Raw genomic sequence first — 144,179 nt, forward strand, 5'->3', positions numbered from 1 at the left:
TAGTTGGCATATAAACTAGTACTACTGTAGTAGGCGTGGGCTTCGTGTCTATCTTGGGCACAATAATGCGTTCACTATGCTGTCTGTAGTAGCTTACCCGCGCTCCTATTTTTTTATTCATAATTAAACCTACTCCTGCATTACCCCTATTTGATTTTGTGATTATAACCCTGTATTCACCTGACTAGAAGTCTTGTTCCTCCTGCCATCGAACTTCACTAATTCCGACTATATCTAACTTTAACCTATCCATTTCCCATTTGAAATTTTCTAACCTACCTGCCCGATTAAAGGATCTGACATTCCACGCTCCGATCCGTAGAACGCCAGTTTTCTTTCTCCTGATAACGACGTCCTCTTGAGTAGTCCCCGCCCGGAGATCCGAGTGGAGGACTATTTTACCTCCGGAATATTTTACCCAAGAGGACGCCATCATCATTTAACTATACAGTAAAGCTGCATGCCCTCGGGAAAAATTACGGCTGTAGTTTCCCCTTGCTTTCAGCCGTTCGCAGTACAGCACAGCAAGGCCGTTTTGGTTAGTGTTACAAGGCCAGATCAGTCAATCATCCAGACTGTTGCCCCTGCAACTACTGAAAAGGCTGCTGCCCCTCTTCAGGAACCACACGTTTGTCCGGCTTCTCAACAGATACCCCTCCGTTGTGGTTGCACTGCGGTACACAAACGGCAAGGTCCATGGTTCATGGGGGGGGGGGGGTGGGGAGGGGGAGGGGGGGTGGCATCGTACCAGGAATAAAATAAAATAGTTCCAATCCCTAGGTCAGAGTTAGGTTTCCGTGAGGTTTTCGTTCGTCATCAACGAATGACAGAACTGGAAATCCGCTCCAAAACTTTCCTACTTAGGGTTCTCTTCGCGCAACTCCCAGCCTGCTGTGACATTTGGCAGGAAGGAACGATGTTCTGCAATAGTCCTCCCTGCTCTCATGAGTTGGGAATGGAAGATGAAAAGGAAATTAAAATCATCTACCTCTTCACTTCAAACATAACATTAACCTTTTTTTTTATTTGCTTGTTACGCTACCCTTCGCTTCCTCGGTCTTCCTTGATTTTTTCTACCAAATGGTTTAAATCTTATTATCTGGTTCTCCACTCATTCTTTCTAAATGTTCGCTCCACTTTCTCCTACTTTCTTGTATTTTATTGACTAATATCCGAATTCCGAAATCTGTCAGCTGTTGCGCATCCCTTTGCTGCTCTTAGAAATCCCATTTCTATTGCTTACATACTACTTTGTAGTTGTTTATGTACCAGTATAACCCATGACACTCTTCTATAAATAAGTATTGAAACTGCCGCTGTCTTACAAAATTTGAGTCTTCTTCCTTTCCTCGTTTTTTTTTTTTTAGGCGTCTGTTTATTGTTCCGCTTACGTTCTCAAACTTCGCCAATCTCTTGTCTAACTCTTCTTCACATTCATATGTAATGTCGCAACCTAAGTAGTTAAAATGTTTGATCTGTTCTACTATTCTAAATCACGATTTTTGTCCTTACAGGATATTTTCCTCTAAAAGCCACTGATTTTGTCTTTCTTTCTGAAATCGTCAGATGGTATTCCCCTTTGTAGGACATAATTTCCACCAGAAATGTGGCAATGTCTGCATATAAAAGGCAATTAAAGCAGTAATGTCTGTGAACCTTCATTCCCCAGTTAAAATTATCCCTCCGTTTCAAAATTGCATCACCTAAATGAATGTTAAAAAGTGTGGTTGAAATGTTGCACTCTTGTGTATTACAGTAACATTTATGTGCAGAATTACAGTCGTGTGTTCGTACAGACTCTTTAAAACGTTTAATAGGTGTTGGAGATGTTCTCTTTTCTTCATAACGTGCTACAGTTTCTCTCTATCTACATTTACATCTATATCTACGTGTTTACTCTGCTATTCACAATAAAGTGCCTGGCAGAGGGTTCAATGTCCCTCTACCGTTCCAATCTCGAACGGCACGCGGGAAAAACAAGCACTTAAATATTTCGGTGCAGGCCCTGATTTCTCTTATTTTATCGTGATGATCATTTCTCCCTATGTAGGTGGCTGCCAACAGAATGTTTTCGCAATCGGAGGAGAAAACTGGTGACTAATATTTCATGAGAAGATCCCGTCGCAACGAAACACGCCTTTGTTTTAATGATTGCCACTCCATTTCACGTATCATGTCAGTGACACTACCTCCCCTATTTCGCGATAATACAAAACGAGCTGCCCTTCTTCGTACTTTTTCGATGTGATCCGTCAGTTCCACCTGATGCGGATCGCACACCGCACAGCAATACTTCAGAATAGGCTGCACAAGTGTGGTGTAAGCAGTCTCTTTAGTAGACCTTTTGCACCTTCTAAATGTTCTGCCAATGAATCGAAGTGTTTGGCTTGCTCTACCCAAAATATTTTCTTTGTGATCGTTCCAATTTAGGCTATTTGTAATTGTAATCCCTAAGTATTTAGTTGAATTTACAGCCTTCAGATTTGTGTGACTTATCGCGTAATCGAAATTTAGCTGATTTCTTTTAGTACTCATGTGAATAACTTCACACTTTTCTTTATTCAGGGTCAATTGCCACTTTTCGCACCATACAGATATCTTATCTCAATCATTTTGCAAGTCGTTTTGATCATCTGACGACTTTACAAGACGGCAAATGACAGCATCATCTGCAAACAATCTAAGACGGCTACTCAGATTGTCTCCTGAGTCGTTAATATACATCAGAAGCAATAGAGGGCCTATAACACTTCCTTGGGGAACGCCGGAAATTACTTCTATTTTACTCGATGACTTTCCGTCTATTACTACGAACTGTGACCTTTCTGACAGGAAATCACGAATCCAGTCTCACAACTGAGGCGATACTCCGTAGGCACGCAGTTTGGTTAGAAGACACTTGTGAGGAACGGTGTCGAATGTCTTCTGGAAATCTAAAAATATGGAATCGATTTGACATCCCCTGTCGATAGCATTTATTACTTCATGAGCATAAAGAGCTAGTTGTGTTTCACAAGAACGATATTTTCTGAATACGTGCTGATTATGTGTCAATAAATCGTTTTCTTCGAGGTACTTCATAATGTTCGAATACAGTATATGTTCCAAGCCCCTACTGCAAATCGATATTATTGATATAGGCCTGTAATTCAGTGGATTACTCCTACTTCACTTTTGGGTATTGGTGTGACTTGAGCAATTTTCCAGTCTTTAGGTACGGATCTTTCTGTGAGCGAGTGGTTGTATATAATTACTAAATATGGAACTATTTTATCAGCGTACTCTGAGAGGAACCTGACTGGTATACAATCTGGACCGGAGGCCTTGCCTTTATTAAGTGATTTAAGCTGCTTTGTTACACTGAGGATATCTACTTCTATGTTTCTCATCTTGGCAGTTGTTCTTGATTGAAAGTCAGGAATATTTATTTTGTCTTCTTTGGTCAATATTATCGAATATTATCGAATGTCTTGATAAAATCAACGAACGCTACATGAGTTCACTTATTATACTCTCTGTTTTTCGATTAATTGTTTAATTATAAATGCTGCATCTGTTGTCTACTTTTCCCTCTGAAATCCCATTTGTTCTTCGCCTTATACACTGTCAGCTATTTTAATCCCTTTTTCACTATTCTTGCATATACTTTGTATGCGGTGTCCAGTAAGCTGAGTCCTCAATAGTTCTCGCAATTATTGCGGTCTCCTTTCTTAAACAATGATATTTTACCTATATTTGTAACGAAGCTTCTGGAATAGCTGCGTTTCTCTATCACTTACTAAATATGTATAGTAGCCTCTTTGCAGTGGGTTGCCTCCATATCTAAGATGCATGGCGTTTATGCCATCCATATCAGCAGCGTTTCTGTTATTTGTAGAGATGAGGGCTTCTCTTAGTTCATCCATACATAAATCATCTACACATCCGATTTCAATTTCATTGTCTTTATTCTCTGTGGAGTCTGTTTCTTCATACCCCAAGTTCCTGTAACGTTCTATCCAGTGTGCTTGGTCGATGTTGTTTATTTGATTACTTCTTTTTCTGCTTGGTTGAGCATTTTCATTGTCTTATGAGCTACAATTTGCCTTCCATGAAGGTGATTTTCTACAACCCTTGGAAATCTATCCCGAGATTGCCTGACAAGCTCGGTTCATTGCTGTATTTGCTCAATTTCTCTCTTGTTTGTAATCTGATGATCCGCCTGTGTTGGATCATTGAGATACTTAAGATAAGCGTCTTGTTCTTTTCTTTATAGTTTTATCTAATTCTGGGAATCCTTATTTTTAACCTTTTCTTCCTTCTTATCTTTTCATTTTTTTCCTGAGGCTTCTTCAGCTGCTTCCTGAAATGCAGTTTCTATATTTTTCCACTCATTTTCTGTTTCTTTCGCTTGTTATTTCTGTTCTATTCCTTGATTTAATCTGCTTTGGTACACATCTCTTATGCTATGTCCATTTAGTAGATATAATTTATAGATTTCCTTCTTCATCTTTTCTTCTCCGAGCTCTTTGCTCTTTCTCCATTTAGTGTACATATCTATTTCAAATATCGCCAAGAAATGGTCGGAATCTCTGACATATCTTCTGTACACTCTTGTGTCTCTCACCTTAGCTTCCAAATTTTCGTTAATGATAATGTAGTCAATAAAACACTTAAATCCTCGAGCTGATCATGTTCATTTATAAATATCTTTTTTTGCTGAAGAAAGTATTGGTTATCTTTAGTTTATTAAAAGAAACAAAATCATAAAGCAATCTTCCTTTGTTATTTATGATGTTTTCTCTCATTGTTCCTACAATATTTGGACTAGTTTTATTCCCTACCCTCGCATTTAAATCTCCTGTCAATATTATTCGATACTTATTGTTGTGCTTGTAAAGAACTGATTGCAGTTTGACATAGAAATAGATAGACTCTTGCTTTTTTCCTTCCTCAGGTGCGAAAACTAAAACTTTTTTCTGTCATCTATGACAGGTAAAACTATAATTATTTCATCTATATTGCTACAACCTATAATTCCCTTTTCCCATCTTTTATATATGTAAATGATAACCCTTTTGCTTAATCTCTCCTGTTTTCTTGTTCCAGTACAGAATATTATTCTCCCACATACTTGTTACTTTGTAGCTGTTTCTTTGCTCCTGTTATGGAAGCTATATCTGCCTTGGCCGCCTAAATATTCTGTCAGCTCTTCCTCTTTGTTTGCTAGTCCTCCAACGTTCCATGTCGCTAACTTAGTTGCGTTAGCAATTCATCTGTTCTTAATCTTTCTCATCGCCAAGTTCGTCATTGGTGTATCTGATCGTTATCTGAGGCTGTCTTGGGCAAATCCACCTGGACGCTCCGCGAGGGCCGCGAAAGCGTAGATGGATAGTGGGGCTGCCACTTTGCAGTCTTCCAGCCTGTCCGATTTTCTTTTAAGGGTTTACTTCCCTAGGGAGGCTGGCTTAACTACGCCTGAGAGTATCCCCTACCATTTACTTATAACTGGAGACGACAGGAAAAAGGACGATGTAAAGACAGACTTAGGATAGGAGAAAGGGACACACATCATCTAACTCCTCCCCTTCAACCTGTCCGGCTAGGGTGACCCTTCTGGCATCTAAGCTATCGCCGCATAACCCTTCGGATCCAGAGCACGTTCACATCCTCGACCGCACGATGAGTGCTACGTTAAGGCGGTGTCCCTGAGGAGGAAAAAAAAACAAAAAATTAAACAGAAACTCCAACACAAGCGCACCGCACATGAGCAAGTTGTCGACATTACTGTGGATATGCCGGCCGATGTGCCCGATCGGTTCTAGGAGCTTCAGTCCGAAACCGCGCTGCTGCTACGGTCGCAGGTTCGAATCCTGGCTCGGGTGTGGATGTGTTTGATGTCCTTAGGTTAGTTAGGTTTAAGTAGTTCTAAGTATAGGGGACTGATGACCTCAGATGTTAAGTCCCATAGTGATTAGAGCCATTTGAACCATTTGAACTGTGGATGCGCACGAACAAATAAACAAATTCGCCAAGAATTACACTAAACATTAGATTTCCATGGCTTTTGTCTGGGACATACCCCTTCAGTCCAGAAAGTTTCGTGGCTGGATTAATAAAAAAACACACCAAAATAAGGGACTTTTTCACCTCCCAATTATTTTACCCAAGAGATTATCGCCATACAGCCATATAGTTGAGCTGCAAGCCCTCAGGACAGACACCAGCTGTAGTTTCTCTTACACGTCAGTCGTCTGGAGTACCAAAACGGCAAGCCCAGTTCAGTCACTCCCGCCAGATGGTTGCCCCGGCAACAACTGAAATGGATGTTGCCCCTATTCAGGAATCATTTGTTAGATTGAGCTCTCTACAAATACCCGTCCGTTGTGGTTGCTCTTACGGTAGTTCTATCCCTTTAGGTGTTCCACAGACTGTCCCCAATTGAATACAACGCACAGAGCATTCATGCAACCATGTGAAACTATCAGAAAAGTCCTTCTTTGAGATTTTGTTCAAATCTCGTGTTTCATTGGTTTGAGTGTCGGTTATGTCGACAAAGCGTTGAGCTATCACGTGAATTTCTGCACGTTGCCGTTTTGTGGTAGGTTCGTATTGATAACATCAAGTCACATTGATTGATGGTGATGTTTTTCCAGAAAAGAATTGCCCGCGTTTTGCGTTTCATTGAAGTCGCACCACGCGTCATTGTGTTTGTTCGGGAGTGAAGGTGTACAACGACACACCTTGCACAAACTTTTCTCTTCTTCATAACTTTCCGAATGATGTCTTCAACTCTTGATTTAGAGATGTTGCTGCATTGCGATTTGTGACACGACAGTGCTAACACATTACGGCCACACGTCCACTACTTAACACTTCCGTACAAGTGTCCAAGTAACTGCCATCAGAAAAGATTTCCGATCATTTATATTCATATTCTATATTAACAAACTTCTCTTTTTCAGAAACGTATTTCTTACCATTACCACTCTGTATTTTATATACTCTTTACTTCTGCGACTGCCAAAATACACACCTCAACAAACTTTTCGAATATCATACCTTATTAACAAAATAAACAAAATTCCTTCTGAAAACAAGAACGATTTTGGTTGGTTACAAAAAAATTATTACAAACCTCTCTCCTAAGTGTACAGCTTGGAACAAAAACAGTTAAAATCCTTACCTCGTGAAGACGATTATCAGTCTTTAGTAGTAAGTATGCCCTCCACTCTGCGAAGCCTGCTCTGGATGAGACCATCAAGTTTATCTTGGGTATGAGGTCCTTCTCCTCAATGGCAGCTTCAGTGAGGTTCCGAAGATTATCAGGCGGATTCGGAGGCTGTGCAATCGCCACCTTCAACAGTTCGCATGCATGCTCAATTGCATTCATCTCTGCGGACTGTGCTGGCTAACACATTCGGTTGACATTGCATCTTTGAAAATTCGGAAACACTGTTAGGGTACGGTGCGGTCTTGCACTGTCAACGACTAGAACGAAGCTGTTACCGATTTCACGTCTGTAGTTAGTCAGTTAGTCAGTTACCTGTTCCATCGATGAGTCTCACGGTAACCGTTATGATGTGGAACGTGTCAAGTGCATAAGAAATACACACATAAATCAAGTTTTTTTAAGCTTAAAATTTTATTACGTACCCCATACTCTTAAATGGCACAAAATGCATATATTATACTTAACGATTTACTTATTCCTATTCAAGAATTCATCTGTGGTACAGAAGGAGTTGTCAAGGAGATATGACCTCAATTTGTTTTTGAAACTATTACTGCTATGTCAGACATTTTATTTCATCTGGTAATTTATCGAAAAGTTTTACAGCAAGATATGTACCCCTCTCTGTGCCAAAGATAGGCTAAGTTAAGGATAGTGTAAATCTTTCTTTCTTCTGGTATTATAATCATGAATGTCACTGTTGTTTTTAAACTGGTCCATGTTGTTGAGAATAGATTTCACTACTGAACAAATGTACTGTGAGACTGTTGTAAGAATTCCTAACCTTTTAAACAGATGCCTACAAGATGAACGACTATGAGCCCCACACATTATTCAGACCACTTCCTTTTCAGCAGTGAATACTTTTTGCCTAAGTGTTGAATCACTCTAAAACAGTATTCCATATGACATCAGAGAGTGAAAGTATGCAAAGTATGTTATCTTGCTAATTTCTGTATCCTCAAAATTGGCAATTATTTTGATTACAAAAGCTGCTGAAACTAGTCTCTTTAGGAGATCCAAAATATGAATTTTCCAATTAAGAGTGTTATCTATATGTACACCCAAAACTTTGTATGCTCTGCCCTGACTACTGACTTCCGTTGATGTGTTATATTTAATGAAGGAACTGTACTTCTTGCAGTAGAAAATTTGATGTACTGTGGTTTTTTCAAAGTTCATAACAAGCCCATTCGCAGAAAACCAATCAATAACTTTTCCAAAGACATTATTTGTATCATTTTCTATTGGAGTTTCTTTTACTGGATTTATAATGATGCTTGTATCATCACCAAACAGTGTCAGTTTAGCTTCTTGTTTCAGATAAGAAGGGAGGTCATTCACATACATCAATAACAGAAAGGGACCCATGATGGAACCCTATGGAACACCTAATGTAACTTCACTCCAGTTAGATGAAGTGGGAAACTTCCTTAAATCACTTACATCATATAAAGAAACTTTTTGCTTCCTGTTCTGTAGGTATGACTTAAACCAGTTACATGCTGTTTCATTTATACCATAGAACTGTTATTTCTGTAACATGATGTCACGGTTCACACAATTCAAGCGCTTTCGATAAGTCACAGGAAATTCCTGTTGGTGACATTTTACTATTTAAAGACTCTTTTATGTAGGCAGTGAAATTGTATATTGTTATTTCAGTGGAACAGCATTTTTGAAATCCGAACTGTGTTTTACTAAGTATCCCATTACTGTTGAAATGGCTAACCACTCTTGACTACATTACCTTCTCGATGATGTTTGAACATCATCTAAGCAAGCACACTGGCCGGTAATTATTGAAATCTGTGGTAGGACCTTACACTCGTTTGTAGGACCTTTTGGAGGTATTGGAGACCAGTCAAATTGCCGTCGATGGAATTATAGGGATACGCCGTCCCATCGCTATGGCTCCACAGAACATTACGCTTCCACCTGCAAACGGATGGACTTCCTGATGTCGTCTAGCTTCTTCAAACCACAACATGTCTATTGTCTGGTCACAGACCAACCCTGATCTCGTCAGCAAAATGACATTGCTCCATTCTGCAATAGTACAATGTTAATGTCCAAGAGCCCAGGTCCTTCGATTGCGTCGGTTCCGCTCGTTCAGCACAAAACTTCTCATTGGGCTTCTGGAATGAAGACCACCCTGACACAGTCTTCTATGCACTGTTTGGCCTGAGATATGAATCCTCTTTGCCAGGAGAAGTCATTTCCAATATTGCTGGCAGCTGATGTTGGGCGCCTGCGAGCCGACAGCTGGAGGAAACGATCCTGTATTGGTGTATCGATCACATTTCCCGTCTGTCTGTGCATTCGCCGCACCTTAGACATACCACCTTCAGTGTCACCTACCCCATAGTCACTATCTTGCTGTGTATGACCTGCTGAAAGTAAAGCCACTATCCCGACTCTGTCAAAGTGTTGTATACCTCTACATGGCATGTTACCGCAGTGCTGAACACAAAATTAATGAAGCTATTGCTGATACTGGACTGCTTGAGGTGTGCTGCTGCGGCAGCGATATGTTTACATGTTTGGGAAACGGCCACAAAGCATGCCAGTAGTAAACTGCTCTGACTGGATAATACATGAAATGCTACGATAACATTCCAAACTTTTGCTGAGCAGTGTAGCAAAACTCATCCACTACTTTTAGTGTCTCATTTCCTAATCTCATTCCCTCTACATAGCCAGGTTAAAAACGACTGCATTCCATTACCCTCATCCAGGCGTGGCTTGTGGTTTCCATATTGGGCAAGGCTGCGCAAATATCAATCAGAACCAACCTAGATCTGGGATACACCACAAAGCAGCCTGCACCACAACCAAAATTTGGTGGAGGGGGGAATATCAAATTCTAGCCAAAAGTTTACATATTGTATCTTCTTTCTATTTTATAATCAACTATTAAATAACACCGAAAGCTAACTCTAACATACGATCAACATGTAGCATATTTATCTGACGACGTCACGGTTCCTGACACTTTATCACAACAAATTGCACTATAAGAAGAATTTTGGAGCCATCTTTAATGCTGTTTATGTTAGCTGCATGCTTGACGTCTTTCGTGTTCTGAATTCTAAATTTCAAACATTTAATGTTTAATGTGTCTTCAATAAGTCACATTTATGACGTCGCTCGATGAAACTAATATTTCTGTGATAGCATTGGTCATATGCTGTGATTGTGATTTTCGGGTGAATATTTATTTATTTACATAGTTAACGCCAACACTGGAGCACTATAATCAAACATAATACAACAGAGTCTACAATGATTAAGTTTAGGTCTTAGCAGTCAGCAGTTAATTCGTTTCCCAAAATTTCTTCATTCGCTGTGATCTGTGATCTGGCTGTTCGTTCTTCTGCAGATATGACATACTTCTTCCATTCTGACGGTTTGAATGTCAGCCGTATATATTTGTTCTTCAGAAGCAGTTTTCTTCTCTGTGTTGAATTTGGTGTGTGGTGATGTTCAGTTCATCCAGGTCACTGTGTACTTCTTTAAACCAGATGTTTTTGGTTTTACTGTTCCAGAAGTAGTCAAACAGTTGCTTCAGTATTCTAGTATTTGGTAGGCGAGATATGTGGCCGAAAAATGCAATTCTTCTTTTCCTTCTTCTTCATCAATAATGGATTCACTTTCTTTATACACTACTGAATTCGGCAAAAGTCTCCACTGTCCATTAACTTGATGTTTTTTTCTGATAATTGTTCGCAGTATTCTTCTATGAACTTTCTGCAATTTGTCAGTTGTTGCTTGAGTATTTAGTTTGAATAATGTTTCACTTGCATATGTTGCTTCCGGTTTAACGACAGAGGAGCAATAATGTCGAAAATTAGCATTTATTGAGAGAGATCGTTTTTTGTAGGTTGGCCATGTGGTTCTCTGCTCTCGCTGTTGTTTTAATGTTCTACTATCTATTAATGCCCTTTCATTAGTATTCCAGGTAATAATCTCACCAAGATATTTAAACTTTTTTACTACTTTAATTTTTTGATGATTGTGGAGTATGATATGGGATGTGTCAACTGGGAAGCTGGGCATCATTTCTGTTTTCTCAAACGTAATTTGCAATCCACCCTTTGCCGCTAATCGTTCTAGTTGTTCTATCTGAACCTTTGCTTCATCAATATAGTTTGCTAACAGCACCAAATCATTTGCAAATGCAAGGTAGTTAAATCGAATCTTTTTTCCAATCTCAACAGATGGTGGGCATATTTTGTTCCATTCTCGCATGATTTTCTCCAGCACACAATTGAACAATAATGGAGACAATCCATCGCCTTGTCGAAGGCCAGTATGAATCTCAAAACGTTCAGAGAATTCATTTCTGAACCTTACTCTAGCTTTGGTATTTCGAAGGGTGACTGCAACGTGGTTGATAAGTTTCTGATGTAAACCAAATTCTTTAGGGATTGACAGCAGAGATTCACATTGGATACTATCGTAGGTTTTTTTTAATCGACAAAGGTTATCACTAGCTTCTTATTCCGACCCTTTCATGTTTCATTATCCATTTGAGACTAATAATTTGATCGGGAAGCTTCGTCCTGGACTAAAGCCTCCTTGATATTCGCCTAGTTCACCATCAAGCTGTTCATGAATTCTGAAATACACAACCTTGTAAAAAAAATTATAAGTAATTATTTGGATCCGATTTCGAATGAGTAAATAATTACTGAATTCGATCGAATGAGACAATGATGCAGAAAACAATCTTGCAGTTCGTTGACTCATGTTCTCCAGCATATTCGCGCAATGGAATAAACTCACGGACAATTCCTGTGCCAAGAGTTGGTCTTTTGCAAGTATTCCTACATTTCGCTACAATTTTCTAGCATTGCAGCTTCTCTGTGTACAGCAGCACCATCCGCAAAATGCGTCATGGAACTTCCGACGTTATCTCCTAGGTCATTTACATAAACTATGAAAACTAATTAGGTCTATGGCACTCCCTTAGGGTATGTCCGAAGCTACTTTTACGTCCGAAGGCTTCTCTCCGTTAAAAGTAACATGCTGTGTTCTGTTTGTAAGGATCTCTTTAATCCAGTCACACAGATGATATGATGTACAGTCACATTTTGTTCATTAGACGATATAGTAGAACTGTATCGAAAGCCTTTTGGAAGTCTAGGAAAATAACATCAGCAAGAATGCCTGTATCTTCTGCGTGTCGATGGCGTTATCAGAATACACTTCTTGACTTTACAGGCATCGACACGAGATCGTACTGAAACTTCCTGGCAGATTCAAACTGTGTGCCGGACCCAGACTCGAACTCGGGACCTTTGCCTATCGCGGGCAAATGCTCTACCAACTGAGGACGACATCGTACTGTCGGTCGCGTCTCGTAAGTACTTAAAATCTAGCGGAAAGGAGTTGACACAAAAAGGGCGACAGTGTCATACAAGTTTCCATTGTGTATAAACATTCATTTGCACAACGCCATAGGATCTTCTATAAAACGTAAAGTCCTTATCAGCCGTTTCAAGTATCGCTCAGATTAGAGACTATCACACTGGGTTCAGGGCCGTCAGTTACCGGTATACTCACTTACTAGGTTGGCCACACAAACCGCAGTCGGTTTTTGGCCTCACCAACCAGTCTGCTCCATCTTCCTCGGTCCATGTAGTCTTCTCTAGCTAGTCCCATCATACTCATATCCTCTCTCATCCAGTCAGTGCGTCTCAGCCTTAGTCTTCCCCGTGGTCTGTTGCCTCTGATGCCTTCTCCCACCACCTGGCTGGTGAGCTGGTCTTCTCGATGCATTACGTGACCATACCACTTCTGTCTCCTCTCCCACAACACAGCTACAACGTCCAGCAACTTGTACAGCTCCTCCAATTCGCGCTTTTTCTTTTTTCTCCACTCGTCTCTATCATTCACTGGACCAAAAATCTGTCTCAGAACGGAATTCCCAAGTGTCAGGAGTTTTCTTTTATCTCTTGTATCATAGTCCAGATCTCTGATCCTTATAGGACGACAACTTGTATTACTGGTATTTACTATTAAAAGCAGTCTTGATCACGATTTATTTATTAAGGTGACCGGTTTCGACCACTACTGTGTTTCTCTTCAGACCATTGAGTAGGAACCTCTTTCTGCTGAGTAGTGATTCTTCAGCAGAAAGAGGTTCCTACTCAATGGTCTGAAGATGACCACAGTAGTGGTCGAAATCGGTCGCCTTAATAAATAAATCGTGATCAAGACTGTTTTTAATAATAAATATTTTTAATTCATTGATCACTGCTACTCCTATAATGTATTCAAAATTAATTGTATTACTGGCCTATAGATCCTAATCTTCGTGGATCTCGGTAGGAGGCGAGACTTCAACAGCTACCCGAGTGCGAACCTTGATCTGTCTCCTACCTGTTTTCTTGCCATTACTTCCTAGTCTACCTCATTCCTTCCACTGAGTGCTGCTCAAGGATATTTGAACTCTTTTACCCTTTTACAGAGTTTACATCACTATGAGGCATTTCTACATCTACGTCTACATAGATACTCCGCAAGCCACCGTAAGATGCGTGGCGGAGGGTACCCTGTACCACTACTTGTTATTTCCCCTCCTGTTCCACTCGCAAATAGAGCGAGGGAAAAATTACAGCCTGTACGCCTGCATATGAGCCCTAATTTCTCGTATCTTATCTTCATGGTCCTTACACAGGATGTATGTTGGAGGGAGCAGAATCATTCAGCAGTCAGCTTCAAATGCTGGTTCTCTAAATTTTCTCAATAGTGTTTCTCAAAAACAATGTCGCCTTCCCTCCACGATTTCCATTTTCGTTCCCGAAGCATCTCCGTAACATGTGTTGTTCGAACCTACCGGTAACAAATCTAGCAGCCCTCCTCTGATTTGCTTCAGTCTCTTCCTTCAATCGGACCTGATACGGATCCCAAACGCTCGATCAATACTCAAGAATAGGTGCAGTCTCCGTTACAGGTGAACCACTCTTTCCTGAAATTCTCCCAATAAACCAAAGTCGACCATTTGCCTTCCCTACCACAGTTTTCACATGTTTCTTTACCTCATATCACTTTGCAATGTTTCATCCAGATATTTAAACGACTTGATTGTGTCAATCTGGACACTAGTAAAACTGTGCCCGAATATTACAGGCTTTTTCTTTCTACTCATACGCACTAACTTACACTTTTCCACATTTTTTTTTCTTTATTGTGATTTCATTCCCCTGCCCCATATGGGCAGGGGAGGGCTGTCAGCGGCACAATCCGCCGCTCTTCAGCCGAGTGACATGGCAACTAAAATAAGAATAAAATGTTACATACATAAGGCAGTTAAAAAAGGGGAATATAAAACAGAGTAAAGGGAGAAAATGGAGGTAAAAATAGACTGACATGGAGACATTCATGGGGGACAGTTAAAAAAGCCACCAGAAAGTTAAAAAAACACAGTTGGCATTTCTTAAAACACAGAGAAGACACTGAATGGACATGCACAGATTAAAAGTCGGCCACAGTATTAAAAACACTCCCGAACAACACACTTAAAACCCACTTGTAGCACACACAACGAAGAATAAAACTGCCAGGTGGGACCCGCCGAGGGAAAGGTCAGGGAGGATGGAAAAGGAGGGAAGAGCAAGGGGCAGCAGGGGAAGCGGCGGGATGAAGAGAGTAGGGGCGTCAGTGAGTACGCGGAGAGGCAGGAGACATTCCACTTTTCCACGTTTAGGGTTAGCGGCCATTAAATCGGTCTTATACACATTCATCTTCAAGTCTGCTCTCATTGCCTCTTCCATTAACATTCTTGCCATCTGCACCATATGTTGCTCATAGTGTGCTATTAAAACTACATCATCTGAATAAGCCAGGGAGTTGATCCTTCTGCCCAGCTGTTCAAGGGGTTACCCAAAAAGCGGAATAACATTGCCATGGGCGAAGCTTGTGTAGTACGCTTTCCTGCCGCTAGGCATGTATAGCGCAACTCATTAGCAGTTCAGTGCCGCCTGTGTTGTCGACCTGGCTTGTACTTTTCATCTGCAGTGATTGCTTTCGCTAGCGCTGTTTTATTCTTGTTTCAATTTTTGCGATGATAGGCTTAAGTAAACAACGTAAAGCCGTGAAATTTTGTTTTCTACAAGGTGAAAATGATGCAGAAACAGTTTCAATATTGAAAACAGCTTAACAAGATGACGCTATGGGAAAAACTCAAGTGCATGAGTGGTTTGCTAGACTTAAAAATGGTGACATGTCGGTTGATAAGAAACTTCGTTCTGGCCGTCCATAAACTGCCCGAATCGACGAAAATATTGAAAAAAAATTCGAGAGCTTGTGTTCATAGGCAATCGACAGACAATTGATCAACTGTCAAAGATTAGTGGGTTATCTTGGAGCACGGTGTTTGTCCAAAAAGAAAAAAAAAAAGTGGCAGACAAGAGACTGGTTCTTCCACTACGATAACGCAGCTGCACACAGAGCCATCCCTGTTAGGCAGTTTTTGGCTAAAAATGGTATGGTTTCGCTGCCTCACATACCTTACTCACCTGACCTGGCTCCGTGCAACTTTTCCTTATTTCCACGCATGAAAAGGGGCATGAAAGTACACAGATTTGAAGACATTTAAGAAGTCAAGAAAAAAACGAGGGAGGAGCTGTCAGCCTTTTCCAAAGGTGACCGCAAAATGGTCTCAACAGTGGAGGCACCAATTGGACAAACGTATTACTTGTAACGCAGAGTGTTTTGAAGGGGATAAAGTTGTTTTATAAACAATTTGAAAATCTATAGCGTTTAAAAAATAATTCCCTGTATTCCTGTCGCCAGGTTTGTCATCTTTCTCGGTGCTCTTTCCAAAACCAGATTAAACACAAGGAGGAGGGGGGTGGGGGGAGGCGAGAAAATCTCTCTGGCACACTCATGTCTTCTCCTTGAACTTCTCTGAAATCTTGTAACCTCCCAACAGTTTAAATATTTATAACATTTACATTTAGTGTAATCTCCCAACAGATTAAATCCCGTAACCTCGCAATAAAAATGGATGACTAACGTCTCACTAAAAATGTGACTCATATATAACCTTACAATAATTAACTGACTGTGAATTTAAACTGGTAAATTTTGGAAGTCAGCAGTGCTACGTCATGGCCCTGAAAGATCATTCTGAATAAATTGAAAATTGTTACCTTAGTGAAGTCGCCGGACAGCGCGAATATATGTGCTCCTAAAAGAAATTTTTCTGGCACAGCCCAGTGCAACGCTGGCCACTAGATTTATTATGTATAAAAAAAAAATAAGCAACTGATTTTCTTTACAATAATCGGAATGACGATGGATAGGAGAAATTAGTAAAATCTTTAAATTCAGATGAATGACTGTCAAAAGTTAATTTTATAAGAAAGATTGTTATTAAAAGATCTTTTAAAAACATTTTCATGGGACTTGATATAACAATAGTACAAAATCAGTTGTTACAAATTCTGTATGCGCGCGGCTATAAATAGTAATTTTTGGTATTACCTTATACTACACCGCTCAGGGACCGCCATCGCTCCCCACGACCGGACCTACCGCCCGACTGCTAGCTACTATGCTAGCTACTACTACTACTACTACTACTACTATTACTGCCGACACTGCTCTCTGGTCTGCGATCCTATTGTAGCATACAATCGCAGGCAGCGCGTGAGCATTCCATGGAAGTTGCATCTGCTCGAGTGCGCTAGCAATTAATTCCTTATTCATGGACCTCTTACAATCTTTTCATTCACTTTCACCAATAATGTTTCCTGTTGTATACATGCTTGTGTCAGTTTCATTAGTTTTCTGGGAACCTGTGCCCTGCCATGTTGTTTGTCTGTTCACTCTATCATACGGTTTACAGAAGTCCACAAAAAAGGACAGTGAACGTCTCTGCGAAATTTCGAACTCTTTGATAGCACTTGCCTTACTATATGCAGTTGGTGTGCTGTTTATTTTTCTTTCTAAACAATGCTTGTTGGAATCTAAGTACCTCCTTGACGTATGGTGTCAGCCGCTTCAGCAACAACATGCTCAGAATCTTATAAGGTGTGCATAGTAAGGTATTTTCTCTATAGCTGTTGTATTTCATTGGGCCTCCTTTCTTTTGTATTGGACAGATGACAGACTGTTTTCATCCTACTGGAATCCTGAGGAAATAGCATAGAACTCTGTTACCGGTATAAAGCTTTCTTTTTAAAATGTCCATACCGTTTGGGTTCTAAAGGAATAGTGCGATCTAACGTTTTATAGGCACGGAAAAAACAAACATCCAGATTCTGAATTTGTCCAGTGGTTCCATTGGTATGAACTACAGTGCCACACACTTTTCGGGAAGGGTAGTTCGCTCTAAAGGAGTATAATTTTTATACACAGACTAGGAATCAAGCAAAAATAAGTTACTTTGACCAGCTATTCGCCAAAAGTAGTGCTCATATCATAGTTGTAGTTCTCTTACGCCCACTTTCCCACTCTTGCTTGCTGCGGCGTAAATATTCCCTACTGCCCTAGCAAGATAACGCACTCGAGATAGAATCATAGGGAGCGGAGAATCTCCAACTTCTCGCAGCACAACAAATAATTTTCCACCCAATTTACCATCCAGATTAACAGTAGGCATATCGTATAGGAATGCGTTAAGGCGTCAATGATAACTGATCTTGATTCAATTCTCTTGATACCTCTAATTTCCATGGGTCCTTTTATATGCATCTCGTCTTCAAATTCCTTACTGAACAACGGCGTAAGTCTGTTTATCTCATCTACAAATTTTTGGGCCAATTCCACAGTTTGCTGTGCTTCATCAAGTTGGCGCTTTGTTTTATATGTCTTGGGGCAGCGTAACAGACGGTGCACAAATTTCCCAGACCAAGAGGGGAAGTCAAAATTTAGTCTAATGACAAAAACTGGTCATACATTATTTTTCTACATAACCTACCTGCACTCCAATGCACGTTGTCCAATGTTTCACAAGCTTTTGATTCCGTCGGAAAAAAGTTCTTTGGTCGCACCTGTAACCAATTTTGCATCCCATCAATGACTTGTGAATCGGTTGCAGAACTTCTGCCCCTGAGCGCTTCCTTCAATGTTCCAAACATATGGAAATCGTTTGGAGTCAGGTCCGGACTGCATGGCAGGTGGTCCAGCAGTTCGAATCCAACTTCTTATTGTTTCGCCGTTCGTCTGGCAGAATGTGGCCGAGCGTTATCTTACTGCAGGATGACACATTTTCGCAGTTTTCCGCGATGTTTGGATCTGATTGCAGGTTTAAGTTTAGCTCGCAACACATCAGAATAGCGCCCACTGTTCACAGTTTCGCCTCTTGGAGTGCAATGAACGGCTGCGACACCTTCCATGTCCCAGAATAGCGTTAGCGTAATCTTACCAGCTGATGGTTGACGTTTAACTTTTGGTGATGATGGGTGTTTCAAAACCGTGCTTGCAGCCTTATTTTCGGGTTCGTGATGATGCACCCAAATTTCGTCTACAGCAACGATTTGCTGTAAAAATCCATCTCTCTCGCAATGATAACGGACCAAATGTTTACGAGAGATGGCCATCTTTTGCGCTTATGCTGCGCTGACAAATCTTTCGGTACCCACCTTGCACACACTTTCCGAAAATTTAGCATGTCGTGTAAGGTGGAACACGTTGAATCATGACTGATACGTAAAGTATTCGCTATTTCATCCACTGTGATTCGTCTGTTTTCAGTCACCATACCCTCAAGGACTTCCAAATTGTCCTCAGTTGTTGACATCGATGGCCTGTCCGATCTTTCCTTATCACATAGAGAAGTTCTTCAACGTTTCAAGACCTCTATCCAATCTTATTTCGCAATCAACTGCTGTCACGATACTGCGCTTGCATTCGACGAATAATTTCCTTCCTCAGACAGAAGTCGAATCACTACCCTCATTTCCACCTTGGTGCAGATCGACAATGGAGCTGCCATGTTTCACGATCTGCTACAATATTCGTCCGATATTTGAGAATAACTGCAATTAGCGATTTCCAACGAACTTTACCCACAATTTCGAAGCTTCTGGGAACTTTTTCTCTCGCTCCCCCCCCCCCCCCTCTCACCCCCCCCCCCCACACACACACATACACACACTCAAAATTGCGAAAGAAAAGAGTTTATCGCTTACGAAATTTTCATTGTTCATGCAGTGCAACTTCAGCATCAGACATTACTTCTTTGCTACTTACTCTATTGGCAAAACACTTCGCAGCTGTGTCCACATATACCACTGGATGTCTCTGTACAGTTTTATCATTGTCGGCACATGGATCGGGAGACACGGCGCATAAACGTTGAGATGCGCGAAAAACTAGTTTTTGCTTAAAACGGAGTGCACATTTTCCGGACTGCATTCATCTAGTGTTTGATAAGGAGAGCATCTGGCGACTCCTAACAAACTTTAAACATGATTTCAAATCCTTATTTTTCTCGCTTTTCTGCTTAAACGTATTAAGTATAGCACATTAATGAAGTAATCATGGGTTTGCAGATGTTTTAGACACGGGAGTTCATTCTTTGAAGATTCGATGGGTTACTGGTTGTCTCTCACTACGCTACCGGGTGCCCGGGAAGTAAGGACGAATTTAAATTTTTCTCCATTTTGTCATATGAAGGTTGCCAGCCGTGGTTCTTTCGTGTTTGTTATCTGCGACGCTTCCTAGTAGTAGCCTGAGAGCTTTTGTGTGAGGAGCATTGTTGTTTGATGTTTACTTTCGTCGTGGAGCCGATGACAACTGAGCAACGTATCCAAGTGACAAAATGTTATTATAAAGACAGTGAAAGTCCAACCGCAACCGTTCGTGAATTGCGTGTGACACTTGGACGTAATGTTGCTCCAAGCGGATCATCAGTTCGGAAGTTGATCCGGAAGTTTGAGACCACGGGTTCTGTTTCAAACGTTATGAAAACAAAACGCCCACGTTCGAACACAAGAAAACATTGCTTTCGTGCGCGACAAGGTGACCGTGTGCCTCAGAATTCAACAACTGAATTTATCACCAAGTTCACTGCATGCAATCCTTTCAAAAGACCTGAGAATGCGTGTGTGCAAGATTAAACTTACACAAGAGTTGAAGCCTACAGATCATGGAAAGAGACATCGATTTTCTCAATGAGTCTTGGCTCGACAAGCAGAGAACGAGAACTTCACAAAAAGAGTATTTTTCTCAGACAAGGTGCACTCCCACCTCAGTGGGTACGTCAGTAAGCAGAACTGCAGAATTTGGGTAAAAACTGTGAACGGCGACCGTTACCGATACATATTTTTTTCTGCTTGGTTTATCCCTCTTATTGATGAAAATGACGATTTTTGGTTTCAACAAGATGGTGCGGCATGTCACACATCCCGTGAAACGACCGCTCTGCTGAATGAAAAGTTTCCTCAAAAAGTTATCTCTTTGCGCGGCAACCAGGAATGGCCAGCCAGAGTATGCGATCGTATACCTTGTGACTTTTTGTGGGTATTTCTGAAACGAAACGTATACGTGAACAAACCACAAACAGCACACCTATTGAGGGACGAAATTAAAATGGTTATTAACGGCATCCCATCAGATATTTGTGAACGCGTCATCGAGAACTTCAATGAACACACTGCTCGTTGCCGGCGCGGCCTAGGGTGACCATATGGAGGATATGGTTTTTCATACATAAATGGGAGAAGTTACTTTATGAGATCGCAAAAAAAAAAAAAAAAAAAAAAAAAAAAAAAAAAAAAAAAAAAAAAAAAAAAAAAATGTGCGTTCTAAAGCATTTTAATATTCGTCCCTACTGCCCGGACATCCTCTATTATCTAAGGTGTTTCCCTCATCCTCCAAAACCATCGGCTGGCGCCCAGTCCGTCAATTCGAGCGCCAGCGTCGGCAGGACACACTTGCACACACTCATCAGAGTGACACATTGTTTCTCGTGACTCATCACCGATCCACAGAGCACCGAAGGCTCTACGCTCCTTTCAGGCTCGATCTTATCACCAGTAACTCTTGGAATGTAGAATGGCTATTAAACTGTGACGTGTCGCCTGCAGACAGTACATTCACCATACCATCCATTCTAACTGAGCCGTAACGGATCTCCGGTCACATCCCGAAGCTGCGAAACTGTACAGTCATGGCTCATTATGACTCATAGTCTGTCTCCTCTGCTGATTCATCTACACCCACCTTTCGGCGAGCGGAACATTTCTGCTCCAGTCGCGTACTCTGCGCATGAAGAACAATTGTCCGTAAGACTCCGCTTTCTGAGCCCCTGACCAGTTTCGATGCCAACATCTTCATCTCAGAGAGTAGCACTTACACGCAACGTCCTTGTTTATTTGTTGGATATATTGCAATCTCTGACTCTCCTTACGATTTTTGCCCTTTTGTACACCTCACTCTAGTATCACAGAAGTTTTCGGTCCATTGGTGCTCATGTTGTATATTAACAATCTTGCGGACAATATTAACAGTAACTTCAGACTTTTCGCAAATGGTGCAGTCATCTATAAGGAAGTGCTGTCTGAAAGAATCTGCATAAATGTTCAGTCACCCCTTCGCCCCGGATTTCGTAAACCGATTTCCCAATACCGCTTCTGGGTGGCAATGTAAACACTTCAAAATCGATTCTGGAAATCCGCTTCTAGTTGCCGATTTTCCAATTCCGCAATCAATGTTCGCTTCCATGTAAACGCAAACGGTTTTGAAACGTGCTTTGGTTGTCAAGTCGCGTCTAGTTATCAGAACATTCGGTTAATATTGAGTTATTGTGCAGTGAAGGAGAAGCAGAAATATAAAACTGAGCATGAACCTGTCCACCTGCAAGATTTAAGTGAAGAGAAATAACAACTGTGTTGACTGAATCAGAAATTGGATCAGCTGTTTTCCAGACGCCATATTTAAATTGGCTAGCAAACTTTTTCTGAAATTCGGTTTTCGTCTTTCGGAAGATGCGTTACATGTAAACGTAGTGCTTGATAAGATTTCAATGTGGTGCACATTGACAACTTACTTCATCTGTTCAGAAATGTAACAATATGCACTTTACAAAATGCAACAATATAGTATACTATGAATACAATATCACTGAGTCACAATAGGAATAGGTAAATTCATACAAATGCCTGAGTGTAATACTTAGTAGCGACATGAAATTGAACGATCACATAGGTTCAGACGTGGGTAAAGCGGGTACTATACCCGTTTATTGGTGGAATACTGGGAAAATTCTGTCAGTCTGCAAAGGACATTGCTTACAAATCACTCATACGACCTATTCTGGAATAATGCGCAAGTGTTTGGGACCCCTGCCGCTGTATATTTAACGTATACAGAAGACACCACGGAAGGTCACAGGTTGGCTGACCCATGGGAGCGCGTCACTAAGATGTTGAAAGGACTGAAGTGATACACCCTTCAAGATAGACCAAAACTATCCCAAGAAAGTCCATTAACGAGGTTTCACGAACAGGCTCTAAATGACAGACTAGGAATATACTACAACCCCCTAAATATCGCTCCCACAGGGATCGTGGGGTTAATAAGATAGATTAGTTACAGCACAGGGGCATTCAAACAGTCATTTTTCCCGCGTTCCATACGTGAATAGAATGGGGAAAGCTCTAACAATTGACGCAATGGGACATACCCTCTGGCATGCACTTCACAGTGGTTCTCGGAATACAGGATGAAGACGTAGAACTTATTCCACAGTTGTCCCATCGTCTGGTCCTTTCTTGTAATCAGTGCGGTTGTCAATTCTGTAGAGAACCTCTTCTTTTCTTGTCTTTCCAGTCCTCTTTAATTTTTAACGTCCTTCTGCAATACCACATCCAAAGTGCCTCAGTCCGCTTCTTACTCGGTTTAAGAAAAAAACGTTTTTTCTTGATTTTTTACCAGACTTATCAAACTACCCTCATATAAAAGAAAGTCCCAGTGCCAGAAGAACTGTAACTAAACACAGGAAGATCCAAATGGTACAGGGACTGGCAGTTGACTCGACATACACAAATATAACGTACACGTAGAAATGCGGAAGCATCCGTTATTTCTTGATGTTATCTTTGGCGATCCATCACTGAAATTCCTAAATATCTATAGTCTATTTACAATTACTGTCTGTCACTTGGCGCTACAGTGTTGCCACATCTCCTACCGCTTGGTTAATGACGACGGGCCGTTTCACAAGTGCTAAAATCCCGTTCAAGTTAGGCGGAGCAATGTTGGAAGCTGCTGCCATCAGGTTGGCGGGAACGCGAGATGCTCTGTCTATAGCTGATTTTAAACGACCAATGACAAGTGCGGCAGACGACGCGTTTTGTAGCCCTGAATTTACGCTCCAACCTAAGCACAATCTCTTGATGTGCAATTATCCGAGAAAACGGTGGTCACCAAACTACGGCAGAACTATTGATCACGCTCGCTTGGCTCATGGCGTTTAAAGCTCACCTGTACGAAAATACTCAAGACAGAAAAAAATTCAGTTTTCGCGCTAAAAGTGAACTGTTAACTTCCCCGTTTTGCTTCGGGGGCTGACGCGATACCCACTGATGAGCAGCCTGGCTCCAACTCATTTACAGGTTGTAGGCGACAGATTCCAAAAGATGATAGGAAGAAAAATAGCTAGTAAAAAAGTGAGTACAATGATGAAAATGATGCAACAAAAGACTGATAATAAAAAGTTAGATTGAAACCAGTTAACTGAAAATAATTAAAATCGGAATAATTTCGGTAAAGATTTAAAATAGAAAAAAAATATTTGCATCTGGCGATATTCGAACCTGGGGCCTACAGCACTTTTTTTAAGAAATTTCTTTGATCCATGTATTTGTCCCTCGTGCGTTGCCGACTCATAAGTGTGTCACTTACACTATGTGTAAGTATCCGTACGCCCCAAAAACATACGTTTTTCGTATTAGGTGCATTGTGCTGCCACCTATTGCCAGGTATTCCGTATCAGCGACCTTCAGTAGTCATTAGACGTCGTGAGAGAGCAAAATAGGGCGCTCCGCGGAACTCACGGACTTCGAACGTGTCAGGTGATTGGGTCTCACTTGTGTCATACGTCTGTCTGTACGCGAGTTTCCACACTCCTAAACATCCCTTGGTCCTCTGTTTGCGATGTGACAGTGAAGTGGAAACGTCAAGGAACACGTACAGCACAAAAGCGCATGGGCAAACCTCGTCTGTTGACTGGCTGAGACCGCCGACAGTTGAAGAGGGTCGTAATGTGTAAAAAGCAGACATCTATCCAGACCATCACACAGGAATTCCAAACTGCATCAGGATCCACTGTAAGTACTATGCCAATTAGGTGGGAGGTGAGAAAACATGGATTTCATGGTTGAGCGGCTACTCATAAGCCACAAATAACTCCGGTAAATGCTAAACGACGCCTCGCTTGGTATAAGGAGCGTAAACATTGGACTATTTGGACTATTGAACAGTGTAAAAACGTGGTATGGAGTGACGAATCACGGTACACAATGTGGCGAATGGCTCTGAGCACTATGGGACTTAACATCTATGGTCATCAGTCCCCTAGAACTTAAAACTACTTAAACCTAACTAACCTAAGGACATCACACAACACACAGTCATCACGAGGCAGAGAAAATCCCTGACCCCGCCGGGAATCGAACCCGGGAAGCCGCGTGCGGGAAGCGAGAACGCTACCACACGACCACGAGCTGCGGACGACACAATGTGGCGATTCGATGGCTGGGGTTGGGTATGGCGAATGCCTGGTGAACGTCACTTGCCAGCGCGTGTAGTGCCAATAACAAAATTCGGAGGCGGTGGTGTTATGGTGTGGTCGTGTTTTTCATGGAGGGGGCTTGCGCCCCTTGTTGTTTTGCGTGGTACTAACACAGCACAGGCCTACGTTGATGTTTTAAGCACCTTCTTGCTTCCCACTGTTGAAGAGCAATTCGGGGATGGCGACTGCATTGTTCAACTCGATCGAGCACCTGTTCATAATGCACGGCCTGTGGTGGAGTGGTTACCCGACAATAACATTCCTGTAATGGACTGGCCTGCACATCGTCCTGACTTGAATCCTATAGAACACGTTTGGGATGTTTTGGAACGCCGACTTCGTGCCGGGCCTCACTGACCGACATCGATACCTCTCCTCTGTGCAGCACTCCGTGAAAAATGGGCTGCCCCTCCCCAAGAAACCTTCCAGCACTTGACTGAACGTATGTCTGCGAGAGTGGAAGCTGTCATCAAGGCTGAGGGTGGGCCAACACCTTACTGAATTCCAGCATTACCGATGGAGGGCGTCACGAACTTGTAAGTCATTTTCAGCCAGGTGTTCGGATACTTTCGAACACATAGTGTACATGAAACAGCTATAGCATTATAGGAAATTCTTCTATAGTGTCTGCTTTCACTCTGCGTCGATTATCTATTAACTGGCGTAATGGATAGCACTTCGAAATGGCTCTGAGCACTATGCGACTTAACTTCTGAGGTCATCAGTCGCCTATAACTTAGAACTAATTAAACCTAACTAACCTAAGGACATCACACACATCCACGCCCAAGGCAGGATTCGAACCTGTGACCGTAGCGGTCGCTCGGCTCCAGACTGCAGCGCCTAGAACCGCACGGCCACTCTGGCCGGCGGATAGCACTTGCTGAGATTCCCTATACACTCGAGGCTATGACAATGCCATTGCGCTGTGGCAGATCTTCAAATGTTGATGTTATATTTGAATATCAACAGAAGGAATTGCATCGACCATTTTCTTCCTTCACAAAAATTCGGTTTTACACTTAACTAGGCGCTTCAGTCTGGAACCGCGCGACTGCTACGGTCGCAAGTTCGAATCCTGCCTCGGGCATGAATGTGTGTTATGTCCTTAGGTTAGTTCGGTTTAAGTAGTTCTTAGTTCTAGGGGACTGATGGCCTCAGATGTTAAGACCCATAGTGCTCAGAGCCATTTCGAACCATTTGAAACCGAGCGAGGTGGCGCAGTGGCTAGCACACTGGACTCGCAGTCGGGAGGACGACGGTTCAATCCCGCGTCCGGCCATCCTGATTTAGGTTTTCGTAATTTCCCTACAATCGCTCCAGGCAAATGCCGGGATGGTTCCTTTGAAAGGGCATGGCCGACTTCCTTCCCCGTCCTTCCCTAGTCCGATGAGACCGATGACCTTGCTGTCTGGTGTCCTTCCCCAAACAACCCAACCCCAACCCTGATATCCGAACCATTTGAACACTTTACTATGAAGTTTACCTGCTATAGGCCCATCTCTGTGATGGTAATCGAATACGTCAAGCCGATTCATGTCTTGTGCAAAAGAATCCAGCAATCTCTGGCTAGTGGCGTGTACGAAATGTGCGTATTTCGTTACCATCGTTTTGCGCGCGCGCGCGTGTGTGTGTGTGTGTGTGTGCGTGTGTGTGTGTGTGTGTGTGTGTGTGTGTGTGTGTGTGTTTGAGTGTGTTTATCATATGTGATGAAATGTAAAATAAAAAGGCCAGATCCAGGATTCGGAATCCGAACACAACAAGAAAAAGCCACACAAGGAATTGGAAGTTAACTGACCATTTGTTGTGGCAGTTTGGCAATAGCGAACAGTTCAGGCGCGACGCAGAGCGCTGTGATTGGAAGAAGACACTTCCAATACGTGGAGTGTCAACTATCAAGTAATTTTAAACAGACTATAGGAGTATGCGCCGAGACCCCTTTAGGACGGTACGTTGAAACGTACCAAGGCTAGCCATCTTGAGGCTTTACGCCTCTACCTACAGGATATTTGCAGCTTTTTTCTTTATTTTATTAATAATGGGACGTAAATTTTAATAGTTTTATTCAAGTTAGCTGTCTGGCGTAAATGTTTGCTTTTATTCTTTGTGAATTAACATCTTTGACTTTTTGTATACTGTAAACTCTGTGGTTGCTATAATAGTGTAGTTCGTTTTTTGTTAAGTGGTTCTGGAAGTTAATTTTCGGTAGAAGCAGTTCAGTTGAAATTCATGTACTTCCATTGTACCAGGAGTGGAAATATGAATTACCTGAACGCAATGTTAGTTTGTTTTGAATAAGAGATTTATCTGGAGTCTGAACATGGTCGGTAAGGATTTTATCACATTTAAATATATTATCGTCCGCATAGCAAAGAGCGAATTGTAATACTAAAGTAACATTATTAGAGGCAAAAGCGGCCTTGTGACAAAACCAGACATAATACAATAGTTTCAGGAAAGAAAGATGCCAGACTGAGATTTATTGGAAGACACCTATGGAGCTGTAATTCCCCGAGGAAGATAGCTTAATTCTTCCAGTCATTCTTTTTCATCTCTGGGATGAGAATTTTGTAGCCCAAGAGAATTTATTTTTACAAACTTTTTGGTGTAGATGAAACCAAAATTGGACTATCCAAATCCAAGTTACAGATCTTCCATTACAGAGGATTTAAAGGTATAATTTTTCATAGTTTTCTAACTTGTTTATTCTGTACTCTCAGTATCTAAAATTATTGTGACATCTATTTTTTTAGGAATGGAATAGATAAATAATATATTTGTAAAATAATTACGAAAAATTATTATCAGACGCTTTACAAAAGTGAAATGATGCTCGTGACACTGTATCTTCACGCAACAGGCGATAACAATTGTGCTCACTTGCGGTACAAATATGGCGCTTGCATTTGATGCACTGCATGTGCGTTTTAGCTTTGCACCCAAATTTTTTGCATCTAGATACCGATTTCTGCCGATCAAAGCATGGTCAGAATCATATCCGATATCCTCCACGAGTTTTAGTTCATTTATACACTTTGCAGGCACATGTACTGGCGTTACTTCATTTGAAGGTCTGCCTCTCTTCTCTATAGTCCGTTTTCGTACCTTAATCCGCGAGTACGCAATAAACTTGTTCGACAGAGCATTCTCTCGAAGACTTGAGACAGAGATATGTTCTTCCAAAATGTGATTGTTGGTTGTTGTTGTTGTGGTCCTCAGTCCCGAGACTGGTTTGATGCAGCTCTCCATGCTACTCTATCCTGTGCAAGCTTTTTCATCTCCCAGTACCTACTGCAACCTACATCCTTCTGAATCTGCTTAGTGTATTCATCTCGTGGTCTCCCTCTACGATTTTTACCCTCCACGCTGCCCTCCAATACTAAATTGGTGATCCCTTGATGCCTCAGAACATGCCCTACCAACCGATCCCTTCTTCTGGTCAAGTTGTGCCACAAACTTCTCTTCTCCCCAATCCTATTCAATACTTCCTCATTAGTTACATGATCTACCCATCTAATCTTCAGCATTCTTCTGTAGCACCACATTTCGAAAGCTTCTATTCTCTTCTTGTCTAAACTATTTATCGTCCATGTTTCACTTCCATACATGGCTACACTCCATACGAATACTTTCAGAAATGACTTCCTGACACTTAAATCAATACTGGATGTTAACAAATTTCTCTTCTTCAGAAACGCTTTCCTTGCCATTGCCAGTCTACATTTTATATCCTCTCTACTTCGACCATCATCAGTTATTTTGCTCCCCAAATAGCAAAACTCCTTTACTACTTTAAGTGCCTCATTTCCTAATCTAATTCCCTCAGCATCACCCGACTTAATTAGACTACATTCCATTATCCTTGTTTTGCTTTTGTTGATGTTCATCTTATATCCTCCTTTCAAGACACTGTCCATTCCATTCAACTGCTCTTCCAAGTCCTTTGCTGTCTCTGACAGGATTACAATGTCATCGGCGAACCTCAAAGTTTTTATTTCTTCTCCATGAATTTTAATACCTACTCCGAATTTTTCTTTTGTTTCCTTTACTGCTTGCTCAATATACAGATTGAACAACATCGGGGAGAGGCTACAACCCTGTCTTACTCCCTTCCCAACCACTGCTTCCCTTTCATGTCCCTCGACTCTTATAACTGCCATCTGGTTTCTGTACAAATTGTAAATAGCCTTTCGTTCCCTGTATTTTACCCCTGCCACCTTTAGAATTTGAAAGAGAGTATTCCAGTCAACATTGTCAAAAGCTTTCTCTAAGTCTACAAATGCTAGAAACGTAGGTTTGCCTTTCCTTAATCTTTCTTCTAAGATAAGTCGTAAGGTCAGTATTGCCTCACGTGTTCCAGTGTTTCTACGGAATCCAAACTGATCTTCCCCGAGGTTGGCTTCTACTAGTTTTTCCATTCGTCTGTAAAGAATTCGTGTTAGTATTTTGCAGCTGTGACTTATTAAGCTGATAGTTCGGTAATTTTCACATCTGTCAACACCTGCTTTCTTTGGGATTGGAATTATTATATTCTTCTTGAAGTCTGAGGGTATTTCGCCTGTTTCATACATCTTGCTCACCAGATGGTAGAGTTTTGTCAGGACTGGCTCTCCCACGGCCGTCAGTAGTTCCAATGGAATATTGTCTACTCCGGGGGCCTTGTTTCGACTCAGGTCTTTCAGTGCTCTGTCAAACTCTTCACGCAGTATCGTATCTCCCATTTCATCTTCATCTACATCCTCTTCCATTTCCATAATATTGTCCTCAAGTACATCGCCCTTGTATAGACCCTCTATATACTCCTTCCACCTTTCTGCTTTCCCTTCTTTGCTTAGCACTGGGTTTCCATCTGAGCTCTTGATATTCATACAAGTTGTTCTCTTATCTCCAAAGGTCTCTTTAATTTTCCTGTAGGCGGTATCTATCTTACCCCTAGTGAGATAAGCCTCTACATCCTTACATTTGTCCTCTAGCCATCCCTGCTTAGCCATTTTGCACTTCCTGTCGATCTCATTTTTGAGACGTTTGTATTCCTTTTTGCCTGTTTCACTTACTGCATTTTTATATTTTCTCCTTTCATCAATTAAATTCAATATTTCTTCTGTTACCCAAGGATTTCTACTAGCCCTCGTCTTTTTACCTACTTGATCCTCTGCTGCCTTCACTACTTCATCCCTCAAAGCTACCCATTCTTCTTCTACTGTATTTCTTTCCCCCATTCCTGTCAATTGCTCCCTTATGCTCTCCCTGAATCTCTGTACAACCTCTGGTTCTTTTAGTTTATCCAGGTCCCATCTCCTTAAATTCCCACCTTTTTGCAGTTTCTTCAGTTTTAATCTACAGGTCATAACCAATAGATTGTGGTCAGAGTCCACATCTGCCCCTGGAAATGTCTTACAATTTAAAACCTGGTTCCTAAATCTCTGTCTTACCATTATATAATCTATCTGATACCTTTTAGTATCTCCAGGGTTCTTCCATGTATACAACCTTCTTTCATGATTCTTAAACCAAGTGTTAGTTATGATTATGTTGTGCTCTGTGCAAAATTCTACCAGGCGGCTTCCTCTTTCATTTCTGTCCCCCAATCCATATTCACCTACTATGTTTCCTTCTCTCCCTTTTCCTACACTCGAATTCCAGTCACCCATGACTATTAAATTTTCGTCTCCCTTCACAATCTGAATAATTTCTTTTATTTCATCATATATTTCTTCAATTTCTTCGTCATCTGCAGAGCTAGTTGGCATATACACTTGTACTACTGTAGTAGGTGTGGGCTTCGTATCTATCTTGGCCACAATAATGCGTTCACTATGCTGTTTGTAGTAGCTTACCCGCATTCCTATTTTCCTATGCATTATTAAACCTACTCCTGCATTCCCCCTATTTGATTTTGTGTTTATAACCCTGTAGTCACCTGACCAGAAGTCTTGTTCCTCCTGCCACCGAACTTCACTAATTCCCACTATATCTAACTTCAACCTATCCATTTCCCTTTTTAAATTTTCTAACCTACCTGCCCGATTAAGGGATCTGACATTCCACGCTCCGATCCGTAGAACACCAGTTTTCTTTCTCCTGATAACGACATCCTCTTGAGTAGTCCCCGCCCGGAGATCCGAATGGGGGACTATTTTACCTCCGGAATATTTTACCCAAGAGGACGCCATCATCATGTAATCATACAGTAAAGCTGCATGCCCTCGGGAAAAATTACGGCTGTAGTTTCCCCTTGCTTTCAGCCGTTCGCAGTACCAGCACAGCAAGGCCGTTTTGGTTATTGTTACAAGGCCAGATCAGTCAATCATCCAGACTGTTGCCCTTGCAACTACTGAAAAGGCTGCTGCCCCTCTTCAGGAACCACACGTTTGTCTGGCCTCTCAACAGATACCCCTCCGTTGTGGTTGCACCTACGGTACGGCTATCTGTATCGCTGAGGCACGCAAGCCTCCCCACCAACGGCAAGGTCCATGGTTCATGGGGGGGTGATTGTTGGTAAGCACGTCAAAATCTGGCTCCCTGTCACGAATATCTTCATCTAAATCTTCTTCGAGATAATTCATTGTCTGGGAAAGTTCATCGTTGCTCTCAGCCAGTGCAGAAAAAATTGTCACTATCTTCAAGTTCTTCAGTATTATATACATTACTATTTTCGACAATTACTAAAATATCTTCCACACTGAGTGTTTCCTCTTTATAATACCTGATCATCGTTGAAATAATTCCAAGTAATTACTAACAACAGCCTAATGAAAAAAAATGAGAGCAAATACTTAGAACCAACACACAGACAAAACATGGGTTGTCGTAGGAAACCACAGGTGAGGATGGCTATAGACGCTTTGCCCACTATCGTGGACGACTTTTTGAAACTTTGTCGTGGCAACTGTAATTCTGCTAACTAACAATTATAGCTAGTTTTGAAATTATGGAAACTTCTTTCAATAGGGAAAAATGCCAGAACTTATTTGAACATTTAGAAAAAATTATATACAGTTCTAAAGGCTAAGTAGTCACACTCAGCCACAATCATTGCACGACCGACACTTTATGCATGCATAGGAAATTCAAATATCGGTCAACAGGTGGCAATGGAATGCAAATTCATAGGGGGTTAATGGAACGTCACTCTAACCAGTCTTGAGCCCCGCTCCTCAATCTACATCTCTTCTCATGAAGGATTAATAAAGGAGATAGAGACGGTACAAGGCAGAGCAACATCTCGCGGTTTCATTGCCGGAGCACCAATCAAGTTGATTAGATCTGACACCCCTGATGAAATCTGTATCCGGAGAACTTCTTGAGTTCATTCAAAGGATTATGGCAGTCCTTGGTTTTTGTACACCCTCCGGTTTGCGAATGGAGCCTTCTCGCAGGAAAAACGTTGAACAAAATGCATTGATCTATCAGAAGACTACGTAGAAAAATAAGAGCACTTCATTACCTAAGAAAACACAGTGTTTCACTGACAGACCAAGAAATATTCTCTTTGCCGTAATAGCATATTTTCATACTGCCAGTGACACAGTTGAACTCCTGCGTCTAATACACCGAGTGTTCCCCTAACTCAGGGTGGCCAGGGGTAATGCTTGGAGAAAGGGGAGCACATTCGCTTGGGAAAGAGATGGCAGCGCTTTAGTTGAGTTGCCAGACAGGACGTGCGCAAGCGACCTTTTCAGTATGACTATACGAAGTTCCACGTGGAGTTCAGGGGAATCTAAATGTGTGCATGTGATGACTTTATTTTTGCAGACATTTGATAAATGAAATCAGCTTGACAGTACTCATCATAAAAGCTTTCGTAAACGGACTTCCAGCAGGAAAACGGAATAAAAAATATATAGGCCTATGCTGTTTCTGTAGAAAACAAGGAAGCATCATTTTATTATTAACAATATATATTCTTCTCATTTGTATGTGATCACAGAAGGAGAAATATTTAATTGCCATATCGGAATGACTGATACCGTCTGCGCCATATTATTATTATATCACCATTACACGTGGTACATGACAAGTGATAATTTAAAAAAAGAAAAAGAAAGAAAGAAACAGGCTTGTTATTAACGTTACAGCATTATATTAAAGTCGATAAATTATTTTGTGTCATAGAATGAGTGGACAGCTCACCAGTCGCGCAGAGATTGTTTGTACCCTTATTCTGGTAAATCTGGTACAGATTCAGGAGGCCTATTAAATAACTTGAGCCTCACGAATTCATAGCACTTAAGTGATCCTGACAGTCTGTGGTACGGTGTATAAATACATATATTGCTGCTTGTGTTCTAACAGTGCGCATTTTCTCTGCATTTGTCTTCCATTAACTACTTCTTTAAAATAATTAACACATGTTACAATCATTCCCGGCATTTACCTGAAATCATTAAGGAAAATCAAAATCGGGATGGTCGGCAGAGCAAACTCGATCCTCCAGTATAGAACAACAAATAGAATTAGAATGAGGAATAGACAACAAATAATTTACATGAGCAGGATTACTGGTCTAGCAGCATCTTTCGTCCCCCTGCTGCAGAATCCATTGCCGCGGAATTTTAATGGCGCTGTGGAATCACTTGCGGCTTTTTAAAGTTGCGCCGAATACTGTATAAGTACTACACGCTACCGAAAGATCGCACTACTAGTCGGGACTTGTGGGCGATCGGTTGCTGCGACATCTGTTGGTCGTCTTTGTAACTTCGTGCTATGTATCGCAACTTGTCGAAGGTGGCGACATCTGTGGGTAAACCAGTTATCAAGAGGTGCCGGATTGTTGTGTTTACATTATTCTGGGCTTCATTAGCGTTTTCAGTGTAAATTTGGTTTCCAGGCACAAAGAAATATGTCTGCTAGAGGAGGAAAGAAGCGCCAAAAGGCGATGTCTAAGTCGCAAAGAGCGAATGTTACTTTTCCAGTAGGGCGAATGCACCGGTACTTGAAGATGGGGACACACCGCTTGCGTATCGGAGTCGGCTCTCCGGTATACATGGCAGCCGTCATCGAGTATCTCACAGGTAAGACGAACGTTTAAATATATATCATTCTCTAGGTTTCGAGGAACAAAAAAAGTGCTGCAGACCACTATGAATTGAGTCAAACGCTACCAAACTTAATTTTAAAACAAAGAATATGTTGATTTTAATTGAATGAGTTGGAGTACAGTATGTTCAAAAGTTTCGTGCATTACATGTGCGATGTGTCGTAGCGAAGTTGTATATCTTCCGCCCTGAGAGCCGGTGGAAACAAACCGTGTATATAGCGGCTAGCGGTTGGAATATAAACAACTTTACTGAAAATGAAAATGAAAAGTTGCTAAGAACGAATTAAGAAAAGCATTTTGTGCGCAATGAATGTGCCGGTGTGTTTGGTACTGTGGCGTCCAGACTTCCGGCAAACGAAAAATAAATATGATAGGGATTTAATCGGAAATTAAGTCAAACAATTAGTGCGTAAGCGCTAAGGAAACTATATTTTCCTCTGTACGGCATCCCTAAATGTCACAAAAGTTAGAAACTTACCGATTATCTGTGTACATTTTAGGCATCGGCTATTACCATACACCAAGAGAGTTTAGTGGTAACTCTCACGATGGATGATTTCGTGTAGCTGGGTATAACAAAATTATATCTGCGAGGAACGGTTGAGGTTCTTCCATCTCTAACGTGTGGTTTATGATTTAGTTGTCACCGTTTGAAGTTAAACAGCATCGTGTTTCAGATATGAGAATGACATTTCAGAGTCGCTCTTGCGGACTTTTCCCATGTTTCGGCAGCATTCGGGCTGTGAACCAACTGCGGCCGACAGTTTTTGCACATTCGACATAGCCAGTAATCTAATATGAAAACTACAAAATGCGATACATACAATCTTCTGAAGAGGGGCACTAAGTACCCGATACCGGTAAAGAACTGAAATTTCTAAAACGCAACTCGTTGCTAATTATTTTGTTACCATCAGCTACCGCTGATGAGGATGGATAAAACACTACAGACGAACATCGTCAACACAAAATAAAGTTTCACTTACTGTGATATTTCGATTTAGTCTACATTCCTGGAGGTTCTCTTTCAATGGTGAAGTCAACAAAACACCAAGAAAGAAGCAATTATAAAGCATTACATTTAACTACATTTATGAATGGTAATCTACTTCTAAAGAAAGTGATCTGAACCATAAACTTCCCGTATTATCAAGCAGGTTTATAATCGAGTCTTTAGCCAAATATTTTTCCTTCTCTGTGTCTTCAACTCACCCATCTCGTTCTTTCCCTTGGAGCAAAATTAATAAGTGGGAAGTAAGATGCACAGATAAGTAACAACTAATTACCTTACAAGAAATCTTTCTCTTACACTCATAGAACATAACATGTAATGTGCACATCCCTGTGTTCATTAAACTTGATTTTGTGAAACTTGAGCAATGGTAAATGCCAAGTCAGAGTCTTGAACACAGTGTGAGTGAGAGTCCAGTGTTTTAACTCCCTAGTTGCTCAGCTGATGAAAGACGAGGGAAAACTAATTTGAGGACTTTCTGAAGGGTTAAGTTCAGTGAGAATGATACTTGCGGTATTTTTGGAAGATTTGATGAGGGAATTTATTGGAGAACGTCTGGAATAAGCATATTCTTTAAATTTCAGAAAGCATGGTGCAGAGTGAACAGCTTAATTTGGCCACTGAAGCCTAAGCTAATACTGAAATTGAATTTCAATGAAAAGTGTCAACAGAAAGGCACTGTAGTGTAGGCTATAAGATTAAGACATATGATTTTTACTTTCAATAAAGGGGAATTTATCAAACGGATGAAAGTGCTTACTTTATATGCACCATGATTGTGATTTTTCCTTTGACACCATCCATCATATTTAATACCTGTGTGTTGAGGCTGTCAATAATTTTTTTCTTATTAATTATTTATTGTATCAAATTTCAGCTGAGGTCCTTGAGCTGGCTGGAAATGCTGCAAGAGACAACAGGAAGGGGCGAATCACCCCAAGGCACATTTTGCTTGCAGTGGCTAATGATGAAGAGCTGCACTTGGTAAAACATTATAAATGCTGTAGCTTAATGTACTTACAAAAATGTACATTTTTGTGGTTATTACATGTATGTAAAATGAAGGTACTAATTGATTGCTATGTCTCAATGTGTGATGATGACATGGGTGTTAAAAGTTGAGTATATCACACTGTTTGGTAGGGAACCACCTATAAATTGTAAATGTCCAGAGTAATCTTATATCTGTACTGCATTTGCTTCCATCAGAAGAAAGGACAGCATTAATGAAACTTTCAGCAGCTTGCCCATTAACCGAAAAGTAATGAGTAGGTACTAATAATGACATTGATACGAAAATAGAACTAAAAAACATCAGAGTTTCTGTAGTAGAATATTTATTTAGGTTACCTGTTTTGGCAAACTATGTTGCCAGTTTCAAATCTTATGCGCTACACATCAAAGAATCTTGTTCATATGTACAATAATTTGTGTCACATGATAAACAGACATTTCAAGAACATGTATGGCATAATATATTGGCATGTCAAAAGCAAAACAATCATTATATAAAATATCATACACAGAGCACTGAATATACATTATCTTGCTCACTTAAAAGCTGTGCTAAAGCGATTATGGCATTTTGAAGTTCATTGCTTCTAGTTTTATATCAATCTAGATCACCCCCAAAGTAGAATAATGTCAAGTATATGCTAAATTCTTATGAAATTCAGAGTATGGGCTCTGTTTCCTGTCAACACTGAATGATTATTAGAGAGAGAAATTCTTATTGTTTGATAGTATTTTCACATATTGTTCATTCGTGGTAGAACAGTGTTGCAATATTTAATTGCCTATCTAGCATAGACTTAGTAAAAGTAACTTATACAGGTATCACTGGCCAAAGCTGATTGGTTGAATCATGTTCTTCTAAGCTTCTTGCTTAAACATTATACAGAGTGTTTATAAATGAATATCGGGGTTTTAATGCTTTATAATAGTTATTACATTAAACTTACAGCTATAAATGATATATCAAATGAAAGAGCAACTCAAACAGTTTTACCAAGAACCTTATAAATGTTCAATGTGAGCACCATTTGTCACACAGCACACATCAAGTCTCTAGCCGAGTGCTGGATAGGCTGCAAGGGGCCCAATACAGGGCTTGCTTTGCATGGCCTCCACATTCACCCAACCTAACCCCATGTGATTTTTTCCTTTGGGGCTTCATCAAGGATCGTGTGTACGTGCCTCCGCCACCAGAAAACCTCCCTGAATTAAGAAACCGGATTGAAGCAGCTGTTGCTACAATGACTGAAGACACACTTATCAACATTTGGGAAGAACTCGGCTATAGATTTGATGTGTGCCGTGTGACAAGTGGTGCTCACATTGCACATTTATAAGATTCTTGGTAAAACTGTTGGAGTTGCTCTTTCATTTGACATATCATTTATAACTGTAAGTTTAATGTAATAAATATTATAAGGTGGAAAAACCTGATATTCATTTATAAACACCCTGTATATATATAGTGTGCATAGTAATGTTGGCAGCATTTACTGTGACATATTTTGTTGATGTCAGATGGTAAACAGAAAGTGATTCTCAGTAGTCAGTGAGAGGAAGTAGGGAGAATGTGTGTTTCTAGAAAGCAATTTATGCTGACCTCTCGTATACCACTCTAAACAACAATCCTTATTTATTTATTCATCCATAGACCATTTAGTACAATAGTATGAGACATTTCAGATGCGGTATTGGGATAATACAAGTATATACATACATAAAACATAAAAAAGGTAGTGGTGATGTTGACTTGCAGGCAGCTACAACAAAAAGACTGCTAAACAAGTAAGCTTTCAGCCAAAACGCCTTCTAAATTAGGCAACACATTCACACAAAAAGAAGGCCTTTTGGCGGGAAGCTTACTTGTTTAGCAGTCTTTTTGTTGTGGCTATCTGTGATTCAGCATCTTCACTATATAATGAGTAGCATTGTATCCTTTTCATAATGTTGTCATTACTTCATGTTGGATTTTCCATTGTTTGACATTAAAAAGTATGATAGGATTAGGTTATGCCAGGGCCATGGCCTAATCAAAAGAACAATTTCAGCATTTACTTTAGCAACTTGGAGAAACCATCAAAAACCCAAGTCAGGACATTCAGACAGTGATAGTCCCCAGTCCTCCCACATGTGCATCCAGTACATTAAGATTGGTGTGGTCATCTTGCTTTATACGTCATTGGGAGAGGGATCACAAATGCGTAGTCTACCAAGCAACAACATGCACAAATAGTAAATTGTGAACAAGAAATTTTGAAAATAAAAACACTACTGAAAAAGTAAAAAAATGTAACATAACACTGTTGAAAACTACAATATGAATAATAAATAAATCAGTGGTGTAGCTAAATCATGAAACTGTATTAAACAAAAAAAATGAAAAATACACTAACATGTTATATAACACTGCTGAAAATAATAATGAACGAACACACAAAAACCTGCAGAGTGTGTATCCTTCAAAACTAGGCTAGCACCATATTCCTCCTCAGAGGATGTGTATTACACTGTATCTGAAACAGAGGAAGCAGAAAACAAACAGCAGAAACATTCTTTTTCAAAGACAAACACAGCATAGATGATACATCTGTTAAGCAAAGTCAGAAGACTCCGGGCAGCGTGGTCAGGAACTGTCACTTTATTGGCTACAAGATTACTCATTCCACAGCTTTACAATTTATCGTGCAAGTGATCCATGGGATATGGAAGTAACTAAACTAATGTGGCTACCATAGTGCACTGTCAACATAATGTGAGACATCGTTTATTTTTGTAGCTGTTATGAAACTTTACCCTGAGATTTTGCTGTTGTACACTTTTAACCTCGTGTGTAATGCATACACATTTAACTCTATGTAGAAATAAGTGTGAAGAGGCAGGCTGCCATCCTGTGTAGTACTGAATAATTAGTGTGAAAGGATGTATAAAAAAAAGCACAAACACACAGTAGTATTAAAACTATTGTTCTGTTTTGGGATGATGATGATGTGTTGTTAGTGAGTATACATAGACATTTGTAAGGAAATTGAAGCATGAAATTTAATGTAATGCATTGTTAATTGTGAGTGCTTATTTGCTTCTATAATTGATCATTTTCATTGTTTTTCTGGGCATGAAGCTAAGTTGACACATTCCAGAAAGATGAAACATAACAAGAAAGAATTAAAGAGCTTTTAATTCTATTGATTTGTTTCAGTGACCAACAGTTAATTGCGACAGGGACTAGTGCACCACACAAATTGTGGTCCTCTTCCATGACACTGAATGATGGGAAATAAAAGCCATAATATTGAAGCTGTCTTCTCTAGTTGCAATATCTTTGGTATTCAGTGATTCATCTTGTTAGTAAGTAGCAGCTTCATTTCCTCTGAAATGCCCATCTGTCTTATTTAAATTTCAAATTCTCTGAGACCACAGAGCGATAAATCCCTAGCAACCATGTCAGTTGCATGTTGCATAATCAAAGAACACACAGCTCCTCATAAATGCGATACTGTATCAGAATAGTGTAAAACTCTTCCTGTCTATCATTCTTTCCTGGCACTGCCATGCAAAATGCTTGGTTGCTGCTTCGGGTAGAATAGTAAGGGATGCAATTGTTGTGTGCCATACATGTAATGTCTGATGAACAACACAAATTTGAATTCCTTGCTACAATATTCCACACCTCATTGACATACTGTCCGCTTCTCAGCTCTTCCTACATAAAGTTGGGGATTGTCTTTTCTTGTACCAATGTTTGTATTCCACTCAGAATTTTTAAAAAGTTACCAAGTGTCTACATTGAGGTATTTCTGCGATTAGATGTGATATCATCATTCCCACCTAATGGCAGATTTCTGTCCTGGTACCACAGGTGTCTCCCTCTGATCCTGTTCCAGGCCAATTGCATTATTGTCTGGTATCGTCCTCTTTTCACTTCCAGCTATCATTTCTAGTTGTCTCCTTCCTGTTTTATTCTGTCCCTCTACTGTAATATCAATATTAAGTGTAGGAATTTCATTTCTATACAGTGTATGTCCCATTCAGTTTGCTTTCCTTTTCTTAATCAGGTGTAGGAGAGTTCTTTGTTCCCTTAGCCTTTCTGTTACTGCAGTGTTCTTCATTTTCCCCACCCGTTTTGTTTTCTCCATTCTCCTCTCGGATATGGTGTGCAGTAGAGAGAAGACAGCTTCACTCTTGAAACTTTAGTTTCCCCTAATTCAGTTTGAGGTTAAAAAGAGAGTACAAAGGTACAGATTTATTTGTGTGCCTGCACATATACCACTCAGTGAGCTTCCATGTTTTCCAAGTAAATATGAATTACACAGGGTGTATACGACCCGGGAAATCCAGGAAAAACCCGGGAATTTTTCATTGTTTTAACTTTCAGTTAAATTTTTGTAATTTTGACTGCAGAGTTGATTCTCTAGCAAAGAATGTTATTGTATCCTGCTACTGGAGAATGATACTGCAGCAATAAAATATAAATGAGAGGGAAAAAAAATAAAACTTTAGTTGCAAAGCAAATGTGCAATTTACGAGAACAAAACACCGTGCACGCACAAGCGTCTGCAGATAGTAAAAATATGTCAAAGGCCGTCGGGCGCAGACTGTAATTCTTCGCAACAATAAACTGCTTGCTATGAGCATGACATCACAACTGTTCACATTATGTTCGTTTGACCAATTGCCAGCGGTCTGTTGGGCATGCGCATTTGACTCGCGCATAAGCAGTACCTTCTCCCACTACTTGAAGTTTGGCTAATGGCTATTAGCTGTATCGGTAGTAGCAGCAAGCAGCCAGATGCAAACGACAAAAATTTTTCTCGCGCGCCCTAGCTGCCAGATTCACGCTTGCACAGAGTTGTGGGTAGGGGGTTAACCTCCACGTGACCCGTGTTTACGTTAAGTGATTTCGCTGCTTGCATTCGTGTACAGCTCCCACGTCAAATGAAAACAAAACGGATTTCTGTGGCTGGGAGCTATCAAGTGAATTAAAATACATTCGCATAATTACGGAGGGGAAAAATATATTTTAAATTTCAGTTTTCTGATTTTATTTTATTTCCAAGTTAGTAGCAGTCAAGCATTAATCGCCCTGCAGAACAGTGAAGTTATTTTTGCAAGTTTGCTAAAGAAATTTGGCTTTGTTAATCTTTTTGCCGAGGCAATCATTTTATTTGAAACTAAGTGTTTCATTCTACAGTATTGACTAGTTCCAACTGTTCGCTGAATTTCAAGTGCACGTTATCATCTTCTGCCATATATGGCATTATGCCGTAATAAAGAACCAAAAATGAGATCGTAGAGTACTGGTACTCCAAGAAAATTTACATCCCAAAAACCACACTGAAAAGCTTAATATCAGAAGGGACCTACTTCATTGTGAATCTGAAAAAAGCCAATTTGCACTTCAAGCCGAATTATGCATTTTAGTATGGTTTACGAAATTCTGATGCTCTTTGGAGTATCCTCTGATGCCCTGTTTCTTTTATGGTGTAATGTAAACTCTCTTAGTGCTTTATACACATGAACATACGGGCTTCCTACACCACTGCAGTTGCACACGCACAATAATGCCTGTTTTCTGTCGCTCTCTGGCAACTGGTAAATCGAACCTATTTCCAACAGTCTCCGGATAGTATTGCGAACGGTGGCTAGAAAAGCGTTACTTTCAAAGTAAATTTCTTTTTACGCAAGATGAATTATGTTACGTGTGAGAAAGTGGAATGGATATCTAAATCACAGAGCTTTCGAAACTGAACAGTTTGAGGACCAGCCCCTTATAAGAATTTTGAGCCGAGACATTTATGTCATAATTTTAAATTTACTGGCACATTTGTGTGATGTGTCTTAAAGTAAAACACGCGCAAAAAAAGATCAATATTACATGTGAAAGCTTAGCTCTTCTTGTAGATATACGGTACTGTGTACATTAATGTAAACCGTTAACTTTTCCTCTTGCGTGTTCACGCTATGTAACCAGTGATCTTGCTATTGGCTGACTATAACACGTGTCCTATGCTCTGAATAGCTGCTGTCATCGGCTGATGAGATCTCGTGGCTTGAGATATGACTCGCTTACAAAAGGACATCACAACCTCAGTTACAATGCTCCGGAAACTGACGCGCTGCGTTTGGTGCAATTCGAATTTATACTTTCGTAATACGAAAATATGCAGCGTATATGTTGCTGCAAATCAAAGGTCTTTCCAAAACTTCTCTCCTTTTATTTTTTTTTTTTTTTATTATTAAAAGTCTCTTGACATCAAAAAAAGTAGGCCATCCTTACACAGTGCAAAAGCACTATCTTAATGAGTTTCAAAGGAATATGAGTCTGTCATCAAAAATATCTACACTCAAGAATTTTCAATGCGATGAATAATTTTACGAACATTCATCCACAGAAAGTCCTCATAGTATAGTGTAATGTACGCTGATGGTTTACTAAGTTATGCCCACCACACCAGTCTGTAAACTTTGCTGTTTCTCTCTTTCATAGACCTTATTCCATCATGCAGCAACCACTGTTGTCATAGTTTGCAAAATTTATTTTATTTTAATAGTTGAGCTAGATGCCCTTCTTGTCACCACCATCAACTAACCTAAGGAAGAAAAGCCAAGTGTGCCATCTGTTTGTAAAGGTCTAAATTTCGTTCTCTGTGTTACCGTGTTTTAACTAATTGTGTATTGTATTGTCTGAAGGGTAGATTGGTGACTGGCCCAGCATGGAAAACCACTTCAAAACGACCACCCAGACTGCGTAGTGTATCAGACCAACAGTCTTTAATTGGACATGTTGATACATCTGTATATGGGTCACTTCCCTGTCTTGCAAACTAGAGCGCTGTGTGTTATGATATATGAACAGGTCAAATAAACTTTGTCATATTGCCATATGTTATTTGTAGCATGTCATGGTGTAATATTGTAGCACATAGCAAAGACCTATAGTGAACATTTGAACGTGGCTGGAAATGAGTGAAATATTTATTGTGTTATTATGGACAGTTCCATGAAGCTGTAAGATTAATACCTCACTCTAGCAAGTAACATATGCCATATATAAAAAGTATATGTTAGCACTGAAAAAGCTAAAATGGTGGTTCAGCTAGAGAAGACAGCATGATATTAGTATACCTGAATTACAGGTTTGGCATTTGTTATGTGGTAACGGAGAACAGAATGGTGGAGTAAGGGACTGGCACCTATTCTTGATTGACTGTACAACATATCTTAATATCGATGTACATATGCACATAACACTCATAAGTGAAGACAGTCATGCAAGTTGGATAGTTGATTACTAGTCTGATAAGACACAGATTTCATTTCACTCCATTGATGAAATAGTTTATTTGGTAAGAAGGCCTTGAAGCCGTGTAGATGAGAAGTTATTTTTATTTTTTTGACTTCTGTTCTTATTGGTTTCTCCAAGACTGTAAGTCTGTAAGAATGCTGCATCGGAAATGGTTCAAAATATTCAAATGTGATCTTTGTGAAGCTTGTTTCTTTGGATTTAATGCTAAAGGTGTAAAGAATTAAGGACTGTCAATAAAACTGAGACAGCAAGAATGCTTCCAAACTTACAATATGCACACAAATAACTTGTGCTTTGAGAGCCTAGTTGCATCGAAAAAATGGTTTCTTTGTACCAAAAGATGTATTGAGATTCAAAAATTTCCGAAGCACTAAGTTAAATGTATTTCCTGTGTCTCCATGAGAAGTTCTGATGTACAACAAGAAGTTCAGGTGTACAACAGGGCTACTTTGATCACAGCATATCTGTCTCAAATACGGAAGAAAAACTCATCAAACTTCACTATGTCTGTGTCACATATAATTTGAGGTTACTCAGTGGAAAGTTTATTTATAGTGAAACGTTTTCTGTGTTGGCATGGCTACAAAGCTTTACAGCTGAGTGTTGTTTATCAAATGAAGAGAAAGCCTTATCTGCAACATCTTTTCTTTCTTGATGTAGGGTACAAATCAGCTAAGACACTTGTAGTAAATTGGTAATTTTATAATTTAAACAACAGTATGTTCCAGTTACCACACTTCTGAAAATTTCTGCGATAAACTATTACAGTTATTTATAATTTGTGTTCTAGTGCCATTTCATACAACATTGAGTAAATTATGTTTGTTTTACTGTGATTGTGCATTTTCTGTTAGTTCTGGATGTTTTATACTAATCTCAATGTTCGTGGTTTGAACACATTTTTTGTGCAGTTGCTGAAAAATGTAACAATAGCATCAGGAGGAGTGCTTCCAAAGATTCATCCTGAGCTGTTGGCCAAAAAGAAAGGTGGCAAATTTGTAATGAGCAACAACATGCCATTGACTGTGCCATATAAAAAACCAATCGCCACAAAACCTATGTCACATCACAAGAAACCTTCACCGGCTGCACTTGGTGCTTCAAGCGGGGTCCGTGCTAAGAAACAGCCTTTAAGTCCAACATCTGGTATGTTCTGGGAATGATTTTCATGTGAAATATTCACAGGCTTGTTCTGCCACTTGTTTTACTCAATCAAAACAATTATCTACATCCTGTGGCTAAGACATTTCTTGAAAAACTTGTATAATTATACTTTTAATGAAATTAAAAAGCTATTGTAGCAATGATGCAACTTAAGATCTGCATCATAAGTTCTAAAACTTAATTTGAAAAAAAAATCTAGCTTTTTACATCTTTCACCTTCATTTCATTTATTGCATATTTACAAAATGCATTATTTGGTCACATGTATAATGTTTTCTTTCTGATATAGGTAAGACGGGTAAAGGGAAAGGCAAAGGCAAAGATTCCAGCATTACTGTAGTCACACCAGCAAGTGCTAGTGTTACAACGTTGTCTGAAAAGAAACTCTTCCTTGGGCAAAAGGTAAGGATTGGATTTGAAATTGTGTATCATTATTACATGCTAAACTCATATTATTTATGCTTAAGGGAAACACAATTTTTTTATTGTAACAAAATTCTTCTATTGTCTTTTTCCAACCTTTGGTCATATAAAATATGCCATAGTCGGTTTTAACTTCTGAGAAGTCATCACCAGATGATTTGAATACATTACTTTGTAACATAGTCATACTTTGATGAGTTGCTATGTAACATATTGAAATCACCTGATAATGACTTCCTAAGAAGACGAAACCAGTTATGGTACTCTTTGTGTGATTTAAGCCTGTAAAAAACAATAATGCATATTGTTTACAAAGTGAAATGTTTGAACAGAATATATTAAGACAACGCTACTGTCTATAAGTCGTTTGAATGCATTAACTATAATGTTGTACAACAGTTCACGCTACCATCACAGTAATTCTTTCAAAGGATAACTTTCCTGATTTTATAGTCAGTTGGCATACTTGACTCATAGGATCTGCTATTACTGCGAGGATAACTGAATTTTAATTCTCTACTAAGAAAATGAAGCTGAAAGCATATTGCATATGTCAAACAACATCTAAATTTTGCATTGCTGCAAAAGAAAGAAATACTGCTTAATTGGAGTGTTGAAAGCTCCAGGAGGTTTTTCATGGACAATGCTATTGTCTTTAAGGAGGCTGCATGGCCAGAAGACTTTATCAAAATGTAGACCTGTAGACTATCAGTGATAGGTGCAGTGGCTGGCTGCTGTCAATCATCCAAAAATAAATGTCCATTTTCATACACTAGCCTCAAGTTAGCAACAATTTCTTTCTTTGTGAAAAGATGTCTTTTGAAACTGGAACTTTGACACAAAAATCTTTTCCAACACCTAGAGATAAGCAAAAGGCAGTAACAGAGTGCCGTGGCTGTGTGCATTTTTGCATTTGTGCAGCAAATAGACACTGAGTCAGCTGTGCGCTATTGTTTCTTTGATGAGAATATATAAATTATAAAAATACCAAAAAATGACTTTGAATATTACAATTAAACAATACGAGAGAAGGAAAGTTGTTACTCACCATATAGCGGAGATGCTAAGCCGCGATAGGCACAATAAAAAGTTTACACAAGCATAGCTTTCAGCCATTAAGGCCTTTGTCAGCAGTAGACACACACACACACACACACACACACACACACACACACACACACACACACACACACACACACATCTGCAGTCTCAGAGAGCTGAAACTACACTGCGATCAGCAGCACCGGTGCATGATGGGAGTGGCGACTGGGTAGGGGTAAGGAGGAGGCTGGGAGGGGGAGGGATAGTATGGTGGGAGTGGCGGACAGTGAAGTGTTGCAGTTTAGTCGGAGGGTAGGAGAGAAGGTGCGAAGGAGGGAGGGGTTAAGTAGCGTAAAGGAGAGAAATAAAAATAAAAGAAATTAAAAGACTGGGTGTGGTGGTGAAATGACGGCTGTGTAGTGCTGGAATGAGAACAGGGAGGGGGCTCGATAGGTGAGGACAGTGACTATCGAAGGTTCAGGCCAGGAGGGTTACGGGAACATAGGATGTATTGCAGGGAAAGTTCCCACCTGCGCAATTCAGAAAAGCTGGTGTTGGTGGGAAGGATCCATATAGCACAGGCTGTGGAGGAGTCATTGAGATGAGGGGTAAAATGTTTGGCAGCATGTTCAGCTACAGGGTGGTCCACTTGTTTTTTGGCCACAGTTTGTCGGTGGCCATTCATGCGGACAGACAGCTTGTTGGTTGTCATGCCTACATAGAATTCAGCACAGTGGTTGCAGCTTAGCGTGTAGATCACACGACTGGTTTCACAGGTAGCCCTGCCTTTGATGTGATAGGTAATGTTAGTGACCGGACTGGAGTAGGTGGTGGTAGGAAGATGTATGGGACAGGTCTTGCATCTAGGTCTATTACAGGGGTATGAACCCACCGTACTATCCCTCCCCCTTCCCGCCCCAGCCTCCTCCTTACCCCTACCCAGTCGCCACTCCCATCATGCACTGGTGCTGCTGATCGCAGTGTAGTTTCATCTCTCTGAGACTGCAGATGTGTGTGCAAGTTGCACTTGCGTGTGTGTGTGTGTGTGTGTGTGTGTGTGTGTGTGTGTGTGTGTGTGTGTGTGTGTGTGTGTGTGTCTACTGCTGACAAAGGCCTTAATGGCCGAAAGCTGTGCCTGTGTGAACTTTTTATTGTTCCTATCGCGGCTCAGCATCTTTGCTATATGGTGAGTAGCAACTTTCCTTCTCTCGTATTGTTACATTCCATTCTGGATTTTCCATTGTTTGATTATTACAATTCAGTATGAGCTTCTAACAAATTTACACCATTGTTTTGAATCTTTTCTTAACCAAAACAGACTAATGTGAGGAATAATACAAGTTTTCAAACTTGAAGTTCTTTTTCGGAAATGGAGGATAAGATACAGAGATTGTGTCAGTTAAAAAAGACAGAAGAGGCACTCTTGATGTGAGGGACATACATTACAAGAAGTAAATTAACAGTGAAAATTGAACGACCACACGCGGCTGGATATCTGAGAGCTTTTCATTGGGAAGAAAACAATATTTTAACAATAAAAACAGTTTTGCACTCTTATTTCCTGTTAACAGCATTGTATATTTTTTGTACTTTATCTGTTTAATTGACTTTCATAACACTGCACAAAGATAAAGTACCAAAATATATCTTGGTTTGGAACTTCACTCCAGATCAGTTATCTAAAATCATGGAGTCTACCAAGGTCCTCAGACATTAACCCTTTCTAGTACAGTATGGAGTATTCTGCGATTCTGTCTTGAACTTCAGACTCGTCCTTGTATTTCATACATAATCCCCCCTGTCACATATGTAAAATCACTGTATTGCTTTATTGGCACTCTCTTGCATGTAGTATCTTGATGGTTTCCAGGTGTCGTTACAGAATTTTTGTTGGGCATATATCCACATAAAGCTGTGGATACCACACAATCAACATCATCATCTTGTAGTGATGAAATCATCCTCTGTAACTGAACACCTCTGTGTGGTTGGCTCGTCTTGGTGGTAACCGGTTGGACACCTAGTAGTGAAATTATTCACCTGGCCAGGGGTGGGAGATATGGTAAATACCATCTCTCTACCATTGCAATATTGCAAAGTTCCTGATCACCAGACTCACACCAGTGCCCAGAATTAAATTCCAAACCTCTCTGTAGTGTCTTTTGAAGTTGGGACATGTAGCAATACCGATGATGATTTATCTGTCAAATGCGTACATCGAGCATGGTAGTCTCCTAGATGCAGTTTGAGAGAAATAAGATATGTGCCGGCACTGAGCTTCACCCTCTCCTCTCATCATCTGTGACACAAACATGACGCCACATGATACAAAAACACACACATCCATACATATACATTATTGTCACTTTTAACTACACTCACCTGGTATTTTGCGTTCAGTTGTGATATTGTCACATGATGCTGATGACCTTCTGTTGTGAAAGTGTCTGTAAGACATATATCAAATAATGTGTACCACACTGCAGTCATTCATTCTCGATTTGTTTGTGTTTATTTTATAACCTGATGATGAGCTTTGTCACAAGCAATAGTTAAGCATATGAACCAGGTGAACATTTATGTTCGTAGACCCTATATCACACAGTGGTCTGGTGGCTGATTAACACAGTAATTTCAGTATTCGGTTCCAGGGTAACCTAATTGATGGCTCAGTATAGAATGTTTCACACAGTAACTGAACAATTTTCTGACTTGCTACTTGTTGTAGACATCATGGATGCGATCTAGCGACTGACCAGATTTTCCTTCATGCCTACTTGTAGACATGCATAAGATTAAAAATCAAAATTCAGTATTACATTTTAAATATAAACCTAAAAAATAACTAAAGGACACAAAATTACAAAAGGCAAAAGATCAAGTCTGGTTAACTATCAGCTGTATAGGTCAGATAAAAGGCAAAATTATAGGTAAATTTTATGAAAATGTTTTCTACTTATGCGGGTATTCCCAAAATCTACCAAAAAGTTTCCAAAATGTAAAATTTTCCGAACTGAATAATTGACAAAATAACAATAATGGATAACATCAGGTGTGCCCCAGGGAGTGCGTTGGGACCTTTGCTGTCCGTGTTGCACATTAATGACCTTGTGGACAATATTAATAGTAGTATCAGACTTTTTCCAGATGATGCAGTTATCTATAATGAAGTAATCTTTGAAAGAACTTGCACAAATATGCAGTCAGATCGTGATAAGATTTCAATGTAGTGCAATGATTGGCAACTTGCTTTAAATGTTCAGAAATGTAAAATTTGCGAACTTCACAAAATGAAAAAAAACTTGTATCTTATACTATAATTAAAATTAGTACATTTGGAATCGACTAACTCGTACAACTACCTGGGTGTAGCACTTTATAGGGATATGAAATGGAATGTTCATACAGGCTCTGTTGTGGGTAAAGCAGGTGGTAGACTTCAGTCGATTGATGGAATACTGGGTAAGTGCAATCAATGTACGAAGGAGATAGATTACAAATCACTTAATAATGTGGCCCATTCTAGAATGTTGCCCAACTTTGTAGGACCTACACCAAGAAAGACTAACAGGTGATATTGAATGTATACAGAGGGGGACAGCACAAATAGTTACAGGTTCATTTGACCCATGGGAGAATGTCACAAAGATGTTGAAGAAAAGTGAACTGGCAGACTCTAGAAGGTAGACGTAAGCTATCCCAAGAACATCTACTAACAAAGTTTCAAAGAACCAGTTTTAAATGAGGACTATAGGAATATACTACAACTCCAAACATATTGCTCCCATAGGGAACAAGCGTATAATATTAGATTAATTACAGCATGCGCAGAGGCATTTAAACAGACATTTTTCCATGTTTCATATGTGAATGGAACAGGAAAGAGCCCTAATGGCTGGTACAGTGGGACATTCCCTCTGCCATGCACTTCACAGTGGTTTGCAGAGTATAGATGTAGATATTCCTGGATGAAGCAATATATAAAATAGGGGACAGGCAACTAGTGTTCCATATTGGTCTGAGGTGTGGGGCATAGGAACATGTAACAGGAAACAGAATTTGCACTATCTTTTGAGTTCTTTCCCATTCTCTAGTTGAAGTTCACTCAGTCACTCACACGACCATACAGACACTCAAACGCACACTCTCTTGGCTGGTGTGAATACTGTTTCCTGTTACTTATTTCTGTGCTCCATACACATGTCTGCTACAGGTGAGTGGTTGCCTTTTCCTTATTTTGCATGTAACAAACTTACAAGTTGATCTAGTGAAAGTAAGCATTTTTGGAATCACAAAAATCCAGGCTTCAGAACTGCATTACAGAATTTTGGAATTAGTCACTGTTTAAGATTGTACCATTTGGAATACAAAATTTTTTAATACAAGTAACTTTTTAAATAGGAAGTGTTGGGTAAAAGTAAAGCATCTTTGTAGAAGAGGAGAATGATAGCTTTCTAGTGAACTAAAGTAATTTAGAAACAAACAGCTATTTGTTCATTGACAATTTCCCTCCATGCATTTTGTATGAATTGTGTATCATGGATATTTCTTTAGAAAAAATATTTCCAGGTGAACTAAATACTATATTATCATTAAACTGTTCATCAAATAAGAAGGTTTAATGAAATAAAGTATAAATAACAAATTAGAATTTTACGTAACTGTCATAGATGTCAGTATTATGAAATGGATAGTTGCTAATCATGAATAGCAGAGATGCCGAATTGCAGATGAGTACAACTGAAAGACTATCAAACAAGCAAGTTAATGGCCAAACAGAGCTTCAAACACACACACACACACACTCATTCAAATAAAACTCACACACACAAGACAACTGTCTCTGGCTGCTGAGGCCAGACTGCTGATGGTCGTGTGTGTGAGTTGCATTTGCATGAGTGTGTGTGTGTTTGTATTGTCTAATTCGAATGAAGGCCTTTTTGGCCAAAAGCTTAGTTGTTTAGTCTTTTTGTTGTGCCTATCTGTGACTCGCCATCTCTGCTACCAAGTAGAACTATCCTTTCTACAATATTTTCACAGATGTGCTAGTAACAAAATGAGATTTAGAGATAAATGTTAATATCAGGAGTGGTATAAAACATGTAGAGTACTCCCACCTTGCTCTGTTACACACTAAGCAGCTACTCTTAGAGACACCAGTCTCAAGTCTCAATCACTGTGTAGAAAGAGGCCATTGTGTGCAGAGACAGAAACTCCTTGGGGTGTCCCAGCCTTCAATGTCTTACAACTCTTTTTATTTCTGCAATGATGAAGGGTCACTTAACAAGCCATAAATAGAACATTTATTTAAGTCTTGTCATGCAATAACATAAAAATGGAAATCAGAGATTTCTTGGGTTAGTGGCAGCAAATCAGTAACCAGGATTCAAGTCATATCTTCACACACTTGGCTGGCTATTCTGAAAATGCCATTGTCTGCAACATATGTTAGTTCTGACAGTGAAACTGTCCTCAATTGGAGGAACAGCGATAGTTTTGTGTAACTGAGCTGTAAATAATAAAGTATTACAGAAAATGAGAGCACCATCACCTCTTCCGTCTTGTGTTATGACTTATGTAGCACTCATAAGACAGTTTACCTTATGCCCTGTTGTGATCGATGTTTAATATCATGCATTTTTCAGTGCATCAGATGAAAACATCCATGCTATTTTACATTTTATGGTAGAGCTTTATAAATCTTATGATGAAAAATCTGAGCTATTAACTGTAAGAACTTTATTTCTAATTTGTAGACAGTGCTTTCTACTATAATAAGTGAAGTACACATTATTAAAATACGTACATTCCTAGATGTTTCATTGGGAAATTTTTATAGGGAACAAGTAACACTTCTTTCTTCACTTGATTTTGAGACACACTGTGTTTATGCTTGAAACTTATAATTACATATGATTACAAATTTAAGTAGACACTGCATGTATTTGAAATATTTTAATTGTATTTTCAGTAAAAGTAACAAATAGGTATGAGTGTGTGTGCGCCATATTGTGATAAATGTTATCACCAGACATTCGTATTCTGAGCTTGTTTCCCCCTAAACATCTCAAACCACAGAAATGAACATATCTACATCTACATACACACTCCACTAGCCACCATATGGTGTATGGTGGAGGTTATCCTGTAGCACTGTGAGTCATATCCTTTCCTATTCCACTCCTGAATAGAGCAATGGAAAAACGGCTATCTATATGTCTACATACAAGCCCTAATCTCTAATTTTATCTTCAAGGTCCTTACATGAAATGTACGTTGGCTGCAGTAGAATCGTTCTGCAGTCAGCCTCAAATGCCCGTTTTCTAAATTTTCTCAGTAGTGCTTCTTGAAAAGAATGACACCTTTCCTCCAATGATTCCCACTGAGTTCACGCAGTATCTCCATAATACCTGCATGTTATTTGAACCTTTTTAAAAACTTATTCAGCCTGTCATACATATGTTGCAACCTATCTGGAATACAGTACTTTCCTATATTGAAATCCCTTACTCTCCAAATGTGTTCCAAGTTATAATTCTGTCTTCATCACGTAACTGGTGCACGTTTGTCATGTGAATACTAAACATGATTTGTCATAAAGTCTAGACATTTAGAATTGTATAAAACTGGCAAACTTTCCCGTAATAAATATTTTTTATAGTACCATCAGAATTGTTCATGTTAAACTGAAATTTGTTGTTTCACAATGTCATTGTGCCTTCTAAATGTAACAATTGAAGCTATAACAGGCCAGTTTTTTGAAACTTACTTTGCATTCACATTTATCTTCTATTTGAAAAAGAGCGATGTTCTTGCTATTGAGTCATGGGCTGGCACTTTGCGTGGGAATTTCACATTGCAATCGAATCATATTTGGCACTGAAAAGATTAATTTTAGGGCTATGATCTCTGCAATAGGTACATATTTGGTATCCATGCACTGTCTGTTAACATGCAACAGTGTGATAATTTTTTTATTTTGTCCAGTGGCCTAAGGATTTTGGATGCTGAGAATAAGATATTATAAACAGGTTTGATATTGTTTCATTATGTTCTAATATATCAGAATAAGTATTTTTACAACTCCTGATCAGAAATTTGCTGAAAGAATCACGTAAACTTTTCATATTCTTTTATGTAATGACAAGCCTAAACATGTGGAATCTTGTCTCTGTGATAGACATAGCGGATACTGATACAAATGCTTGTTTGGACAAGAGATGTCTTCACTCGACAGAAGAAAGGAAAAAGTTGGAAGGAACTGTAACTATTCAGGGATTAAATTGGAAAGTCACTTATGACCAAGTATATCAGCAAGTGACAAGAAAGATAATAACAAACTCCTATCAGGATAGGTGACATGGGAATATTTTGGGATTAGTTCAGGGTTGGGGGTGAAGCTGTCTTAGGCGGGTACAGTGTAACATTTAGCTTCGGAGAAGCTCTGAGATTTTGTCGTAAAATGAAATTTCTAGTTTACAAGGCAGTTTAGCCAAATGTTTCTGGCTCTGTAATTTCATTTGAATACGAGGTTTAAGAGCTTAGCCAAGCTAGGGTTTACAAGAGCCTCCGTAGCTGCATCTACATCTACAAAGATACTCCGCAGTCCACTGTATGGTGTGTGGCAGAGGGTAACCCATATACCACTGCTTGTCATTGCCTTTCTTGTTCTGCTCGCATATAGAGCAAGGAAAGACGACTAGCTATAGGCATTCGTATTAGCCTTACTTCTCGTATATTATCTTCATGGTCCTTATGCGCAATGTATATTGGAGGCAGTAGAATCGTTCTGCAGTCAGCTTCAAATGCTGGTTTTCTAAATTTTCTCAGTAGTGTTCATTGAAAAGAATGCCATCTTCCCTCCAGGGATTTCCATTTGAGTTCGCAAATCTCCATAACACTTGCGTGTTGTTTGAACCTTCCAGTGACAGATCTAACAGCCTGTCTCTGAATTGCTTTGATGTCTTCCTTTAATCTGAGCTGGTACAGATCCCAAACCCATGAGCAGTAATCAAGAATATATCACACTAGGGTCCTATGTGCACTCTCCTTTATGGGTGAACCACACTTTCCTAGAATCCTCCCAATAAACTGAAGTCGACCATTCAGCTTCCTACCACAATCCTCACATGCTCATTCTATTTCATGTTGCTTTGCATTGGTACAACCATATCTTTAGCATGGCTGTGTCAAGAATGACACTACTAATGCTGTATTCAACATCACAACAACTAGAAATTTTGTCTAAGTCATCTTGTATCCTCCTACAGTCACTCAACTTTGGCATCTTATTGCATACCACAGCATCAACAAACAACTGTAGATCGCTGTCCAACCTATCCACCAGTGGGTTACTCCTGATGATACCCTTGTCTCTGATGAACACTCGCAATCGAGGGCACATACTGAGCTCTATAACTTAAGAAGTCTTCAGGCCACTCACATATCTATGAATCTATTTCATTTGCTCGCACCTTCTTTAACAGCCTGCAATAGGGCACAGTGTCAATGCTTTGCAGAAATGTAGAAATATGGAATGTGCATGTTGCTCTTCATTCATAGTTTGCAGTGTATCATGTGAGAAAAGGGAAAGCTGAGTTTCATACAAGCAATGCTTTTTGAAACCATGCTGATTCTCATTCTCAAGAAAATTTATTAAATTTTAATTAGAATGTGTTTGAGGGGTCTTTCCCTTGCATCCTCTCATAACCAACAAACGCTTCCTTGCATACCTCCATTTAGCTCACCTCCAAAAAATTCCTGTCACCACCATACAGAATCCAGAAACGAAACAGACATGAAACATGGTCATGAACCTGTCCTCCAAAAGACTCAGTCCCATAGAAGTATTAGTTCTTTCCAAGGCCCCACCTCGTGTCCCTGTCCCAAATGCAATCATGCTGGGCTTGCTAAAGACCTTCTTACAATCCCTACAGTGGAAACACTTTTTGCCACCAACCGTACCAATTAGAGCTCAATCAAAAACCGACATTGAACCCTGTCTGACACAGTTCAGTCCCTCATCCAACCACAATCCCCCCCCCCCCCCCCACACACACACACTGCTCCCAAATCACCTCTTGTTAATTTTCAAGAATTTCCGAACTTCCAACCTTGCTCCACAATCAGTCCCCAAATTCCTCAACAGGGAAGCCAACCTTACATCTGCAGAAAGAACTACAATCCACCACCTAAAAACTGATCCCACCTTATAATCCTACATGCCAACAAGGGCATCACCACCATGGTTCTGAATTGCAGGGATCATCTGGTGGAGGGACTTTTAGAGCTGTCAGATTTGTCCACCTCCACACCTTGCCACAGTGAACCTATCCCAGAAATCCAGCATGATCTCCAGTCCCTCCTCAAATTCTAGGCCCATCCCAGAACCTTTCCCTTGAGTCTCTCTCTCTACTACCCCTGCCCGCAGTGTGACCTTCTACATGCTTCCTAAACTCCACAAACCCATCTGCTGTTATGGGCTAACACCTTGAGCCTATTATCTGAAGCCTACCTTCCTATTAAAAAAAAAAAAAAAAAAAACTATTTCCTCCACTGGACTCGCATTTGGGAGGACGATGGTTCAATCCCGCGTCCTGCCATCCTGATTTAGGTTTTCTGCGATTTCCCTAAATCGCTCCAGGCAAATTCTGGGATGGTTTCTTTGAAAGGACACGGCCGACTTCCTTCCCCATCCTTCCCTAATCTGATGAGACCAATGACCTAGCTGTCGGGTCTCCTCCCCCAAACAACTCAACCCAACTATTTTCTCCACTGAATCACCCCAGTTTCTATTTCTTTATCACCTGGCACCGTGCTTGTCATCATTGATGCCACCTCCCTGTACACTAACATCCCCAATGCCCATGGCCTGCCTACTTTGGAACACTACCTTTTCGAATGCCTGACTGGCTCCAAACCCACAACCTCCTTCCTGGTCACCAAGACCAACTATGTCCTCACCCACCATTACTTCTGCTTTGAAGGCATCATCTACAAACAAATCTTTGGTACGGAAATGGGCACTCGCGTGGCACCATCCTATGCCAACTTATTCATGGACTTTTTAGAGGAACCCTTCCCAATTGTCCAGAATCACAAACCCCTCATCTGGTTCAGATCCATTAATGACACCTGTGTGATCTGTACCAAGGGTGAGGACATCCAATCCACATTCCTGTAAACCCTCAACACCTTCTCCCCCATTCGCTTCACCTGATCCTCCTCAAACCAACAAGTCACCATCCTCGACATTGACCAGCTCAATATTGGCTTTATCAGTACCTCTGTCCAAATCAAACCTAGCAACCACCAACAATTCGTCCATCCCAATAGCTGCCCCACCAATCCATATCAAGAAGTCCCTGCCATACAGCCTACCACCTGTGGTCATTGCATCTGTAATCACAAGCAGTCCCTCTCCAAGTATACCAAGGGTCTCACTGTTGCCTTCACAAACTGACATTACCCTCCCAGTCTTGCTCAGAAACAGATCTCCTGTGCCTTGTCTCTCCAGTGACCTACCACCTCCCACATTCCCACTGTCCAGCCGCAAAGGAGCACTGCCCTCGTGTCACAGTACCACCCAGTACCGGAGCAACTGAATCACATCCTCCACCAGGGCTTCAAAACTTCTCGCCCCTGTCCTGAAATGAGGAATATCTTACCCCTACCCTCCTGACACCTCCTACAGTGTTATTCAACTGTCCACCAAACCTACACAGTATCCTTGTCTGTCATTACTCTACCACTGCTCCCAACCCCTTCCCCCCCATGACTCATATCCCTGCAATAGACATAGACACAAGAGCTGTCCTATGTATCTGCCGCCGCCGCCACCACCACCACCACCACCACCTCCCCCTGCGGGTTCGGGGGTAAGAATAGGCCCGCGGTATTCCTGCCTGTCGTAAGAGGTGACTAAAAGGAGTCTCAAACGTTTCGGCCTTCTGTGATGGTCTCCTCTTGGGTTTGACCTCTTTTTTTTTTCCAAATTTCCGTTGTTAGTGCGTGCCATTTGGGGAAGGACGCCTTACGTGGTGTTTTTCTATTGGTCCATCATGCACCACCATCTTGCATGTTCCCTTATTGTCGTGTGGCAGGATTTACACCCAACGTCTTCTGGGTTACCTCCTTCTTGTCTTGTGCACAATCCCCTTCTTAGCGCCCACAACAACTGTGGACCCTTTCAACACCTAAAATCCAGCATGGTAGCCAGTCCGTTGTGGTGGGGTCGTCATGTACCCTCTTGGTGGTAGCCCCCTGACCATGCAGGGATCACACTGCAGATGCCAGAGCTGTTTCCTCCCCATGCATGCCATGGAGTATGTGCCCATCTTGTCTGGGGCACGGGGACTCCGGGCAACGGGATATCGGCCAGGTACCTGTTGCTTTGGCTGGGTGGCGCCCTTGGGAAGAGCCCTCGTTCGGAGTAGGTGGCATCTGGGCGGATGTGACGCAATGAAGCGCAATAAATCACACCAAGCTGGTGGTCGCACGGCCACCAGCGTCTCTAAGCGAGGCAGAGTAGACTTTGATGCTGCGCAATATGACCCTCAGTCGTTCCCCTCGTTGGCTGCGCCATGGGAGGGACGTAGATCTAGTGCCAAGCGGGAGCCTTATGTACCGCAATACCTTGTCTGCAGCAGGACTGATGGTGACTCCTTTCTTATGACGAAGCCTCTGTTTTTTGTGGAACACCTGGAGGATAAGTTTGGGGAAGTGGCGGGGTTGTCTAAAATGAGGAATGGGTCCATCCTCCTTAAGACGTCTTCCCCAGCCCAGTCACGAGCGTTGCTCTTGTGTGATAAGCTGGGTGACGTCCCTGTTACTGTCACTCCCCACAGTAGCTTAAATATGGTCCAGGGGATTGTTTACCATCGTGACCTATTGTTACAATCCGATGACGTGCTGAGAGCCGACTTAGAACGACGTGAAGTGCATTTTGTCCGTCGTGTACATCGAGGACCCAAGACTAACAGGGTGGCCACCGGTGCCTTTATCTTAGCCTTCGAGGGTGATGTCTTGCCCGAGAAAGTCAAGGTAATGGTTTACCGTTGTGACGTCAAGCCCTACATCCCTCCCCCAATGCGGTGCTTCCAGTGCTGGAAGTTAGGGCACATGTCCTCCCGTTGCCCATCCAGCGCCGCATGTCGAGATTGCGGACGCCCCTCTCATCCCGATTCTCCATGTGCGCCTCCGCCTGTATGTGTCAACTGTGGGGTGCACCACTCTCCATGCTCGCTGGATTGCCCCGTTCTTCATAAGGAGCGGAAGATAATGGGATTTAAGACCCTGGACCAGCTTACTTATCGAGAGGCAAAACTGAAATTTGAAAGGTTGTATTCTGCTTCCCTTCGAACATCTTATGCTGCAGCCACGTCATCGTCGCCCTCGCGAGTGGCGGTTGTCGCCTCCTCTGTGCCGCCTTCAGTGGGCCCTCAGGGCCATGCCTCTCTGTCTGCCCCCCTCATGTCTGGGGGCACGCCTTCCTCTGTTGCCCCCTTAGCCATTGGGGGCAAACCCTCTTCTGTCGCTCCCCCCACGCTTACTTCAGGAGTGACATTTGCTCAAAAACCGGGGGGCTCGATCCCTTCCCCTCCTTCCCCACTGGCGTTGCCTCTGCCGGTTCCTCTCTCGTGGAAGGGGTCCCTCGGGGCTCTCCCTTCCTCCGTTTCTTCTCCTACCCAGCCGGATGTCAGCCAGTGGCTGAAGGTTCCGCCCCCTGCTGGTCGTAGGGCTTCTGCGTCGTCGTCAGCCTCCGACGCTCCTTCAGAGAAGCTCTCCCAGCCCTCTCACCCTAAGGGCAGACGCGAGAAGAAGGAGCGGAATGTGTCCAAAAAGAAGGACGTTCCGGCGGTTTCAGTGCCACCTGCTGTACATAGTCCTGGCTCCGGGGATGAGGTGGAGATCCTCTCCTCTGCCGCGGATCTCGCCCTCACGGAACCCTCGGGGGCCTTTCCTATGGCCTCAGCTGACTCTCCCCCGGTGGCAGCAGTTGGCTCTGAGGCGCCGTCTGCCTCTTAGTCGCCTTCACGCCCTCCCAGTCCCTTACTGCTTCCATTCTCCAGTGGAATTGCGGCTGTTATTTCCGCCACCTGCCTGAGCTCCGGATGCTTCTGAGAGTTTCCCCTGTTCTCTGCATTGCTCTGCAGGAAACTTGGTTTCCAGCAATGCAGACCCCCGCCCTTCGTGGTTATCAGGGATACTATAAGAACCGTGCTGCCTGTCAACGAGCATCAGGTGGGGTTTGCCTCTTTGTTCACCACTCTGTCTGTAGCTCGCCAGTACCCCTTCTGACGCCTTTAGAGGCCGTCGGTGCCAGGGTTGAGCTCTCACCAGCCATTACTGTTTGCTCTGTTTACATTCCTCCGGATGGGGAGCTCCCCCGATATGTCTTGGCTGCGCTGCTGGCTCAGTTCCCGCCACCATTGCTGCTTCTGGGTGATTTCAATGCCCACAACCCTCTATGGGGTGGGACTGTCTCCGATGACCGCGGTTGTGCCGTGGAGCATGTGTTGGCTCAGCTCGACCTTAGCCTCTTGAACACCGGTGCTCCCACGCATTTCAGTGTGGCCCATGGCTCGTTCTCAGCCATCGATCTCTCTCTTTGCAGCCCCGGAGTTGTCCCATCCCTCCACTGGAGGGTGCATCCTGACCTGTGTGGTAGTGACCATTTTCCCATCTATTTGTCACTGCCCCAGTGTCATTCTTCTGGGCGCCTGCCCCGCTGGGCTCTCCACAGGGCTGACTGGCCGGCTTTTACTTCTGCTGCAACCATTGAGTCTCCCCCACAGGGTGACATTGACGGGCTTTTACTTCTGCTGCAACCATTGAGTCTCCCCCACAGGGTGACATTGACGAGGTGGTCCGTGCCTTGGGCTCCCGTGTCTCCCCCTCGCTCGTGTGGTCCCGGATCCGGCGGATTTATGGATACCAGACCCCTATGGGTGTCCCTGGGATCTCCTTGGACGGCGCTGTCTGCACAGACGGTGCCGCCATTGCTGAACACCTTGCTGCGCACTTTGCTCAGAGCTCTGCGACTGCCACTTATCCCCCCGCCTTTCACTCTCTAAAGGAGCGAGCCAAGCAGACGCCGTTATCATTCCACACGTGTCGTTCTGAAAAATACAATGCTCCTTTCAGCGAGAGGGAATTCCTCGCTGCCCTCGCCGACTGCCCTGATGCGGCACCAGGACCAGACCATCCACGCACAGATGCTGAAGCATCTCTCCCGGGACTGCCAGAGACACATCCTCACCATCTTTAACCGCATTTGGAGCGAGGGCGTGTTCCCGTCGCAATGGCGAGAGGGTCTTATTGTCCCCATCTTGAAGCCCGGTGCGGACCCACTGGCGGTGGACAGCTATCGTCCCATTACCCTCACCAACGTTTTGTGCAAATTGCTCGAACGTATGATGGGGCGGCGTTTGTGTTGGGTCCTTGAGTCGCGCGGTCTCCTCACTCCATCCCAGGGTGGCTTCCGTCGGGGCCGGTCTGCTGCGGACAATTTGGTGCGGCTGGAATCTGCTATCCGTACGGCCTTTGCCCGACATCAGCATCTCGTTGCTGTATTTTTTGATCTGCGGAAGGCGTATGACACCACATGGAGGCATCACATCCTTGCTACGTTGCATGAGTGGGGTCTTCGTGGTCAGCTCCCGGCTTTTCTTCAAACCTTTTTATTGCACCGCTCTTTCCGGGTGCAAGTGGGTGCCGCCTCTAGTTCATCTTATATACAGGAAAATGGGGTCCCGCAGGGCTCGGTGTTGAGCGTCTCCTTATTTCTAGTGGCCATTAATGGTCTGGCTGCAGCCGTGGGGTCGTCGGTGTCTCCTTCTTTGTATGCCGACGACTTCTGCATCTCCTTTAGCTCCACGACTACAGGAGTTGCCGAACGCAGGCTGCAAGTCGCCGTTCGCAAGGCATCATCATGGGCTCTGACTCATGGTTTTCAGTTCTCTGCAGCCAAGACTCGAGTTATGCACTTCTGCCGGCGTCGGACGGTCCACCCTCATCCTGAACTTTCCCTCGACGGCCACCTGCTTGAAGTGGTGGACACTTGCCGCTTCTTAGGACTCGTCTTTGATGCCCGGCTCACATTGGTTTCTCATATTACTCAGCTGAAGCAAAAGTGCTGGCGGCACCTCAACGCCCTCCGCTGCCTGAGCCACATCTCTTGGGGTGCGGATCGCTGCACGCTGTTGCGATTATACAGAGCCCTTGTGCAGTCCAGGCTTGATTATGGAAGCCTGGCCTATGGGTCTGCATCACCCTCAGTGTTGAAGTTGTTAGACCCCATACACCACTGTGGGGTTCAGCTTGCCACTGGCGCTTTTCGTACGAGCCCCGTGGATAGTCTACTGGTGGAGGCCGGGGTTTCCCCACTGCGGATTCACCGCCATCGACTGCTCGCCGACTATGCTGTCCACGTGCATTGCTCTCCGGGCCATCCCAATCGTCGCCTGCTATTCCCTGCCATAGTCCTCCATCTGCCCGAACGGCGACCTAGGTCTGGGCTTTCCATAGCTGTCCGCGTCCAGTCCCTGCTGTCGGAACTGGGGTCATTCCCTCTTCTGCCTCCCTTTCGGGTCCGTGCACCTACGCCTCCCTGGTGTTTGCCCCAGCCGTCCGTCCGTCTGGACTTGCCACAGGGACCCAAGGACTCGGTTCTGCCTGTGGCCCTCCGTCGCCGTTTTCTTGCGCTCCTTGCCTCATTTTCGGGCTGTGAGACTGTCTTCACTGATGGTTCCCTGGTTGATGGTTGCACTGCCTACGCTTTTGCTCACGCTGTGCATGTTGAACAGCGCTCCTTGCCGGCTGGCTGCAGTATTTTTACTGCAGAGCTGGTGGCCATATTGCGCGCTCTTGAGCATATGTGTTCCTGCTCAGGTACGTCCATCGTCATCTGCAGTGACTCCCTGAGCAGCCTCCAGGCCATCGACCGCTGCTATACCTCTTCTCCTCTGGTGTCCTCTATTCAGGAGTCTGTTTCCGCCATTACCCGTTCTGGTCGTTCGGTGGTCTTTATTTGGACGCCAGGTCACGTTGGCATCCCGGGGAACGAACGTGTCGACAGGCTGGCCAAAGGGGCGACCGGCGCCCCAGCTTTGGAAATCGGCCTCGCGGCTCGCGATCAGCAGCTGGTGTTGCGCCGTAAGGTGATTGGGATGTGGACTGCTGAGTGGCGTGGCATGACATCCCCGAATAAACTGCGGGCTGTCAAGGAGACGACCGATGTGTGGCGCTCCTCCCTGCGGGCTTCTCGCAGGGACTCTGTCATCCTGTGTCGGCTCCGCATCGGCCATACCTACCTGACGCACGGCCATCTTTTGCGTCAGGAGGATCCGCCCCTGTGTCGGTGTGGGTTCCGACTGACGGTCGCCCACATTTTGCTGGAGTGTCCCCGACTGCGCACCCTCCGGCAGTCTTTTAATCTCCCGGGCGCTTTGCCTTTGGTTTTATGTGACGATGCCTCCATGGCTGACAACGTTTTAAATTTTATCCGTGGCAGTCCTTTTTATGGTTCAATTTAGGGCGGTCCTGCACCTTTCCCTTTCTGTGTCTTTTGTCCTCACGTCTCTCCATATTTGTTGCTGTTTTGGTGTGTCGTCGGATGGTTGACTCTTTCCCTTTTTTTTTGTTCTTGTGGTCAGTCAACCAGTCTCCGGCCATCTTATTTTCGTCTGTTCCTTTCTGTCTGGTGTTCCTCTGTACTCTTCTTGTCTGTAGTGTTTGTTGCTGCATTTGTGTTCTTTTAGCGCCTGGGGGGCGTCTCCTCCCCCCTTTGGTTTTTACCTGTTTCGCCGATTTTCTGCTCGCCTGTTTTTGGAATGGGGGACTGATGACCTTAGCTGTTTAGTCCCCCTTAAACATCCCAACAACCACCACCACCACCACCACCACCACCACCACCACATACTCCAGTCATGTCACTATAATCACCTATCCCACCAAGGCAGGACTACCTGTGGAAGCAGCCATGTGATCTACAAACTAAGTTGCAACCACTCCGCTGCTTTCTATGTGAGCATGAGAATTGCCTTGCTGAACGTGCTGCCCAACACAACGTCCTTCACTTCTGTGACTGCTTCACAGCCTGTGCCATCTGGATCCTTTTTATCAACACCAGCTTTTCTGAATTGTGCCAGTGGAAACTCTCCCTATAACATATGCTTCGTTCTTGTAACCCTTCTGACCTCAGCCCTCGCTAGTCCCAGTCCTCCGCCTCCCTATCCCATTCCGTGCTCCCAGTCCAGCACTAAATACGCCTTCAGTCCACCATCCATTTGTCTATCCCCCCTTCTCTGCTTCTCTCCTTTCCCATCTCCCTTTTTTGCTACCTGTTGCTGCCACCACCACCCCAGCACAGCATTCCCACTCTGTACCTAACAGCTCTATCCTGGCCCCACCAGGTTCCGCCATGCTCTCAGAGGCAGCACAACACCTTGTCCCACCCCTTCCCTCCTACCCCTCCCCTCCCCCTGCTTTCTTCTCCGCACCAACCACCCAGGATTGCTGCTCACATCAGACGCAGATCCAGTCTGCAGTCTGGCCACAAAGATTCTCTGCTGTTTTGCACCATACGGTTCCAGAGACTGTGTTAAATGCAGTACTCAAGCGTGAAGATTAATCTTGTTCCCAAGACACATTGACAAAATTACTGGCCTTTGCTTTGCTCATTCTCACTAACTGCTAACACAATGAACAGCACAAATAAGAGATAAATTGCTCGTAAAACTTTTAAAAGTGATCCAAATCGCCTAAATACAGAAAATGAAATAGTAACTGGTTGTTTTCAAACTTTTTCTCCACTTCTCATCCACAATCTCACAAGATGATAGTGAGGAATCTTATCCCACAGTATTTTTATACAAACTTTAAGTCATATACCTAACAGAAGTAGCTGAAATTACCCCAGGTGTTCTCAATTTTACTTCAGTGTCGCCCCCTTTTCTTTCCAAGCCCTGTGGGATGTAGGTGGTTTTTAATCCCACAGTGTTTCTTTCCAGATACTAAGAAAACAGTAAGCCCACAATTCTTTAAAGGGTCAGCTTCAAACTTCTGAGTTATTTACAAATGAGTAATGTTTTGAATATTTGATGTTTTGCATGTAAGCCAGAAAAAATTTAGGAAACATTGAAGTTATGTTTAAATTTTGTTGGAAGTCACCAAGTGCTGTCGCTATCAAACAGTGGTTGAGTATAGACTGGGTAATATGTACTCCATCTTATGAGCAGCTAGTTTTTTCGTGCATATCAATGTTTACAAAGTCACAAATATCCTAAGCTGTATGTTGTACAATGATATAATTTTGCAGACACATTTAAAGGCGTGTGTGGATACTGTCTTAAAAGGTGTTGTGAGTGGAGTTAGCAGTAAACAAGTAATAAATTGAAATGTCATGCTTGATGCTGCAGGGAAAGTGATAAATGTTTTTCCTTTCATTATTTTGAAGTGGGTGTGAGTGAAAAAAATATTTCGTAAAGGTTCAAATTTTCGTGCAAAGTTTGTTGCAAGTCGTTAAATGTTCTCATACTCAAGTACTGGTTGAGTATATTCTGGGTATTTTCACACAGTACATTACGCTTCATTTTCAACCACACCCCTTTGAGAGATAGGTGATTCTTACACCCACAGTGCTTCTTTCCAGACAGCAAGTAATAAGTACACCAAGTTTGATTGAAATCAATCCATTATTTTAGGAAGAGATGTTGAACATACATACATAAATTTCCTATGAAGCTTCAAGTGCATGTAGTTCTACATTATAAACTGTTAATCATATGTACCTACATTTCACATGGCTAATTTTTTAAAAATGTACATAGTGATTTATTGTCCAAGTGTTATTTTCACTAGTGTTATTTTCACTAGTGAGAGACTGGAAATATTTTTTAAGATAGTGATTTCCTTTTATATAGCTTGTTTGTTGTAAGTAATGGGGCAGAAATTCCAGAACGTCTTAAATTATTGCATCTGGTTGTGTAGGTTTACATCGTATTCACTGTAAATTATTCCTTTGTTGGCTTTTGAAATTGTTAAATATTTTAGTTTTTGGAACGTGTATCCATGTTGTTGTTGTTGTTGTTGTTGTTGTTGTGGTCTTCAGTCCTGAGACTGGTTTGATGCAGCTCTCCATGCTACTCTATCCTGTGCAAGCTTCTTCATCTCCCAGTACCTACTGCAACCTACATCCTTCTGAATCTGCTTGGTGTATTCATCTCTACGATTTTTACCCTCCACGCTCCCCTCCAATGCTAAATTTGTTATCCCCAGATGCCTCAGAGCATGTCCTACCAACCAGTCCCTTCTTCTTGTCAAGTTGTGCCACAAACTCCTCTTCTCCCCAATTCTATTCAATACCTCTTCATTAGTTATGTGATCTACCCATCTAATCTTCAGCATTCTTCTGTAACACCACATTTCGAAAGCTTCTATTCTCTTCTTGTCCAGACTACTTATCGTCCATGTTTCACTTCCATACATAGCTACACTCCATACAAATACTTTCAGAAACGACTTCCTGACACTTAAACCTATACTCAATGTCAACAAATTTCTCTTCTTCAGAAACGCTTTCCTTGCCATTGTCAGTCTACATTTTATATCCTCTCTACTTCGGCCATCATCAGTTATTTTGCTCCCCAAATAGCAAAACTCCTTCACTACTTTTAAGTGTCTCATTTCCTAATCTAATTCCCACAGCATCACCCGACTTAATTCGATTACATACCACAATTTCACTAATTTCCAACCACTAAGCACTGTCCTCCCACCATTCTTCTGTTGCCATATCCCAGTATTCAGAGTTTACTGAAATTTTCATTGGAAAATGTTGTTGAGGTGCAGATGTTATCAGGGATTAATTGGGACACAGCTTTTCGTGTAGTTCTACCTTTATAGAGTGCTTTACTAAACTGTGACTTCTTTCTTTGCAGCTTACTGTTGTACAGGGTGACATAACAAATATTTCTTCAGATGCTTTGGTGCACCCTACCAATTCTGCTATAGCAATGATGGGTGAAGTTGGGCAAGCACTAGAAAAAAAAGGAGGCAAAGAATTCATGCAGGTATGAAATTATATACAAATAAATATCCTTCATGAGATTTTGATTTGTGCTGTATTGTGTTATAGACCAGAAAATAGTTCAAGAAGATCAAAGAAAATACTTAGTGTGAAAAGAGAAGAATTTGGAGGGTTTGGAGAAAAGAAAATGCAGAGTTTGTGTGTGTGTGTGTGTGTGTGTGTGTGTGTGTGGGTGGGTGGGTGGGTGGGTGGGTGGGTGTGCACGTGCACATGTGTGCTTGAGACAGAAGAGAGGATATGAGGTATAGTGGTGGAAAAATTCTAAATATCCTTTAAATGATGATGGAGACAAGCTATGCACCGTAAAAGAGGCAACTGCTCAAGACAATGGTACTTACATGATTGCACAAAAGAGAGAAGAAATAGTACTATTACTCTGTTGGATAGCATGTCCAACAGTAGGATATTTGCTCGTACATTACTGGGCAAACGTTTGAGCAGAGCAAAAACAAGCCTCCCTAGATATGCAAAGCCTTTGTATTTGTAAGCTATAGATTGTAATTTAAGCAGTTATTTTCACAATTAGATTTTTATAATGATGTGTATTCTATCACTGTCGTTATAACAGTAATTATTTGCATTTCAGGAAATCCATGAGTTGCGCTCAAACCAAGGAAGCTTGGATTCAACAAATGGTAAGCACCCTTGAATTTTCATAAAATCAAGCAATATCTGGCTGAAACATTAAAGATAATTCTTACTTGACTGGCTAAACAAGGAGTGTAGTAGCAATATAAATAAAAATAAAATTGAATATTAGCTATAGGTGAGACACATGTGCCTTTTATCATTTATCAAAGCAGGAACAACTGGAACGGAACAGACAGATGCAAAAATTAAAATATACACTTGAAACATTGTCTTTCAAAAATTCATATATGAAGAAGAAGGATAACATGTAAAATTGGTTATAAGGATGTGTGTGTGTGTGTGTGTGTGTGTGTGTTACTCAAAGCCCAAAATCAGTAGAATGATTGAGTCAGAAAGCCGCATCCCCACCAGCTGCATAACTTACTTATTTGTTTTCTATACTCTACCTACTGCTGATGAATACTTTCAAAATTATCAAAAGCTAGAGTGTTATCCAAGGTATTACTTTTACATTCCAATTTCCAACAGCCTGCTCCAGTTGCTCCAGTTTTAGCAAATAACCTACTTATTTTAAGAGTGTGTATTTTGTAGCTGTTTGCACATGTATATACTTGTAAATCTTTTTTGTGTGCATTATTTTTTAAACACCACGATTTGCATATTACCTGAATGTTACCTTTTTGCAAACAAGTAGTTTGTCAGATAACAATTAGTCCTCAAGTTTGTAAGTTATTCATCAACTTTAGTTTTCATGTTGTTAAACTGTGCTGTATCTGAATTATTTTCAGCTGCCATTTGTGCTGGGCACAATTTTCCTGCAAAATGGGTAATTCATGTAAACGGTCCAGCATGGAATGAGGTGGACTCGACTGAAAAGTTGGAGAAGACTGTTAAGAACTGCCTTACATTAGCTGATCAGAAAAACCTGAAGTCAATTGCAATACCAGCAATTGGAAGTGGCAGGTCAGATATTTAGACACTTTTAAAATTCATCTTTAGATCCTAATTCTTACTACACACCATATACAGGGTTGATTAGAAGTCCCCGTACCCCCTAGTATCAAATGCTAATTGATCTGATTTGTTTTAGTGCAAGTACTTAGTTACGTATTAAGTGTCCAGTATATTGGTGTGTTCCCCATCATGCTGTAAATACATTTGCATATGCCTCCATGTTCTTGGCATATTTTTGAGCACATCCTGTGTTATGGCGTGTGATTCATCCTCAGCAGTACTGTGCCGTTCTTAATTTGTAGCATAATGACTTGCAGATACTTTCTCCTGAATGACTCCACATAATGAGTTGTCAGATGAGGCATGTTCAGGAATTCTTGTACATCAATTTCTAGGGTATTGGTGTTTCTGATGAACCATAACCTACCCACCATCCTAGAAAAGTGTTCATTTAAGAACTCGTGCACTGCAACATTGTAGTGAGAAGGCACTCCGTCATGCTGCAACCGTATGCCTTCTGCGAGGCCCCCTTCCTCAAGCTTAGATATTAACCATGTTTGTAACATGTGTAAATAATTTCACCATTCACAGTCCCTTCAAAAAAGTATGGTCCAAGCAGATGTGCTATCATTGCTGGCCATATCATCGCATGAGCCATGTTCTTTTCTAACTTGACTGTGTAATAAGGATTCTCTTTGGCCCAAAAGACAAAATTTCTTGCACGTCAACTGCGATAAATGGCACATTCCTCTGAAAACATAACCTTGCTTTGCTTGCTGTATTTTGAAATTGAGTTAATAGCTAAAACGTGCTCATTCTGGTCTTTATCCGATAACTCGTTTATGAATGTCAGTCAAAAATGGTTAACATTAAGGTCTTTTTTCATCTTTTTTCATATGATCCCGCATTGTTGTTCTCAGTATACCGAGTTCCAAAACATGTTTACATGTCAATGTCATAGGAGATTGTTCAATTGAAGCAGAGATTCCAGCACATGTTTCCTCTCATGTCTTCTTCCTTCCATTCTGTGGTGTGCCTCTAACCCTGCCAAAAGCAAAAGCACATCTTTTCCAATACAGAACTGTTGCCTTTTGCAGGGGAACCTTATTAAATCTTTCCTGGAATGTTTCCATAATCTTCCTCATTGTCTGCCCTGCGTGTCATCAATTATGCACCCATGCACTTGCCACTAAGCACTCCTCAATAATGTAATGAAATGACTGTCACAAATAAGCTTTTGGCCAGTAAGGCCTTCATCAAAAATAGACGGCAGACACACACACACACACACACACACACACACACACACACACACACACACACACACACACATTTCCGTTGTTTGATTTTTACCTCAATAATATAACTATGATTACTCACATCTGCCATGGCTACAAATTAAAACTCAACTGCAACTGCGAAAACATGTAAACATTAATTCCAACGATTGATAAAAAGTAACATGCCTACCAGCCTAAGTAATAACATACTGAACAGTGGTACAGGGACTTCTTGCCCACCCTGTTCAAACGCTTTAAGTAAGGAATCTTAAGCAAAGGTGATCATTCAGTCCCTTTAAATACCATAGTTGCCATCAAAACCTCATACAGTATCCCAAACATAACCAATCTATCAGCAATCATAGTGATGACATATTTAAAATGGCAGGGACACCAGTCATAACATATGGTAAAAACTTAAAATCAGCAATATGAATGGCACAGAAAAAAATCAAGAGAACATTCATGAAATGGATGCTAGGAGTGGGAAAAACAGCACCATCTCAATTTACGCATGAGTTCATGAAAAAAAGCTTATTTCATAGAGTGCATCAGATTACAACACTGGCTACCTTCCACAGGACCATGTCAGGTGCTGAGTAATATCAGAGACTGGAACGAGAAGGAGATAGACCAAGATGTCTACAACACACCAGCCAAATTGGGTGAGAGCTGGACTAAAGAATGTAGGAACCAGAGGCTCACTGTACATGACCTTCATCATAAAATATGTACCAGCAACAAATTCCACAAACCAACTCAAGAGTGTAAATGTGTGCTATTTAAAAAGGATGTAAAACATATCACTCTATAATGTGTGCAAAGAGAATGAAAAATATAACAGACTATAGCAAAGACTAAAACCTGTATATTAATGCTCAGTCTGGGTGCATTTTTCTCATTAGTAAAGATAGCCATGACATTAAGGGGAGGCCAATAACAGAATTCATGCATGTTTACCATTGTAGAAAAGGATGCTATCTCCCCTATAAGAAATAGATAACTAGACTTATTTATCAATATCTGAATAGATACAACATTCTTCAGGTTGGAAAACAACAAGATACTGTCAGGTGAAACTCCTGGGAGTCATCTGGCAATTTATAGAATGCAATTGAAAATGACGTAAAAGCAAATATACCGAGCAATGTTTATTTAAGCTCATTACACATAAACCTTTTTTAGCGGCAATTGTTCTTGGCCCTGAAGGAATACATGTCACTATTCATGCACACAGATAATTCTGTCTGCAAAGATAGAGACCATTCACTAACAGTATCTGTTAGGGTCTCACTGCAATAGAATCTGGTCTTTATCAGCCTGGAAAGGTGGAAGTCATGTGGTGACAAATCTGCAGACTATTTAAGGACTACTGGTTTCTTCCTAGTTAACATGTCAGCAACAAGATTGGCAGTTTGCAACTATGAGTTGTCATGAGGAGAAGAATTGAAATATTCAAATATTTCCTTATACTGCTGGATAGTGATTGTTATGTTGTGGTCCATGAACTTGTTTAAACCTTTTCCTGGTGAGAAGAGCTAAGTAAACCATCTGTGTTCACATCAGTTATATAGATACTATGTAAAAAAAAGTACACCCACTTTCAAGTGTCATAGAACATTTATCTACAATGTTAAATTTCTGAAAATGAAAGTAGTAAAGTTCAGTTTGAAAAGTAAATGTACTTTCTTTAATTAATGTCCAGAATTGTGACATTCAGCATCACTAAGTTTCTGAGTATAAGTCACTATAATGGAAGGAAACATTCCACGTGGGAAAAATTATATATAAAAACAAAGATGAGGTGACTTACCGAACAAAAGCGCTGGCAGGTCGATAGACACACAAACAAACACAAACATACACACAAAATTCAAGCTTTCGCAACAAACTGTTGCCTCATCAGGAAAGAGGGAAGGAGAGGGGAAGACGAAAGGAAGTGGGTTTTAAGGGAGAGGGTAAGGAGTCATTCCAATCCCGGGAGCGGAAAAACTTACCTTAGGGGGAAAAAAGGACAGGTATACACTCGCACATATCCATCCACACATACAGACACAAGCAGACATATTTAAAGACAGTCTGCTTGTGTCTGTATGTGTGGATGGATATGTGCGAGTGTATACCTGTCCTTTTTTCCCCCTAAGGTAAGTCTTTCCGCTCCCGGGATTGGAATGACTCCTTACCCTCTCCCTTAAAACCCACTTCCTTTCGTCTTCCCCTCTCCTTCCCTCTTTCCTGATGAGGCAACAGTTTGTTGCGAAAGCTTGAATTTTGTGTGTATGTTTGTGTTTGTTTGTGTGTCTATCGACCTGCCAGCGCTTTTGTTCGGTAAGTCACCTCATCTTTGTTTTTATATATGAGTATAAGTCACCATTGATTCCGTACGTCATGTGAAAGTATCCAACGGGATTTCTGCACACACCGTTTCAATCTCATTCCAAAGTGTGTCCACATTATGTGGTTTGTATTTGTACACCTCACCTTACATTTGTACGCCTCACCTTTTACTGTGCCCCATAAGAAGAACTGCATATGGTCTGGAGAGCATGGATGAATCTTCATTTGTCTCCTGCATCTTATTCATTGGCCTGGCAAATTTTGTTCCAGGTATGCTCATACATCCCTATGATAGTGTGGCCGGGTGCCATCATGTTGGTAATAAAACTTGTCATTATCGTATAGAGCACGAATGGAAGGAATATGGAATCAACAACTGTGTTGAAGTTACTTCCTTGCCACTAACTGGGTTGAATAGTGAGAGTGATAATTCTGATGCCACTTGATTAAGAAATATAACATAATTTTCGCCCGGAAATCGAAACTTGTAAAACAGGAAAGAAATTTTCTGTGACAACTAAAAGTGTGTCTAAATTTTTTGACACAAAATGTATGTTTCAAAATTTTCATAGTAAATGCCTGTAGGGTTGTGACTTCTAGTGCTCCAAGCAGTTTGTAGGGTTACTTAGTGGTTTCTTTATTTCAGTCACAGAGGAAAGAAACAGTATTTCAAAGTCAAGGGATGGATTCTCTGTTCAAAATTTCAATTTTTGTAGAAATAAAGCCTCGTGATAAATATAACTCGAGGGAGTGGTGCCCAATAATGTCGAAAGTCACCTACATCTCAACAGATAATCTTTTCTGTCATTTTAGGACATTTTCCGATTTGTGTCTCGAAAATGATGGCGAATTTATCCAGCTGCATTTGCATGAGTTATTAGAGTGTACTACATGCTGGGAAAGGCTTAAATTTCACACCTAGCTAACTGCTTCTCCTTGGTTAACATGTCGAAACTTATGATTATGTCACTCACAACAAGTGAATGCATACTTCTTAGGGTATAAATTCCCAGTCAGGAAAGGCTAGAAAGTTCTCATATACTATTTATGCAATTGATATGTTGCCAGACAGAAACTTTTTTTTTAAACCATGAGTCTTTAAAACCAAGAACTATTATTATCTTACTTTGTCTCAAACTCTTCATCATAATACCTTCGTCACTGCTGTCCAAGTAAGCGTCCGAACTATGTGACGGCCAATTTATGTAGATAGGTGCAATGCTTGTATTTATCTCCGCCTCACTCTCAAAGTCTTCTTCCTAGAGTTTTTTAGTGTGCCACTCACAGGTTGCCCATACGAAGGGGAATTGTTGTCTATTGCTTCATGCACAAGTGCCTGTTATCTAGAATGTTTTGTTCTTTTCTGCCACATAACTTGTATCCTATGCTCAAATTAATTCAATTGATGACGCTGACTGTGGTATTAGAGTAAATGCAAAATTGTGTGACCACATTCAGGTGCTAAAAAGTGAAGTTGTATGATTTCTCACATGACTTGTATAAATTAAAAAGCTTCAGGAGTTCGTTATTAGTCAAGGTGTATACAGTGTGGAATATTTTTATTTTTAAGTTGGAGCACAATATTCCCTTTCCTGTTGTTTGTGCTTGGTGTTGTCTCTTTAACAGCATAATGATAACCTCCACTGTCCATAACAGTGACCAACTTCAGAGCATGGTGTGGCAAGAACTGTACGGGAAACCACTTCGTACATCTAAATACAGGTTTTCTCTCAGGAGCAAGACCAGAAGAAGAGCCAGCATGCATAATAATCATGCGAGAACTTTTTCTTATGGAAACTGAGAAACTGCCAGTACCACCACTCATTGTCCAGATGCTTCTCCTGGAATTATTTTGATTCACCCTTGTTTCATCAAAGTAATACAGTGTTGAACTACCACCTTCTCTCATTTCGTGCATCTTTCTCAAAATGTGACTCGTGCTGCAGCTATGTCACTTTTTTCCAATAAAAATTTTTGTCCATCATTACTTTTAACTTACTAAAAACCATGTTTTTTAAAACTCCTTTGACCCCAATTTTCTCATGTCTAATTGTGACCAGTCTTTGTGACTTCAGATATTTACCATTATATACGTTTTGGAAATAGAGAACCTTAACTCATTCTTGTCAAAATTATTAATTTGTGTTATAGGTATGTTGCAATTTCTTTATTTCCCAGGTGACATGAAACCTCTTTTCCTGACATTTATACACCTCTGACACTTTAAAACTATTCTCTGTATAGTTCTCTTGCCAACGCATTCTTCTGCCTTGTGGTCTTGGGTCTTCAAAATGTCAACTTTAGGATACCCAGCAGCAGATATCATGGTGGAGGCAGATGAGCTGGTGTGAACAGCACAACGGGGTAGTGTGGAAACTTGTCATGGTGCATGTGACACGTTGTATGAGCCAGATGCCGTGGCAGAGGTGTTTGCCTGTGGGCCAGGCAGTCCAGAGCTGACTCAGAGTTCGTCCACTGTGGACCTCACCAAGCGTATTGTGCCATGTGTTGTACCAATGTCTTAGCCATCAGCTGTCAACCTCCTGCATTAGCCTCATATTGAATTCTTCCCTTGCTCTCTCTGTATGTTCGGACTTTCTGCTTCCCATAGATCACTTCACACACAAGTTCGTTTTCTTCTCACGGAGTTCTGTTCCCTACAGTTATCAAGCCACCATCAGCCCCTGAATAGCTGCACCAACTGTGTATTGAGCAGTGTTGTCACACTTGTGTGGATACTAAAGCAGCAATGAAGGGCACTCTTATATGTGTAATGCCTCTGTAATTTCTTTCCCCATTTCCTAATATTCACTTGGGCCACCATGGACTCAGCACTTCTGGTATTCTGTGAGGCATAGTTGCACCATCAAGAGGAGTAGCAGCAACAGCTGCAGCAGCAGTAACAGTAACAGGAACAGGTGCAGGTGCTGATAACCCAGATTGCGGACTTGCCTTGCACCCTCGTCTTGCTCTGGTGGGTGACCAGAGGTATCAGATGCCTGCTGTTCTGTATTCCACTCCACTCCCGACAACCCAGCACCGTTGCTGGGTTCAATCCTCAATGCTGTTTGTTGGTTTTGATGAGTTGACAGAAAGGTGGGGGCTACACCTGTTCCAGGTCTTGCTGCATTACCAAGTGAGGTGTATTGTGAATCCAGTTGATAAGGCTCTCTTGTTGTCATCCAGCCGCATAGGTTTATATGAAGTTCTCCAAAATTTGAAGCCTTCCATTGAGCCTGAGAAGCTCCCCTTTGTTGGTTGCTTATGCAGTATTTTGGGTATTAAACCCACATGGTGATGGCACAGTTGCAATTTAACCATCACCTCAAGTGACCTGGGCAGTCGTGTGCAGCCTGCTTTGTTGATTTGCAGGGCTTTTCATACATCTGTCATTTTCAGTGTCTGAAATGTGCTACCTCTTATGCAGACTTGCTAATTCAGAACATGATTGTCAGGTTAGCTCGTGATTCAAGGTTTATACTAGGGCATTGACCTTATCCAACCCTTCGGCAGCCAACATTGACCAAATTTTGGAATTGCATGAGCTTATGGCATTGGCAAGGGATTTCCTTTCTGATAATTAGCAGGTGGCTCAATTGGGTGTGAATGTTAAACAGCGCCCAGTTTCCCACAGGATACCCCAGATGACCTTGCCTCCCTCCAAGTGTTTCTGCTGTTGCTTTCACTGGACTCTAGGGCTCCACCTGACGCTTCGCACGTGTTAAGGCATATTTTGCTGACATTGGTAGTGGATGGGCAGCCAGTTGAACTTCAGGTAGACGTGTGGAGTGACGGTCAGCCTAATTAACTTAGATACGACCAGGCTTTTTGGGTGCTCAGTGCTGCAACGGTCGCTCCATCAGATTGTGTCTTATAGTAAACAGTGAATTCCGTGGTGGGGGCATCTCTGTCTCTGCGTGGTATAAGAATGTGGAAAGGCAACTTACCTTGTTAGTGGCCAAGTCATCACTGGTGCAAAATATGTTCGGGGTTGACACATTTTCTGTTTTTGGCTTCGAGATCATTGAAAAGTGCATGTAGTTTTTCAAACCATTCCTTTTCGTGATTTGGACTCTAGCATGATTCTAATGTGTGCTCTTTCAGAATACCTTCGGCCAAATAGATAATTTTGAGGCACATGTTTCTCTTAAGCTGTCAATGGTACCCAAATTTTGTCATCTCCACCCCATCCCCTTCACCATTCACAACAAGGTGAAGGCTGAGTTGCAACATTGGCAGGATCAGGGTGTCATTTCTCCTATTTTGTCAAGTCAGTGGGCCACCCCTTTGGTGTTGATTCAGAAGTCTGATGGCACCATGCGCCTTTACTGAAGCTTCAAATATATGATCTATGGGCAATGTATCACAGATTCATATCCAACTCTATGACAGGCAGAGTTGTTGGTAAAGTCGTCAGGGGCCAATTTTTTCCCACATTGATGTGCACAATATTTACCTGCAGTTGCCATTGGACATGGTTTTTCTCGGACTTTCCTGGTCCCCAACACCCCCTTCAGGCTTTCCCAGTTTAATCATTTTCCATTTTGAATCTCATCTGGGCCGCGATTTTTTGAATGGTATTTTGAGCAGGTGATACAGGATGTCCCCTGTTGCGTCATTTACCTTGATGACATGTGGGTCATGGGCCCTACTCGGAATGACCATTTACAAAACCTTCACTCACTTTTCCAATGCCCCCTGAAGAATGGTCTTCATTGCAGGCTGTATAAGTGCAGTTTTTTCTCCCCAAAAAGTGCATTCTTTGAGTCATGTGCTTAGTAAAGATGACCTTGTCCCCATGGATGAGCATACCAAGACCATTGTCAACCTCCCAATAACGTAAAGGAGCTCCAGTCTTTTTTGGGTAAGATTTTATATTACGCTCAGTTCATTCCCCAGACCACACATATCTGCCAGCCTCTTAACTGGCTTTGCCAGAAGGGCATTAAGTTTGTCCATATTGCAGATTGTCACCAGGCTTTTCAGTCTCTGAAGCAGTGTTTGTGCTCTGGAGCAGAGCATGGAGGAGCAATGCTGTCTTGTGGTCGTTTCCGTAGCATTGCATCCTTGCATACTCCAGTTGCTGCAAGCGTTGCATTAGGGTATGACTCATATGAACGCGTAGGAGTGACGTAGTCTGTACTTGGGTGGCAGTCAATCATGACATCAAACATATGATGCGTTCTTGTGGAGCTTGTGCACAAAGCCAGGCTGCAGTGCAGCACCAGTTCTCTCTTTGGCTGGTCCACAAGCTCCCGTGGGACAGGATACACAGTGATTTTGTCACCCCTATTGGACAGCATTTGTTTGTTGATGGTCGTTGCAGTGCCTGGTTTCATGTACATAGCGGAGGGAGTCTTCAGGGCCCTGGTACCCGACAATGGTTGACAATTTGTCACAGAAGTTTGAGGACTTCCATGACCACAGTGGTGTCCTGCATGTGACTACTGCTCTGTTTCATCTGGCTTCTAACATGGGAGTTGCTGCGCTTTGCCCATACATTTAAGACACAAATGAAGAAGTCTGTGTCTGCTGCTTCCCATGATGATCTTTCTGGCTACATACTGGGCAACACCATTCAACTTTGTGGATGCAGCCCAGTGGAACAAACGTTTGCATGGGCACCAGCTATAAAGTCTCCTGGATTTGGTGCACCCCGAATCGCATGCTACAGAGCACCATGGACTGCCACATTTTCCTCCCAGGGCTTCCGTCTGGGTCCGATCCTTTGGGTCGTGGCAGGAATGGCAGCTGGGTTTTTGAGGATGCCTCAAACATCAGCAGTTGTTCTGGTCGATGCTGGTAGGAAGCATGCTCTGTTTGGGCAGTGCCATGGATATGATCTGCTGGTCGACCAGGCTGCAGATTTGGTCATGATGTTGTTCTGGGTGAGGGGCTCCACTTGCAGTGGCGTGCTTCTCTGTTGCCGCCTCCTCTCTGCGCACCACTGTTCTCCCATCACCTGCAGTAACAGCTCTCAGTGAAGCCCACACCTGCGCCTGTTGATGTGGATCCCATGGATTCTGATCCACCCTCCACCTCCTTCCTTCCTCACCAATGGAGGTGGCATCACATCCACTGCCACAGGCACCCCCCCCCCCCCTCCCCTCGCCACTTTGCTGTGGCCTCCGCCCTTGCCCCATTGCTGGGGCCTCCATACTCCATGCTCTTCTGTCTTAATCAGCTTTAGCGTTGCCTCCTTTGGTAGTTGGTCATTGGTCCACAGGTCTGGCCCCAAGCCTGGTTGTTTCTGGCCTTACGTAGTCTTTTTCAGAGGGATTTAGTATCCCCGCCAGCAGACATCACTAAGGAGACTGAGGTGGCATGGACAGTGTAGTGAGATAGTGCAGAAACCTGCCATGGAGAGTGCACACAACATTTTGTATGGCAGACTTGTTGACAGAATTGTTTACCTGCGAGAGGCAGTAGGCCGGGTTTGCCAATGAGTTCATCCATCACGGACCTCACCTAGTGTATCGTGCCATGCGTTGTGCCAAGTGCTTAGCTGTTAGCCATCAATGCATGGTTCATATCTGTGGATTTGGACTCTCTGCATCCCGTAGATTGACTCACATGGCAAGTTTGTTTCGTGGGGTCCTGTTCCCAACTATTATCAAGCCACCCTTGGCTTGTTTAGTATTTGCACCAATCATGTAGTGAAGTGACAGTGTCTTGCCTGTTCATATACTAAAGTCAACTATAGGAGCCCACTTTCAAGCTCATGTTTTAAAACATTTTTTAAACACCATCACTTCTTGTGAACTACCTCATTGTATTGCAGTGGTGTGAGATGTTTATTTGGAAATCACACTAACATATTTAGAGATACAGGTTCTCAGCTGTAGTGTTAAGAGAAAATAACATTGACATCTGAATGAGTGATGCGGTTGCTCTTTGAATGAAACTGCATTGTCTTAAAGTATAGCAACAGAGCAGCATACAGGAGAGATTCTCACTGTCTAGCTGTATCTCTTGGCTAGCTGCTTGGAGAGAGAATGAATCATGTCGGCTGCTAATAGTTAATGGAGGGTGATGTGCAGAACAGCTGAAAATTGGGACACCTCCCTACATGGCGCAGGCTAGAGTAACATTTATGTATCTCTTATATGTCATTCTGATTGAAAAGGACTTCATTGCCAAACTGCTTTCAGTTCAATTGTGAACATCTACAATTTTTAATTTGTTAATGTATTTTATGGCCTTCATTAGACCTCACTAGTCATTTGTATGAAGGTTTACACACAAAATTATGAGTTTTTGTTATTCATTAATTCAGTTAAATAATAATTCAGTAATATTCCAAGATACAGTTCAATAATACAATGGCAATACAAAGGATTGTTACAGTTTGTTATTATGTAAAGGGTTTTTTGCTCTTCTGCCTGCCTAATATTTCTACATTCTTTCAGCTATCTTTATCTCTCCCCCCCCCCCCCCCCCCCCCCCCCCTCCCCGCCCTCTCTTTCACACACATACTCAGGTCATCTGCTGTAATAATCTTCCTTAATTTTTGTAATCCATTTAATGTTACTATTCCACAATTTTTCTATTATTCTTGTAGTAATTCTGTTTTTCTTATCAGATATTCAAAGAATGAGATGGGTTTCTTCCTGGTGATGCTCATTATCTGTTCTATTTTCTTGTATATTGTTTCATTTGAAGCTGATCTCCATTGTCTATTTACTTCATATTGTTTATTTATACATGTCCTAAATATTCTTCTATCTGGCTTGAATATGCTGATAAATTTCTGCTGTGTTAGTTGTTTTGGATGTGGTTTCCATTGACTATGTTATTTCTTGCTGTGTAACTTTTTTGTATGTTTTAATTTTGCAGTTATCAATAGCATTTTTTTTGTTATTTGTGTTTTCCATAATGTATTTTGCTTTGTACAGTTTATTTTATTCTATTTTGACATGTCAGCTTTTCATGTAGAATGCATTTAATTATTCAGCTAAATATTAAATTTATCAGTGGGACAGTAATTTTCTAGTTTGGCTGCTGCAAGTCTCTAACAAGCGGCAAAAGGTGACTCAGAATGTTGCAAGGAATCCATTACTTATTTTTGGATGGCAGATGTGAAACAGTTACAATGTGCTTGGTGCACTGTACATTGACCCTCTCTTGTGATGGTCAGACGTGGTTGACCAGAACCACGAAGACAATATGCTTACCATCACATTGTCATGAGTCCAAAATCAGGCCACTGTCACATCCAAGTGCACCATAGATACGGATATTGCATGGTTCAACCAACCTGCTAAATGGAAGCTCACAATGAGGCATCTTTCAAACTTAGTCAAGTGCTGATAACGCTGTCTCACATGAGCACGCAACATCTGTGTCCTTTTCAGTGATCACTCAACATTGATGCTTTTGAATGCCCCTTAGGCCCATTTCACACAAAAATGGTGTAGCACAGGTGTCTGGCAGGGCACTGTTTTAAGCCATGTCCATGTTAACAAATGAGGCAATGCACACAGAAGTGACTTCGTGAAGACACTGTGCTTTGTGCTCTCCGCCATGTCTTTCAGTAGCCATTAGTTGTGCATGGAAGCAACATGTGACAGACACATTCAAGTCATTAATTTGAAGTGTCAAAATGCAAAATGATTTGCAATTTAGTACAAAAGTATTTTCAATTGCATGATCATAATCGTGAGGACTACTGCAGTTGTAGTGTGCTAGACAAAGCGTGGCAGAATGTCACTGGTGGACTAAATATTAGGTTAGCCAATAGATCTCATCATTAATAATATTGTACTTGGTGTTGCACAAATGAATCGTTCACCTAAACAATTTTGTAACCACAAAAAAGCAAATTTTATAGGAGAACAAAAAAAAGCTGTTCTATGCTTATCTATTGGAGCTTACAGTATGTGGTGAAAAGCTATCCTGCACATTTTTGTGACAATTATTACACCTTTTTTTTAATTTTCTTGGATGAACAACATTGTATCTGCCCAATTACAACATTGGGCTGCTGGAACACACTGGTTTTCCTGTGTTACGTACTGCAAAAATGGAAAGTTTATTTTGAGAAAGTGCAACAACACAGAGCAAAACACACAATGTTTATTACAGTACAGATCTGCAACAGCATAAAAAAGAAAGAATTAACACCATTTCTGTGGCACTACACTAAACTTTTAGAGTCAGCTTTACAATTTCTGCTAGGCAGACATGTAAATTCACTATTTGCTTGTTAATTGTGCATAGACATTACATTTTTCAGTTGGGAGATGCTGCCACATGTCAAATAAGGCATCTTTTTCTCACTTTTTACTGACAAAAGATTATCAGACAAGATAGGTAAAACTGAAATGTTATCCGGCAGCACATTTATTTTCCCAGTATCCTGTTGGCTCCTTTGCAATGCTTTGGCAAACCAGTGATTGCAGAATATTGCAACATTTTCTTCCCCTTAGTTTAGGGTCATCAGATGAAAATTGTAGTAGCCATACTTAGTTATTCTGAATGAGCCCCTGTAAAAACTGTGGTCTAGTCCACTAAGATCCCTGAAAACTTCTGGTTCAATATTACAAAGAGTCCAGTGTCCTTGGCATTGCAGTAACTTGAATTCAGTCATCTGGGTGATATACAGGGTGTATGAAAAAGAATAATTCAATTTGGCACGTCTGTATTTCTGAAACTAATAAACATATTGCATGAACTTTGCTTTTTGATGAACAGGAAATTCAAAAAGTTTTTTTCATACCTTTTTATAGATGTTCAATATGCCCTCCTTGAGATGCACGGCATATGTCCATGCGGTATTCAAAATGTTCCCACTATGCAGTGAGCATGTCTTCAGTTACAGCTTTCAAAGCTGCTGTTATGTCTCAGTTCATTCATTGTTGTTGGTAATGGAGGCACATAAACAGAGTCTTTTATAAACCCCCACAAGAAATAATCACATACAGTCAGGTCCTGTGACCTTGGAGGCCAATAATGTAAGGCTGAATCATTTGATCCAGTGTAACCGATCCATTATTCAGTAATCCGTTGGTTTAAAAATTCCTGCACTTCCAAGTGCTAGTGTGGCAGTGCCCCATCTGTTGGTAAATGAAGTCGTCCGAATCAGTCTCCAACTGTGGGAAAAGAAAGTTCTCAAGCATATTGAGATATGTGCTTCCTGTAACAGTGTTCTCAGCAAAGAAAAATGGACTGTATACCTTTCTCTGCGAAACTGCACAAAAAACATTACATTTTTAAAAGCCCCTCATGTTGTACTGCTTCAAGTGGTGTTCTGTACCCCATATTCTCACATTATGACAGTTCACCTTTCCATTTAAATGGAGTGTTAGCTTGTCACTAAACACTAAGCTTGGAAGCAAACTGTCATCCTCCATCATGTCAAGAAGGAAATTACAGAACTTCACACTTTGTTGTTTGTCACCTTCACAAAGAGTTTGCAGTAGCTGAACTTTGTATCGTGTCGTGTGTAAACATTGATTCAACACACACCAGATGGACATCGGGGGCATGTTGAGCTGTCGAGCTGCACGGCAAATGGATTTCTGTGGACTCCTTGTGAAATTATGGTGGATGCGTTCGACATCTGTGTCAGACACTCGGGGATGACCTGACACTTTGCCATTACACAAAACCTGTTTCTCTTAATTGTTTATGCCATCATCTAGTGTTCTGTCCTCTAGGATGATCCACACCATACCTAGTATGAAAGTCACATTGAACAGTTATTACTGACCCATACTGCGCAAAACATAGAACACAAAATGCTTTCTGTTGTCCCGACACCATTTTTACTAGAACTAAAGTGAGTGCACACTGCTGTTACGTAGTGGGAATCACGTAAAACTTAAGTCACATTGAACAGTTATTACTGACCCATACTGCTCAAAACATAGAACACAAAATGCTTTCCGTTGTCCCGACACCATTTTTACTAGAACTGAAGTGGGCGCACACTGCTGCTACCTAGTGGGAATCATGTAAAACTCAAGAGTTTTGCTCTTTCCAACTGTAGTTGTTCACCCACATATCTCAGATAACATAATAGTTATGACTTTTTTAAAACTGAATGATTCTTTTTGATACACCCTTTATTTGTAAAGGTCATTTGTTCTTCTCTGTAAGGGCAAAATCCCTACCACATGGTAGGAAACTATGCCCTCTAATGAGGAGTTTCCGGTCTATGGCAGTGAAATATGTATGGATGATCAAATTTTGGAAAAGTGTCTTAATACTTTGAACATCTCTCATAAAATCTGTGATATTTAGGCTTACATACAAACGAAAATCATATAAAAAATAGTGATTGTGATCAAAACAATTCAGTTTCAACTAGTTACACTATTACATTAGAACTGTGCAAACATTCAACAAATAGCTACAACTTTCTTTCCACACAAATCATGAGAAACAATTTTTTTCATTATGAGTTGCAGGTACAACTTAGTTCCACTCACAGCATGAGGAGGCAATTTTCCAGGAACAGGACCATTTCTCCTTGACATATTAGGGCATCCACTATCCCTGAATGCCTTGCATGTATTGTCCTACCATCCACAAATGTTAAGTTTGTTTCCTTTCTTTATTCTGGCACTTTTGTGCCCCGCTTGTTGTTTGCTGAACAAAGAATTACGTGGTTCACCAGTGGTACTATAAATAAGTTCAGACAAAACCCATTTCATCAGAAGATTCAGAGCGTTTGATACAAATCCATTCCAATTCTAACTCACTTTCAACAAAAATGTTGGTTTCAACATTGTTCAGGCAATCCTTACCTTTTAATGCAGACCACTCACTAGACAAAAAATTTGCTTTTTTTTTTTTTTTTTTTTTTTCTTTCTAGTGTAGCACTGTAAAGAGAGACCAAAAAATATAAGAGGGCAGTACACCGAATAAAAAAAGGTACTGAGTCACAGATAGCCACAACAAAAAGACAATCAGAAAATAAGCTTTCAGCCAACAAGTCCTTCATTGGAGATAGAAAACGCACACACAAGTCACACATACATGACTGCAGTCTCTGGCTTTAACGACAGTGTGGCCTCATCTGCCAGAGACTGCGTTCATGTGTGTGTGTGTGTGTGTGTGTGTGTGTGTGTGTGTTTTCTACCTCCAATGAAGGACTTGTTGGCCAAAAACTTATTTTCTGACAGTCTTTTTGTTGTGACTATCTGTGACTTAACATCTCTGCTATTTGGTGAGTAGCAAATATCCTTTTCATAATATTGTTCATTCCATCCTGGATTCTCTATTTTTGAAATATAAAAAGGTAGCAGTGGTTCCATCAGGTTCTGGAGTGTTAATTGGCATCGTTCTTCAATTCTTGAACAACTTTTTAAGATGACCACCTTCAGAGTGCAACCTTATCATTGAGAAAGTCAAGAGGGGAAGAAATAGATGAGAGCTTTTTAGGTGATATAGAAGATCATGATCGGTAGGTTGAGGTTTCTTGTTCTTCCTCATCTGGACCTTCTCCCACTCTGCAAGCAAATACTTCTTATACATTTCTGGAAGTGTCTTTAGTTATTAAATTCAATTATAACAAGAGGAGGAAAGTGCAAGTAAACATACAAGCCCAATGAAAGTGCTTGTAACTGTTTTCAGGAATTTATTAAAACAAAAACATGACAAAGTAGATTAACTTGATGCAGATATGACATTTCTCCAAAGTTTGCTTCCAGATATAAAAGCAATGGTGGCACAAGAAAAACTTAAGTTCAGAATAGGTATTTTAAGTTAAATACAAACTTCTGGGACAGCGTGCCCTAGGTTGTCCTCCCCTTGTCAGTGACACCTGTTCGAATAGCTTTTCTGATAGCTACATGTTGCATGGATCAAATGCAGCACCACAATGACAGGCAGATAACAAAACTGAACTTTGTAATAGCTATCACTTGAGCGAGTTTGTAAGATTCAGCCCTAACTAAAAGTATAACATAGTTTCATGTGATAAAAACAATGCTTATCAAAAACAATAGTCATAAGTTAGTACCTAAACCACCTTTTTGTAACATTGTGCAAAAGTTAACACTTCACAATTAGCTGTTATTCTGACTATGAGTGGTTAGTGGGTGCAGTATCTATCCTGAAGTATAATGGATGTGTGTTCTACAAAGCATTTGGAAAGATATTATCTAATATACAGGTTGAATCACATAAAACTTGCAGCAAAAATCTCGCGGAAATGGAAAGTGCCACTGATGTGCGGTTCTCATAGAATAGATTAGTAGTCATAAGCTCCTGTTGTTGGTCAATAAAGAAAGTGTAATATTACTTATAAAGTGTATTTTTTGTGCAAACATACATTTTTTTAAATGGAACAATGCATATTGACATTAACAAACTAAAAGTAGGGTAAATTAGAAAGTTAGTGGTGTTCGTTGCAGAATGCTAGTATGGGTCATTTACGAGATATCTTATTTTGAAAAGTTCCCACACCAACACTTGTACAATACCTGTGGTAGCTCACACTAAAGAACAACACAAGTGCATAAACTAGTTATGTGGATTCTGACCATTAACGAGACAACTGAACATCATATGTTGTGTTAAAAGTTACCACCGGCAACAGCAATACAAGCTCTCATTCTGGTTATGGAACAACTGCTGCATCTGAGAGTTTCAGCGGAGATGTTTGAGGAGGCTGCAGTAGTACATAATTGCATATCATCGGCCGTAGTTGGTCTGTTCCTGTAGAGAGCGTCTTTCAGTTTTTCCCACAGAGAAAGTCTACAGGCATCAGATCCAGAATGGGCCAGCCAAGGTACAGGTCCTCTGCACCAATCTAATGATTTGGAAACAATTCATCAAGAAGTGCCATAATACTTTCTGCACTACGGGCTGGACAGCCATAATGTCGGTACCACAGGTTCCTCCTAGTCTGAAGGGGAACATCATCTAGCATCTGTGGAAGGTGGTCTGTTAGGAGGCTGTAATACTTGTACACATTCAGTGCTCAATCTATGAAGAATGGGCCTATGAGCTGATGGTTCACTATCACACACCACATGTTTACACTCCATGGATGCTAACATTCTACCTGACGAAGCCAATGAGGATTGTCAACAGACCAAGTAGTGCACATTTCAGCGGTTTACCTAGCTTCATCACTAAACAAGATACATGATACATCTGGAGTATCCTGTCTTAATGCCCATGTACAGAAGTTAACACAATTCTCATAATCGTTCCCATACAGCTTTTGATGGAGAGAGAGATGTGATGCAGATGGAATTTATGTCGATGGAGAATACGTAGGACTCTTGCGTGACTCACCACTTCCTCGTGCCATTATGCGGGAGCTAACATGCGGATCAACTGCAGCAGCAGCAAGAACATTAATTTCCCCCTCTTGTGGCGACATTTGTTTCCTTCTGTTACGTTGTCTAGATGCTACACTACCACTTTCACATAACTAGTTGAAGAAGTTGATAAATAATTACCAAAATAGTTGACATCTGTTGGAATCTTGCCTGATACACTGTATAAGAATGAATTGCATTCTTCCTACATTCTCCATACACCATGAGCATGTCGGCTTTTTCTGCACTGTTAAATCCTGTTGTCCACTCACAACCTTCTGCTTCGACTGACACACACTAAATGACTAGCAAGTTGCAATGCACTCAAGGAACACACAAGCACACTCTAAGCAAACATAACAACATTATTTCTAGCAACTGTGCAGGTTGAATGGCATAAACAAGTGTCAGTGTGGAAACTTTTCAAAATGTGGTATCTCATAAATGACTTGCAGTAGGATCCTTCAACAGACACTACTGACATTCGAATTTACCCTGCTTTTAGTCTGTTACTGTCAGTCAGCAGTGTTACATTTTAAAAAGCGTATGCTTGCACAAAAAAAAAAAACCACTTTTTAAGTATTATTACATCTGTTTTGTGGCTAACAATATGAGCCCCTGCCTACTAATCCATTCTGTGAAAACTGCACATCAATAGCACTTTCCATTTCCTCAATATATGCAGTGCAAGTTTTAAGTGAGTCACCTTGTATAGTGGAGTCGTTAAATGAAATTGTATTTCACTGCTCACTTGGTATCATATGAGGCTATTGCCACATTGAGATCTTGAAAATGTTCCATCGTAGTTTTGGATAACATTGTGTAACACACACATAGCTGGAATTATAAAATCAACTTTGGGAGGATTGCAATGCAGTGGCATATTTAAAGCTCTGAATGTAGACATTAACATACCTAATGCACTTTCCATTGAGTTTTGCTACCCCTCCCGTGACAATCTACTGTTAAATATTCTTCACTCATTTGTCAATTGAGTCCATGAGGAAAGTTTCATTACATTTGTGCAAAGAGGAAATGCCTCAGCTGCCATGAAATAAAAAGGAACCTTTTATGTCTCACCCAGTAATGGAGTTGGGTCTGATGGTAAGTGTCCTTGTTGCAAAGCTCGACTAAAATTACTTTTCTGAAAAGCGTGTCCATCACCGTTGCGTCTCTATGCATCTATGTCCACTGTTACAGATAACCCATCTGCATCTGCAAGGCCTAACAACACAACTGCAAAAAAATGCTTGGTAGTTCACAAAGGCACATCCTGAATGTTGTGTTGCCTTTATTCTTACATGTTACCATCAACAGTATTGACACAGTTGGGCAGATTCCACAGTGCATAAAAACTGTGTGTTACTTGCTCCCATTTGCCTGCAGAAGGCATAGGCATATGTTCAAGTTATAGGTTTTGCCATAAAACCTGTGATGTTGCATGTACAATTGACTAGACTGTGGAAAGGTCTTTATGAAAGTAGAATAAATGGGCTTTGAAGGAACATCCAGGAGCCCAGTACCTGCAAAAGAACAAAATGCAATGCACATTGATGAAAATAATACCACAAATGTCTGAAGCTATTTATAACACACTGAAAGAGGAATATGTGAAGGCAAATAAATTTAATAAGTACTGCAGTCAAGTAAAATTTGTCTTTCCACATAAATTGCAGATTTTCTCCTTTATATTCTGGGGGGTATATCCTGGCCATCCTTCACTGCTAATAGCACCAGCAATTTTTTTATAGCTCTCACTTTTTATTCTGTTTTTGTATTCGGGTTGTCATTAGCTACAGTGCTTCATCTGCCTCAAATATTTCTATTGATTTCGTTATATATGCGTCGCACCATCTAAATTTGGGTGTCATATTGATAAACATTGTGTGTCAGACAGCTGCAGCGATGCTAGCGCTCGAAGCAGTTGATTTCTCCATGCAGTAAAAGACAAACAATTCTTTTGATCAAATCTAAGGCGAGATGCTAGATTTGAGCAAAGAAAATTTGACTAATGTCTAACTTTGTCAAAGTTCCTTATTACACTATCAAATTTTATTATAGGCTAGTTTAATATCGGCCTTACCAATCCACTTCCCATCAACCCACACTGAAACACTGCATCATGAGTTGTGCACACTGTGGATATTTCGCCATGACACCGAAAAAAAAGTATAAGAGAGAGTATAAGTGAAAAATGTATAGATGAAGTTTTACTGTACATAGTATTCAAGTTAAGATATCACATGGCTTTGTAGCTTCATGTGTTTAGCAGCTGTTGATTATAATTACTTATTAGCTACTGTCTGTCTGATTAGATGCCCTGTAACTTTTATGTAGTTTTTATGGTATAATTAAGTGGCTTATATTGCTGTACACTCATTTCTCAGAGATGTATCTTTTTAGGTATGCAGATGAAATTTGGTGTAAATGATTACCAAGATTATGTTATTACTTGAATGCATGCTTTGTGCGCCCACAATGCAGCCGGAAGCTTGTGATAACGTTTGTCTACTGGTTACTGTGGAATAAAACCACCATAAGACAGATCCTTCCCACCTGACATTTCATAGCTGCCTGGTCCAGCGACTAGTTATGGCAAAACCTCTGACATGGTCTCTCAAATGCCTTTCATGTTATACCAACATTTCTGAGTGTGGCACTTAATGCTCTCTTCTGTAATGTTACAAACATCAGTGATGACTAAAGTTTGAATCAGGACCGCTGAAATCATGATGACCTGTTCTGCTGTAAATATAAACTGTGCAATACAAGAGTTCCTGTACAAACTGTGTGTGTGTGTGTGTGTGTGTGTGTGTGTGTAAATTCACTTATTGTAACTACTGAACTACTTTCATTGAATGTGAAATATACTGTGTTGAAAATTAATATGCCTTTCTAAATAAATGTTTCATTTGACTCCTCGTTGTACTACAGGCACAAAACAAAGGAATTGAGTTAAAGCTTTATGGGTAAAAATCACAAAGAATTATGAAAAATAGGTGACAAACTAGTTAACAGAAATAAGAAGGAATGTTTACTTTTGAACTGCATAGGACTAGATAATCAGGAATGACTGCATCTAAATCCAATGTTGCAGTATCTCTATGTCTCTGAGAGCCATTCATCTGTTTTACCAAACTTTTTTATTGCTTGAGATTGAACTTAATCATCATCATCCTTTCTTTTGGAAATATATCACTATAATTGTGTATTATTTTAATTGCAGAGCTGGCTTTCCCAAACAGTTGGCAGCGCAGACCATCTTGAAAGCTATCAGCAACTACTTTGTAAATGTGATGTCTTCATCATTGAAGCAAATCTACTTTGTTCTACTTGACATGGAAAGCATTGGCATTTATGCAGCTGAATTAGCAAAACTTGATTCATAGAAGTCTTTCCTGGCATGCTACAACATACTTAGTGTGGTGGACACAGAGATCCTCACATACAGTCTTCTTGGTTAATGGAAACCAAAAAGGTTTAATTCTTATTTTTACTACCTGAAGTGTTTGTAAATGAATGTTAAAACATGTATGCTGTGGACTAAAGCAGGATGTGAAGTGGACACTTTATAATGAAAGTTGGTTATTGTAGAATTGCGTGCTTGAAGAGTGCTTGTGGAACAAAAAGGTGAGTATTGTTATCCTGTATGCACAATCTGTGGCTTCTGGTATACTAATTACCTGATTTTGGTATCTTATTCATTGCCACAGTTACAGGCACTCAGGGTTAAAGAGTTTTAAATGTTGTGAATCATAGGAAGTAAAATTGAGGTGACAGGATGTAATGAAATAGTGTGAAAATAAAACCATATGTGTTCTCAACATGTTGCAAATCTGTATGAATGTATTTTATAGTAACAGGTACCATATAGAATGGACACTTATCTAAACATTATGTATAAGCAAAGATTTTAAAACATGTGTAAAACTGCAATTGTGTTGAAGTGCCTTACTTTTAGGTACAGGCAATAAACACACTACAGGATATTATGAATTTTGTATTTGTATTTTGCAGATTTTGTTTAGCCAGATTTTTTGTGTTATAGCATTTTTAGTGGTAGAACAGTTTGCATTGTTATAGCAACTGTTTTTGACAAGTCATCCATTTGTAAAAGAAAAAAATAATACATGCTAATCAGCATGTCATATAATTCTGGACTTCTCAGTATTCTTATACAGAGTAATTTCATAATGGCAAAATATGCAAAGTATTTGTATTCTGGGTGACAACTTTTTGAGAGTAATTTATTACTTCTGTTTTATGAGAACAGATTTTTTAATATAAAAGTGTACAAAATTTTCAGAACAATGAGGTGTTTGTTTTATATTTTGTCTATAAATGTGAAGTTCGGATTACAAAATTTATCAAGATTAATATAAAAAATCATAGTTAGCACTATGGCTATTGCATAGTATCTCGTTATTAGGTGTAATAAATTTTATTGTTTTGTTACAGTATAATTGAAGTTACTGCATTTAGTTTGTGTGTTGCGCAATTTTAGGGTAACTTGGAAGTCCTTGCATTCCTGAAATCATTGAAGAGGAGACAGTTAGCTATTCCAAACAGTCCCATGCATGACCACTTGAAATCAATTTATGTCATTGATAAATTTTACAATTCCTAGTCTTCCAGGTTTTTAGTTTTTTCCATCCTTATAATTTGATTAAACGGGAAGAAAGGATGATTAATTGCACATGAAAGAATGGCGAGCTACTGAAAAGAACTATTTCTGTTAAATTTGAAAATTATTTTCAGTTCAAAATTGAAGCCTTTTAGCAATTAACAACCATTAATGTATTTATTTTTGAGTGCTCATAGCATATTCCATTCATTTGTAGAACCTTTACGAGACAGTTTCTTTACCCACTTTACCACTATGGAATTTGCTATCAGTAAGTCATGATTGATAATTCCCCCCCCCCCCCTCCCCCTCACGTAAACACACACACACACACGTGAATTAAGTGTTCAAATTATTTTTCATGTAGTTTTTTTTTTTCTACTTTAAGAGTGAGTTGTTTGTTATAAAAGTTTGCAATCCATTATTTTATTTTTTGACTGTAGGGCTCATTAGCTTGTGGTTCTTGTGGTTATTTTGTTCTGTTGAGAACCTCATCCAGTAACTTTTCCCACTTGTGCAAGTCATATCCAAAATATCAAAAGAAAAGCCAGTGTCTCATAGAGATTAATTTATTTATACTCTTGTTCATTTTATGTTCTATATCTGGTTTCATGTCAAGTACCTTTCAGACACTTATAGGTCCCAAGGAATGGTAATCTGTATTTGTTTTGGGTTGACATGGGCTGTGTTATTGTGTTCTCTATTTGTTACTTGTATATTTGTTCTTATTTTCAAAGCATTCTTTTTTTTATGCACTCTATAATGGAGTGTGCCTCAAAATGCATCTTTGTAATAAATATAAATTTGAGTGAGCTTAAATCCAGATATTTATTGTTCACTGTTACTCTCAACAACTGTGCAATCTTAGTGTAATTTGCAAAAGACACTCCTTACTCTGTGTGCATGGCATATGTTTAGATAACTTGACAGTGAAAACTAATAGTACAGGTTTGAGTGTTAGTCCAGTATATAGTTTTATCTGTTGCAAAGCTGCATGTATCTAGTTAGTAAAATTTTAAGACAAACAAAGAAAAAATGAATATATTTAATAAATATTTTAGAACTATGTTTTAGTAATCTGAGAGTAAATTCAAGCATCATAGCAACTTTTTTTCTGTAGTGCACTATTAGCATTGCCTATTTTGCTAGTATTGAAATGGAATTCTATATTTGGTGTATACATTTCATTAAATTTTGCACCATTGAGGGAGTTGACAGTGTCAATATGTAATACATAGTTGTTTGCTTATGTTATAAACCTATGTCATACAAACTCATGAAGATAATGTCAATTTTAAACTCTGGTACTCTTTGGTCTTTTTAGGAATGCAAAATCTGGCAAGTGAAAGTGACGCATACGGGTCCAGTGTATCCTTAAGAATGAGACTGTCACTGGATTCCCAATTCTTGTAATAAATTGATTATTAATTTAATATTGAAATTAACTGCTCCTGATGGAGTAAATCAATTATTCATATTTATCTATCCTCTATAATGGAAGTAGTTTGTCAAAAAATGTTAAAATTTCTTATCTACAAAGGTAAATACGTAAAATCAGAAGAAAAAATTAGGTGCCAAGAAAAAGTGGTTTTAATTCCACAGAGTTTTTTAGTAAACAGCACTGATCTCATAGAAAAATGTCACTGGAGTTTAGTTTAATAAAATGTGGGAGTAGCTTCATAAGACTATTCCAGTTATAGAAATATGGTGGAATTAAGAACACTTTGAAGGCCTTATCATAATGTTACTGGCTTTACAACGAAGAGAAATACACTTATCTTCAATGCACGCCATTGCAAGTTTCAGTGAGCAGTCACGAAGTCAACTTTGGCAATTACACAAACCATATTAGTCTTCTACTAACAACTTCATCCACAACTTATGTGACAATTGGTACAGTCCCCCCCTCCCATCAAAAACAGCATTGTTGATAATGCAGTCCTTTTAAAGAATTGGATTAAAAGATTTACGATCTGTTAATAAGTATAATTCCTATATTCTGCAGCTAACAAATAATGGAAAAAATTTCCCTTGCTCTTGCTTTGTATTTGTTATTCATTGAAAACCATGTTTGAATGGAGAAGAAAAGACAGCTGTTGTCCTCAATATCATTTTAGACTTACAAATTTTTGTTTGGCATGCCCCTCCCCCTCGCCCCATGAACCCCACAGAGAAAAGCCCTCTCTATATATCTTTCCACCTCCCTCCTCCACCCACTCACTGATGTATGGGAGTGGGAATAATAAACGATTGTGAGCTTAGTATAGCAAAGATGTAAATACGTGTAAGAATATTGTGTACTTGCATTTTGAAAGAAGTTTGATACAGTGATGTGAACTGGTTGTTTGCCTTATGATTGTGGTAGTGAAATCAGAAATGAAAGTGGCATTAAATTTCTTTTCACTTTGTGACAACCCAATTCACTGTAATAAGATTTGTTGTTATGTTGGATAATACAATTTTTGAATAAAAGTGCTTTAAATCTCATCAGTATTTTCCTCCACAAAATGCTCACCTGGACTGTCCATTATTCAACAAATTGCTATATACATTTCTCATATCTGAATCTGTAAAAAATTAGCTTCACTTGCTGCTTAGAGAAATGTAAAAATGTATTGTCCAGTATAAATATCATACATGTGTTTTAACAGTGTAAGGAAAAGATAGATTGCTACTTACTGTAAAGATAACGTGTTATGTTGCAGAGAGGCACAATTAAAAGACACTTACACAATACCTTTCAGCCACAGCCTTCATCAAATATGTATATAAAAAAAAAGAAACACCACACCAGTCATTCACACAAGCGAGCACACCTCATGCACACATAACCGACAACCTCAAGCAGCTTGGATCAGAAAGGCATTCCGGTTCGAGCTGCTGGAGTCTGTGGTCATATGTGCATGAGGTGTGGTTGCTTGTGTGATTGAATGGTGTGTGTTTCTCTTTCTATTTCTAATGAAGGCTGTGACCGAAAGCTAATGTGTAAGTGTTTTAATTGTGCTTGTCTGCAATTTAACGTGTCATCTTTATGGTAAATAGCAATGTATCTGTTCCTTACATTGTTGATATTCTAGCCTGGAGTTTCTATAGTTTGTTCCATGTATTTTGTTGCATCTGTAGTTTAAGATAACTCATACACTGACTCAGCTACTAAAATCTTTCTGAACTTAGTTGTTCTGTCATCAGGCATACATATTAGCATCTACCAAATTGTTTTGTGAACTGTTTGTAACTCTTTAACTGTGGTCTGTTTCTCTGTCTTGTCTTTCATTCCTGATGTTGATTTAACTCTCTTATTTGGCAAAGAATGTTGGGTTACATAGATCTAAAAAATGCGCTTGTCATTATCTTTGAAGCTTCCTCTGGTCTGGCGTCTTTCAACCCTTCTCTTGAGGTTATTCTACTGTTGGTCCATTGAAATGACATTTCTTTTGTATCGCATTTGTTGTTATGTTGCACTTTGACAGTGAGTATTTAGTGTATAAAATGATTTTAAGTAATCCTGTCACTAGTTTTAGTGCTGACTTGTGCATACAATTAAACTCAGTAGATACGCACCTCTTTCTCTTACCATATGACTTCTATTGTTGTTTGGTGTTCAGTTTCATGTAAGTCGAATAAGCTAGTCATATTTTGAAAGATTTTATTACATTCTACTTGATTAGTGAGCCACAGAGCTATTTAGTGCTTTTTTTTTATCATTGCTGCCATTCTGTGAGAGAATGTATCTTTGTCTGCCATAAGTGACAAATTTACTTGTCATTTAAACACTAGTTAATTTTAATTTTATGATTTTTGTGTGTTAAAAATGCTTTAAATTTTTATAAGACTGTTGAGATGTTCAGATTTTATGTAACCTGGATCTTTCTTTATGTGTTGAATTAAGCTAGAAAAAAAGCTGCTGATCTGTAGTGTGTAATGTAGCTCTACAGTAACTTGTGCAGGCATACATGAGATCTATGATTTGATGCAAATAGATTTGCCTTCTTCTTTATGTACATAAGAATTGAGGTCAATGAAATATACATCATAAAAATTCCATAGAAACATAACTTGTATTAGATAGGATGCCACAATTGTCTTTTTAGTGATGTATTGTAAAGTGTAACTTTCTTATGTTTTTACTGTTTAATGATGCATCTACATTGTAGTGCTGTAGTTTGTTCACAACATCCTGAACAAATTCTCAGGGGTTGTGGAAGAGAAGGAAGCAAGCTCTGCACACCAGCTCCACAGCACGTTGGCAGCCGAGCAGGAGAGATAGTGCTGGGGGAATAAGCTCTGCTTTTATCAAGCAACACCAGCACTGCATGTATATTCACTAGTTTTGATGGCACAGCATGACAATCACTTTGTAACAGCAACAGTACACACAGGTACTGTATTGTTAGATCACCAATGTTGACAGCAACCAGACACAAACCACTTGTATACTGAAGTCAGCCAAATTCTGCTGGTTTCAGCTGATCTAGAACAGGATGTTGTGAACAAACAGTAGATGTTTTTGTAATCAGTTTTCTTGTAATAACAAAGTTTTGTAAACCTTTTATTCTGTGGTACACTTTTCCAGCATTAATGTTTATGGTAAAGTAAAACACCAACAATTTGTAAGCAGTATGAGTTTACTCACTTAACATACAGCATGCGTAGCCATAGTGTGTGCTCATATTTCACACTCAGACACAAAGTAAATTCTTAGTTTTATAGCTGGACATGCAACCGTATAAAGCAAATGAATAATTAATAGACAGAGACTAAAAAAAAACCTCATTTGCTGCAAAATATTGGAAAGGTTTTTATAATGAATTGTTGGAAATGAACTAGGAAATACTGCATAACTGTTACCAGACATTGAAATTGCTTTTGAATTAATATGTTCTGCTTTTGTAGCTTATTGCCTTCGCATACAGTGAACCATATAATTGAGATAATTCATATCACTCATAAACAATTGAGTAACAAAATGTAACTGGCTTTTATTAGTGCTAAATGTTTTTTTGCATTATTCAGAGTTCTAGCTTTTTAGTGGCTTAGATGCTACTATTACAATTTTTCAGTTTTTTATATGAATTTTTGCTATCAGTGATTTGGATAAACCTTCATTTCCTGAGAATCTTTTAAATGACTGCCAGCATAAGCAGGTACTATTCCAAGGAACGAGTGGTGTATTGTTCAGTGTTTGATTATATAATTTGATTTTAGGCAGTAGCTATGGACCTTGTGTTAATTTCTTTCTTCTTTTTAATCTTCATCATTACTTCAGCTGAGTTCATTACATTGCCTTCATGAGGAAATGTCTGACATTATCATTGGATTATGCTTTTATGAATTTATTTAGTACTGTAATTATTAAATTTTTGATTCTACTTTGGAGGACAACCATGACTGTAAAAATACAGTTAAATAATTATTCTTGTAAAAACACTATTTTATCATTGCTGAGGGAATTGTAATTAGTGCAGCGATAATGTAAAAATAACTGCATACTGTCTGTAAATAATATTTGAATGTAAGTGGATGCAATGTTACTAGTATCGTGATAAAGATAGTAGAGTTTTGCAGTGTTGGAATAAAATTGGGCTTCTTAGCTGGAGGAGAGAGTGAGTAAAGAAAATAAAGAATTAGATGTATTCTAGAAAAGGTGCTAGATAAAGGAAGGGGAAGTGGGATAAATAGATGTTACTCTGAATAATAAAAAAATATTTGATGTGTGGGGGAGGGAAGTTATGGAATTAAATGATAATAAAGTAATCAAAATCCTTGCTAATGCTTCGCCCTTTTTTCCTGAGGCCATGTGTTAAATTTAAAAATAATTTTCTGTACTGCTCCATCTGAATAAATTATGACTTTAGGCTGTAAAATAAATGTAGCTGACGATTTTTGTCATCAATGAACATGTTAGTTTCTGGTTTTGAAAGTGTTCTGCAACCCTTGATTTATGTAAAATGGGAGCCAGGAGCTAACATCCAATATATCAGGTCAGATCACAGCATATTGTATCCTTCTATTTTATGACCACAATTTTCAAGAAAATATGTTTTGCAAATCCAGCTAAGTAATTCCTGGAATGCTACTTTCATTTAATGTGTAATGTAGTCAGTGTCTGTCCATACTGTCTGGTAAATACACAACAGCATTTTTCAAAGTATGAAACAAATAACATGGTTCTTACTCATCCTTTAACTTCACAGCATTATGATGTTATGTTCTCATTAGTGGAACAGTGCTCACAAATGCTACATCAGAGTGAAATGGCATGAAAATTTAAAGACAGTACACATGTGAATCAGAGTCAAGAGCTGTCAAATTTGGAAAAAATTTAACTACATGGACGCATCATTACAGTGACAGGAGATGGAGTGAGTGATGAGCACAATGCAGGAAAGAGTAAGTGTTGAATTTCGTAGTAATTGAATCTTTACCTACACAAGAATTAAATTGAAGACTCTGCTAATACTCACACACACACGTGTATCCATGTCTGATGGAACATTGTAACATAAATCTGAATAACACAGGCACTACAATATTGTATGTGCTGCTGTTGTCTGAGAGCAACAGATATCTATAATTCTTGCTTGTAGTTGCAGTGCAAGAAACTCAGGAAGAGAATCAGCTACAGTTCACAAGGCACTGCTGAAGTGGAGGAGAATGCTTATAAACAATAAACAACTGCATCACATAATGCATGTGGAATCAAAGGAAATCTGAATTAAGAAATACTGAGAAGGAAAGGCCAGAGGGGGCGTGGGGTGGAGGGAGGGGGGTGAGAGAGAGAGAAAAAGTGTATATTTCCTATCAACCATCATTTTTTTCAAATGTCTTCCTTATCTTTGAACTGCTTTTTGTTTCTTATGATTCCTCTATTTTTACTGACCACATCATTCATACTTCTCATTGGTATCATCCTTCATTCAGCTATTTTGTTATTTCGTTTGAAAACAGACACATACAAACCCAAAAGTTACTTCATTATACCACTTCTTGTATTCTTTCTCTGTTGTTGTATTCAGTTCTCACCACAGTTACTTTGTAAATATTTTCTCTTTAGATACAAGGAAGTGAAGCTGTATGTATTTAGTGTTGTGTTGCCAGTCCAGAAAATTAATTATAAATCTGTTCAGGTGTTATAATTGTAAACCAACAGCTGGTACCTGTAGCACTCTTGAGTATCACTTGTGATACAGTGTTTTTATGTCATCTAGATAAGTATAATTTTGTATCAGTTACTGCATTTGTGTATACACTGAATTATTAAATTATTCAATGTTGGGAAATGAGTTGTCATTCCAAGATAATAAAAATAATTTTTTTTTTCTCATGTTACGTAAACCAGAAAATATAATCAACTGAAAACTGAAAGCATTATTCTTTGCAAAGTAGTTCATCCATTTATGATTATTTCTAAAATTCATTGGATTTTCAGAAACTATAAATATCACTTGTCTTCCTGATCTAACAGAGGTAACAGATACCTGTGATTGCTCTACAGCAAACTTGATGAAGTGAAGTACTGATGAAGATGCTGGACTCATATTTGGGAGGGTGTAAGATTCTTGTCCAGTTATCCAGATTTAGCTTTTCTATTGTTTTCCTAAATGGTTTAAGGCAAATGTCAGGATGATTCATCTGAAAAGGACACAGCCAGTTTCCTTCCAAAATGTAAGCTTGTTTTCTGTTTCTAATGATGTCATCATAGATGGGAAGTTAAACCCTGATATTCGTATTCCTTCTTTTTTGTTGTACTTTTGGGCAGTATGAAGTTAAATCCCCTCCCTTAGTTTCATTCCAAATATCATACATTTTCAGATTCTCTTTGTACTAAAATGTTTACGTTGAAGGCAAACGCAATGCAATAGCACTGACAAGCTTGTCATGGAGTGCACCAATAAGAGATCCTCATTATCCATTATCACTGCCTATATCACATAATGTTGTTGCTCCTGACTTGTGATAGGACTGCTTTGTATTTCAGATAAAGAATTGGTTTTCCTGAGTGATCTCATGTCTATCGATGCCTAATAATAATTTTTTATGCAAATAATATCCACTCTGCCGTCTCTGTCTTTACTTGGTAACAATTTCAGTGAAGGAGGAGTTAAGACATGGAGCACCTATTTGCACATGATAGTTGTCTGTTTCTTCCCTCTCCCCTCTCCCCCCCCCCCCCCCATCACTCTCTCTCTCTCTCTCTCTCTCTCTCTCTCTCTCTCTCTCTCTCTCTCTCTCTCTCTGTGTGTGTGTGTGTGTGTGTGTGTGTGTGTGTGTGTGATATGTTTTATGCACCCACATGAATAATTATATCCAGGATTCAGAACTGACTGTATGCTGTGGCAGTAAAACTGAAATCCCTGATGAAGACTATAATTGCTGTTCAGTCAAGAAGCTTGAATACTTCAGAATTGGAAAAGAGTTCAGAAACACAAACACTGCCATTGATTCACCACGCGTTTTGGTGCAAATAGTAGTAAAGGCAAAACTCTTCCATTACTTACGTCAGTATTTTCATATAGATACTATGGTCAATACTACATATCAACTAGACTTTTATTCTGAAAGCAAGATACATCTTTTTTTTTTCATGTTGAGTCAGTTTCATAGCTGGACAGATCAACCAAGAGAGTAGTCACAATATTACTAAAGTGACCACTAATATGAGAATTTTGGTCATTTTTGTTAATAACTATGTTAACAAATTGTAATCAATAATTCTTTTTCTTCTAGGAAAGTGATTTCAATTGATACAAGGTTTTCCGGGATAGTAGTAGATGTAACTATCTGAATTTGCTACAACATTTAAGATGCTTTCATGAGTATTGTTATTTTCAGGTTTATGGTTCGTGCTATTTTAGTATTTGTAAAATTTCAGTTCAGTTTTAATGTGGGGAAAAAAAGACAAAAAAATCTTGGTAAAATGTGAAATTTGAACAAAGAGTTTTACAGACTTCAAAGTAGATGTCAACTAGTCATGTACTGTATGTTGCTTGTGCTGTACTTCTGTAAAGCGTGAATTTTGTCTCTGTGTTTGGTGTTCAACAGACTATTTGTGAAAGATACACAAAAATCAGCTATAGTAATGTCGCATTATATATTTTAGTGTGACTGGCTGAATAAGTAGTGTTTTGAGGACATAATTTTATTAATGCAACCATATTATAAAAATTTTAAATACAGCTGTTTCTTCCAAGAGATTTCCCTTAATCTATTGTTTTTAATTGTGTAATAATTCATCAACTGTCTTGTCAGTTTATTCTGTATTTTCTTCAGTCAGTAGCTGTTATAATGCAGTTTGCCTCACTGTGTTACAAAAGTGGTATTGTAAACTTTTTGTAAATTGTTTTCAGAATTTGCAGTGTGAACATAGCAAAACCCTACGCTGTGAAAAAAAAAAAAAAAAATCCATTGTGATGAAAAGACATAGCTCTTTGAATGTTGTTCTGGATGCTACATGTGTTCGTGTCATACTGAAATATACAAGTTTCAACTGTGTCTATGTTCTCTAATTTTTGCCCATGTTTTTCAGAGTAAAACACATCTTCCATGGCTGTCATCTTGTATTGTGAATAGGAAGAAGCTATTTATAATGCTCATACCATTTCTCCTTTTACTCATAACTGTAATCAACAGGTATTTATGAATTATGCATTCATGGTTTTGACTATATTATGACAAGGATAGATTGCTACTCACCATATAGTGGAGACGTTGAGTTGTAGATTACTAAAACAAGTTATCTTTCTGGCAAAAGCCTTCTTTTAAAGAAACACCACACACACATTCACGCACTGTGGCCTCGGCAGTCAGAAACAGTAGTCATGTATGTGAGTTGCGCTTGCGTGAATTTGTGTGTGAGTTGTCTACTTTAGAAGAAGGCCTTTTGGCTGAAAACTCACTTGTTTAGCAGTCTTTTTGTTGTGGCTATCAGCAGTTCAACATCTCCACTACATGGTGAGTAGCAATCTATCCTTTTTATAATACTGTCATTATTCCATACTGGGTTTTCCATTGCATTAATGGTTTTCTTCTTTGGCTCTGCCTTGGAACACAGAGATATAAAAAGTTTTTCTATGGCATCCTTGGCATTCTCTATAACACAGGAAGTACCAAAATGGGTGACACATGACTTTTATTATAAATGGACCTTTTCAATTTTTGACAATTGCACTTATGTGTAAACAGAATTACTTAGATTTTAGTCATGTTTTGATTGTAAGCGATAATTTTAAATAGAAGTTACACTTGATCTGTGTAACAAAATTGGTGGGAGAAGACAGCATTAAATTCATAGTTTCAATAAAACATTTGTACGCAGGTTTTTCCTCTCAGAGGCACTGACTCCCAGGAAGATGAGAGCTATTTGTTTCCTAGACTAAATTTGCAGAAAGATATTTGATAACAATATATAATGCATCCATCTTAAATTCTGATTCAAATTTGCCATACTGGTTGTGGGCTGAGACTGGCCTCTTTTTCTCTCTCTCATTTGATTTTAATTTATCAAGTGTATGGTGGGTTTGCTAGTCAGTGTACTGTGATAAACATATAAAAGGCACTTGCAAATTACCATGTTATTTGTGTGTGTAGGGTGTTCCGCTGTAACAAGTTAGTTGCATGTGTTTCAGTATATTATTAGCACTGTGCATTTGGGTACCCTGATATTTAATGTCAAAGTTATCAGATAAACTCTACTATCTACTTTGCACACGTGGTGGCTTTCATGGTTATTTTGTGTAGATCACTTGACTGCATGTACAGCTATTTTTGACCATGCATTTGTAAATCAAGACAAGTGTGATTAAAATATTTAAAATTAGATGTGAAAACAAAATCAAAAAATATGTGAAAAGTTTCACCCACCAGCTTGCTAAAAAGAGAGAGAGAGAGAGAGAGAGAGAGAGAGAGAGAGAGAGAGAGAGAGAAAGAAAGAAATTACTGTAAAAGGAATCAAAATGAACCAGCCACTCCAAGGATTGTGAAGAAATGGTCAGGGCAAATGGTTGAGCAGCTGAGGGACTCACCTCCTACTACTTAGGCCCAAAATTGTGTAAGCACTCTGGTGTTACAATTTTTGCCTTGTTATCTTCATCATAATTTTAAATTATCGTTGTTCATACATTTATTGACCATTTCTTTTCATATTGCATCACAAAATATACTTTGGACTGCCATGATTTTTTTCAACTGCCACACTGACTATTCTTTGTAATATTTTCATGAAGAAATGGTAATGCACATTCAGTTCTCAGAACAATATTATTAAAAATTCTAACAATGTTATGAAAAGGACAGACTGCTACTCATCGCAAAGATGATATGCTGCATTGCAGACAGGTGCAACACACTTTAGCTGGCACTGTACTGAACATTAATACAAGCTGTTTGCATACTCATTGCATATATGAGGGGTGTTTGAAAAGTCCGTGCAAAGTCCGAGAGATGGTATCTGTGTCGTGTTTAGTTAGCAGTATCTTTGAAAAGAACGCACACCAAGTTTCAGCCATACTGGTCTATTTCTTTGTGTTTGACGTTCGTGTGAATCAAGGAAGTCAAGTGAAAGTCAAAAAATGGATGAAGAAGAACTTCGTGTAGTGAAATGGTTCAAATGGCTCTGAGCACTATGGGACTTAACATCTATGGTCATCAGTCCCCTAGAACTTAGAACTACATAAACCTAACCAACCTAAGGACATCACACAACACCCAGTCACTTCGTGTGGTGATTAAACATTACTTTATAAATGGCAAAATGCCTCAGTAGACTAAAGAGAAGCTTGATAAACATTACAGTGACTCTACACCTTTGATAAGAACAGTTTATAAGTGGTTTCAAAATTTTCGGAGTGGCCATGTGGGCACAAGTGATGCTGAATGTTCTGGACGCCCTGTGGAGGTTACGACTCCAGAAATTATTGATAAAATCCATGATATGGTGGTGGATGACAGAAGAGTTAAGGTGCATGAGATTGCTAGTGTACAGTCTGGAACCGCACGACCGCTGCGGTCGCAGGTTCGAATCCTGCCTCGGGCATGGATGTGTGTGATGTCCTTAGGTTAGTTAGGTTTAAGTAGTTCTAAGTTCTAGGAGACTTATGACCACAGCAGTTGAGTCCCATAGTGCTCAGAGCCATTTGATTGCTAGTGCTGTGAGCATCTCGAATGAACGGGTAGATAATATTTTGCATAAACATTTGGAAGTGAGAAAGCTATCCACAAGATGGGTTCCACAATTGCTGATGCTTGACTTAAAACAGAATCGTGTGAAGTGTTGCAAGGATGGTTTGCAGCTGTTAAGGAAGAATCCGCAGGACTTTAAGCATCGTTTCATCACTGTGGATGAAACATGGATACATTACTATACTCCTGAGACCAAACAACAATCTAAACAATGTGTTACCAAGAGAGAATCTGCACCAAAAAAACGAAGACCAGTCCGTCGGCCAGAAAGGTTATGGCAACTGTCTTTTGAGTTTCGCAAGGGATAATCTTCGTCAACTATCTGGATAAGGGTAAAACTATTACAGGTGCATATTATTCACCATTATTGGACCATTTGAAAACAGACTGCAAGATAAACGCCGGCGATTGGACTGCAAAAAAGTCCTTTTCCATCACAACAATTCACCAGCCCCACACACCTCATCAGTTGTGGTTCCAAAATTAATGGAAATAGGATTCGGACTCATTTTCCAGATTTGGCTCCCTCGGACTACTATTTGTTCCCCAGTTTGAAGAAATGGCTGGCGGGACATATATTTTATTCAAACGAGAAGGTAATTGCAGCGACTAATAGCTATTTTGCAGAGGTGGACAATTCCTATTATTCTGAAGGGATCAACAAATCAGAACAGCACTGGACGAAGTGTAAAAGTCTAAAAAAAATGTCGAAAAATAAAAATGGTTCACCCCAAACGCGTAAGTAGTTTTTATTTTTGCACGGACTTTTCAAATGCCCCTCGTAAAGTATTGTTATACTCAAAACAACTTTACATTCCCTCTGGCAGATAACCCCTAACATTTTTGGCAATATCATTTTACATTGGTAGTTTTTACAATCCCCACTCTGATTTTATAGTATTAGTAATAATAACCTGCACAGAGTGTCATGGTAAAGGGTATATGTTATTCTTGTGGGTGCTGGCTGGTGGACAGATCACATCGATGGGCAACTCAGTTCACATCGTTCAAACTCTTACTCATGTGATTTTGATTGCATATTGTATTACCTTTTCAAACAAATCTCCAGCATGTTCGCTTGTCAGACGTAATAAACTGCTCCTTGCTGTTGGGCCAATTCCCTAAAATTTTTGAAGTAGTGGAACTGGTTCCTCCCTTTAAAAGAGATGGAAAGAGTGAAGTTAATAACTAAGGACCTATCTTGGTCCTGTCAAGAATATCCCAGGTTCTTGACAAATCAGTGTATGATCGTGTTATCAAGTCTCTGGAAACAACTATTTCTTGAGCACTCATCAGTTTGGCTTTAGAAAAGGGAGATCAATAAACAGGGCCCTATATTGATTTCTAAATGACATTTATAGTGCGCATAATGATGAGAAGCATACAACAGAAGTATTCCTTGACCTCACAAAGGCCTTCAATCTTATCAACTGAGAATCACTTATAAAGAAACTGCTACAGTATGGAATTGGGAGAAAATGCAATGACTGGATTAGATCATATCTCTCAGACAGAGTACAATGAGTTTTAATCACTTCAAAATATGTTGGAAGCATACAGCCATTGGAACAAGTAGTAAGACAGGGCATTCCTCAAGGTTCTGCTTCTGGTTATTACAGTTATCAGTGTGTTGGCTCTGAGCACTATGGGACTCAACTGCTGAGGTCATTAGTCCCCTAGGACTTAGAACTAGTTAAACCTAACTAACCTAAGGAAATCACAAACATCCATGCCCGAGGCAGGATTCGAACCTGCGACCGTAGCTGTCTTGCGGTTCCAGACTGCAGCGCCTTTAACCGCACGGCCACTTCGGCCGGCTATCAGTGTGTCTCAGAAAGGTCTAACAGTAATGTTTGCTGATGATACCAATGCATTTATACTCAAATCACTGTGCTAATAAATTTCATGAAATGCTCTCTTGATACAAACACCAAGTAGGTAAATTGGTTAAACAAACAAACTTGCTGAATAAGGACAAAGCTGTGTATATAAATTTTCACCAATCACCAACAGTTTCATCAAAGATAGATGTCATATTTGAAAATGTGTGTATAAACCAAGAAGTAATCGTGGAATCCTTGGGAGTTTGTATAGATGACTCTCTGTCGTGGTACAAACATCAAAAAAAGTTTGTAAAAGACTGAGTCCTGAGTAAAGTCTGTGACATTGAAACACTAAGTACTCACATTGCATTGCATTCTGAGGTGTCTTGCACAGGGAGATATTTGTTATGCAGCAGGGATTAGTCAGCATAATAAGAAGAGTTTCTCTCTCCTCTACCACAAAGATCCATTTCTGGAGCTCAGTATGTTTGGGTCCTGTCTCCTCATTGCTCATAGGTTGCCTAAAGGATGCTGCGTTCTCGAAATGCTGTACAACAATTTGAGCAAATAACATTAATAGTTTTATTTCAGTAACGCAAATTGCAGATACTTAACTTTGAATTTACAATGGTGTTGCAAACAATCAAGAGTCCTTTGTTGTATGCGAGGTCCATCTAAGCAATCGGTATGGATCACACGTCACTGCTATCGTATTGCTCTCTGCTAGGCCACGTCTAATACTGTTCGGCTGAGGCTGGCAGGAGCACTGCTTATATTCTCTTCAGCTAGATGGCGCTCCTGTCACGGTGTGGTCCTTGTCAGTGGGCTACTGGTTGACATCCTCTCACCGTCTTTTTTGTTCCTGCAATCTTCGTCTGCGTGCTGACATTTGTCGATACACTGGAACACAGTATCCTGCCACTCCCTTGAATTTATGTTCATGAAGAAGAGTGTTTTACACGAAAATTTACACATTTAAAAAAAATTGCCAGACTCATCATTCCAATTACGTATCTATAGTTAGTCAACTTCCATATAAGGACACAGCATTGTAAGGCACATCAGAGCTGTTCTGTACAAAAAGCTACCTGAAAGCTTAAAGTCAAATAGAGAACGATTAAGAGCAAAAGTAAACATTTTACTTCAGAGAAACTGCTTCTATATAATTGAGGAATTTATAAATATTGATCTAAATAAAGTTAATATTGCATTATCTGTCATAAGTTTATAGCTGATTTAGTTCTTTCTACAGATGTAACTGACATTTTATCATATTATGACTTAATACATTTATACAAATTATTCTTGTGATTTGTTACATATCCATTTGCAAGAACACACGAAAGGATTTCTGGGACCAATAAAATCCAAATCGGAAGTAGAATTTGACTGAATATCTACATTTCACCACTCTGCCTGAAGAAATCACAGTCTCAGGTGTAATAGTTCGTGGTACCATGTTTCATAGTGAATCATACTTCTTGTTATTGTAGTTCTTGGTCCAAAGGCCCTTTTGATTCAGCTCTCCATGCTGGTCTACCTGTTGAAAGTCTCTTCATCTCTGCGTAGCTCCTGCAATTGACATCTACGTGCAACAGTATACTGTAGTCAAGCCCCTGTCTCTCTTCATTATTTATCTTCAGTATTATTCTATGGTATTACATTACAAAAGTTTCTGTTCTCTTCTTGCCTGTACTGTTTATCATCCCTGATTTAATTACTTATAAAGCTACAGTCTAGATAAATTGTTTGAGAAGAAATTTCCTCTCACTTAAATTTATACTAGACTAGAGAGCCACCCTGACTTCACACGGGTAGCACTAAGTATCTACAACCAGATGACTTGTCTGGCAAATAAGTAATTTTGTTTACGCGCCACTGCATTAGAGTTGTAATAAAAATTCAGAGAACAACATTAGGTAACTGAATTTCATCACTTCCATATAACTTAAACAATTCAAGCACCGCACACCAGGAAAGTTCTCAAGAGGCACATATGTTATCTGTTGCACATTTAATTGGCATCCGGAGTAACATCTCATGGGAACGATGGGAGCTGCAAATTACTTTGCCATCTGGCCCACGCAGCTGCTGTACCGGTACCGCATGTCCTTCCAACTGCAACGAAGTTCTGCACAAGCTAAAATTTCTCGTCAACTGTCCAACTCCAGTGCCAGTTCAGCACAAGCTACATTTTCTGGGTTACTGTTTCCAGCATTTCCCTATACTCACTTCAAACATTAAATACATACCAACAAACCTGTTCTTATCAGTTTTAATATGTCGCATTTTGCGCTGCAGTTGGGTGACCTTACACCTGTCTCCTGTGCCCACTAATCTTTCTTATGAATTGTTCTATCTATTAGTAAAAACTGAATCAAAATCCCTACAGTAAATCCTGAGATTAGCCAAACCTACAGATAGAAACTATCTATACCATTACTCCACAAGTCACCTGACAAGTGTGTGGCAGAGTATACTTCTGGTACTACTAACTGATCCCACCTTCCCTGTTTCATCTGTGAATGGAGCGTGGGAAGACTGACTGTCAGTAAGCCTCTGTATTTGCTATAATTTCTTGAATTTTCTCATTGTGGTTGTGGTCATTTCATAAGATGTGTGTGGGAGGAAAAAATATGTTGTCGGACTCTTCCCGGGAAGGGCTGTGTCAAAAGTACAATAGTGAACCACTCTGTGATGCCCAATGCATGTCTTGTAGCATCTTCCATTGGAGTTTGTTGAGCATCTCTGCAATGCTCTCGTGCCGACTAAATGATGAAACTCGCAGCTTCTCATTGGAAATTCTCTACATCATCTTTCAGTCGTAGCTGGTAAGTGTCTCAGACTGATGAACAATATCCAAGAATTAGTCGGACAAGTGCCTTGTAAGCCATTTCGTTCATCGATGAGTTACATTTCCTGAAGATTCTTGGCAATTGATTTTCCTACTAAGTGTTTTATGTGGCCATTGCAGTTAAGGTTGTTATGTGTAGTTGCTCCTAGATATTTTACAGTATATACTGTTTCAAGAAATTTGTCTTCTGTAGTGTAGTTGTACAGCAATCGATTTCTTTTCACTGTATGTGCAATATGTAATATTTATTTATGTTCAGAGTCAACTGCCAATCCCTGCACCATTTATTAATCCTCTGTAGGTCATTTTGCAAATCTATACTGTACTCTGGCATTGCTATTTTCTTATAGAAAACCGCATCATCTCTGAACATTCTTAAAGAGCTTCTGACACTTTCTGTTAGATCATTTATGTACATTGTAAACAGTAATTGTCCTATAACACTCCCTAACCGTAACCCAGAAATTACCTTTACATCTGTTGATTCTGTTCCATCAACAAGGGCGAGTTGCTTTCTATGTGCAAGGAAATCCTGAAGCCAGTCACAAATCTGGTATGATACTCAGTAAGCTTGTATTTTTTTTCACTAAACGGCAGTAGGGACTTTGATTTGTAGTTAGATAGATACCTGTCAGCATATTCCTCTATTTCAGGGAAGGTTTTCTCACTGTAATCAGTCTGAAATTTATATCCCATTACTTCAGTTGCAATCAACCTAAATAGTGAAACTCTTCTATTACTTTTAATGTTTCATTTTCTAACACAACTCACTCAGCACCACCTAATTCAACTGCATTAAATTACCTTTGTTTTAATTTTGTATATGTTTACATTAAAACTTCATTTCAAGACACTGCTGATTTGGTTCAGCTATCTTCCAAGTTCTTTGCCATCTCTGATATAATTACAATGCATTTCACAAACCTAAAAGTTTTTATTTCTTCTCCCTTACCTTTAATTTCTTTTCCAAGTTTCTCATTGGTTTTCTTTACTGCCTGCTCTATGTGCAGATTAAATGAAACTCACTTGTTGTTGATGATAAAAATCAGTTTCAGCTTAACTGTATCTACACTGTCACAATACAAGACGCAACAAATAATGTAGATGTGCATAGTTCAGAATGAAATTATACACTCAGGTGGTAAATATATCATTAGAAATAACCAATTTTTGAAAATATAATTTAATTGTATACATAAAAATCTTACTCATCAAGTGGTAGCATAAGAACCCATATTTAGAGGTATTGAAATTTGCAGTCTTCTGGCAGGAGGGTTGAACGGGAAGCTCTTTCTCTTCGTCCATCTTCCTTCCCTTTCAACTCTTCTGCCAGAAGGAGCCACTGGCTCTGACAGCTTGCAAATTTCAATACCATTATATCTGTGTTCTCATGCTACCGTGTTGTGAGTAGATTTTTTTGTCTACCCAACTATGTTACACATTGCTGGTAAGATATTCAACAAACTGCAATTGACTGAAAGCGAGAAATTTGGAATTCCTTCCAATTCAAAAGAAAATTTAAAAAATCTCATTATCCACTCTTTCTAGAAATTATTTTAATATTTGGATTCAAGGACTGAGAAGTTCTGTTAGCTACAAGTACCTGTGATATGAAGCTGTATTACAAGAAGTAATTTGCTATAAGAAAGATTCAATATTTACAGAAATATTTTCTTTGAAAAATACCAATGTAATCAAGAAAACATTAAGCTACTAATAGCAGATAAATAGCAGCTAGCTATACCATAAGACAGGAGGTAGGGATTAAATTCAGATGCAATAAGCATGAATAGCATTTAGCAGTATAATTTATCGTTTCTTCATGATAGAATCTACAGATAAACCTAGAATTAATTAATTAATTCTCAACTGCTGCCTCCATATTTTATTCCAACTCTTACAACTGCAGACATGTTTCTGTACAATTTGTAGTTAATCCTTCCCCCCCCTTCCCCCCCCCCCCCCCCCTCGTGTTTTATCCCTGATAACTTCAGAATCTCAAAGAGTGTATTCCAGTCAAGAAATATGCCAAGTACACATTCAAGGTATGTTCTGGAGAACACGTTTTCTGTACTGTGTTAAGCGGAACAGTATACTGGATTCCCCTGGTAATCTGCTCCAATAATGAGTGATAATATTGCTTTGATGCATACCTTGTTTTGCAAACTCTATCTTTACCTGGACCATAATGGGCTAATGGGATATTCAGATAAATCTTTCCATGGGGGATAAAAAGGACATAGCTTGCATTTTACACCAGAAGGAGCTGCTGCTGGATGGCAAGTTTTTGTCTACCTGGAAATGGTTAAAGGCAGACATCACATCGCCAAAACGGAGGACCAGAAGGAAAGCTTCAAAAACAAACTCAAAGGGCAGTTTAAATTGAAAAAGCTAGGAGGGGGGCCAAATTGCTTGGGCATCAGGATCATTCCACAAATTAAGGTCTATGTTTCATTCTAGTACACTTCTATTGGTCAGGAATGCCATTTTTGCCAGTGGTAGTGTGCTTTCTATTTCATCCTTCCTCCATCCATCATAGGTTATTTTATTGCCTAGGTAGCAATTCTTAAACTTCATCTCCTTCATCATCCCCAATTCCAATGTTACGTTTCTTGGTATTCCCATTTCTTCTACATCCCATTCTCTTGTCTTTCTTTGATTCACTCTCAGTTCATATTCTGCACTCCAGTACTAAATTGGTGATCCCTTATCCTCGTTTTGCTTTTGTCGATTCAAGGTGAAAAAAGAGCCTTATAACAAACACGGTTCTTGTAGCTAACAGAACTTCTCAGTCCTTGAATATAGATATTAAGATCAGCCAGGCAGCCTTAGCTGACCGAGACAGGCGCAGCAACAGCGAAGTAACTGATGTTGTGTCATTTACGAGTTCCTAAACAGGAGCGAATTTTATTGTATCATCTGTGTGCTTTAATAGTGTAGTTTCTTGAGTTTCTGCGTGTAAATTTAATATCCAATAGCCACAGTTGTCGCATTTTCGTCTGCATCAGAAAGTAAACCGATTTTGTGACATATTACAAGTTCCCAATCAGGGGCAAATTATTTAGTTTCACCTGAGTGCTTCAGTAGTTAGGTTTGAGAATATCTGCGTATTACTAGACACAGTTGCGTTTCCATCAGGGTCTAGAGTAGAATTGCGCAGCATGTGCCAATAGTCTGTTTATCTGCATAGTTTAGTTTTCCACGGTCTTTAGTATGGACAGGGACTGCGACTGTTGTGTGCGGATGCGAGCCGAGTTGGTGACACTTCACTCTCAGCTTCAGGCTGTGATAGCCTCAGTTACACAGCTTGAGGCTGCAGTGGATGGGTGCCACTGTTGTGGGCTGGCCTTGGGGATCCAAAGGACGTCCAGCATGTCATAGTCCTCTGATTGGTCCTCATCAGTGGCCAATCCAATTACTGCTTGCACTAAGGCTAACCCTTCACCTGTGGTAGAGTGGGAGGTCGCCCCGAGGCGAAGCAGGTGGCAAAAGACTTCCCAGACGGCTGCACGTAAGGCCTCCCCGGTTTGTCTGACAAACAGGTTCCAGGTGCTGTTTGTGGCTGACACTGTCGCTGAGCCAGATGCTGTTGCCTGTCCTGTTTCAGAGGAAGCCATTCGGCCTGCCCGATCCGGGCAATTGCAGAGGGTGGGATTACTGGTAGTTGGGAGCTCCAATGTTAGGTGCGTTATGGGCCCCCTTAGGGACTTGGCTGACAAGAAGGGTAAGAAAACTGGGTGGAGTCATTCCAGATGTGGAAAGGGTCCTCCCAGATGTCATGAAGAGCACAGGGTGCAGCCAACTGCAGGTGGTTGCTCACGTCGGTACCAATGATGTGTGTCACTTTGGATCAGAAGAGATTCTCTCTGGTTTCGAGCGGCTAACAGAAGTGGTAAAGGCTGCCAGTCTTGCTTGCAAGATGAAAGCAGAGCTGACCATTTGCAGCACAGTCGACAGGACCGATTGCGGACCTCTGGTACGGGGCTGAGTGGAGGGTCTGAATCGGAGGTTCAGACTGTTCTGTGACCGTGTAGGTTGCAGATTCCTCGACTTGCGCCAAAGAGTGGTTGGTTTTCCTTCCGCTGAATAGGTCAGGTGTCCACTAGACGCAGGAGGTGGCTACACGGGTAGCAGGGGCTGTGTGACATGGAATGGGTTGTTTTTTTGGGTTAGAGGGCTCGGGAAAACACAAGAGGGGCTTCAGTCACAAAGGGTGCAGGCTGAACACAGGAAGAACGTAGATACAGGAACCATTGGTATAACAGTTGTAAATTGTCGAAGCTGTGTTGGGAAAGTACCAGAGCTCCAAGCCGTAATAGAAAGCACTGATGCTCAAATTGGTATAGGCACTAAAGCTGGATATAAGCTCAGCTGAAATTTTTGCGAAGAACTTAACGGTGTTCTGAAAGGATAGGCTAAACATGGTTGGTGGTGGCATGTTTGTTGCTGTCAGAAGTAGTTTATCTTGTCACCAAATTGAAGTAGAAACTTCCTGTTAGTATAGGCAGAGGTCATTGTTGGCAAACAGAATAAAATAATAATTGGATCCTTTTACCACCTCTCAATTCAAATGATACAGTTGCTGAAAGGTTCAAAGAAAACTTGAGTTTGATTTCAAACACATACCTGACTCATACAATAATAGTTGGTGGTGACTTTAATTTACCCTCGATATGTTCGTGAAAATACATATTTAATTCCGGAGGTATGCATAAAATATCATCCAAAATTGTGCTAATCGCATTCTCTGAAAATTATTTTGAGCAGTTAGTTCAGGAGCCCACGCGAATAGTAAATGGTTGTGAAAACACACTTGACCTCTTAGCAACAAATAATCCTTAGTTAATAATGAGCATCAAAACCGATTCAGGGATTAGTGAACACAGAGTTTTTGTAGTGAGATTGAACATTGCAATCCAAAAATCCTCGAAAAATAAGAGAAAAATATACCTATTCATAAAAGCAGATAAAAATTCACTTGAAGCATTCCTAACAGACAATCTCCACTCATTTCAAATTAATAATATAAGTGTAGACCAGATATGGCTTAAATTCAAAGAAATAGTATCGACAGCAGTTGAGAGATTTATACCAAATAAATTAACAAACGATGGAGCTGATCCTCCTTGGCACACAAAACGGATTAGAACACTGTTGCACAAACAACAAAACAAACATGCCAAATTTAAACAGTTGTAAATGTGAGATGCCTATAACAGTTTCCACAATGAAACTTTGTCTCGAAACATGTGAAGTGTGTTAGTGGCAAGAAACAATCAATGCCTTCTCTGCACGATAACAATGGAGATACTATCGAAGACAGTGCTGCCAAAGCAGAGTTACTAAACACAGCCTTTCGAAATGCCTTCACAATAGAAGATGAAGTAAATATTCCAGAACTCGAATCGAGAACAGCTGCCAACATGAGAAACATAGAAGTAAATATCCTCGGAGTAGTGAAGCAACTTAAATCACTTAATAAAAGTAATTCTTCTGGTCCAGACTGTATACCAATTAGGTTCCTTTCGGAGTATGCTGATGCAGTAGCCCCATATTTAACAATCATATACAACCGTTCGCTCGCCGAAAGATCCGTACCCAAAGACTGGAAAGTTGCACAGGTCACACCAATATTCAAGAAAGGTAGTAGGAGTAATCCACTAAATAACAGGCCCATATCATTAACGTCGATATGCAGCAGGATTCTAGAACATATATTCTGTTCGAACATTATGAATTACCTCAAAGAAAACGGTCTATTGACACACAGTCAACATGGGTTTAGAAAGCATCGTTCCTGTGAAACACAACTAGCTCTTTATTCACATGACTTGTTGAATGCTATTGACAAGGGATTTCAGATCAATTCCGTATTTCTGGAAGGCTTTTGACACTGTACCACACAAGCGGCTCATAGTGAAATTGCATGCTTATGGAATTTCGTCTCAGTTATGTGACTGGATTTGTGATTTCCTGTCAGAGAGGTCACAGTTTGCAGTAATTGACGGAAAGTCATCAAGTAAAACAGAAGTGATTTCTGGCGTTCTCCAAGGTAGTGTTATAGGCCCTTTTCTGTTCCTTTACTATATAAATGATTTTGGAGACAATCTGAGCAGCCGTCCAAATAACGAAAAGTGTGAGGTCCTCCACATGAGTGCTAAAAGGAATTCATTAAACTTCGGTTACACGATAAATCAGTCTAATCTAAAAGCAGTGAATTTAACTAAACACCTAGGTATTACAATTACGAACAACATAAATTGGAATTACGAGCAACATAAATTATAAAGAACACATAGAAAGTGTTGTGGGAAAGGCTAACCAAAGGCTGCATTTTATTGGCAGGACACTTAGAAAATGTAACAGACCTACTAAGGAGACTGCCTACACTACGCTTGTCCGTCCTCTTTTAGAATATTGCTGCGCAGTCTGGGATCCTTACCAGGTAGGACTGACAGAGTACATCGAAAATGTTCAAAGAAATGCAGCACTTTTTGTATTATCGCGAAACATGGGAGAGAGTGTTACAGAAATGATACAGGATTTGGGCTGGAAATCATTAAAAGAAAGGTGTTTTTCATGGCGACAAACTCTTCTCACGTTATTCCAATCACCAACCTTCTCCTCCAAATGTGAAAATATTTTGTTGACACCGACCTACATAGGGAGGAACGATCACCATGATAAAATAAGGGAAATCAGAGCTCGTACAGAAAGATATTAGTGTTCATTCTTTCTACGCGCTATACGAGATTGGAATAATAGAGAATTATGAAGGTGGTTGATGAACCCTCTGCCAGGCACTTGATTGTGATTTGCAGAGTATCCATGTAGATGTACATGTAAATTTGTAGAAAGGGTGGGTAACGTTCATCTTATATCCTCCTTTCAATACAGTGTTCATTCCATTCAACTGTTCCTTCACGTCCTTTACTGTCTCTGACAGAATTACAATGTCGTCAGCAGATGTCAAGATTTTTATTTCTTCTCTCTGAATTTTAGTCCCTATGCCAAATTTTGCTTTTGTTTCCTTCACTGCTTGCTCTATATACAGATCAAATAACATTGGGGATAGGCTACAATCCTGTCTCATTCCCTTCTCAATCACTGCTTCCCTTTTGTGCCCCTCGACTCTTATAACTGCCATCTGGTTTCTACACTAATTTTAAGTAGCCTTTCACCCTCCTGTATTTTACCACCCTGCAATCTTCAGTATTTGAAAGAGAGTATTTTAGTCAGGATTGTCAAAAGCTTTCTCTAAGTCTACAAATGCTAGGAATGTAGGTTTGCCTTTCCTTAACCTATGTTCTAAGATAGGCCGTAGGCTAAGTATTGTCTCACATGCTCCAACATTTCTATGGAATCCAAACTGATCTTCCCTGAGGTCGGCTTCTACCAGTGTTTCCATTAGTCTGTAAAGAATTCATGTTAGTATTGTGCAACCATGACTTATTAAACAGATACTTTTGTAATTTTCACATCTGTCAACACCTGCTTTCCTTGGAACTGGAGTTACTATATCATTCTTGAAGTCTGAGAGTATTTTACCTGTCTCATACATCTTGCTCACCAGATGGTAGAGTTTTGGCATGGCTGGCCCTCCCAAGGCTATCAGCAGTTCTAACGGAATGTTGTCTACTGCTAGGGTCTTGTTCCAATGGTCTTGTTTTGACTTGGGTCTTTCAGTGCTCTGTCAAATTCTTCACACTGTATCATATCTCCCATCTCATTTACGTCCTCTTCCATTTTCATAATATTGCCTTCGAGTACATCACCCTTGTATAGGCCTTCTATATACTCCTTCCACCTTTCTGCTTTCCATTCTTTGCTTAGGACTGGTTTCCATCTGATCTCTTGATATTCATACAAGAGGTTCTCTTTTCTCCAAAGGGCTCTTTAACTTTCCTGTAAGCAGCATCTATCTTACCCCTAGGGAGATAACCCTCTACATCCTTACATTTGTCCTCTAGCCATCCCTGCTTAGCCATTTTGCACTTCCTGTCGATCTCATTTTTGAGACGTTTGTATTCCTTTTTGCCTGCTTCATTTACTGCATTTTTATATTTTCTCCTTTCATCAATTAAATTCAATATTTATTCTGTTACCCAAGGGTTTCTACTATCCCTCGTCTTTTAGCTACTTGATCCTCTGCTGCCTTCACTGTTTCATCTCTCAAAGCAACCTATTCCTCTTCTACCGTATTCCTTTCCTCTATTCTTGTCAATCGTTCCCTAATGCTCCCTCTGAAACTCTCAACAACCTCTAGCCTCTAGTTCTTTCAATTTGTCCTGGTCCCATCTCCTAAATTCCTACCTTTTTGTAGTATCTTCTTAAGTTTTAATCTACAATTCATAACCAATAAATTGTGATCAGGGTCCACATCTGCCATGGGCATGTCTTACAATTTAAAACCTGGTTCCTAAATCTCTGTCTTACCATTATATAATCAATTTGAAACCTTCCGGTGTCTCCAAGTCCCTTCCACATATACAACTTTCTTTCACAATTTGTAAACCACATGTTTGCGATGAGTAAGTTATGCTCTGTGCAAAATTCTACCAAGTGGCTTCCACTTTCATTCCTTGCCCCAGTCCATATTCAACTACTACATTCCCATTTCTTCCTTTTTCCTATTATCGAATTCCAGTCCCCAATGACTATTAAATTTTCGTCTCCCTTAACTAACTGAATAATTTCTTTTAGTTCATCATACATTTCTTCAGTCTCGTCATCATCTGCAGAGCTAGTTGGCATACAAACTTGCACTACTGTGGTAGTCCATGACCTTCGTGTCTCTCTTCCTTTGATCTTAAGTCATCAAAAGCTCTTTCAAATTCTAATTCTGGATGCTTTGTCTCTTCCCTGTCGACTCCTGTTTCTTCATCCATCACATCATCAAAGAAGTTCCTCCCCTCATAGAGGTCTTTAACATACTCTTTCCACCTATCCACTCACCTTCTCTGCATTTAACAGTGAAATTCCCATTGCACTCAATTTTAAAATTAGAATTTAAAACTGCCTTGATTGCAGTCTTGTTAAAATATTTTTTATTGGAGTGAGTGACCGGTTTCGACTCTATGAAAGAGTCATCTTCAGACTCCGGAGCGGCGAATGGACACTGCTAGATGAGTTCCGTCAACCCTTGATGCTCGTGTAACTGCTCAATTTTACTGCCTTTGCTTTAAATTTCACTGAAGGTTGTTTTGACTTTTCTGTATGCTGAGTCGGACCTTCCAACAATCATTTCTTTTTCGATTTCTTCACATTTTTCATGCAGCTTCCTTAATCTCCATATTTATTTCATTCCTAAGTGACTTGTAATTCTGTATTCTTGAATTTCTGTTAACATTTTTGCACTTCCTTCTTTCGTCAATCGAGTGAACTGTTGTTTTTGTTTGCATACAGTTGCATGTAGGCCAAATTTGTGGAATCATATTTTCATGTTTATCTGTAATTTAACTGAATTATTCTTAATAACTATTACATTTATCATCAGTGAAGAGTGCTTGACTTGCCGTAGAATTGTTAGGTCAGGACTTTGGTGTGATGGGTGCTGTAGTTTTTCCCATGTGGGTGACTGTAGTGGCGTGGGAATAGGGGAAGTAAAGGAGACTCATCAATGGTTTTGTAGGATATGTAGTAGAGATAGGAATATACTAGAACAGGAGGGGAAAATTGCTGCCCTTCAGGCTGAGTTAGACAAGGTAAGGGGGGATCTTGACAGGTTAAGTAGGGAAGTGGCAACAGGCAACAGGAGGAACAGGCCTAGAACTTTGTCTGACAGCTTCATGGTGCATGTGGAAAATAGATTTGACCTGTTGCTTCAGCTAGAAGCTGGTGAGCCTCAAGCAGTTGCAGGTATAGACAGGGCACAACAAACTTTCAGCAGCAAATTGAAAAGTAATAATGTAGGGAAATCAATAAAGAGAAAGAAAGTGTTGCTGTTAGGTAGTTGCCATGGAAGAGGTATTGGCCAACTTTTGCAGGATGAACTAGGATCAGAATATCAGGTCACCAATTTTTTTAAACCTACTGCTACCTGGAGCAGTTTACAGAGAATATAGGATCACTTTGTAAAGATTTCACTAAGGAAGACACTGTGGTTATAGTGGGTGGGCCAGGTAATAGTATTGCCAGAGATCCTAGGTACAGTATAGAGTGTGACCTGGCAAAAGTTGCACCGAGCGAGGTGGCGCAGTGGTTAGCATGCTGGACTCACATTCGGGAGGACGACGGTTCAATCCCGCGTCCGGCCATCCTGATTTAGGTTTTCCGTGATTTCCCTAAATCTCTCCAGACAAATGCCGGGATGGTTCCTTTGCAAGGGCATGGCCAACTTCCTTCCCCATCCTTCCCTAATCCGATGGGACTGATGACCTTGCTGTTTAGTCTCATCGCCCAAACAACCCAACCCAACCCCCAAAGATTGCATCAGCATCGAAACATACTAGTGTTGAGTTTGTATCTGTTCTCGGGCACCATGACGGACCTCATTTGAACTCTTCTGTCAAGAGAGTTAATTTGGAGTTGGAACGGCTGCTTATGTCAGGTGCAGGTTCACACATTGGTGTGGTTCCTGTTGATTCTGTCAATAGGTGGGATTATACTAGGCATAGCATTCACCTCAACAGGAAATGGAAGGGTAAACTGGCTGGGAAAATAGGGGTAAACTGGCTGGGAAAATAGCAGGAAAGCGGGGAGGCACTGTCATGAGTGATAAAATACCAGTGGTTATAGGGTTCAGAAAAGACCAAAAGACCCTTTTTTAGGGTAGGGAGGAAAGAAAGAAACCAAGTTTTAAGAGAGGTTAGGACTGAGACAAACCTTCAGTTTGGCCGGGAGGGGAAAAAAAACGTAATTCTAGCTTATTACATCAGTATAAACAGCTATTGGTTAAGCATTTTCAACAATCAGCAGAAATTTCAACTCTACCCAATTTTAACTCAGTCAATGTGAAATGTCAGCTACCTTTATTGCATCAAAATATTTGAGAACTGAGAAATAAAATTAATGAATTAGTTATCTGCCTAGATGAATTAGAATCCTCAAACACAGCTGATATAATCTGCCTCTCTGAATATCATGTGACCACTGGTATAAAACTTGTAAGTGTTACAGGATTTAGGTTAGCATCTCACTTTTGTAGAGCAGAAATGGAGAAAGGAGGAGTTGCCACATTCACCAGGAACTGTCATAAATTTAAGAACATAGACATTCATAAATTTTGCCTAGAACAGTATATGGAAGCATGTGCAACAGAAGTAGAATTTTACAAAAAAAAAATCCTTCATAATATTAAGTGTATATCAAGCACCTGCAGGTAACTTTAATCTTTTCATAAACCACCTTGAAGCTGTACTGGCCCATTTACCAACCAAAAACAAAGAAATAGTGGTTGCTGGTGACTTCAATGTAGATTTCCTTAAAGACTCTCCCAATGAGAACTTATTTGAGTTAGTAACACTATCATTCAACTTAATTCCCACTGTAAAGTTCCCCACTAGGGTAGCCAATTGCTCACAAAAAGCCACTGATAATATCTTTATAGAAAAGTCCAATGAACAAAATTATATTACAAAACCAATAGTCAATGGTCTCTCAGACCATGACATGCAGTTCCTTCTGTTACATGTTAATACTGAACAGGATATAAAATCTGTTAAATCTGAGCTCAAGAGCAAAATCAATAAGCCAGAAATTGATTATTTTAGGGCACTCCTCAGAGACTTTCACTGGAGTGATGTTTACAATGCTCACGACATGAATGAAAAAATAACACTTTGGCCCATAAAGTGCTTACCTTATCTGAACACTGTTTTCCCCCAAAACTAATCAAGGTTAGAGCAAAGTCCACAAAGAAGTCATGGATTACTCAAGGAATAGAGCTATCTTGTAAAACAAAAAGAAAACTGTATCTATCAATCCGAAACAGTTCTGATGTTGATGCTTAGCACATTACAAGAAATACTGCAAAATACTAAAGACTGTAATATGGACATCGAAGCAAATATATTACAAGGAAAAGATAGTCATATTAGATAACAAAATAAAGACAAGATATAGTGATGGATGAGACCGATAGAACCAGACATGAAGAGGGACAAATGGCATTAAGAGTAAATTATACATTATTGAAAGATGTGTATAGTGTTGCAGAACTTTTTAACAAACATTTTATAGCTGTTATTGAAAAGATTATGATGTCAGGTTATGTAGATGCTGCTACGGAATACCTCAGACCAGAATTTCAAGTAACTTCCAAGTAACTCGCACACTACACCAGCAGAAGTAATGTCCATCATAAAATCTTTAAAATCAAAAACATCTAGTAGGTATGATGAAATATCAACAAAGTTAATTAAAGAATGTGATTCTGAGTTAAGTAACATATTAAGCTATCTGTGTAACCACTCGTTTATCAGTGAACTATTTCTTGAATGGTTGAAATATGCTGAAGTTAAGCCACTGTTTAAGAAGGGAGATAAAGAAATAGCGTCAAATTTACATACAATTTCACTTTTGCCAGCATTCTCAAAAAATTTAGAAAAGGTAATGTACAATCGGCTTTATAACCATCTTATCACAAACAACATACTGTCAAAGTCACAGTTCGGATTTCTGAAGGGTTCTGATATTGAGAAGGCTATCTACAGTTACAGTGAAAATGTACTTATATCATTAGACAGAAAATTGCAGGCAACTGGTATATTTTGTGATCTGTCAAAGGCATTTGACTGTGCAAATCACAATATCCTTATAAGTGAATTAGAATATTATGGTGTAACAGGAAATGCTGCAAAATGGCTCAAATCTTACATCTCTGGCAGGAAACAAAGGGTGTTATTAGGAAAGAGACATGTATTAAGATATGAGGCATCATCCAACTGGGAACTAATTACGTGTGGGGTCCCACAAGGTCCCATCTTAGGGCTCTTACTTCTTCTTGTGTATATCAATGACCTTTGATCAGTAACATTTCCAAATGCCAAGTTTGTTTTGTTTGCCGATGATATAAACATGTCACTATACTTTGGAAAAACACACTACGTGCAGTTCAGAACTTTTAAGGGGTTTCCCACGAGTATATGCCTAACATACGATGACAAGCAGGTAGAAGAAGTGGACAGTGTTAAATTCTTGGGATTACAGCTTGATAATAAATTCAACTGGAGGAGCACACCATAGAACTGCTGAAACGTCTTAACAAATCTCTATTTGCAATGTGAATTGTGTCAGACATATGGGATATAAAAATAAAAAAAGCTGGTATGCTATGCTTACTTTCATTCCATAATGTCATATTGGATTATTTTTTTGGGGTAATTCATCAACCCAAGCTAAAGTTTTTTGAGCAAAAAAAAAAAAAAAGTGCAATAAGAGTTATATGTGGTGCAACTCATAACATCCTGCAGAAGCCTGTTTAGGGAAGTAGGGATACTAACTACTGCTTCCCAATATATTTATTCTGTAATGAAATTTGTCATTAAAAATATATTTCTTTTTCAAACCAACAGCAGCCACAAAAAGCTTAACAACCAATGAAATTCAGTTTAAGAGAAGCCTAAAGGATTTATTGGTAGCCAACTCCTTCTACTCCATTGATCAATTTCTCAATAGAACCAACTGATTTGTGTGTGGTGCAATCTAACTTTTGCACCATTTCAGTGCAGTAATGTGTTCATTGTAAATAAGTATTGTAGTAGTTCTATTATATGTTTATTGCCTTATAAATAATTTATTTTAAATTCAGTGCATTAATGAAATTCAGTGCATTAATGCGATCTTAGTAAATGAGTGTTTGTAAAATGATTCTTTCATATAGTGTTCAATAAAAAAAGACGATCATTCCACTTGGGACCTGTGGAAGGTACATTAGCTTACTTGTTTCAGTTGTAAATATTTGTCATGTATTATTGTTTTTCTGACATGTTCTGCATCCTGGAGGACCTTCTCACTACGGATGAATTGGAATGAAAGTAAATCTAATCTAATTTTTTCCTCTGTTTCCCATGTTTTCTTCACAGCTATGTTCCTTCTATCTGTGTTTTTCATTCCAACTTCTTGATTGCCCTTTTTACAGATGTCCATCCCTCTTCAACTGGACTGCCTACTGAGTTATTCATTATCACAGTATCTATAGCTTCAGAGAACTTCAAGCATATCTCTTCATTCCTTAGCACTTACATATCGGACTTTGTTGTGCTTTGATTTTTCCTGACTAGTGTGTTAAACTTCACTCTATTCTTCATCACTACTAAATTGTGATAGGAGTCTGTATCTGCCCCTGGGTACCCCTTACAATCCAATATCTGAATTTGGAATCTTTGCCTGACCATTATGTAATGTAACTAGAATCTTCTCGATCTCCAGTATAGCAAGTTCATTATGTTTTATAAATTGCAGACACACTCATCTTCTCCTTTCTGCACATCTACTTTTGCAATGTACATGTGTTATTTATGTTACAACATTTGCCATTCTTAATGTATTGTGCAAATCATGTGCAATCAGGTGTTCTTTAAAACTCCTTGCTTTCAATCAAGTTGCATACTTCACTGGAAGTAGACATCTCCATGAGAAGTCATGCAATTCTGCTTCTTCGAGAACATAGATTTTACTAAGCACAAATTATGTATAAATAAATCACAGAAAATAATACGAGGGCTATCCACAAAGTACATTACGTTTTGGAATTAAAAATAAATAAAGTGTTGGAATTTTTTTTTATTATATACAGATGAAAGCTACCCTTAAATACTATTTTTCTACATAGTTGCCATTTAAATTAAGGCACTTATCATAGCGATGGACGAGCTTGGAAATTCCTTCGTCGTAAAATTCGGCCGCCTGCGCCTTCGACCACGTGGTTACTTCTTCTTGAAACTGTGCGTCGTCATCAAAATGCTGCATAGCCAACCACTTCTTCATTGCTGGGAATAAGTGGAAGTCACTCGGTGCCAGGTCAGGACTGTACGGCGGATGAGGAAACAACTCCCACTTAAAAGATTCGAGAACTTCACGAGTGGCATTTGCTGTGTGGGTCCGGGCGTTGTCATGAATCAGCAAGATCTTTGAGCCCAACTTTCCCCTGCACTTGTTTTGTATTGCTCTTCTGAGGTTGTGCAGAGTTTGGCAATACCTTTGAGAGTTTATTGTAGTGCCTCTTTCCAGGAAATCCACAAAAATCACACCTTTTCTGTCCCAAAAGACAGTCGCCATCACCTTCCTTGCCAACATTGTCTGCATACATTTCTTGGGTTTTTGGGGGGAATTTGTGTGCCCCCACTGCATTGACTGCAATTTTGTCTCGCAGTTCACATGCTTAACCCATGTTTCGTCACCAGTAACGATGCGATCGAGTAATGAGTCGCCATCTTTCTCGTAAGCGTCCAAAAACGTTAACGCTGCAGCCATTTGCTGATTTTTGTGAATCTCTGTCAAGATTTTTGGTATCCATCTTGCACAAAACTTGTGGTAACCAAGCTTTTTGGCAATGATTTTATGCAACAAACTTCGTGAAATTTGTGGAAAACTCATAGAGAGTTCCGGCATCGACTTTTTCGACAAGTTCGGCAGTCATTATGCTGGGTCTTCCACTTTGCTCTTCGTCGTGAACGTTAGTTCAGCCATTTTAAAATTTTATGACCATTGACGCACTCCACCTTCAGTGATTATGTTGTCCCCATACACTTCACAAAGCTGCCAATAGATTTCTATCGGTGTACAGTTTTTTGCAGTCAGAAACCTTATTACAGCACGCACTTCACACTTCGCGGCATTTTCAATTAACGCTGACATTTCAAACTGTCACAGTAACTCAATGGAGTACAGCACGAACCTCTCACTAGCACAGCAGGATGCCGACTGAGCGGCGGAATGTTATGACACCAAGATGGCCGCGCTAGCTCCACCCCTAACGGACACAAACGAAAACGTAATGTACTTTGTGGATAGCCCTCGTAGTTCCTGACTTCTGGAAATAAACAAAATGGCAAACTTCTGTAAGTGGATGTTCTTAGCCAATACTGTACTTTGAAATTTTGTTAAAAACTCACACATTAGTGCAAGAGAACGCTGTTTGTAGGTTCAACCAGAAGGCGCTTGAATATGATCCACCCACATGTCATCAGTTTGTTCACTGAAAACACAACTTTCAGTTGAACTTTGAGTGAAGACAGTACCATATTGAGCAGACAGGTAAGTGTGCTAGCCAAACCTCTATGGTAGGTAGAAATAATGTCGTGTGACTAGGGCCTCCCGCCTGGTAGACTGTTTGCCGGGTGCAAGTCTTTTGATTTGACGCCACTTCAGTGATTTGTGCGTCGATGAGGATGAAATGATGATGATGATTAGGACAACACAACACCCAGTCCCTCAGCAGAGAAAATCTCCAACCCAGCCGGGAATCGCACCCGGGCCCTGAGGGTTGACATTCCGTCATGCTGACCATTCAGCTACCAGTGGCGGACATATGGTAGGTAACAATAAAGTTCACATAGCAGTCCAGGAAAAAACCATGTAGGGCTGGGTCATCATCTACAGGTACACCACAGTGGCTCTGTAAACATTGGCTGGTTGTGACAAGTGAGGTTGTGGTGATTTACAACGTATTTAGAGGTGGCCGTATGACATGGCATTGGCAGATGTATCTTTCCATGGCATACCGTATTTACTCGAATCTAAGCCGCACTTTTTTTCCGGTTTTTGTAATCCAAAAAACCGCCTGCGGCTTAGAATCGAGTGCAAAGCAAGCGGAAGTTCTTAAAAATGTCGGTGGGTGCCGCCACAACTTAGTTCTGCTGTCGAATATATGTAGCGCTACACAGGCATGCTTTGTAGGCACAAAGATAAATACTGGCGCCAAAACCTCTGCGTCAGTAAATAAATTAAAAAAAAAAGGTGGAAGACAAGCTTTTTTTCTTCGCGCCGAGTTTCGACCACTGCATTTTCATACATTAGCCAACGAAGTAAATACTAATTCCGTATTGTTCATCTTCGAATGTAGCAGCATTTCAATGTACTACGAAAACCCGACTGGCAAGAATGTTTAGGATGTTTGTCAATATGGCCAACTCTACGTTCTGAATTTTTTCCTATCTGTGAGAAGAGATGGTTGCTAATACGAACTTTTATAAATTGTGAATCATATGCAGTATTCTCGTCACCATAAGAATAATACGAATATAAACATTTTGCCATGTATTGTTTCGTGTTTGCTACTATCTCATTTAAATCCTGTCTGCGTAATAAACCACAAAACTAGAGTGAGACAACAGCAAACGCGGAAGAATGTACATATCATGTCATGTTTATATTCGTATTATTCTTATGCTAAACAGTGATACAGTCAGAAATGAAGCGAGGCAATTGGCTAGATTTTTAAATCTCCTCTAATTTCTGTGCAGAATGCAATGTACTAAAGAGGCGCCTGCAAAGATTTTCAAACGGAGAAAAATTTTCGCTAAACTCTCGTTCAGAACATCATCTATCATACGCAGTCTATTATTTGGTTCTTGTTAATCATTATCAAAGAAAGCAGCAGTGTGAGTAACAACAAGTAGCAGTCTCTTGTCATTGTTTCACTAATGAGACGATTCCTCTCTCTCTCTCTTTCTTTTTTTTATTTGTAAGCGAGCGCTCAAAAGCAAGCCATGCCGCGATCGGTTACAGGCCGTAAATACGCAGTATCAGAGTACGACAAACAATGCATGACATAGTACAGTAATGCATTTTCAGCGTAGAGTGACGTAAACACCTATAACAAAGAAAACTGCGCTTATCAGATCAAAGAAAAAATAAGCAATCAATTCAAACCAGACGAAGCACGTGAAAAAGGAAGGGTACCCCTATAAATACTGACGGAGCGCCTGACGCATGGCAATGGCTACTTGGTAAAGCTTAACTGCTAAGCTTACGACTCGAACCAAACTACTGTAGCTGTATCGCCATTCATTCGACCTAAATTGTCTCATATTACAGTGGACCAACTTTGTTTCGATTTGGAGATGCTGCCTAAAACTTTTCCCTCCCCTTGAATTTCGAGTCCCAAATTTCAGGTGCGGCTTAGATTCGGGAAATTTTTTTTCCCTTGATTTCGAGTCTCATTTTTCAGATGCGGCTTAGATTCGAGTGCGGCTTAGACTCGAGTAAATACGGTACGTAGCAATCCTGCCAGACATGAGCATAATAATTTCGACTGATCCATCCGTACTTCCAGTAGGATTACAAGGAGGAGGATTTTATTATTGAGATACGTGGCATGGTGAGAGTTGCTGCCTGTTCTATCCATTTCATATGAATAATGGGAATAGAGACTCCACAGCTGAAGCAATGGCCATTAAAGTAAATAAGTGTTGCAGCTGGTGCAGTTGAAAACATAAGGACTATGATAGAGGAACCAGAATTAGGGCTGTAATTGCCACTATGGACACAGCAAAGCCTGGTAATGTTCTTTAAATAGTAATGAAAGAACAGAACACGAGAATACATTGGATAAGATATGAAGTGAAGAATACAGGGCACTAACAAATGAAGTAAACAGATTTACATTGAAACCAAATCAGAATATATGACAGAGAGAGAGAAATTTTGTAGATCTTGTCATACAAACAAAAGTAATGCTGCATACAGGGAGATGAATGGAAATTTTGGCAAAATAGAAAGGTTTGTGTGTGAAGCAAAAGCCTCAGTTACGTGCAGGCAAAAGGGAACATGGTAGGAGTATATGTAGAAGAACTGTTCTACAGCATGGTGGCAGAGTATGAGGTTGATATGGAAAAAATAGGTAATCCAGTAATATGGGCAGAGATTGAGCACTGAATGTTCTGAACTAAAACAAGACAGCAGGAACCGACAACACTTAGATTGGGATTAAAGAAATTGGTCTCAGATGTGAGAATTACAAGATGGTTTTATTTGGTGTCCAGAATCGGTAACATCAAATTTTCATCAGAAACATTATCTTCAGGCTACAGATGAATTGCACTGGAGATAATGTGAAAACTGTCAGTAAGTCAGTACGAGTCTCATATTTGTAAAGTACTGACTAGAACAATACATCCTTGACGAACCATATGACATTCCCAGACCATTATCCCTACCCCAAGGATATTATCTCTGCAGTTGCTCCCACTGTAAAGTCTGCCCTATGCTCCCAAGCATTACCACCTACACCAGGTCCACCACTGGTAAGTCGTACTATATCAAAGGTAGATCATAATGCAAAACCACATATGTTGTTTACCAACTAAAATGTGTCCACTGCACATTCCTACATATACAGGGAGGAGAAAAACTGCGTCATGAAATTTTAACCCTAGATAGCTGATGCCAGTAGGAACCAAAATTACTAATGTTGGGTATGTCAACAATGCACCATTTTTAAACTACGGAAACTTGACCCCACGCGCTCCGGTTGGCCGTGGGATTCCCTGTTGCTGTTCATCGGTTGACAGACAGTGCTATGGTTGTCAGTTCACACATATAAACGTCCCTCACCCTGTCACTGCACCAACATGATATGCATGCGTGTCGAATAGGTCTTCTGTTTGTCTCCACCTCACATCGGAGGCATCCACACATAAGCTTCGCTTCAGAGCACACACACATCACCTGCAATTTAGTCATACAGTAAGCATTGTGTCACAGTATTCATTTGATGAACAACAAGATATGGTTTTTGTTTATGGACTAGCTGACAGTAATGCGCATGTAGCTCGACGGTTGTATGAGGAACGGTACTTACCAAGACGCCACCCACACCAGTAAACATTTACAGCAATTCACCGACAACTTGGTGAAACAGGCTCGTTAGTGCGATATCATGGTGATGCTGGGAGACCTTGAACACGACAGGATGCTGCATTTGAAGAGACTGTTCTCAAGTGCTTCGAGGAAGCACCTACGACAAGTACTCGAGCGGTTGGACACGACATCTGGGTCACTCATCAATTAGTCTATGAGGTTTTGAGCGATGACAGCCAGCATCCATTTAGTTTTCACCCTGTCCAAGACCTAAATCCTGTGGCGGACTATGAGCGCAGCCTAGGGTTTTGCTGGTGGTTTCTGCAACATGTTTCATGAGATCCCGACTTCCCTGCCATTGTGTTGTTTACCAATGAGTGCACCTTCCATGGGGATGGCCTTTTACAACAATCACGACAATCGTTATTGGGCAAGGAGAAATCCTTGCATCACATATGTGCATGAACACCAGAAATGATTTTCGCTTAACATTTGGGTAGGCATTGTGGGTGACCATCTGATTGGGTCAGGCTGTCTACCTCCTCAACTTACTGGGGCAAATTACCTTCACTTTTTGCAGCTATGTATATGGTTCCAGCATGATGGGGCACCCGCACATAACAGTCATGCTGTGCACAGGTATTTAAATGAACTTTTCGACGGCCGGGTAATTGGCAGACGTGCTCGTAGGACATGTCCCCCACGATCAGCAGACCTCATGCCACCAGACTTTTTCCTATGGGGATTCTTCAAGGTTCTAGTTCACCCACCCAGACATGAACCACCTAAAAAGGAAGAGGAAGTAATGGATCACATTCAACATGCCACCAATTGCTCCCAGAGTGGAAGGCTGGCACGCTACCACCAAGTGTGCGGACCGCTTTGGATACATCACAATCTCCAGCAAGCAAAGCATTCGAGCTCATGCATTGGCCAGAGCATCCGGCAGCAGGGAAATCCTGCGGACAATCTAAACGTGTGGCGCCAAGTTTCCGTAGTTTAAAAATGGTGTGTTCTCGACCTTCCCAACATTAGTAATTTTGGTTCCTACTGGTATCAGCTACCCAGGGTTAAGATTTTCTCCACCCTGTATATGAATGGTCCCCCATTAAACGAGCTGAGTGAATATAGAAGAACTGCTTGCCATGCAGACGCCCAGTACCCGGTGGGGTGTATTTTTCCTTCTTTTCTTGCTGTTGTTTATTTTGTAAGATTTGTGGTGGGTCTTGCACCAGTACTAGCGAGAAGTTGCATTCCTGGCCGATATAACAGGGCAGTATTTTGCCAACCTCAATACGCCTCCAGATGAAAGTAGTATTACCCTTATATTCTCTTCTCAGAGTAGTTTTTTGGTGGTCTGGATTCTTCCGTGTCACCTCCCAGTCGCTCCAACTACGGTGAAGATTCCCGGAATGCTTCCACAAGTTCTCTCTACCGCACTACTAAATAAATAGCCACACATCCCACAAACAAGGGTATATTTTGCCCACATTTTCACTATTACTTTTAACAACACAACTTATAATTGCTACACTAATACCACTCTCTTGGGTACATTCAAAACATCTGTACATGCATACTGTAGGATTTGAGAGGGAAAAAACACAGCTAAACAACTATCACTCTTCAATTGTTCATTACACCCTTGTTGCGTCATTTACTCCATGGCTCTCGGATTCAGTACTTGCTGCACCACAGCACAAATGATTCCTGAATGACCAATGGTTATAATTCCATTTTTACTGGTCCCCTTCTCGCCGGCTCCACCACTGCTCCACCACATTCACCGCATACAAGAAAGGAAACCACAGTTTCCCCTTCCCACTACATTTATGCTTGTTCAACTTACTCATGAGCATCTCTTGTCGACAGCTTTCCAATGGTGTGTTGGGATGTTTACAAATATCCCGAAACACTACATATCCCGCCACTCAGGCAAGAGATCTTGCGCTTAAGTTTCTAGTTACATATACATTTTTATTAACAATTCTATTATTATTATCATCCTACTCTTACATAATCTCTAAACATGAAGTGTCCAATATCGTTGTAAGAAATGATCCACGGGCAAATAAAGAATGTGGAAGTTTTTTCTGGGGGGGGGGGGGGGGGGGGGACAGAAACTGTAGGCAAACACTTGCCACCAGGCCTAACAATAGACATTAGTGGCTCACTCAAACAACATTAACTCCTGTTTGCTTTATCAGGGAGAAGTTCGCAGTAAAAAAAAAGTAGATTGTTAAACTATAGAATGGAGGTTACTACAAGCAATTCAGAAAATGGTGGTAGTGTAACCAAGTGCTCTGATGGCAGGAAGTCCAAGGCAAGAGTGAAGGCATCCAAGAAATTAATCAAGAAGAAGAAAATGCCAGCTATTGTCTGTGAACAAGGACTGCTACACATACCAATGAACCCAAAAGCCTTAGGACAAAAAGAATGCAAAGCAGCTGATCTCAGTTTTGATGGTATCATGACTTTTCATCATTACGTAAATAGTTTAAGCAAAAACCAAGATAAGCTATTACTAAAACACGTGGTAATCACATTGTCAAAACAATGGAACAGAAGAAAAGCTTCAGAAACAAACTCAAAGAGCAATTTAATTGAAAGAGCTTGGAAAAGGGTCATATTGCTTAGGCATCAGGATCACAACAGACCACAAAAGATGACTACTATGAAACAAAAGATGACTATTATGAATGAATCAGTCTCATTACACAGACTGAAGCAAACAGGATGAAAACTATTTCAGTAAAGTATTGTATAAGGAAATACCAAACAGTGGGAACACCAAGTAGAAATATCAACAATGTAGGAAAAGACAGATTGCTACTTCCTGTAAAGAAGATGTTAAGTTGCAGATACTTACATAAAACTTTCGGTCACAGCCTTCATCAGGAAAAAACTGTTGGGTGGAGGGTGTGGGAGACAATCTGTTACTGTAGGTTGAGACCAGGATAATTATGGGAGAGGAGAATTTGTTGTAAGGATGACTCCCACTTGCACAGTTCACAAAAGCTGGTTGTGGAAAGGAGGACCCAGGACATAGTGAAGGTCATTGAAATCAATTGTTTTATGTTCAGCTGCATGTTATGCAACAGACAGTCTACATTGCTCTTGGCCACAGTTTGGCAGTGGCCATCCACCCTTGTGGACACCTGGTTGGTAGTCATACCAATATAAGAAGCTGTGCAATGACCGCAGCAGAGCTGGTAAATGATGTGGCTGCTTTCACAGGTGGCCGTGTCCCTGATGAGGTAGGATAAACCTGTGACAGGACTGGAATAGGAAGTGCTGTGTGGTTGGACTCGGCAAGCTTTGCACCTGGGTCTTCCACATGGATATGATCCTTGTGGCAAGGAGTTGGGATTGGGAGTGGCATAGGGATGGACTAGGATGTTGTGGAGGTTGGGTGTGTGACAGAACACAACTTCAGGAGGGGTGGGAGGGATCTCAGGAAGGATGTGTCTCATTTCAGGACATCATGATAGGTAATCAAAGCCCTGGTGAAGGATGTGGTTCAGTTGTTCCAGTCTGGGGTGGTACTGGGTGACAAAGGCGGCATTCCTTTGTGGTTGGTTCTTGGGGTGGTGGTGGGATGATTGGGGGTATAAGGGGAAATGGCACAGGAGATGTGTCTGCAGACTACGTCTCGTGGATAGTGTCCGTCTGTGAAGGCCTTGGTGTGACCCTCAGCATACTGAGGAAGAGAGTTCTTCTCATTGCAGATATGCTGTCCCCGGGTGGTCAGGCTGTACAGGAGGGATTTTTTTGGTGTGAAAGAGATGACAGCTGTCAAACTGCAGGTGCTGTTGGTGGCATGTGGGTTTAAAGTGGACAGAAGTGTGGATGGAGCCATCAGAGAGCAAGAGGTCACCGCCTAGGAAGGTAAGTGTCTTGTGATTAGGTCCCCCCCCCCCCCCCCCCTCGGGTAGACCATTCGCTGGGTGCAAGTCTTTCGATTTGACACCACTTTCATGTCGATGAGGATGAAATAATAATGATTAGGACAACACAACACCCAGTCCCTGAGCAGAGAACATCTCCGACCACCCCAGGAATCGAACCCGGGCCCTTAGGATTGACATTCTATCACGTTGACCACTCAGCTAACAGAGGCAGTGGATGGGAGAGATGTTGAGGTTGTGAAGGAATGAAGGTAAGAGTCTCTTGGCCCTGAGTCCAGGTCATGAAGATATCATCAATGAATCTTAACCACACTAGAGGTTTGGCATCTTGGAAGGGTAGGAAGGTCCCTAGATGGCCCATTAACAGGTAGGCATAGGAGGGTACCACGCTGTTGGCCACAACTGTGTGGAGATATTTTCGTATACCTCCTCTTCAAAGTAGAACTAGTTTTGGGTTAGGATAAAGTTGGTAAGGTGTATGAGGAATGAGGTAATGGGTTTGGAGTCTGAAGGACGTTGGGAAAGGTGGTGGTCAGTAGTGATAAGACCATGGGCATGAGGGATGTTGCCATATAGGGAGGTGGCATCAATAGTGATGAGTAGGGATCCAGGAGGTAAAGGGGCGTAGATGGTGGAGAGTCAGTGAAGAAAGTGGTTGGTGTCTCCAATGTGGGAGTATAGATTAGGGTAATTGGTTAGAGGTGTCGGTCAGTGACAGCCAAAATTCTTTCAGCGGGGGCACAATAACCAGTCATAGTGGGATTTCCAGGATTGTGGTGTTTACGATTTTGTGTGGTATAATAGGGACTGACACTCATATGATTTGTGAAATGTTCAGTTTCAAATTTCTGTACATTTAATTCAAGTTGAATTACCTCGAAGGAAACGGTCTATTGACACACAGTCAACATGGGTTTAGAAAACATCATTCCTGTGAAACACAACTAGCTCTTTATTCACATGAAGTGCTGAGTGCTATTGACAAGGGATTTCAGACCGATTCCGTATTCCTGGATTTCCGGAAGGCTTTTCACACTGTACCACACAAGCGGCTCGTAGTAAAATTGCATGCATATGGAATATCGTCTCAGTTATGTGACTGGATTTACGATTTCCTGTCAGAGAGGTCACAGTTGGTAGTAATTGACGGAAAGTCATCGAGTAAAACAGTAGTGATTTCAGGTGTTCCCCAAGGTAGTGTTATAGGCCCGTTGCCGTTCCTTATCTATATAAACGATTTTGGAGACAATCTGAGCAACCGTCTCCGGTTGTTTGCAGATGACGCTGTCATTTATCGACTAATAAAGTCATCAGAAGATCAAAACAAACTGCAAAACAATTTAGAAAAAATATCTGAATGGTGCAAAAAGTGGCAGTTGACCCTAAATAACGAAAAGTGTGAGGTCGTCCACATGAGTACTGAAAGGAACTCGTTAAACTTCGGTTACAAGATAAATCAGTCTAATCTAAAAGCCGTAAATTCAACTAAATGTCTAGGTATTACAATTATGAACAACTTAAATTGGAAAGAACATATTGAAAATGTTGTGGGGAAGGCTAACCAAAGGCTGTGTTTTATTGGTAGGACACTTAGAAAATGTAGCAGACCTACTAAGGAGACTGCCTACACTAAGCTTGTCTGTCCTCTTTTAGAATACTGCTGCACGGTGTGGGATCCTTACCAGGTAGGACTGACAGAGTACATAAAAAAAGTTTAAAGAAGGGCAGCATGTTTTGTATTATCGTAAAATATGGGGGAGAGTGTCACAGAAATGATACAGGATTTGGGCTGGAAATCATTAAAAGAAAGGCGTTTTTCGTTGCGACAGAATATTCTCACGAAATTACAATCACCAACTTTCTCCTCCGAATGCGAAAATATTTTGTTGACACTGACCTACATACGGCGGAATGATCACCACGATAAAATAAGGGAAATCAGAGTTTGTACGGAAAGATAGAGGTGTTCATTCTTTCCGCTCGCTATACAAGATTGGAATAATAGAGAATTGTGAAGGTGGTTTGATGAACCCTCTGCCAAGCACTTAAATATGATTTGCAGAGTATCCATGTAGATGTAGATGTCGCATATCTTAGTGCCATTTTGAGATCTTATCAACATCAGCCTAACATTGGTGCAAAGAACTTCTTGTCCTACATTAAAGCAGTCTGGATGATATCTTGTGCTGAAAAGCAACTAGCTGTTACCAGTAAATGTTCTGCAGTGAACCCTTGCATATTTTTCATAGTTTATGGACAATGTATGTATTAAATACACATAAAAATGCATAGACCTGACCATTATTTAATACGGTTTTTGTGACTTTACCTTGTGAATTCTTAAAATATGGCAAAGTGTGTTAAATGTGACTTCTAACATAGACAACAGGTTGTACTACAGATCATACTGTTACCACAATCTTTATTTCACACTTAAAGTCATTGGCTTCCCCAACACAACCATACTGACATCCCAATGTAACCTAGACCTCAGGCTCTGCTACAAATCAGTCTGTCACCACAACCATGATTTTGTTGGAAGATGGGAGATACTATTTCACTCTACCCATCACTGGACCAAATAGCAGTTATATGCTACATTTATTATGGAAACAAACAGGAAACTTTCCTAACACCAGTTTCTCACAGAGAGGCTGTAGCAGTTAATAGGAAATGTCAGAGTGTAGTGTGTTTTAACTATAAATGTATGTAACAAATCAATGTGTTCCAGAATTATGGAATCTATTTTGTACTCAGTCGGGAGGGCAGTCCTGAAATGGGCGGATTTTCTTTTTTTTTTTTTTTTCAGAATTCGGTAAAGAATATACAAACAAGTCATGTAAAACCCCCTTCCATACAGACAGCTCGAAATACCAGGAGCCAGAGAAATCTGTTTCACTATAACTCCAAAACAATGAAGGTCAAATATGAGAATTTACAGTAGCAAAAATCACCAGACACTGGCAAGCGCACTGAGGCTTCTGGCTCAAGTTTCAGAATGTGGCTTCCTGAAAACTCCTTAAAAATAAGTTGCAAAACAGAGTTCTAGTTTCAAAATACCATCATCACTTTACTCATTTTAACAGGCAATACAAACAGAAGGTAACGACACATTTAAAACAAATTACAAGGTAAAGATACGAAAAGTTGAACACCATTTGACATAGTCACAAGAGATTATTTACTATTCCCTAGACAGCTTTCCAAAAATACTTTGACACATATCTTTAATTTCGTCGTTGTCCGTATATTCTGCTGCTAAAATAGCGTTACCAACGGCAACAGTTTCCTTCACAGTGGATGCTTTGACCCATATTCTTCCATTCATTCCAACAGCTATCTCGTGTGGTATACTGGTCCCTAGGATACGCAGCAATGGACAGTTTTTGCGGAGTATTTTCCGTATAAGATTTAAACTACAGCTGAATACGAATCCACCTTCTGGTACAGGGCCAAGCTTGCCCTTCTTTCCATGGGAATCAACACAAACCAGTTCTGGTTCCATATCCTTACTTGGCAATATCAATTTGGCAAATACGATGTCTCCAACTTTAACATTTGGTCGGTTCTTCTTCGTCGCCCCCTCGAAGGCAAGATAGGACAGAGAAGCTTGTTCGCTGGCACCGATGTCAACTTTGAATATGTCACCAGACTTATTAGTTATTGTTCCGACAACTGTTTCTCCCTTGGCTGGTATGTAGCGTTTCTGATGATAACCATCGACAAAATATGTGTTGGCACCTTTTTGCCTGATTATTCCACACCGTGACACAATCACTTTATCAGTTTCTAACCTAAGCCCTGGTCCTATTACAGATTGAGTTTTACCCGGCGGAGATGGGAGACCTGCAAAATTGTCACCTGGAATAACAACGTCACCCACTGAAACATCCATGGTCCATGTAAGCTATAGTCTCGACTAAACCACGCTGTCATATACACAACAGGGAATTGAAATGTGCTTTAACTTGCTGCGAGCGTTAAAACTATTTAATCTGAAGGTTTCATGGAATAGTATATGTTGCACAGATAATATAATTGTTGCCTGTCTACCTACTTCTAAACATTAACTGCTAACTGCTTTCACCAAACATCGCAGTTCGCACCACAAAACGCTAGTTCCAAAGTTCGTAAACAAAAACTTAATCAAAACAAAAGACTGTCGCATACAGTGTGCTACCAACCTCCACTCTCACATTGTGCTAGGAAATGTGGTGGACTTTTAATCTAGGAGGAAAACAAAACAGTTCTGTATTAAAACATCTAATAGATCATTAGCGAGAATCTAAAGATTTTCTAGAAGTCCCTGAAAATCGCTCGCCGTCTCTATTATTTTCCGTAGACTATGATGATACATTTTTACCTGAACCATTAATTTACTGAGAAAGACACTCAAAGAATAATTTCCATCTCGTTAAAGTGCAAGAAACAATAAAGAGCAGAAACTTAGTTTTCAACTTACTATACACAATATCCCTGGTTAAATTGTAAACATTCAAAACCCAAGTGTTTTAAAAAAATACATAATATCCTTGAATTGCCTTTGTTATGACAGAGTGGGACTCGAATTTGACTGGTAGGGTTGTGGTGCCTGGCTCCTGGTCGTAGAACATGACACTTGGGAGGAGGGTAAATTTCACGAATGTGATAGCCTTGATTTATTTATCTGTCACGCGTTGTATAGTGAAACTTTAAACCTACTGTGTAAAATAATATGTCGGTGCGCAGATGCTGAGACGTAAATATTTTGACAAATACCCTTGAATAAAGGTTTGGTGAGTGTGCGTTTGCGTTCTTCTTGTGTATTTTATCGTTACATCATAACTACGTACAAAAAGTTTTTAATTATCAGTCTGTATGTGTACTATCTCACAACAGTGTGGTCCCTAGTATCATGTTAACTGTAGATATAATCTAGCGGGGAAGACCAAATCTCGTGACAGATTAGTGAAATGGCGTATAAAACAGTAATTAGTATGTTGTACGCTATAATTGACACATAAATGGAACGAAATATAAGAGCGGTATGAAATCGCTGATAAATTTCACTTCAGTGTCCCATTTGACATATGACAACCTATTTGAGATATTTGTTGGACCAATCTTATCTCTATGCGAGCTCCGAATGTGCACAAGCTTTAGAAATATGTTAATTACCTCTGACAACACTATCGTTCTTATCCAAAACCATGTATTCAAAAGTCTTGCTGGTTGTTATTCAGTAAGCTGTAGTTGTGTAAGTAGTTTCATTAATCTCTGAATTACTTTAGAGAATACCAAGAAGAGTGAAGTGGATTAGTAATTTTCACCTTTATGGCTATTAACACGCTTGAATAAAGGTATCACTTTTGATATTTTTAATCTATTGGGAAACACACCCTCAGTGAATGATAAATTAACGTGAGCCAAGGGCTCTGCAATTTGTGAAGTAGAACGGATTATAAGTGACACTGGAACATCATCTACACCAGCTGACATTTTGCATTTGAGGCTTTTAAACACCTCTACTACTTAATGTTCATTGCTAGGAGCTAACCTAATGCTATATGCTAGTGCACAAAATGTAAGTTTATCTTGATTGATGAGATTTAAGCAAAGTTTTTAGGAAGCATTTATAAAGTAATCATTTATGTAATTTGGTAGGTATTTCTTGCCAGTATTGATCTCATCAGCCTGCTTAATTATTTACAATATCCCACAGAAATTTTGATTTTTTGCCCAGCTTCTTATTATGTTACCATTTCTGAGCAGCTTTGCCCTTGCAATTACCTGTTCATATATTTTCCTATAGGTCTTTTTGTATTGTTGTTGTGGTTGTTGAAGTCATATTGAACAGATCAGAATAACATCAGATGTACTAAAAAGAAATATATTTAAACATTCTTAAATTCCAAGTTCGGTTGTTTGATCTACTATTGAACAAAAATTACTTTTTTTTGGATGTTTAGAAGTTTTTGTACAGAATGAAAACAGTGCTTTCTGAGGAATGCCTTTTTTCCCTTAAAAACCGACTGGAGCAATATTTATTTCTTCTGCTGTGGTATTTAATGTGATGCTGCAGTAGATACTTTTCTGGTAGGGTGATAATCTAGACACTGTGTGGTGGAAAAAAGAAAAATCTCAAATTAATTCTCCCCCCCCCCTCCCCACTTTCCACTCCACATTTGCAATTTGTGTGGAATTACCGTGAAAGTCTTGACATAGTTTTCTTTTGTTAACTGAAAACATGTTATGTTCTGTGCAGATAGTAAGAACATTGCAACAAGTAGATTTTGTAGTGTTCAGCACATAGAGATATGTGTTTGTGAACTAATACTACAGTTACCATGTAGTTGGAACTGTATATAGATACTCACTGGGAAATCTTGAACTGTTCAAGACTTTTGGATTCCTTATTCTGACAGCAGCAAGCAGTTAAGTCTGTGGTGGTTTCATTGCAGATTTTCTAAAGGATTCTTATAAGAAAAAAAATGATCTGGTAACCTTATTTAGATACCGTAATTCGATCCCAGTAATTAACATTGCAAGACTGGTGGGTGAAGACAATAGGAGTCTAATTGATTTTTTTTTTTTTTTTTTTTAAATCTCAAAGCAAGAAAATAACTGTATATCTAGTAACGAGTGCTCTGTCTGGTATGACAGTTAGAACAAACTAGATAGTGCCTTACTGTACTGATTCTCCTTCTTAAGAACGCTTAAGATGATCTGGAATGGAAAAAATAGATGTCCTGCAGTCGTTTCACTGTACAAAAACTGCTAAAAATTGTTAAGGAAAGGTAATAAAAGATAGAGGACATGCAGGTAATGTCAGGAATCTGTGATTCTGACAACAGATTTATGGCAATATTGAATATAGTGAAATGAGACAGGATGACCAGACTCAGAACAGGATAACATCACTATTAAGAAAGTGCTGTAAATGATCATCACAGATAGCAGATATGTTTGATAATAGTTTCTTAAATGGGCTAGCAAATATATAGACAAACAGTTACAGAGAAAAGTCAAGAGTGTATGTTGGAAAAGCAGCTCTCTTAAAATCCAATCAAATGAATGTATCACCAATTTCTGCTTCTAAAATTAAAAAAATTATATACTGTTTGAAAAATAAAAACGCATCTGCATTTGATTGTGTTACCAATAGAGTACTAAAGATTTTCCCTCATATAAAACATCCTGTCTTATCTGAAACATGTAATGCATCACCAACTCAATGCATTTTTTTTCCAGGGATACTGAAGTATCCTGTTGTTAAATCTCTCAGTATTGCAACCAAATCTTTTGATCACTAATTCAGTGATATAAAATGTCTCACAGACAGCAAAGTAAAATTTGATAATACACTGAAAAAGGTTCTCCTTGACAACTCCTTCTATTCTATAAAAGAATTTGTTATAATAATGTGTAAAAGGTGGTGGGTAGGAATTAGAAACTCCTTTATGTGTATCATTATTTTTTTTAAAAAAGGAACTACTTTTAAATGATCAGCATGTAGGCATTTGTGATGCAAATATAAAATGATTCATTCCATGTCATTATGATTTATTGTTCAAATGATCCATGGAACAGGAAACTAACTAGTATCATCAACAAGTTGAACAGAATTGTTGGGGTTCATATGTTAAACAAAGTCATCCATAAAAATAGTCTTTTCATGCTACCTCCGAAATTTGTGTCACAGTGAATAACTCCAGGCACATTGTATCTTATCTTCCACATATTTATGTGGATGAAGCTCCATTTATTGGTGTCCTTAATAAAGGTGTCCTGTTATCATGTTGGTAATGAGCACAGCTATCACAAATGTGAACTGTGTATGCAAATTGAGAAAAATGCAGTCATTTGGCAGGCTTTGTCACTGTGCCAGCATAAACCATAATAAAAAAACTTTGGTTTCACATTTCAAATAAAACTACATACGATGTGTCAGCATCTCTGGAAATCTACAGGCTATTGACCAGACATCGACAGATGGCTGTAGGAGCTGTGAACTGTGAGTTGCAGGACAGTCTTCTCCTTTTCTGTTCCTATCCTCATTGAGAATAAGAACTTGCAAAATTACCAGCACTCTAAAGAAGTTAAGAAGAAAAAGAAGAAATCCCAGTAGAAGGCTATGCTGGTGACACCAGAGGTGCCAGGTGTCCCCACAGGCTTAGTTTGCTGAAGCTGTTCTATCCCCTCTGGTTGCAGATGGTAACCTGTGCTCTTGGCCCCTATACATATAACTAGGATGAACTTTACCCGACAACTCAATGAAACTGCAGTGAATATTACGGTTACATGCCAAAACTGCGGCAACAAATGTCATCCTGTTCTGCAGTCTGTGTTTGCTCTCCAAGAAACAAATTTCACTGACGACCCATTTCCAACTCTTCCAGGTTACTGCACCATCTGTTGGAACTGAACTAGCATCAGGAGCGGTCAGTATATTAGTTCGCACAGAGGTCATCACTGAGTGGATTCCCCTCCATACAACGTTGGAAGCAATAGCAGTGAGAGTCCATCAGTCACCATTTGCAGCACCTATTTACCTGCAGACAGGGAAATTAAGTACCTCAATCTGACAACTGCTTTTTCTCCCTCTGTTTGCTACTTGGGTATTTAAACATACAAATGCCTCCCTGTGGGGAAGTACCATGTCATCTTGTAGGGCTGTCTGGTTGACAACTTGTTCCGATACTCATCTGTCTCTTCTCAAAGACAGTACACGCTTTTAGTGCCACCCACGGCACGTTTTGCCTTTGTATCTTATGATCTCTTTCACCAATCTCATAGTTTCCCTACAGTGGTTGTTGCTATGCAATGATAATTGTGATATGACCACTTTTTTTTTGTGATCTGTCACTCCTTATGACCACCTGAAGGACAAATTTCCACATTGGGCTCCCCAAAGCACTAACCTCATCTGCATCCCCTTTGTCAGGTTGTATGGATGAGGTTGTTTAACACATTTCTGCTATGATCACGTGCAGTGCTGGACACTCTGTCTCCTTTTCTACGGTTGGTACAATAGTGGAACAAAGACAATGCAACAGCTATTTGGGACTATCGAAGGGCCCTGTAACATCTCCAGTTGTGCCTTCACAGACCACACTAACATTTTTATTTGGCTCTGTGCAAAGACACACATGAAATTAAACAGAGTAAGAAGGAATGCTGATAGGGATACCTCTCCTCCTTCTGAATGTATACCTCTTCATTTCTGCTGTGGAGCGAGCTCCACAGTGTACTGGGCCACTAAGATAAATTGTTCTTGGTCCCCTCATTTATTGTATTTCTTGGTGGTGGTGGTGGTCTTCAGTCCTGAGACTGATTTGATGCAGCTCTCCATGCTAATCTATCCTGTGCAAGCTCCTTCATCTCCCAGTACCTACTGCAATCTACATCCTTCTGAATCTGCTTAGTGTATTCATCTCTTGGTCTCCCTCTACGATTTTTACCCTCCACGCTGCCCTCCAATGCAAAATTTGTGATCCCTTGATGCCTCAGGACATGTCCTACCAACTGATCCCTTCTTCTAGTCAAGTTGTGCCACAACTTCTCTTCTCTCCTTCTCTCCTCTTCATTAGTTACACGATCTACCCACCTAATCTTCAACATTCTTCTGTAGCACCACATTTCGAAAGCTTCTATTCTCTTCATGTCCTAACTATTTATTGTCCATGTTTCACTTCCATACATGGCTACCCTCCATACAAATACTTTCAGAAACGACTTCCTGACACTTAAATCTATACTCGATGTTAACAAATTTCTTTTCTTCAGAAACGCTTTCCTTGCCATTGCCAGTCTACATTTTATATCCTCTCTACTTCGACCATCATCAGTTACTTCGCTCCCCAAATAGCAAAACTCCTTTACTACTTTAAGTGTCTCATTTCCTAATCTAATTCCCTCAGCATCACCCGACTTAATTAGACTACATTCCATTATCCTCGTTTTGCTTTTGTTGATGTTCATCTTATATCCTCCTTTCAAGACACTGTCCATTCCGTTCAACTGCTCTTCCAAGTCCTTTGCCCTGTCTCTGACAGAATTACAATGTCATCGGCGAACCTCAAAGTTTTTATTTCTTCTCCCTGGATTTTAATACCTACTCCAAATTTTTCTTTTGTTTCCTTTACTGCTTGCTCAATATACAGATTGAATAACATCGGGGAGAGGCTACAACCCTGTCTCACTACCTTCCCAACCACTGCTTCCCTTTCATGCCCCTCGACTTTTATAACTGCCATCAGGTTCCTATACAAATTGTAAATAGCCTTTCGCTCCCTGTATTTTACCCCTGCCACCTTTAGAATTTGAAAGAGAGTATTCCAATCAACATTGTCAAAAGCTTTCTCTAAGTCTACAAATGCTAGAAACGTAGGTTTGCCTTTCCCTAATCTTCCTGTATATCTACCAGTGCTTAATGCTGTTGGCCTAGTTGTTGTGTCTTTGAACAGTAATCAAAACATCCTTAGTCTGGGTTTTGGACCTAGCCAGTGCTTAATGGTCAGAAATGGTGGCCAAAAACTACAGGCACAAGAAGACACCCTCATTCTGCCAACGGCCTTTTCAAAAAGGGTGGAGGACTGGACAGTGGTCCAAGGCACTCTTTCCCTGGGATGGGAAAGGCAGAAGAATCAGCAATGATGAACAGTATGGGGCTGTAGAAAGCAATGGAAACCACTGCATTAAAGAGACACAAGGTGTATCCATAGGACATGTGGCCTGCAATTGAAAAAATTGTCATGATACCCAGAATCTTTTGCCAGTGGAGAGATAAAAACCACCCATTCAGATCTCCAGGAGGGGAGTATCAAACAGAAAGTGACCATGAGAAATAAATAACCAATGAAATGCTAACATTCTAAGAGTTGGTGCATCAAATGTCAGAAGTTTGAATGTGTTAGGAAAACTAGAAAAAGGGAAATGCTAAGGCTGAATCTAGATACAAAGGGGTCAGTAAAGTGAAGTTGAAAGAAGATAACGATTTCTGGTCACATTAACGTAGGATAATATCAAAAGCAGCAGACGATGGCATAACAGGAGTAGGATTCGTAATGAATAGGAAGGTAGGGGAAAGAGGAAGTTATTGTGAGCACTTCAGTGATAAGGTTGTTGCCACCAGAATCAACAGCAAACCAATGCCAGCAACACCAATAGCAGTAGTTCAGGAATATACGCCAATTTTACAAGCAGATGAAGGAGATATTAAGAAAGTACAGACTGCGACAGTGAGTTGGGCAGTTTGGCAACATTGCTTGTGTTGGTTTTGCGGGAGTGAGGAAAACAATGCTATCACCACCTGGTAGGAAACTGTAAAACATTGTTAGTTACAATGGAGCAGTGGACCAAAACACAATGTCTTCATGCTGTAAAGATATTTTATAAAAACAGCAACAGTTACCTGATTGCTCAATGTGAATTTTGAAGAGTTCAAGGTTCTTCGTAATAGGTCATCAAGACCTGGTTGAACAGTAAATGAGAGAGGTGGGAGAAGTGGTAGTGGAAAAACAATGTGTATGTCTGAGAATTAGTGACAGTGAGGGAGGCTATTGAACAGAGTACTTGCTACTCTGTGTGTCCTCATCTTCTGGCACTCAGGCTTTCAAACTGCAGCATTCAGTGGATCTTACAGAAAGACCTTCATTTCCATGTCTACAGGATTCAAATTGTTCGTGCACTACAGGAGCAGGATTATGGAAACAGACTTCAATTTTGCCAGACATTTCTGCAGTGGAGAAATGGAAAACAAAACCGTGTTAACATCCTGATAAGTGAAGCAGCCCATTTCCATTTGTCAGGATATGTTAACAAGTAAAGTTTCCATTACTGGTCTAACACAGACCTGCAAGAAATCCATGAGAAACCCTCCACAGCTTGAAAGTTACTGTGTGGTGTGCGACATCATCTTTTGCAATTATTGGCATGTACTACTCTGAAGATGAGAGGGAAAGGACTGTATCTTTGACACAGGAACACTGTGTTCACATTTTGAAGGACTTCTTAAGAAGTGCAATTGCTCATCTGACTGTGAATAAACACATGTTCTTGTGTGGAGCTACCAATCACACCACATGAAATTCTATCTAAGAAATCTGTTTCCCTGTCATGTTATCTCCATACATGGCTAGGCAGATCCCCTGACCTTTCGGTTTGTGATATATCTCTCTCTCTCTCTCTCTCTCTCTCTCTCTCTCTCTTATATATATATATATATATATATATATATATATATATATATATATATAAAACAAAGATGATATCAATATAATAGAAGGAAACATTCCACGTGGGAAAAATTATATATAAAAACAAAGATGATGTGACTTACCAAATGAAAGTACTGGCAGGTCGACAGACACACAAACATACACACAAAATTCAAGCTTTTGCAACAAACTGTTACCTCATCAGGAAAGAAGGAAGGAGAGGGAAAGACGAAAGGATGTGGGTTTTAAGGGAGAGGGTAAGGAGTCATTCCAATCCCGGGAGCGGAAAGACTTACCTTAGGGGGAAAAAAGGACGGGTATACACTCGCGCACACGCACACGCACACGCACACACACATATACAGACACAAGCAGACATATTTAAATCTCTCTCTGAGGCTACTTTAAATCACAAGTGTTTAGTTCGGAAGCACCACAAACAATTCAGGTGTTGAAATGTGGAACTTAGTAGAAATCCCATAAATTCCTGTGGAAATGTTCAACAGTAATGGACAATGTCAGCAGAAGACTTGCTGAGTGCATATGGAGGGATGGAGTGCATCTAAAAGATGTTATTTTTGGAAAATAGGCTTTTTTAGTTTTTTTTTTTTTTTCAGTTTGAAAAATAAATGATTTTATGTTTACTGTGTGTTCTTATGTATTTCAAGTAAATAATGCTAATCAGTCACTCCTGATAACATTTAAAATCATCAGATTTGTTGCTGCACCCTGCATATGAAGATTTTGAACAGGTAATTCAGTATGTAAAGGGAGATGGAAAATCCAGTCATCGTTGACACTGGAATGTTGTTGTTGGGGATAGGAGTAGGACAAAAGGCTACAGGAGAATATGAGCTTGGTAGCTGGAATAAGAAAGGATAAAGACTAATTGAATTCTGCAATAAATTTGAGATGGTAATAGCGAATATTCTGATAAAGAATCACAAGAGGAGCAGCTACATGGGAATATTCCAGCTGGAATACATTATAGTCAGGCAGATTCCAAAAGCAAATATTGGATTTTAAGGCATACAGAGCAGATGCAGACTCAGAGAAAAATATAGAATCAGATCACAATTTAATAATTAAGAACAGTAGACTGAAGTTTAAGAGAATCATATGGAAGAACCAGTGTGGTATAAAGTAAAAGACTGAAGCACTGAGGAATATTTGATTGAAGTTCACTAAAGATGTGGCTTCTGAGATAAGGAATACCTCAACTGGCAGTTCAGTTAGAGAGGAGAGGACTTCTCTACAAAGTTGCAACATTACCTGACATTAATGCTGCTGAGTTGGTCTTCTAAACAGCATCCTATACAAGCAAGCCAGTTGTGTCTTTACCTGTGGTTACTCTTGCTTTAGGT

At 40.1% G+C, this 144,179-nt stretch overlaps 3 protein-coding genes across 5 annotated transcripts in view; 2 read left to right on the forward strand and 1 right to left on the reverse strand.

The window, feature by feature from the left end:
• Positions 1-33,703: 33,703 nt before the first annotated feature.
• Positions 33,704-99,605, forward strand: LOC126418600 (core histone macro-H2A.1-like). Its single transcript, XM_050085436.1, has 8 exons — positions 33,704-33,979; positions 35,895-36,001; positions 44,246-44,480; positions 44,788-44,900; positions 65,903-66,034; positions 66,638-66,686; positions 67,431-67,605; positions 88,716-99,605. Exons 1-8 carry the CDS (start codon positions 33,808-33,810, stop codon positions 88,876-88,878), a joined length of 1,146 nt encoding a protein of 381 aa, XP_049941393.1. The 5' UTR covers positions 33,704-33,807; the 3' UTR covers positions 88,879-99,605.
• Positions 99,606-133,661: 34,056 nt separating this feature from the next.
• LOC126459669 (exosome complex component RRP40) lies at positions 133,662-134,764 on the reverse strand. Its single transcript, XM_050095877.1, has one exon. The coding sequence runs from the start codon at positions 134,511-134,513 to the stop codon at positions 133,803-133,805; it is 711 nt and encodes a 236-aa protein (XP_049951834.1). The 5' UTR covers positions 134,514-134,764; the 3' UTR covers positions 133,662-133,802.
• Positions 134,765-135,185: 421 nt separating this feature from the next.
• The window catches only part of LOC126418610 (sorting nexin-29), a 197,460-nt gene continuing 188,466 nt past the window's right edge, over positions 135,186-144,179 (forward strand). For 2 of the 3 annotated variants that reach the window (XM_050085448.1, XM_050085465.1), the window contains exon 1: positions 135,187-135,393. The gene's annotated coding sequence lies outside the window, so the exon portion shown is untranslated. Of the gene's footprint in view, positions 135,394-144,179 lie in introns of all 3 variants that reach the window. The other variant, XM_050085457.1, reaches the window with a different exon arrangement.

This window comes from Schistocerca serialis, chromosome 1 (assembly GCF_023864345.2).
Source record: "Schistocerca serialis cubense isolate TAMUIC-IGC-003099 chromosome 1, iqSchSeri2.2, whole genome shotgun sequence".
In the NCBI taxonomy this organism is placed as follows: Eukaryota; Metazoa; Arthropoda; class Insecta; order Orthoptera; family Acrididae; genus Schistocerca; species Schistocerca serialis.

Bases quoted from the DNA above. Each gene is read 5' to 3' on its own strand.
- LOC126418600 (XM_050085436.1), top strand. From the start codon at position 33,808: ATGTCTGCTAGAGGAGGAAAGAAGCGCCAAAAGGCGATGTCTAAGTCG. The intron at 33,980-35,894 runs GTAAGACGAACG...ATCAAATTTCAG, and splicing joins CGTCATCGAGTATCTCACAG to CTGAGGTCCTTGAGCTGGCT. The intron at 66,035-66,637 runs GTATGAAATTAT...TTTGCATTTCAG, and splicing joins GAGGCAAAGAATTCATGCAG to GAAATCCATGAGTTGCGCTC.
- LOC126459669 (XM_050095877.1), bottom strand. From the start codon at position 134,513: ATGGATGTTTCAGTGGGTGACGTTGTTATTCCAGGTGACAATTTTGCA.